Source organism: Zea mays, chromosome 4, assembly GCF_902167145.1.
Source record: "Zea mays cultivar B73 chromosome 4, Zm-B73-REFERENCE-NAM-5.0, whole genome shotgun sequence".
In the NCBI taxonomy this organism is placed as follows: domain Eukaryota; kingdom Viridiplantae; phylum Streptophyta; class Magnoliopsida; order Poales; family Poaceae; genus Zea; species Zea mays.
In genome coordinates, this window is record NC_050099.1 from 29,305,954 (window position 1) to 29,450,132 (window position 144,179).

The 144,179-nt window shown below is 44.3% G+C and overlaps 2 protein-coding genes, 1 non-coding gene and 1 pseudogene across 10 annotated transcripts; all 4 read left to right on the forward strand.

The window, feature by feature from the left end:
• The first annotated feature begins 29,053 nt into the window (after positions 1-29,053).
• LOC109945694 (uncharacterized) lies at positions 29,054-31,387 on the forward strand (annotated as a pseudogene).
• Positions 31,388-42,408: 11,021 nt separating this feature from the next.
• LOC100304281 (putative protein kinase superfamily protein) lies at positions 42,409-46,003 on the forward strand. 8 transcript variants are annotated; one of them, XM_008679235.4, is made up of 8 exons: positions 42,409-42,510; positions 42,636-42,852; positions 44,046-44,154; positions 44,261-44,367; positions 44,448-44,658; positions 44,744-44,981; positions 45,097-45,247; positions 45,417-46,003. In XM_008679235.4, exons 3-8 carry the CDS (start codon positions 44,082-44,084, stop codon positions 45,744-45,746), a joined length of 1,110 nt encoding a protein of 369 aa, XP_008677457.1. In that variant the 5' UTR covers positions 42,409-42,510; positions 42,636-42,852; positions 44,046-44,081; the 3' UTR covers positions 45,747-46,003. The 8 variants fall into 8 exon arrangements, with proteins under 8 accessions (XP_008677457.1, XP_035822890.1, XP_035822892.1 ...); XM_035966997.1 differs by having other exon boundaries at positions 42,410-42,510; positions 44,046-44,166; XM_035966999.1 differs by having other exon boundaries at positions 42,411-43,967; positions 44,046-44,166.
• A 1,125-nt stretch (positions 46,004-47,128) lies between these two features.
• TRNAV-AAC (transfer RNA valine (anticodon AAC)) lies at positions 47,129-47,202 on the forward strand. Its single transcript has one exon. It is a non-coding gene; the product is annotated as a tRNA-Val (tRNA).
• A 32,344-nt stretch (positions 47,203-79,546) lies between these two features.
• Positions 79,547-81,124, forward strand: LOC100276092 (uncharacterized). The gene has a single exon (NM_001149967.2). It carries the CDS (start codon positions 79,677-79,679, stop codon positions 80,937-80,939), a length of 1,263 nt encoding a protein of 420 aa, NP_001143439.2. The 5' UTR covers positions 79,547-79,676; the 3' UTR covers positions 80,940-81,124.
• The last annotated feature ends 63,055 nt before the right edge of the window (positions 81,125-144,179 follow it).

Consider the following 144,179-nt stretch of genomic DNA (forward strand, 5'->3'; position numbering starts at 1 on the left):
ATGTGAAGAATGATTTAAAAGCAAGGGAAGATATTAAAGAAGTCATTATGCGCCCTATCTGGTCCCGCTTCGGCCTCCGAAGGTAGAAATTGATGATTCTATCGAAGCATGCCAGAGAGCCTTCAGCACTGTTTGCTCCTTTATTGGCACAATGGATTTAATTCAGGAGCACATAGTCTTCAGGGTATGGCCGCTTGTAGAAAGTTGGGAAATGCCGAAGGAGACCACCATCGATTCTAGCAAAGATGGTCTGATTCGACTGAAGTATACCTTCAGATTCAGGGAGAAGTTTGATGAACCCAACGATGATTGGCTGAAGTGTATCGAAGCTACAAGTGATGAATTGCTTGGAGCTTATTCCAAGGCCGAAGATAATGCTCTATCCACAGCCTTCGGAAGACGGGGGAAGAAAAGACTAAACAGGGTTTTTGATGCCATTGGCTTCATATACCCCGACTATCGCTATCTGCTGCGGGGACAGGGGAAAAAGAGGAAAGCTGCTACTTCGGCTGCCCTAGTTGAGCCTGTGACGAAGAGCAAAAAGGTGAAGATTCTTACCCACCGGCCGCGTTACATTGAACAGGCCATGGTGCCTGAGTTTGGCGCAGGGTCCTCTTCAGTGGCCAAAACAATACAAATTGCTTCGACTGCACATGGCGCTGAAGAACCGGCTGTAAAGCCGAAGGTGCTTACAGTCAAGCTAGTTGAAACGAAGGTTGATAAGGCTGAAGAGCCAAAAATTGAAGAAATAACGAAGATGCAAGAGATTTTGAGCCCTCCAACAGAGGCAACAGTACCGAAGGTACAAATGGGTTCTGCCGTAACTCCAAAGAGGAGAAGGATGGAAAATGTGCTGGATGTTGTGTTAGAAACAACAAAAACCTTGAGTCCTACTCCTACAAGGAAAGTTGTCGAAGCTTCCAAGGCGCAACCCGAAGCTGATTCTAAGCAAACAGAAATCAAAGCTGCAACAATTCAGGCTGAAACCGAAGCTGGTCCTTCAGTGCCCACCGAGATGGAGCATGTTGACCCTAAGGAAAAATCAACAGAGCGGATTGCAACTGAAAAAATCGCAGCTCCTGGTCCCGAAGCATCGAACAAAAGTATTGACTACATTATTCGTCATGCTTCGGGAAAGGTACTATCCCAAGAAGAGATGTTAGAAGCGCAACACTATGCCCAAAAATTGAAATATCCGAAGGGGGCGTTAGTGTTCAATGGCAGTGGCGAAGAAGGTTTTTTGTACTGTCTCCCGGATAATAAAGAAATATCCGTTTGCCGGGAGATAGGTAGAAGCATCGGATTCCCGAAGCTGGAAGACGGTCTTTCGATTTCATCGAAGGACGAACTTGCTGATAGCCTAGCACACAATAGCATAAAGGTATAAAAGCTAATTTTGTATTTGAAAATGAAATATTTTATTTGCTATACTCAATTCTGTCCTCCTCTTGTAGGGCTTAATTCTTAGCAATGCGCTTAGGGCTCATAAAAATATTGAAGATGAAGGCTATATGATGGCTCTGAACAACCTTCGTTCAGAGGTAATCGAATTAAGAAACGAAGGACTTGAAAAAGACAAAATCTTGATTTCATTGGTAAACAAAGTGAAAGAAGATGAAGCTAGTTTCAAGGCTCATGCTGAAATCTAGAAGAATGAAATTGAAGACCTTCGGAAACAGTTGGCAGAAGACATAGAAAAATGTGCACTCGCAGAAGCTAACCGAGAGATCAGCGAATATTGAAAAAATCATTTAGAGAAAAATGTTGAAGAACTTCGCGCATCCAAGGAAAGATGCTTTGAAAAATCCTTGGGCTGCATGAAGAAAATAAAAGCTAGTTTCGCCAACGTGGGCGCTTATTCTACCGAAGAAAACATCATACGAGGCGACCTTGAAGATGTCATCGAATGGATAAGTGGAGAGGCCGAGAGCTTCGAAGAAATCTTAAGTGATTGTGGGGATGTCTGTGCATTTTCCGGTGCGCGGGGTATTTTAGCTATCTTGGAGAAGGCAGGATGTGATCACATCAAGACCATGGCCCAAGCCGAAGCTGCCTTCTCCGCAGACGACACGAAGGATCCTTCAGCTGAAGCAACCTTGATGGGCAGAAAATTCTATAATGATATCTGGGTGAATGGTGGTCGAGAGATGGCTCATGAAATTATAAAGAACAGTGAAAAAGACACCCATGACGCCCAGATAGAAGCGAGACAAGCTGAAGAAGTCGTAGAGCGCGAAAAACGTATAGGTAACATCTTTTGATATTCAGCTTCGGCATTTTGTTTTTGTGGCTTCAGACTAATTAATTTTTCCCACTTCAGCTGAACTATCCCCTCCACCGGAACCGTTCGATCCCCTGGCCGATCCAGAGACGAAGGAAGCACTAGAGATCATTAATATGGCTGAATCTATTGTTGACGAAGTCATCAATAAACTACTAAATGAAGTTGCGGAGAAAATCCTGAAAGAAGACTAGGACTTATTGTAAAAACATTTTTAAATAGTCAATGTAAGGGACACTAGAATGGACATTGTGCTTTTATTGTAACGAAGCTGTAATATTTGATGTGTGTGTGTAACTTTGGATCGAATATGTAAATTATTGTAATTTATTCCTTTACGTTGCATGAAACTTACATACATACCGTTTTTGAGCCTTCGGCGAAAAAACACCTTCCCTTCTTTTCATGCTTCGTAAAGAAAGAAGATCCGTGGTTCGTAAAAATAACGATATCCGTGCTTCGCAAAGAGAGATCCCTCTTTTGTGTGCAGGCTGACGAAGCTGTAATTCGAAGTTTACTTCGTGTAACTTTGACAGTATTTTCCAAAAATCGGCTCTGTATTCCATTCTTGTGTCATTGATGCAATATGATGTATGATGTGATGCTATGCGAAATGATGTGATGATATGATGCAAAATGATAATGATTCCGAAGACTCATACTCACACTCCCACACTGGAACACACAATCTCTTCATTCCCTTAGGAACGACTGGAATCTCTTTGCCGTTTATTTTTCGGCTTCACCGTTTATTTTTCGGTGTAAGTTCTGCATCCCCTTAGGAACGTCTTTTGAACTTGTTTGCCTTCTATTTTGGCGGTATAAGTTCTACATCCCCTTAGGAACGTCTTTTGAACTTCTTCGCCTTATATTTCGGCGGTATTTGGCTCTACATTCCCTTTGAAACGACTTTTGAGCAGAAAACTTACTCTGTGCTCCCTTAGGAGTGACTTTTTTGTAGCTTCGGCAAAACTTACATTGCGCTCCCTTAGGAACGACTTTTTGGTAGCTGCAGCAATTTTTAGCTCTGCATTCCCTTAGGAACGACTTTTGAGCTTCGGCGATTTTTGAGCTTCGTAAGTCTATGAAGAAGATACATTCCATCTCTATAGAAACAAAATCATTACAAGAATTTAAAACTAGGTTTACATTGCTTGTTCCTTATTAAAAAACAAAATGACGTAGAACATAAAAGTATTTCAGAGGCAGGATATCGCTCAATAAATGTGCTTTGATTCTAGCACAGTACTGTTGACTGTACGAGCTTCGGATTCCTCCCTGAATTCACGTTGTTGTTGAGAGTTCTGGCGCCCTTCTGGCTGCTGGCTTTGGGGATATGTAGGTTGCAGTGGTGGTGGCGATGGAAGCTGAGGCCAAGAAGCCTGTGAATGGCTAGCCGAAGCAACAGAGGCTGCAGGGTGATTGCCCACATATTCTGGTATGTAGGGAGAGTGGCACGAAGCAGTGTGCAAGACCTGCTTCGACTGATTCTTCTGAGCTTCGGCTTCTGCGATCTCCTTTTGCTTCAGAATGGTGATTTGGCACATTCACTACCGGAATCTGCGTCTTTGCCGAGTGCCGCCGGCTTTGCCGAGTGCTTTTTATCGGGCACTCGGCAAAGCAGACTTTGCCGAGTGCCGCACTCGGCAAAGTCCTGCGCTCGGTAAAGAGCTCATTTACCGAGTGTAGGACACTCGGCACAGCCAAGCACTCGGCAAAGACTGCTTTGCCGAGCGTCAAGCACTCGGCAAACATGGCTCTCGGCAAAGGGCCGTTAGCGGCCGTCTACAACTGACGGCCGTCAGTCTTTGCCGAGTGTCAAATATCTGGCACTCGGCAAACGTAGTCTTTGCCGAGTGTCCTATGTAGACACTCGGCAAAGCATATTTTTATTTTTTTTATTTTGGTCACCAAACTTTTTGTGGTATGTTCCTACACTATGTAGACCTACATGTACCATTTTGGGACAATTATAACAGTGTTTTCTATAGCTAGTACATTTAGTTTGTTTATTTGAATTTCTTCGGAAAATTCAGATTTGAACTGCAGGTCACTCGAAACTTGGAAAACCGTGCATGAAAAAATGATATCCATGCTACTTAGCACAAGTTACGACCGATTTCAGGAGCGGACCGGAAACTTCGAGCACCATGCTCACTCAACATGACCGTAAACTTGCCATCCAAGTGTTTAAAAATTGTATAAAACACAAACAAAGTCAGAAAATCATGAAACATGTCTACGTGTCATGATATCATATGTAGAGGCTGTGATAAAAATTTGTAAAAGTTTCGAGAAAGCTGTAACGCACTATGTGTACAAACCTAAGAGATCCACATTGAAACTCTATGATTTCATGTGTAGTTCTCTTAGGTTTCTACACATTGTGTCTCACAACTTTCTCCAAACATTCTAAAATTTTTATCACAGCCTGTACATATGATATCATAACACGTGGACAAGTTTCATGATTTTCTGACTTTGTTTGTGTTTTATAAAAATTTTAAACAGCTGGATGACAAGTTCACGGCCATGTTGAGTGAGCATGGTGTTCGAAGTTTCCGGTCCGCTCCTGAAATCGGTCGTAACTTGTGCTAAGTAGCATGGATATCATTTTTTCATGCACGGTTTTCCAAGTTTCGAGTGATCTGCAGTTCAAATCTGAATTTTCCGAAGAAATTCAAATAAACAAACTAAATGTACTAGCTATAGAAAACACTGTTATAATTGTACCAAAATGGTACATGTAGGTCTACATAGTGTAGGAACATACCACAAAAAGTTTCGTAAACAAAATAAAAAAAATTAAAATACATTTTGCCGAGTGTCCCATGTTGGACACTCGGCAAAGAAAGCTTTGCCGAGTGCTTGTCGGGCGGCACTCGGCAAAGTTGTTAAAAACCCTAAGTCTAGTCTTTGCCGAGTGCCAGATCAAAGGCACTCGCCAAGCCCGGACGCCTCCTCGCCGCGCGCGCCACCCGGACGCCGCCTCGCCGCGCGCGCCACCCGCCTCGCCGCACCCCGCCCCTCCCCGTCGTCCTCACGCCGCCACGGTCGTCGTCCATCCCCGCTGTCCGGACGCCCCCACGGTCGCCGCCTTCCCCGCGCGCCATCCTCTGGTAAGAGCTGTATAATGTGATATGGCGATTAGATTGTGTATATGGCGATTAGATATGATTGTGTATATGGCGATTAGATATGATTGTGTGGCGATTAGATTGTGATATGGCGATTAGATTGTGTATATGGCGATTGATATGGCGCCATCCTCCCCGTCGTCCTCACGCCGCCTTCCTACGATATGATTGTGTATATGGCGATTAGATATGATTGTGTGGCGATAGTAAAATAGTTTCTATATAATGTGATAATGGATATGGATGTCGATTAAATGTGATTGTCGGCCATCGTGCCGTTGATATATGTGTGGATATCAGCCATTGTGTTGTCAGTTTTATTTGCAGGTTTTGGAAACCTCCCCGTGCAGGGGAGGTGCTGCCGAAATTTTTTATTGACAGGCTTGTTTATTTTTTTACAGAGGTCTTCCTAGCTGCTGCGGGTCTGCCTGCACCGCGTCGAGTCGCCACTGCACCAACCCGCCACAGCCCCGCTAGCCTGACTCCACCGTCACCCTAGGTATAACCTCTACATCCGCATCATGGTCGTAGATCACGTAACCCAGTTAGGCGTCTCCCGTTCGAAAGAGATACGATGTAGATATGCAGATCTTTGCATATCTACAAATGTATCAGTTTCGAATTGTCCACGTTTTTTGGACAGCCCGCGGTTGCGTAGATGGTGTTAGTTTCCATGCTCTACTCCGGTCCGAGAAAGAGTTTTGGCGTCACCTCCCTGTTGTTCTCCGGACAGTACACTCTCCCTGCCAGGACGTGTATCCGGAGAACAGCGGGGAGGTGCTGCCGAAATTCTATCTCGGATCGGAGTAGAGCATGGAAACTAACTCCATCTATGCAACCGCGGGTGGGATTAGGACCTATCCTCACCTATTAGAAGGTACGAACGTAGTGTACATGCATTACATGTCTATATTAAACTATACTCGGTTATATATGTTAGAGGATGGAGGACCGTGAGTGGATGTACACGGGCCGCGTTCGACGTAATGATGTCACCCCAGAATGGATTAGGAAGACCGATGCTTTCGTGGAACGGGCATATGGCGAAGCTGCTAAAGGAGCTAGCCTAGTCCCTTGTCCGTGCAGCAAATGTGACAACCGGAAAAGAAAACCAAAGAAGGCCATGGTAGAACATATTTGGAAGAATGGATTTACGCCGGACTATACTCGGTGGATCTTCCATGGTGAAGCGCATCGCACGAGAGAGGAGGTGGTGAGACAACGCGTCGAGGATTACGATGCTGATGCCGGGGTAGGAGACATGTTGAACGACTATCACGAGGCACAGTTCGCCGAAGGACGTACGGAGGACGAGCCAGAGGCGACCGCAAAGACATTCTGAGACAAGCGCATATATTTTTTTAGATGATTCCTCATTGGTGCGCCGCGCATCCTGAGTGCTGGGAGAAGATGGTGCAGAGGTGGTGCTCGGCTGAGTGGGACGAGGCGCACAACGCTAGCCGGGAACGGCGTTTGCTGATGCAAGGTCCCTCCCACCATCAAGGCAGCCGCAGCCTGGGCAAATACGCGGAAGCATGGGTACGCGCTCTTTTTTATTTAGGTATATAACTTTCGATTAGACATGATTTCTAACCATATCGTTGGTTTTCTCGCAGTCGGCGGCACATGGTGGCGCGCCTTGCTCCACGTTCTCGGCATATGCCATGGCCCACAAGGGGAAGGCGACGTCCGACGTCACCTACAACCCGGATGACGGGCCCGAGGCGTACACCAACCCCGCCATCCACAGCCGACTCAGTGAGTACACCGCCATGGCCAAGGAGGTCCATGGGCCAGATTACGATCCGAGGACCGAGGACATCGACGGAGATGTCCTCATGAGGGTCGGAGGAGGCAAGAGGCATGGGCGGTACTGGATTGCCGACGGGGCAATCGACTCGTCCTCCACTCCCACTCTCTCTCAGGTGCGAGCAAGGAGCACGAGCGCGAGCCCAGCCATACGACCTCGGCAGGACACCTCACAGCATCGTATCCAGCAACTCCAGGTTATTCCTTATCTATTCATCGTTCATTGATTTTTATATATCTTCTCTTTGCATTATCGTAACATTAGGGCGAAATATTACAGACTCAGCTAGATGATGAGAGGAGGCAACGTGAGGAGCCGGAGAAGAGGATGGCGGAGATGTTCGCGTACATGCAGAGCCTTGGCGCCGCACAGGGTCATGCTCCACCACCTCCGTTGTTCCCTGCAGCTGACCCTACAGAGTTCACTACTCCTGTGAGTATCAAAATTTTAGTACTGCATGATATATATTCATATGTTCTCACACATACAATCTGTTCTCTGTGCAGGGTCAATCGGCGGCGTCGAACAACCCTCATGCTTCGTCCAGCCCTTCGCCGAACCAGTCCAGATGCCCACCGCGTTGATGATTTGTTTTGTGATGATCCAGACTTACCTTTATGAGTGTTGGTGATGTTTGTTACACTTTATCTTGTGAGATACTTGGTGATGTTAGTGATGATGCAGACTTGTATCTGTTTTGTGATGATCCTGACTTTAGTGAGACTTGTGATCTGTTTTGTGAGACTTTGTGATATATATGGTGTTGATGATAAATGTGTTCATTCTGTGATGTGCTTGATATATAATGTGATGTGAATGATATATATCTTTTGTTTGTTTGGATGGAACAACAAAAGCAAATAAAAAAGGGACATTCTGGTCACTTTGCCGAGTGTAACACTCGGCAAAGGGTTGCTTTGCCGAGTGCTATGACCATGGCACTCGGCAAAGAAAGAAACCTGGGAACCGGTAAAGACATCTTTGCCGAGTGCTAACAGTGGCACTCGGCAAAGAAGGAAACCTGGGAACCGGCAAAGATGTCTTTGCCGAGTGCTTTTGCCAAGGCACTCGGCAAAGATACTGGCAAAGGGGCCCACTGGAGGGTTCTTTGCCGAGTGCCAGTCCACCAGACACTCGGCAAAGAAACCTCCTTTGCCGAGTGCCTACTAGGGCTCTCGGCACAGGGACTGGCTGTGGGGTCCACTGGACCAGTCTTTGCCGAGTGTCGACGTAGGCACTCGGCAAAGGATCCGTCACCGTCACTTGGCGCCGTGACGGTGACTTTTCTTTGCCGAGTGCCAAATGGCACTCGGCAAAGTCTTTGCCGAGTGCCCGACAAAAAGTACTCGGCAAAGAGGCTGTTGCCGATGTACAGTTCGCCGAGCGTTCTTTGCCGAGTGTTACACTCGGCAAAGCTTTTGCCGAGTGCAAAATAGCCTTTGCCGTGTGTTTAGAACACACGGCAAAGAAGCTGATTCCGGTAGTGATTCTTGTAGTATGGCCCTTGTCCTCACCACAGAATAGGCAATAAATTTTCTTGGGCTGGTCCCCATATCTTCCACCGAAGCCCCTGGCGCCTCTGCCCCTTAGAGCTGGCGGCCTAAAGGAGCTTTGCTGCTGCCCCGAAGACTATGAGGTGTATTGTGGCCTCTGAAGCTGGCTTCCTTTGTCGTCGTTCTGACTGGAGCTGTGGATTGATCTGACATGCCTAGGGTGGATTCTTCCTTCGAAGCCCCTGGTCATCTCAGAGAATCTGTAAGCTTCCTCCCTTCTTTGGCGGAAGTCATTGTCAGCCCGGATGTACTCATCCATCTTCTGAAGTAGCTTCTCCAGAGTTTGTGGGGGCTTGCTGGCGAAGTATTGAGCCGTAGGTCCTGGTCGAAGACCCTTGATCATGGCCTCAATGACATGTTCATTGGGCACTGTGGGCGCTTGTGCCCTCAATCGCAAGAACCTTCGGACATACGCCTGAAGGTATTCCTCATGGTCTTGCGTGCACTGGAACAAGGCCTGAGCAGTGACTGGATTCGTTTGAAAGCCTTGGAAACTGGTAACCAGCATGTCCTTGAGCTTCTGCCATGACGTGATTGACCCTGGCCGAAGAAAAGAATACCATGTGTGGGCTACGTTTCGGACTGCCATGACGAAGGACTTTGCCATGACAGCTGCATTGGCTCCGTATGAGGATATTGTTGCCACATAGCTCATCAAAAATTGCTTTGGGTCCGAGTGCCCATCATACATGGGTAGCTGGGGTGGCTTGTAGGATTGTTGCCATGGGATAGCCTGCAATTCTGCTGCCACGGGAGAAGCATCATCAAAAGTAAAGTTATTATGATTAAAATCATCATACCATCCATCTTCGTTGAATAAGCCCTCTTGATGAAGCTCCCTGTGTTGGGGCCTTCGGTCTTGGTCATCTTGAGCAAGCTGATGCACTTCCTCAGTAGCTTCATCGATCTTCCTTTGTAGATCGGCTAGCCGAGCCATCTTCTCCTTTTTCCTTTGCACTTGTTGATGGATGATTTCCATGTCCCTGATCTCTTGGTCCAACTGCTCCTCCTGGAGTGTTGGACTAGTGGTCTTTCTCTTCTAGCTTTGAGCCTCTCGGAGAGAGAGATTCTCCTGGTTTGTGTCCAGTGGCTGCAGTGCAGCAGCCCCTAGCACTGTTATCTTCTTCGGCGGCATGACGAAGGTTAGTGCTTTGCCGAAGGTTGTAGAAGTGAGTACACCGGAGGTGGGCGCCAATGTTGGGGACTTGTTCTCAAATGCTATGAGTTAAGAACAAGGCAACACAAATGTTAATGGTTAAAAATCCTTCGTCCTCCGAAACATTATTCCCTTTAGGATATAATGATCTTCAGACGAAGGTCATGAAGGGCATACCTTCATCATCACAACACATGTTAATGAAAGAAGAAGCATATGAAATATAAGAGGCAACATGAATAATCATATGACATTATTAATATATCTTCTTTATATCAACATGAATAAACAGAAACAATATTGAATTACATTGGTACCTTTGGCTTGACAGAAGGTAAAAGTCCAAGCGTGATGCACAAATGAATACAAGTCAGCGTGAATAGTACGGGGGTACTGTTCATCTATTTATAAGCACAGGGCACAACCTGTGTAAATTTACATTCATGCCCTTCATAATTACTATTGACTTATGGACAACCCAATGGGGACTAGATAGCCTTTTCCTCTTTAAGTCGGTTCCTTTTTTCGCCATTGCACCGAAGCTCCCTTGCGTGTAGCTTCGGAGCAACATCAGTCTTCGTCTCGACCATGCTTTTCACATCGTATATGGTTTTAACCCGAGTCCGAAGGTACCTGCTCACATGTTACACTTGGAAAACATTATTAAATCATGTTTTTGAGGGCCTTCGATTTTGAGGACCTTCGAAAGACGAAGGCCCCCAACAGCAGCCGGTGAATTTCACCCTTTATTCGTGGGAGTAGATCTGGACGAAATGTTCTAGCTTTCTACTTGAAGGGTCTGAAACCGGACTTAATGGTCAGGTAGTCAGCCGATGTTCTACTATCTCTCGGCTTAATCCTGACATCTCAGTGTAGTTCCAAGCAAAACAATCAGAATATTCTTTCAATAGACCGATCATTTCATCTCTAGGATCAGTCTCCAGGGTCTTGTTCACAAAAGTTGGCCTTGGAGTTTTACCATCCCCTATATCGATCTCCTCCAAAGGATCGGGCGATGTAAACCCCTATCCTAATTTGTCGAGATCTATGAATTCCTATATTATGTCTCCCACAGAAGAATTAGATGATCTTTGTGTGACGGCGGACTATCCGATCTCGAGGGCCAGACCGCCCGCGACACTAGTTTTATGCCGCGGTGGTTGTTCGGCCTAAAAAGCCGAACTGTTCTGCAAAAGACCGGACCGTCCGGTCTCAGAGGTCGGACCGTCCGCGACCAGGGACATGTTCACTATGTGTGTACTCGTCATTTAAACTTTATTTAGGATTTAGCCGATTCTCCATTGGCTCTAGCATTACAGGAATGAAACCCTTTTTATCTATACTTATAAATTGATAATCAGAAAAGTCTACTCATGTGAGACACGTAGCAGTCTCATAGGTCCAAAGTAAAGGGGCATCGACCACAGCGATACAGACCGATGCATCAGCATGTACTTGTTCTACATCGTCGCTGACCCACTGTAGTAACATTTGATGTAACATAGAAGGTAGACATTGATTAGCATGAATCCAATCTCTGCCTAGGATTAGACTGTAATTTCCTTCTGCATCAGCAACGAAGAATGCAACAACAAGGGTCTTAGTCCCGATGGTTAATTCAACGGATGTGACTCCCTTGGCTTTGATCGAACTATCAGTTCCAACGCCGCTGAGGGTCATGTTGGTCTTAACAAGTTCGTCATCTTGTTTACCTAATTTTCTGTACAATGAATAAGGCATTAGATTTAAGCCCCCCGTCTACCAACATTTTAGCAATCGACATCCCATCAATGTGACCGCGCACGAAGAGTGACTTTAAATGATTTACCGATTCCTTTGGTTTGGTGAAGGCGGCCTCTTTAGGAACAAAGTCGAACTGAGCAATGAGAGCTTGATCGTCGCCGACAATAGTACAATCGACGCAGAATGTAATAACATTTACGTCCATACCTGGGTGCTCTGGAGAAGGTTCGTAATCGACTAGGTCTTCTCCCAGTAGGTCGTTCTCCTCCATGGGCGTAGACACGTCGTTGGAGGAATCCTAGTGTAGTGCGGACGGTCCGGACTCGAGAGTCAGACGGTCTGTATGATCTGCAGACGGTCCGGCCTTTATAGTCGGACTGTCTGTCGTACCTGCAGAGAGTTGTGAAGTTGCAATCTCATTTTCTGTCTTTGCAGCCGTTTGATTTATTTCAATGACCTTTGGCCTCAACCTCTTTTGCGGTGGTGAAAACTGTGCATGTGTGTCATTAAATATTTTTTCTACTTCCTTTTCCTTGCTTTCCTTTGCTGTCAAGCGTTACATTTTTCGCTTTTGAGACCGTGTTAGTCCCGATGGGCACCATCAGGGCATGGGGTATTTTGGATCAACTGTTTTGTTGACATCTGTATCCTCTTTTTTGCTTGTGTTGTCCAAATCACCAAAAATCATCGGCCCTTCGTTATTTTCTTGTACGACGACATCTGATGTTCCTATTTCGATGACGTCTCCTTTTGTCGTTCTCTTGGCAGCTGTAGGTATATGCCCCTTGCCGAATTGGTCGGCCTTTGCGGCCGATTGGTCCGGTAATCTTGCTGGGCCTGTGCTTGGTGACCGGATTGAGTGGCGCTCAATCAATCTTGTAATGGTGGTGCCAACCTATTGAATACATATGTTTGAGGTGCCCCCCAAGCGGGGTGTTGTGGCATCCCAAACTGATATGGTGGCACGCTCCACATTTGATTCAGGGCATATGATGGTGATATGTATGCATATTGATATGGCATAGGTAGATATGGGGTGGAGGTGTCCATGCAGGTACGTTAGGCCTTAACTGTACACTATGACCTTTCGTCTTTTCCGATTGGTGAGGTGGTCCAATTGGTCTTACCTGTTGTCGCTCCTAAGTGGGTGAGCGAGGTCGCTTTGGTGGCCGGTTACTTGGGCCAGCCTTCTTTTTTACATAATTAGACAATAATTGATCGAAGGTTGGGCCAGATCTGACCAGTCGACCAGCTGCATTAAACGTGTTAGTTTTTCACATACCTATTTTCGGTCGTTGTGGTTTGAAGGTACATGGTCTTCGTGGTTCATGGGCGTTGCCGGACCGTCCGCTGGAATGATCCGGACTATTTGGCGGTGTCCTAGACCGTCTGCGTTTGTGTGTCGAACCATCCGCGATGCACAGAACAGGTGTTAGCGCCTGGTTTCTTGCCTACGCCTGCCCTCCAGTGTTGGAGGTAGTTATGGTAATTTTTAGAGTCTCCCCCCATCAGGAGTCTTCTCGGCCACTATTTTTCTGCAAGAAGTTTTATTATTTTCATCGGCCTTCCGTGCATCGCCGATGATGACTTCGTTGCCTTTGCCCTTATCGGCTATGTTGGGCCGAATTAGGACCTTTTTCCCTCGAAGTTGATCACATTCATTGGGAAGGGCTATGTGTCTACCTACATTTCCTGAAATTTCAATCGTCTCTCGTTAATGGCCAATTGGATCTATCGACGAAACACATTACAATCATTAGTAGCGTGAGAAAAAGAGCTGCGCCACTTGCAATACGCGCGACACTTTAGTCCGTCGGCGGATGGAACGATATGGTTTATTTTAATGTTGCCATTTTGAGTAATTCGTCAAATATTTTGTCACACTTACCAACATTAAATGTAAATCTAACCTCCTCTTGCCGTTTCTTTTGAACCGGCTGTAAGGAAGAACAAGCCAAAGATTTGGCATGTTTTGGCCAAACCATTTCAGCCGCATATACTTCTTTTGATTCATTGTCCGAGCTACTTTGGTCACACTCTACTATATGGATGTTGTAACGAATTCTTTTAGCAGTTTCTTTGTTTCGGCTTTCACAAGCTAAAGCTCTCTAATGTAATTGTGCTAGCATGAAAAACTTGATGCCTTCTAATCTTTCCTTTAAATAATATCGTAATCCATTAAAGGCTAATCCCGCTAGCTGTTTTTCTACTAAATGAATTTGAAAGCATCAATTTCTTGTATCCCGGAACCTCCAGATGTACTCATTAACTGATTCGCCTTTTCCTTGTCGCAGGGCCACTAGGTCTACCAAATCTAACTGATAGTCACCAGAAAAGAAGTGATCATGGAATTTTTGTTCTAAATCCCCCATGACAAAATAGAATTAGGAGGTAATGTGGCATACCATGCGAATGTGGTTCTTGTTAAAGATAATGAAAATAAACGCACGCAGAACGCCTCTGTGTCGGCCAATTCTCCTAATTGCGCTAAGAACTGGCCTATGTGTTCACACGTACTCTTACCTTGGTCACCCGAAAACTTTGCAAATTCGGGTATCCTAGTTCCCTGTGGGTATGGGTGATGGCCAAATCGGCTGTCATAAGGTCTCCGATATGACTTCCCCCCAGGGACCATGCTTACTCCTAGCTTATCTTGGAACGCCCTGGCTATTTCTTCCCTTAATATATCAATAGCAGCCGGTGGGAGACCATCGGCTCTTTGTTCTACCATGGGTGAGGTTGTTTGGATATTAGTTTGTTGTCTCCCCTCATTGGTTTGGGTTCTGCAGTGCATTACTATTTGCCCTATATGGTTCATAGGACTGACCATTTCTTTCCGGCCTTCTAGGCGGAGCCGGAAAGTACTCACCCCCATGGGCTTGGGATGATGTATTAATGGGCTGGTGCATTGTATAGTGCGACGGGAAGTGTTGCTGGGACGGATTAGGATTCAGGTAACAATCCTCCTCAAACAGCCCTATGTCGGACCATCCGGTCGGATACACGAACCGTCCGACTGCGTGCGCGGACTGTCCGACCGTAGATCTGGACCGTCCGTGATCGTACGCAGACCGTTCGTCGCTGTATGCGAACGGTCCGACTGGGTAGTTTAGGATTTGCGCAGTACGTGGTGGCTCGGGCGCATGTCTCGGTAATTCATTAAAAATAGGACCGACCGCCGCTGGCCCGGGCGGTCCGCGCTCACGTGCGGACGGTCCAAACATGTGCAGATCAGCAAATTTATCGCCGATGTGCATGGGAGGCTGTGGTTGCCCAGGGTATGTGTCTATCGGCATCCCACAAAGGGGTTGTGACTAGTCATGACAACCTGTGGCCGATAAATCACGTGTGTTTTCCCCCAATTCAATCTCGTGCGAAGGAAAATTTGCAATGGTAGATTTATCAACGCACGCACTAGCCTTTTATAATCCTTTTGTATACCCCCTACGATATGTTGCATTTGCTCTCGCTGTTCATCTATGTAAGCTATAAGAGATTGGAGCTCGTTGGTGTTACTTACATTGGGGGTATCCGTTGTGGGTTGGAGTGAAGCCAGATCAATCGCTCGTTGTCGAATGAACTTGTTGTTCCTGTCCACCATGAAGTTGGCCAGGAACTTCACCTTTGCTTCTTGGATCAGCTGCTACTTGTGCTCCTCGAACTGGAGCTGTTCATCAGCCAACAAGGTTTCCCAAGTCGGCTCTATGATATTGCTGGGGGAGACGTCAGAGTTATCCCTTGAACCGGCCATTGAGGGCCGATTTGATAGGTCTATATGTATTGTCCCCAGCGGAGTCGCCAAAAAGTGTGTTGACGCCGATCTTGGGGCCAATCACTGCGTTGAGAACCGGCGGTAGTGCTCTCTACACAGGCGCGGACGGTAAGCGGTCAGGGGTCGGACGGTCCGTGACCTGTTGTAGGGCTTGGGTTCCTGCCTGACGGGCCGGACGGTCCGTGCTTGATGGCCGGATGGTCCGCGCGTGCGCAGGGGGCGGCGAAGGTCGCCGGCGGCGCCTGGATCTCACTCTCGGGAGGGACCCCGTCGGGGAGGAGGGATCCTAGGTGTTGTCTAGACTCGACAGGCCGACCTAGACACCTCTAATCGACATAGAGTCGAAGAGAAGCGGAGAATTTGGGGATTAAGATGCTAAACTAGAACTAAACTAGAGCTACTCCTAAATGTACAAGATAAAATGTGAATTGTATTGATTCTAGGTTCGGTTGATTTTTTCTTAATCGGCCGTATTCCTCTATATTTATAGAGGTGGGGGGCTGAACCCGTTACAAACCAATCTTCCGGCCTAATCCCGCGAATTTAGCTAACAACCGTAGCAAGAAACTCAGAACCCTAATTGACTCTGCGCGCGCGGACCATCCGCACCACCAGTGCGGACTATCCGGACTGCGGACCGTCGGGTCGCCTATTTGGTGCCCAACAACTTCAACATCTTATACATCTTAAAAATATAGTGAACAATTAGATAATTATCCTAATATTGTATGCTATCATTGAGAACTCTCTTTTGGGCTATGAGTGCTATATTATGTGTGGTCTGATGGCATGTTGCTGCCATTTAATGTTGAACTTGTGATATAAATATGTTGGGTTCAATGGATTTGTCATGCTGGACACAAAAATAATATGCTATTTTAGTATCTTTTTCGTTATTATTGAGATTTGGGGCTTCAATATTTTGTATTTGGTACCTACTTTGGTGATTAAAATGTCCATGACTATTAGAACGTTGGTGGATATGATATATGGTAATTTTGTACCCATGATAGGTCGTGAGTACAAGTAGTGAGGTATTTTTTATCTGGTTGGTATGAGTATGGCCTTATGTGTCCACTGGATATCTTACCCGCTGCCATCCCTACATATGATCCCACATGTGAGCACAACAATGAACCAACAAAAACCTATACATTAAGAGGGCAATTGGTTGCTTGTATGGTTGAGCCTGACATGTATCTAACGAGTCTGACTCTGACTGAGAACAAGCAACATCTAATATTTGATTAACTACATGTGTCCAGCCTTGTCTATTAGAGGTGTTGTTTAATTGCTTGTATAAATACTTGCAGCATGAGGTCAAAAGCTATTAAAGTTTATTATATTTTCATGTGGTCTGACAATCCATACTTCTATAATTTACCATATCATGACTCAAGCCTTAATCCACTTTTAAATAAAGTAAAAGGATTCAATAAACACTAGTTACATGTTGATAGAAAAAGATTAATGGTTGCATCAACAAAGTATGGCTCTGGAGAAATGTCCATTTTATTCGCATCTTCAGAGCTTGGCTCGAAGCCACCTTGTGCTAGACCTGATCATGGGTCGTCCAACCCAACCAATCTGACCCAAACCCACTTGAAAAAAACTCGACCCAACAAATGCAACGGGCGGGTATGAGCCATAGTGTCGGTGTTTTGAACCAGCTTCGACAGAAGCCCTCACCAACAGCCATATTGGTGGTTGGGGCTATAAATACCCCCCAACCACCACACTTCATTGCATCCAAGTTTTCAGCCATCAAACCTCATACAAGAGATCTAGACTTCATTCCAAGACACAAACAAAGAGATCAAATCCTCTCCCAAGTCCAGAATCACTCCAAACAAACTAGTGACTAGAGAGAGAGACTTTTGTGTTCTTTTGAGCTCTTGCGCTTGGATTGCTTTTCTTCTTCCTCTATTCTTGTTTCCAATTCACTTGTAATCAAAACAAGAGACACCAAGTTGTGGTGGTCCTTGTAGTGGACTAAGTGTCCCATTTGATTGAAGAGAAAGGCTCACTCGGTCTAAGTGACCGTTTGAGAGAGGGAAAGGGTTGAAAGAGACCTAGTTTTTGTGACCACCTCAACGGGGAGTAGGTTTGCAAGAACCGAACCTCGGTAAAACAAATCACCGTGTCATCCACTCTTATTTGCTTGTGATTTGTTTTTGCCCTCTCTTTCGGACTCGTTTCTATTTCTAACGCTAACCCCAGCTTGTAGTTGTGCTTAAACTTTATAAATTTTAGATTTGCCTATTCACCCCCCTCTAGGTGACTTTCAATTGGTATCAGAGCCGGTTACTTCATTAGAGCCTAACCGCTCGAAGTAATGTCGGGAGATCACGCCAAGAAGGAGATGGTGACCGGCGAGAAGAAAAAGAAAATGAAGAAGGTGGTCTACTACGAGACCGATTCTTCATCACCTTCTACATCCGGCTCCAACGCGCCATCCGTCACTTCTAAGCGCCATGAGCGCAAGAAGTTTAGTAAGATTCCCCTACGCTATCCTTGCATTCCTAAACATACTCCATTACTCTCCGTTCCATTAGGCAAACCACCCGTCTTTGAGGGTGAAGATTATTCTATGTGGAGTGCTAGAATGAAAGGTCATCTAACCTCACTCCACAAAAGCATATGGGAAGTTGTTGAGTATGGAGCGCAGGTACCACAGGTGGGGATAAAGACTATGACTCGGATGAGGCCGACCAAATACGACACTTTAACTCCCAAGCAACAACTATACTCCTCGCCTCTTTAAGTCGAGAGGAGTATTACAAAGTGCATGGGTTAGAGTCCGCCAAAGATATTTGGGACGTGCTCAAGACCGCGCACGAAGGAGATGAGGTGACAAGGATCACCAAGAGAGAGATGATCGAGGGGGAGCTCGGTCGATTCATGCTTCACCAAGGGGAGGAGCCACAAGCAATGTACAACCGGCTCAAGACCTTAGTGAACCAAGTGCGCAACCTCGGGAGCACCAAATGGGATGACCATGAAATGGTCAAGGTTATTCTAAGATCACTTGTATTTCTTAATCCTACTCAAGTTCAATTAATTCATGGTGATCCTAGATATAAACTAATGTCTCCCGAGGAAGTGATAGGAAAATTTGTGAGCTTTGAATTGATGATCAAAGGCTCCAAGAAAATCATCGAGCAAGGCGTCTCCTCCACACCCGAGATGCAACCCGTCGCATTCAAAGCGACAGAGGAGAAGAAAGAAGAATCTACATCAAGTAGACTCCCCATCGACACCTCCAAGCTCGACAACGAGGAGATGGCGCTCATCATCAAGAGCTTCCGCCAAATCCTCAAGCAAAGGAAGGGGAAAGACTACAAATCCCATTCCAAGAAGGTTTGCTACAAGTGTGGTAAGCCCGGTCACTTTATAGCAAAATGTCCTATCTCTAGTGACAGTGACAAGGGCCACGACAAGAGGGGGAAGAAGAAGGAGAAGAAGAGGTACTACAAGAAGAAGGGCGGCGATGCCCATGTTTGCCGGGAGTGGGACTCCGATGAGAGCTCCACCGACTCCTCCTCCGACGAGGACGCCGCAAACATCACCGTCAACAAGGGTCTCCTCTTCCCCAACGTCGGCCACAAGTGCCTCATGGCAAGGGACGGCAAAAAGAAGGTAAAATCTAGAGCCTCCACTAAATATGCGTCATCTAGTGATGAGGATAACTCTAGTGATGATGAGGATGATTTGCTAGCTCTTTTTGCCAACCTCAACATGCAACAAAAGAAGAAATTAAATGAATTAATTGGAGCCATTCATGAAAAAGATGAACTCTTGGATAGCCAAGAGGACTTCCTAATTAAAGAAAAATAAAAAACATGTTAAGGTTAAAAATGCTTATGCTCAGGAAGTAGAAAAGTGTGAAAAATTAACTAGTGAGCTAAGCACTTGCCATGATATCATTTCCAACCTTAGAAATGAGAACGCTAAATTTATTGCCAAGGTTGAGAAGTTAGATAGTTGTGATGATTCAGTTGTTAGTCTTAGAAATGATAATGCTAATTTGTTTGCTAAGATTGACAAGTTGAATGCATCACTCTCTAGCCTTAAAATTGAAAATGAAAAATTAATTGCTAAGGCTAAAGATCTAAATGTTTGCAATGTTTCTATTTCCAATCTTAAAAATGAAAATGCTATTTTACATGCTAATATTGATGAATTAACTGCATGCAAACCCTCTACATCTACCGTTGAGCATGTTACTATTTGTACTAGATGTAGAGATATTAATGTTGATGCTATTCATGATCACCTAGCTTTAATTAAACAACAAAATGATCACATAGCTCAACTTAGTGCCAAAATTAGTGAGCATGACTTAGAAAATGAAAATTTTAAATTTGCTAGAAGCATGCTCTATAGTGGGAGACGCCCAGGCATTAAGGATGACATTGGCTTCCAACAGGGAGACAATGTCAAGCTTAATGCCCCTAAAAGATTGTCTAACTTTGTTAAGGGCAAGGCTCCCATGGCTCAGGATAACGAGGGTTACATTTTATACCCTGCCGGTTATCCCGAGCACAAAATTAGGAGAATTCATTCTAGGAAGTCTCACTCTGGCTCTCATCATGCTTTTGTGTATAAGAGTGAGGCATCTAGTTCTAGGCAATCCACTCATGTTAAATTGCCTAAAAAGAAATCTCCTATTCCATCAAATGATCATAACATTTCATTTAAAACTTTTGATGCTTCATATGTTTTAACTAACAAATCAGGCAAAGTAGTTGCCAAATATGTTGGGGGCAAACACAAGGGGTCAAAGACTTGTGTTTGGGTACCCAAGGTGCTTGTTTCTAATGTGAAAGGACCCAAGACCGTTTGGGTACCTAAGAACGAGGCCTAAATTTGTTTTGTAAGTTTATGTATCCGGAGGTTCAAGTTGGATCATTGATAGCGGGTGCACAAACCACATGACTGGGGAGAAAAGGATGTTCTCCTCCTACGAGAAAAACCATGATCCCCAAAGAGCTATCACATTCGGGGATGGAAATCAAGGTTTGGTCAAAGGACTTGGTAAAATTGCAATATCACCTGACCATTCTATTTCCAATATTTTCTTGTAGATTCTTTAGATTACAACTTGCTTTCAGTTTCTCAATTATGCAAAATGGGCTACAATTGTCTTTTTACGGATATAGGTGTTACTGTCTTTAGAAGAAGTGATGATTCAGTAGCATTTAAGGGAGTGTTAGAGGGTCAGCTATACTTAGTTGATTTTAATAGAGCTGAACTCGACACTTGCTTAATTGCTAAGACTAACATGGGTTGGCTCTGGCATCGCCGACTAGCCCACGTTGGGATGAAGAATCTTCATAAGCTTCTAAAGGGAGAGCACATTTTGGGACTAACAAATGTTCATTTTGAGAAAGACAGGGTTTGTAGCGCATGTCAAGCGGGGAAGCAAGTTGGTGCTCATCATCCACACAAGAACATCATGACGACCGACATGCCGCTTGACCTACTCCACCTGGATCTATTCGGCCCGATTGCTTACATAAGCATCGGCGAAAGTAAGTATTGTCTTGTAATTATGGATGATTATTCTTGCTTCACTTGGGTGTTCTTTTTGTAGGATAAATCTCAAATCCAAGAGACTTTAAAGGGATTCTTGAGACGGGCTCAAAATGAGTTTGGATTGAGAATAAAAAAGATTAGAAGCGACAACGGGACGGAGTTCAAGAACTCACAAATAAAAGGCTTTCTTGAGGAGGAGGGCATCAAGCATGAGTTCTCCTCTCCTTACACCTCTCAACAAAATGGTGTAGTGGAGAGGAAGAATAGAACTCTACTTGACATGGCGAGGACCATGCTTGATGAATACAAGACTTCGGATCGGTTTTGGGCGGAAGCAATCAACACCGCTTGCTACGCCATCAACTGTCTCTACCTTCACCGAATCCTCAAGAAGACATCGTATGCGGTAAAAAGCCCAATGTTTCATATTTTAGAGTCTTTGGTAGCAAATGATTTATTCTTGTTAAAAGAGGTAGAAAATCTAAATTTGCTCCTAAGGCTGTAGAAGGCTTTTTACTTGGTTATGACTCAAACACAAGGGCATATAGAGTCTTTAACAAGTCCACTGGACTAGTTGAAGTTTCTTGTGACATTGTGTTTGATGAGACTAACGACTCTCAAGTAGAGCAAGTTGATCTTGATGAGCTAGATGATGAAGAAGCTCCGTGCGTCGCGCTAAGGAACATGTCCATTGGGGATGTGTGTACTAAGGAATCCGAAGAGCTTCCACAAGCACAAGATCAACCATCTTCCTCCATGCAAGCATCTCCACCAACTCAAGATGAGGATCAAGCTCAAGAGGATGAAAATGAAGATCAAGAAGATGAGCCACCTCAAGAAGGGGACAATGATCAAGGGGGAGATGCTAATGATCAAGACAAGGAAGATGATGAGGGTCCAAGACCGCCACACCCAAGAGTCCACCAAGCAATACAACGAGATCACCCCGTGAACACCATCCTCGGTGATATTCAAAAGGGGGTAACCACTCGATCTCATGTTGCTCATTTTTGTGAACATTACTCCTCTGTGTCTTCTATTGAGACATACAGGGTAGAAGATGCATTTAGGGATTCGGATTGGGTGTTGGCAATGCAAGAGGAACTCAACAACTTCACAAGGAATGATGTATGGCGTTTAGTTCCATGTCCTAACCAAAATGTTGTAGGAACCAAGTGGGTATTCCGCAACAAACAAGATGAGCATGGTGTGGTGACAAGGAACAAAGCCCGACTTGTGGCCAAGGGATATTCACAAGTCGAAGGTTTGGATTTCGGTGAAACATATTCACCCGTAGCTAGGCTTGAGTCAATTCATATATTACTTGCCTATGCTACTTACCATGGTTTTAAGCTTTACCAAATGGATGTGAAAAGTGCCTTCCTCAATGGACCAATCAAGGAAGAGGTCTATGTTGAGCAACCTCCCGGCTTTGAAGATAGTGAGTACCCTAACCATGTCTATAAACTCTCTAAGGCGCTTTATGGGCTCAAGCAAGCCCCAAGAGCATGGTATGAAAAGCCGATCCTACTCTCTTTACTAAAACAATTGCAAATGATTTGTTTGTATGCCAAATTTATGTTGATGATATCATATTTGGGTCTACTAACAAATCTACTTGTGAAGAGTTTAGTAGGATCATGATTCAAAAATTCGAGATGTCAATGATGGGGGAGTTGAAGTATTTCTTAGGATTTCAAGTCAAGCAACTCCAAGAGGCACCTTCATCAGCCAAACGAAGTACATTCAAGACATACTCACCAAGTTTGGGATGAAGGATGCCAAGCCCATCAAAACACCCATGGGAACCAATGGGCATCTCGACCTCGACACGGGAGGTAAATCCGTAGATCAAAAGGTATACCGGTCGATGATAAGATCTTTACTCTATTTATGTGCATCTCGACTGGATATTATGCTTTCCGTATGCATGTGTGCAAGATTCCAAGCCGATCCTAAGGAAGTTCACCTTAGGGTCGTAAAACGAATCTTGAGATATTTAGTTTATACTCCTAAGTTTGGTCTTTGGTACCCCAGGGGATCCACTTTTGATTTAATTAGCTATTCAGATGTTGATTGGGCAGGGTGTAAAATTGATAGAAAGAGCACATCAGGGACTTGCCAGTTCTTGGGAAGATCTCTGGTGTCTTGGGCTTCTAAGAAACAAAATTCTGTAGCTCTTTCTACCGTCGAAGCCGAGTATATTGACGCAGGTCATTGTTGCGCGCAATTGCTTTAGATGAGGCAAACCCTTAGGGACTATTGTTACAAATTAACCAAAGTTCCTCTCCTATGTGATAATGAGAGTGCAATCCGCATGACGGATAATCCCGTTGAGCACAACCGCACTAAACACATAGCCATTCAGTATCACTTTTTATGGGATCACCAACAACGGGGAGATATCGTGCTTGCATATGTTAGCACCAAAGAACAATTAGCCGATATCTTTACCAAACCACTAGATGAGAAAACTTTTACCAAACTTAGGCATGAGCTAAATATTCTTGATTCTAGGAACTTTGATTGATTCCTTGCATACATAGCTCATTTATACCTTTGATCATCTCTCTTTCTTTGCTATGACTAATGTGGTTTTCAAGTGTATTTCATGCTAAGTCATAGATTGAAAGGGAAATGGAGTCTTCGGCGAAGACAAGGCTTCCACTACACTCCATCGAATTATTCATCCTTCGCTGTCACTCCGCACCGCTCTCCAATTTGGTATAATCTTCACTCATATATTGTTTACCAAAGAGGGAGAGAAAGTAAAAGGGCTTATATTTCACTCACAAGTATCCGTTTTTGGCGATTCATGCCAAAGGGGGAGAAAGTATTAGCCCAAAGCAAAAGGACCACACCACCACCAATTTCAAAAATGTAGTCTTTCAATCTGATTTTAAAGAAGTTTTGCAATTGGTATCTTATTTTTTATATAATTTCAAATTGGTATGACCCCTTTCAAAATTAATATCTAAAACCCTTTTGAACACTAAGAGGAGAATTTCATTGAGGGGGAGTTTTGTTTAGTCAAAGGAAAAAGCATTTGAAACAGGGGGAGAAAATTTCAAATCTTGAAAATGCTTCTCAAAATCTTATTCATTTACCTTTGACTATTTGCAAAAAGACTTTGAAAAGAATTTCTAAAAGAATTTTCAAAAACAAAACAAGTGGTGCAAGCGTGGTCCAAAATGTTAAATTAGAAGAAACCATCCATGCATATCTTATGAAATGAATATTGGTTTAATTCCAAGTAACCTTTGCACTTACATTATGCAAACTAGTTCAATTCTACACTTATATATTTGCTTTGGTTTGTGTTGGCATCAATCACCAAAAAGGGGGAGATTGAAAGGGAAATAGGCTGACACCTTTTCCTAAATGATTTTGGTGGTTGAAATGCCCAACACAAATTATTGAACTAACTAGTTTGCTCTAGATTATAAGTTTTATAGGTGCCAAAGGTTCAACACAAACTAATAAAAGGTCCAAGAAAGGGTTAAAATAAAAAGAACAAAAGACAACCCAAAGGCAGCCCTGGTCTGGCGCACCGGACTGTCCGGCGCACCAGGGAGTTCCACTCCGAACTTGCCACCTTCGGGAATTTGGGGAGGCCACTCCGCTATAATTCACCGGACTGTCCAGTGTAGCACCGGACTGTCCGGTGTGCCAGCGGAGCAACGGCTATCTGCGCCAACGGTCGTCTGCAAAAGCTATAGGAACAGTGAACAGTGCGCGACTGCGCGCGCAGAGTCAGAGCAGGCGCCAGAAGGCGCACCGGACAGTGAACAGTGACTGTCCGGTGCACCACCAGACTGTCCGGTGGCCCACCTGTCAGAAGCTCCAACGGTCGGAACCCAACGACCTGGTGACGTGGCTGGTGCACCGGACAGTGTCCGGTGGCGCACCAGACTGTTCGGTGCGCCATACGACAGAAGCCCTCACCAACGGCCATATTGGTGGTTGGGGCTATAAATACCCCCCAACCACCACACTTTATTGCATCCAAGTTTTCAGCCATCAAACCTCATACAAGAGCTCTAGACTTCATTCCAAGACACAAACAAAGAAATCAAATCCTCTCCCAAGTCCGGAATCACTCCAAACAAATTAGTGACTAGAGAGAGAGACTTTTATGTTCTTTTGAGCTCTTGCGCTTGGATTGCTTTTCTTCTTGCTCTATTCTTGTTTCCAATTCACTTGTAATCAAAACAAGAGACACCAAGTTGTGGTGGTCCTTGTAGTGGACTAAGTGTCCCATTTGATTGAAGAGAAAGGCTCACTCGGTCTAAGTGACCGTTTGAGAGAGGGAAAGGGTTGAAAGAGACCCGGTCTTTGTGACCACCTCAACGGGGAGTAGGTTTGCAAGAACCGAACCTCGGTAAAACAAATCACTGTGTCATCCGCTCTTATTCGCTTGTGATTTGTTTTCGCCCTCTCTTTCGGACTCGTTTCTATTTCTAACGCTAACCCTGGCTTGTAGTTGTGCTTAAACTTTATAAATTTCAGATTTGCCTATTCACCCCCCCTCTAGGCGACTTTCAATAGACCTAAGGACTACGAATCTGGTGTTATGTACTAAGCCTTGGGGGGTCACTGTCAGTGTTTAGAGTCCAACCGCACACCCAGGGTTACCCCTCGCGGTGCTTTTGGGTAGGACGGTGCTGTCGACTGTAACTCAATGGTTCGTGCGGGACACACGAGAGATGACATACAATTTTCTGCAGGTTCGGGCCGCTTAGAGAAGCTTAATACCCTACTTCCTGGTGTGGATCTTTATGTGGTAGGTTACAAGAGAAATCTCTGGTATCAAGAAAAGCTAATGAGATAGGTAGATGGTCGATGGAAATGATGGGGTACCCCCTAGGCCTTATATACTTGATCGTGGGGCACTACATGCGTGCGTGAGGATTATGTATATCCTAAATAATAGTGAACCGACTAAACTGATCTTCCTACAATCTTGCGATTTATCCCTAATCCGCCCCGATATTCAAGGGCGTCGCACACGGGAAAGTCGGGTGGATGCTACGAATAGCGCACGAGTCTAACGGGTTGCCTGGGCCTGGGTCTACTTCTTTCTTGTGTCGGCCCACTCCGCCAGTAGTTCTGTCCCGACCCACGAAGGGATGGCCTTGCGAGGTAACTGACCCAAAGCCTCTCGCGAGGCCTTCTTTGCCTTCTAGTGAACCCGGGGATATCTGTCCCCCACAGTCACGGTGGTGCACTCCTCGGCTTTGGTCTTCGTGGTCCTCCATGTCTTCTCTTCCATGTGAGTCTCTTTGTGTGTGGCCCTTCCAATCACCGTCCTCTTCCAATCACGGCGGTGCAGTGCCAACCACCATCCTCTTCCAATCACCACCAGCAAATATGAACATAGGAATGCCAGGGATCGAACGAATCGATCGAGTTTTGACGGAGCAGCCTTGGGTAGTGCTGGTCGAGCGCCTTATCAGTTGATTTGAGCGTTCCCTTCTAGGCCCTTATCAGTTGGAATCACGACATCACATCCGACGAGAAGGCTTAGATCCATAGTCACTTGGCAGATTTGCTTATCCTCTGGGAGAAAGGAGTGTCGGGTGCTGGCATCATTGGTGCCTACCTCTGGTATGGGGTTGCTCCTCTTAGGGCACGAGCCACACCCCTGAGTCGGATGGGGACCAGCCCTTTGCCCATAGACTTCAGGGGCCTCCCAAGTGATGTTGATGTTGCCCGGTGGCTTTGAGCAGGCTTTAGAGGTTCAGAGGGACGCAAATGGGATGGAACAGTCGTCCATATTCCCCGTCCCTAGGTGCCCTCCTAGCGCCCTGAGCCAGGCTTCGTCGATTTTGTAAGCATTCTGCTCCGACATTCCGGTTAGGGATGGCAACGGGGATTTCCCTGTCGGGGAATGGCTCCCCATCCCCGTCCCCATGGGGAGGAAAATTCCCTGTCCCCGTCCCCGCGAACGCTCACGGGGGAGTTTTTTCTCCCATCCCTGTCCCCGTCGGGGAATTTATCCCAGTGGGGAACCCCGCGGGGAATCTGTCCCCACTAGAAGCACAATATTTAAAGATAAATTTAAATTAATTATATGAAATTAATACAAATTTAACAAACAAGATTGAAAATTACAACAGACATCTACTTTAGAGTTTAGTTTGCTATTTTATAACATGTCATACATTGAGTTTTTACTATAATTCTAACAAATAAATTGACTAACTTGAATAAAAAAGTTTCATGGGGCGGGTACACGGGGGACAGGGACGGGGGATGGTTCCCCGTCCCCGCGAACTCGATGGGGATTAAATGTCCCCCATTTAGATCCCCGCGGGGACTAAATTAGTCCCATACCTGTCCCCTAATAGGGGAATTCCCCGCGGGGAATCGGGGATCGGGTCCCCATTGCCATCTCTAATTCTGGTCCTTATCACTGCTTCTGATTTTATTATCCTAAAGAGCTTCTATAGATGCCCCCGTAGCCTTTTTCGTTCGAGGGGCTTCCATCCAGGCTACATGTGGGGTCATCCAGACCGACGACGCATAGTTTCGACGCCGACTACCGATCTGAGCCGGCCGCTCGAGATGGAAATGGCGTCGTTGGGGCGATCCTAGGCTCGACGTCGACCTATGAAAGGGCTTGTCCATCTCCTTCAGCTGCTAACTTGCCCATGCTTCCTTCAAGGGTAGGAGGAGAATTCCTTACGACGGCGCGGTGAGCGAGGTGCTACCATGATCAGTGTTCCCTCAGTGCGGGGCCCCTTCTTCGGCGAATCCTCCCTCGTGAAGCAGCGAAACTGCTCCCTTCCCCTTTCGCTTAGCTCAAGAGTGGGGAACACCTCATCAGGGAGACACGACGTTTTTCCTGCCCGCAGCGGCGACTCCAGCCTATGGCCGTCGCTGTTCGATCTCGGCCTACGCAGTGAGGTGTCCCTCCCTCCTCAACATAGGGTCCATAATGAAAAGTTTTAGTTTGCCTGTCCCTTTGGTGTCAAAGGATTCTTCCGACCGTTCGCTCGGGGCTGTCTTCCAGGGCCAGGACCCAGAGCGTCGTTGGGAGGAGGCGAAGAAGGTATGGTATGACACATTCTTTCTCCCTCACCCCTCTTTTTTGGGTTTTTTACATGGGTGACCTTAGTTGTGACCAGGTGCTCAGTGCTACCCTTAGTTTTATGGGTTGCTCAGTTTTATCCACGCGTACGTTTCTTTCCTCAGTGAGACGCCCTCACGCCGTCTCCGTTAGAGTCGCCGTGGCTGACAGCTCTGGCCCACTCCGCCCGCCCGCCCGAAGCCGTCGTGGCTGACAGCCAAGATCGTCAATCCCCCACCCGCCCGAAGCCGCCGCAACAGGCGCCGCTGCCAGCCGCCCATGCTTCGGGGCCGCCCGCCCGTGCAAGCAGGGAGCAAGCCACGCGCCTCGATGGGTGGGAGCAAGCAGCCACACCGCGCCCGCTGGGAGGGAGCAAGCCCCAGGCTGCTTCGTGGCCGGCGTCCCGCCGAAGCCTCTGTCTGAGCGCCCCGCCGGGAGAGAGGAAGCCGCCACCGGGAGGGAGGAAAGCGCCGCTAGGAGGGAGCAAGCCATCGTCGGTCCTTACCCCGCTCTCCGGCCGCCTCCGCTGCTCCGTGCCCTGCGCCTCCCGTGGGTCCACGCAATCATGTCCCGCGCTGTCGTTGCCTCCAGCGACTGCGCGACCCGAGCTTCGGCTGCCTCCCGCTGCTCCGTGCTCCACGCTCCGGCCGCCTCTAGTTGATCTGCGCCCCACGCTCTCGTTGCCTCCCGCGGGTCCGTGCCCCTGCTCGCACTCCAGAAGCCCTGCCAACGTCCGTCCTGCTGCTCGTGTGTGAGATCTAGTCGTCGGCGCGATCTTCTCGACATTTGCCTGCTGCACAATCTCGGCTCTTGACAGCAACAACACCGCATCACGTGCTCCGAGCAACTCTCCATGCCCGGCGGCCAGGCACCAGTACCTGCTCCTCTCCTCCAGGTTAGGAGCAGAACCCTCTACTCTCTATAAATGTTGGCTACTAAAATAGGTGTTGTATATATGGGTTCTTAACGTTGTCATTTCCTATGAAATAGGATGAATCATATTATTCTGAATGATGAGGTTGAACCAATAGAAGTAGTTGCTGCACCTGATGATGATGAGAGACAGTATCCTGAGTTTGTTGACAAGTGGAATATGCTAGAATTTGAGGACTATGATGGAGACATTTTCACAGGGGCACAATTTGAAGAGACTGATGAAGAGGAGGAGGAGGAAAACATAGCTATGGGGGTTGATGAGCAAGGGGAGGGTGATGATGTACCAAGAAATGGTTATGACAGAGATAATCCATCCTTAAAAGAAGGCAGCACATTTGCATCGATGATCAAATTTAGGAATGCACTTGCTACCTATTGCATCAAAGGTGAGTATGATTATGTAATTTAAAAGAGTGAGCCAACAAGAATGACTGTTCATTGCACATTTGAGAGGTGTCAGTGGAGGATACATGCTTCCTGTATGCGGAATAGTACAATTATTCAGGTCAAAGTGAATCCATCTCCTCACACTTGTCCAAGTGAAAGAAAAGGGTCACATAAGGTAGCTAAAAGTAGATGGTGTGCAGATGCAGTATTAGAATGGGTGACAGATAACCCATGCATTGGTACAACTGAACTGGTAAAGAAGATTAAAGAGAAGTACAACATTTTGGTGCCTTACATGAGAGTGTATTATGGCAAGGAAATGGCTCTTGAAAAGATTTATGGCCCATGGAAGGAAAGCTTTAACATATTATTCACTTTGAAAGCTGAAGTGGAGAAGGCGTGCCCAGGTAGTGTTGTTGAGATTGACCATCATACGGTGGATTATAAAGTGAATGGCAAGATTTTGAACAAAGAATGTTTTAGAAGGGTGTTCGTTTCATTCAAAGCATGTTGGAGTGGGTTCTTAGCTGGTTGCAGGCCTTATTTGGAAGTGGATGCAACAGCTCTTTATGGGAGGTTTAGAGGTCAGTTAGTAGCTGCTTGTGCCATTGATGCACATAATTGGCTCTTTCCAGTGGCTTATGGTGTCCTCGAGGCAGAGTCAACAGAAAGTTGGACATGGTTCCTACAAAATTTGCGTCAGGTTATAGGGTTTCCACATGGATTGACTATACACATAGACGCTTGCAAGGGTATAGAAACTGCAGTGGATTATGTGTTCCCTGGAGTAGAGCATAGGGAATGCATGAGACATTTTGCTTCAAACTTGGGCAAATCATTCAAGGGAAAGTTGATTGATGACAACTTATGGCCAGCATCATTGACATATAGCCTTAGAAAGCATAACTATCATGTGAATCAACTGTACACAAACTCTAGGTTAAAAATATACATTGAAAGTCATCACAAATATCTATGGGCTAGAAGCAAATTTGGTGAAGGGTGCAAGGTGGACTATGTGAACAATAACTTGGCGGAGTCATTCAATGCATGGATCAGAAAAACAAAGGGGCTTCATTTGGTGGAGTTGCTAGATAAGATTTGACAAATGCTTATGGTAAAGTTTGAGTTGCGTCAAAGAATTGCACTTGAGAGGTTTCATGGCCACATGATAATCCCAGTTGTGATGAAGACATTGCATGAAAAGACTAGAGGTTTGAAAATGTCTTTCATCAAGCGCAGACCGCTTGAGGCAGAGGTGACAGTGTTGGACAAAGAAACGAGGGAATGGAGATATCCAGTGGACTTATCGAACAGGACATGCACTTGTATGCAGTGGCAGATTACCGGGCTGCCATGCACCCATGCCCTATTTTTCATTACTTCTCTTCGTGGTGTAGCCAGCGAAATTGATCAATATGTGCATAGGTACTACTCTATTGCCAAGTTCAAACCAACATATGCTGAGAATGTGCCTTCCATAGAGGCAAAGCATCAGTGGGAGGTCGTGAATCCGGGTTTCGTTCTCAACCCTCCAGTCCAGACTAGAGCACCAGGAAGACCAAGAAAAACTAGAATAAGGTCAAGTGCCGAGGGTAGTGGACTTGGACCAAGGAAGAGAAAATGCAAAAGGTGTGGAGGATTAGGACATATTGCTAGAATTGCAAGAATGCGGTAGATCCAGCTTTTGGAGAGGATCAGCCACTAGAGCCACAATTGGCACTAGATACAACTTTTGGAGATGATCAGACACTAGACCCACAAGTGCCACTAGAGCCACAAGTGCTTGGTACTTGTTCAAATAACTGAATGTTTAAACTTGGTACTTGTTCACCTATCTGCAGACTTGTGCACCTATCTGCAGACTGAATGTTTGAAAAATGTGCACCTATCTGCAGACTGAATGTTTGAAAATGTGCACCTACCTGTCATTAAACTGAGTGTTCATGTGCAGATACATTTCTCTCATTTTTACGGTGAACAGTTCATGTGCAAAGACTGAATGTTTCATCTGCAAAGGCTCTCATTTTTTGGTCCTGAACTGAACTGAATGTGCATCTTGAACTGAACAGTGAATGTGCATAGGTGTCCATCTTGAACTGAATGTGCTCGGTGCCTTGTGGTCAGTCACAGGCAATCAGACTTGTTCAGGTTTGCTTGAATCTGCAGACTTGTGGTCAGTCAGGTTTGCTTGAATCTGCAGAACTCTGATCGGTTAAATAAATTTCCTTTGTCAAATTGCCTGTGACATACACATGGCACAGTGGTTTATGTTAGTTGGATGGTGTACAAGGTGCTTGGTTTGACCCTTCTTGGGCACCTTTTTTTTGCATTTTTCCATATTTACTATTTATTTATTTTTTTCTGGCTAGGGAAGGCAATTAAACCACAAAAATTAGTAAATAATCCTAAAAATGGACACCTATGCATGAAGTAAGTTTGTAAAGGTTAGATGAACAAAAGGTATACTTTTCAAGGTAAAAAACAAAAAAAGTAAGAAATGTAGCTCAAACTTTGGAGTTGTAGTTCAATGTCACGAAACTTAGTGAGAGATGTGTCCGTTTGTTAAGGACCTACATTCACACTTTTGCATAATCCTCTGAATTTTTTACCTTAAGCAACTAAGACCAAAACATGACTCCATGCCAAGTTTCACTATTTTTTGACCATGTTTACTATTTATTTATTTTTTCTGGCTAGGGAAGGCAATTAAACAACAGAAATTAGTAAATAATCCTAAAAATGGACACCTATGCATGAAGTAAGATGAACAAAAGGTACAAATTTGAGATTATAATTTCATTTTAACTTGTTTTTGAACCTTGTTTTACATACTTATAGGCCAAACTGGGAACATACAAATAGTTTAGTTTCCTCTGACTTCAAATGAGATATGGCATAGTGTAATGGTAGTTTGGTTCTCACACTACAGGAGGTCCTAGGTAGGTTCGATTTGTGCCTGCAGCACAGTAAGGAACCTGTTTTTTTGGATTTTTAGATAGAATCATGTAACATCCATTTTTTGGATTTTTAGACAGAATCATGTAACGTCCATTTTTTTGCGGTATGTCTCCTGAATCAAATCTCATGACACCAGAATTCAAATAAATTTGTCTCCCACTTGATTTAACACTAAAAGATCATGGCACACAAATTCCACACTAGAATGCCATCACATACTCATCACAACAAGACCCTGACTGAATCGACACATTTACCACCACAAATGTCCATCACAAATTCAACATCACAAATATTCAGCACAGGTTCACCATGAATCCCATATTTAGCGCTTACAATTATAGTTCATCACAAAGAAAAGGAATACAATAAAAATCATAGAAGCATAAAATGCTCCAAACATCTTCTTCAACTCAACCATGTTGTCCTTTATCTTCTTCAACTCGACCATGTTGTCATTCATCTTCTTCAGTTCGACAACAAATTTGTCCCAGTTCGTAGTCACATCTGCTCTATTTGCTACTGCTCGTTCATCCCACATATTAGACGCCATCATCTCCCTAGAGCCACACACCACCCCTGCCCCTTCAAACATCTTGACATAATCGTCCATCCACATGAAAAAAATGCATATTTTAAGAACCTAAACAATCCAAATAGGGGTTCACAATTCAGCAGTAAGCACAAAAATTAAATCAACCGTAATGGATAAAACAAGGATGGACCTTATTATTTCGATATGGCTTGCTTTCACACTTCACGAACTCTCGACCAAAGTTGTCGTTCTCCCACCTTTTCGATCTTAGTCTCACGAGCGACTATGACCTTTCGCATTTGGGGTAGCGGATCAGCGACACGTGACCATAACTGGGCCATCCTTGTCCTCCATTGGAGGAGTCGCTTGCCCGCGACATGCGTGAATCCATGCTAGTAAACACAAACAGTTTATCATTTGAGTTAGCAACAACTGTTATATCGCAACAATGAAAACAAGAAATCTTTGCGCAAACAAAGTGATTAGATTACAATTACACATCCTCTCTTTTCTATTTGCTTATCACTGTCTTTTAGTTTTATATACAATATGAGAATTGTGGTGCAGCTCAGCCCCCCTCACCTAGTGGAATGAGTACCACACATCCTGAAGCAAGAATGCAACAATCTTGCACCCTATGATATCTGTATAATTAATCTAAGTACAGGTGATTAAAGATGCAAAGTATTGAGCAAGAGGCAAGTTGACGTAGAAAACAACAGGAATATGATGAGCTCTGAAGGTGGAATGAGTACCACACTTCATATTCACAATACAAACAGCAAGCAAGCTACCTTCCAATACTGAAATGAACCACACACACTGTCCAATTTTTCATAGTGTTGTCTGCAAGCTCAGAAACAGCAAGCTTGAGGAGGAGAAAGTGACTTACGTCGCGGGTGGAGTTGGTGCTCGTGCTCCCCAAATCTCGTTCGTCTCTGAAGGGGCGAGTAGCGTGTCGCGGCTTGACTACTCGTCAAGACCTTCACACTGCCGAAAATAAGTTCGACGAAAACAGGCAACTATTTTCGTCGGTACCGACGAAAACGACCTATTTTCGTCGGCTTCCCCAAGGCCGACGAAAATAGGTGGTCGGCTGACTATTTACGTCGGCCTTGGTGGCCGACGAAAATAAGAACTTGATTTTCGTCGGCCCCGGTGGCCCACAAAAATAGCTGCGTTTATTTTCGTCGGTCTCGGTGGCCCACGAAAATAGCTGCGTTTATTTTCGTCGGCCTCGTTGGCCGACGAAAATAGCTAACCCTGCATGTATTTTCGTCGGCCTCCAACCAGGCCGACGAAAATTCATGATACCCCCCAAAACAGATTTTTCTGCACCTTTTAATTGACAGCAAAATACACAATTCACAATATCACATATACAGATTCACAAGCAAAATACACAATTCACAAAACACATTCACATACACATAAATAGTCCATAGTCCATAAGTCCATAGTCCATACATAGTTTCAATACCATAATCACATCCATAGTTTCAAACAAACTCACTACTCACTACTCACTCCTGCGGGCTGTGGGAGTTTTGACCACTCCCTCCTCCGCCACCAGGAAGGTGGCCACTCCCTCCAGAACCATGGACGAGGAAGTCGTGGACGTTGACATCACCCTCCGATCCCTGAGCATGTGATGTTGAACCCTGCAATTCATCAATCATTCAAATAAGACTGTGTTTTGCTATCCCTATACCTATACATTGCTATGTTTGGTCACTATTTGCATAAAACTAAACATGGAACATCAGCTGTGATCCATGGTGATGAGGAGGTTGTGCATGCATCCACGGGTACTGTTGTGCTGGCCACCCCTAAGGTGGTGGCACCCACCCCGTCGGTGGCAGTGCCATCCACGCTTGAAATGGCTGTGATCCTTGGGGTGGTGGAGGCGTCCAAGTGCCTGGAGGTGCCTGCGTCCACCCAACACTGGTCCACTGTGGCTGCGACGCTGGAGCTTGTCCTGGCCACTGTCCCCATCCTTGTGCCTACGAGCCATTTTTGATAATAAAAAAATAGTTGCTATGAAATTGAAGTGTTCAGATAGTGTTACCTAGGGAGGGCGAAAAGCGGGCAAGTTCATATCAGGGCCGAGTCGAGTAGTCATTTCCTACAAATGGATGAAACGTTAGAATCACAACATTATACTTTGAATTCACTGACACGTGATGAGATAGACGAATTACCTGAAAATAAGAAGCCATATACTGCGTCAGTTGTCCGACCTGCTCCTGCGCTGCTCGAGCCTGCTCCTGTGCTGCCCGAGCCTGCTCCTGTGCTGCCCGAGTCTCCTCCTCCAGCTGAGCCTCTCGAGCAGACTTGGAGGAGCGAGAACTCCCTGCCGAAGACGATGCCTTCCCTTGACCTATTGTCCTGTTATACTCCACAACGCCGGTGCCAAAGGCAAACCTGCATGATACACATAGTTGAGCCATTGAGTGGACACATTCTTGTTAATGAAATTGTCGAATCAAACACAAACACCTCACCTGCCATGCTTTCTACCCCCACTACTGTGGTACAACGCTGAGGCATCTAAGTTTGAATGCATCCAGTCGAAATCAGGCCCATGGCGTTGAGTCATTTCCTCCCCATATGCATTCTGCAAAGAAAGTTAGAGTTGGAGTTAGACACAAAACATGCAATTTAATTCGTAAATACAAACTTGTTTACCATTTTCTCCCTTGCCGCCTCGCTGCATAGCTCATCAGGGTTCGCTGGATCAGGGCCACGATGACCACGGACGTAAACCTCCATAAAACTTGGAGCAACTCCACTTCCAGCTTCCTGCATGAAAAAGAAGAGTTAAACCATAGAATTTTCATAGATGTAACATACAAGTTTGATTTATATACTTACCATGCGGCGTGCGGTACCAAGGTGTCCATCGGCGCCGTACCTGTGCCTCGGTCCTTCAGTGCCACGGTTGGCACGGTGCTTCTGGGACTCTGCAATCCACTCAGGCGACGCCCATCTCTTAGCCAACCACCTCCAGGCTTCCATGTCCTTCGCCAGCCAATCCACAACGCTCTCCAGGTACTGCTCCTCTGTGAGGTAGATCTCATTGGCCCCTAATGATTTACTCATTTTCTGCCCCTTTATCTTCTTGTAGTAGTAGTTGACGGCCGCGATGCGAGCATTGTACATGGCATCCTTGATGACCTTATCAGCGCACTTCCGAAAGTGCCTCTTCACACGTGCCCACTGAGCCTGATCCTCCTCGATCTCATTCGGCAATTGGAACCTCCCCTACATATCAACGGAGAAGTTAAGTTAAAGTAAGATTAGGAGAAGCAATAATTCAGTGAATTGCGTATATACGAAAGTAAACTCACCCAGAACTCGTCCCACACAGCCACCTGACAAGTCCTTCGTTTTTGTTCCGAACTTCCCCCTCCGCTACTGCTATCCCCTGGCTCCCCTGGCTGGACATAGTCCTTTAGACCCCAGTCGGCCCACTGCATAGCCGCGAACCTCTCGCCATTGAGCTCCACCATGCCATGGTAGTAGAAGCGACAGAGGCTACCCAACACCGCGTTCACCTTGGGACGTCTGCGTGTACCGTCCCAAGTCAAGTCTTCCCATGACCTAAAAACATTAATAAAACAAGTAAACCAGTGCAATCACGTTCATATTAAAAATTAACACAACAAAAATAAGCCCCACCATTCTCCATGCGACCGGATGAGCCTCCTCTCGGCAGGTCTCAGACCAAGCGCATTGCTCTTCTTATACCTAAGTATACAAGTAAATTCAATATGATAAAATAATTAAAAACTAATATGATTAAAAACTAATATCAATTAAACTAATATGCATAATAATACCTGAAGGACGTAGAACCATCTGACGCGTCGCCCGCGCTGCCTGCCCCCATAGGGTCAACCTCCTCATCCTGCTCACCCTCCTCACCCTGCACATGAGCATCCTGCTGAGGAGCCTCCTGCTCACCCTCCTCACCTGCACTTCGTCTAGACAGTCGAGAAGTTGCTGCTGCCTCTGTCGGCTCTGTGAGGTGCCCTGAAAAAGCCCACTGCCCGAGCTGTCCTCGCTGGCCGTGCTGCCCCACTCCTCCTCGATCTCCTATGCTTGAACATGTTCAACTGTAGATAAATTAATGTCAAACCACAGTATATGAAACAAATAATATTAAAATTAATAATGTGAAAATTGGAATACATAGCTTAATTGATTAACTAAAAGAAACATACTAATCAAAAGTCATCCGCATCCGATGATGCTTCTTCGGCTCGTTGTTTATTCATACGCTCTTGATTTCGTTGGATCCTTACTGATCTTCTAACGACGACAAGTCGTTTGCGCTTTGACCTAGGTTCTTCAATTAAGTCGCTTGAATTGCTACAGAGATTTTCAAGGCCTTCTCCATTGGTCACATGGAATCGGTGAGCTATGTCTTGATTCGACGCCGCTTCTGGTTGAAAAACAGCATCATCGTTGTCCCTGTTCGTACTCACGTAGTCAGCACTCTCTGGAGCGACGACTTGTGGGTTGACTTTGATTGCAACCCACCAAGCCCTAAGGCTTGGGTGAGGATATGGCAGGTAGTACACCTGTTTTGCCTGATTTGCAAGGACAACATCGCTCATACTGCTCGGAATCCTAGAGCTATGCTTCACCTCGACATTACCATACTTGTCGACACGAGTCCCACTATGAGCATCAAACCAGTCGCACTCGAAAAACACGACTTTAAGTTCCTTGGGGCCATCGAAAATCAACTCTACAATGTTTTGAAGAACACCGTAATAGTCCACTACTTTGTCATCGTCAACATATGAACTTGCCAACACACCACTATTGGTGGTGGCTGCCAATGGTTGACTCTTCTCCAATTTCGTGGTTCGGAAGCGATATCCATTTACATCATAGCGAGTATAGTTCCGAATGGACACAGAGTTTTTGGAACCTATACAAGGAATTAGTATATGCATTATATCTTCCAAGTCCAAAATTCAAAGATTAAGTATGGACAATGAGAGAACGACAATTACTAACATAAATACGAAACCACTGCACGAAGTTTGGGCCACCTTTCAACCCATCACATCGAAGATTTTCTATTTGGATGGTCGTAGGTTTACTAGTAGATTTCCAACATTCTTCATCAAACATGCTGGATATATTAGAAACATGGAGATTACACACTATAGAAATTATGAGATGAGAAAATGGACGTAACTATGAGGAAAACTTACTCGAACGCCTCCTGTGTGTTGTCAATATTGCTATACATATATAGCATTAGCGTGTTCAAATCTGATGCTTCAATGTGACGTACACTCCCTTTTCCAACTGCTTTACCTGGATTCGCAAAAATTTGAAGGGTGCTTTGGGGTGATTCATTTTCGACATGAAGTCGCATTGAAGGCGCAAACACATTGTTGGCTCAAGCGAAATACCTGGTTGAGAATTGAGATATCTCCTTAAGGGCAAAATCCTCCGCAATACACCCTTCGACTCTAGCCTTGTTGCGAACAGACGCCCTGAGCTTTTTCAACGCCCTTTCTATAGGATACATCCACCTGAATTGCACTGGTCCGCCTACCAAAGCTTCCCAAGGCAAATGCACAATTAGATGTTGCATCACATTGAAGAATCCTGGCGGGAAAACCTTTTCAAATTTACAAATAAGAATTGGATTTTCTTTCTCAAATTTCTGCATCAACCTCTTCGATACCGTCTTTGCGCATACTTCCCTATAGAAGTAACTCAGCTCTACAAATATGCTCCAAAGCTCATCCTTAAAATAGCCTCGAAACATCACGGGCATCAGCCTCTCCATAATAATATGGTAGTCATGGCTTTTCAAACCGATCAATTTACCGGTCTTCAGATTGACTGCCTGTTTCAGATTTGCCGCATATCGATCTGGAAATTTCAGATTCTTCATCCACTTAAATATTTCTTTCCTTTCATCCGGCTTGAGGCAGTAATTAGCTCGCGGCCTACTCTCATGCCCTTTATCGCTTACTTTCAACTCGAGCATCGGCCTCTTACAAATTTCAGCCATGTCTTTTCTTGCCTTCGTATTATCTTTCGTTTTATCAGTCACATCGAAACATGTGCTTATGATGCTTTCAGCAACGTTACGCTCTTGGTGCATCAAGTCTATGTTGTGCGGCATGATCAAGGCTTTTGCATACGGAAGCTCCCATATTGATGAAATATGGGTCCAGTTGTGATCCTCCCCGTAGCCTTGGAACCTATCATTTTCTCCTTGCTTCAGACAAGCATGCCATGCCATTATCTGCGGTGCAGTTTGCCTCTTTGGTGGCCTATTTCTGATTTTGGCTCCACTTCTGAATGCAGTAAGCGAACTCCTGAAATCATGCTTGAATGGAGTCCAACGTCGATGAGCATCAAAGAATGACACTTTCCCACCATGCTTCAATCTGAATGCATCCGTATCATTCATACATATGGGATAGCACAACCGACCATGAACACACCATCCAGACCAATCTCCATACGCCAGCAGATCATGCACTAACCACAAATAAGCAGCGCGCATGGTAAACTCCTTTTCAGTATGGCTGTCATAAGCCTTCACACCTCTCCACAATTGTTTCAACTCTTCAATTAAAGGGCGAACAAACATATTCAGCTTTGGCCCTGGATGCTTGAGGCCTAGGATGACTAGTGCAAGGAACATGAACTCTTCTTTATTGACCAACTCAGGAGGAAGATTATATGGCACAATGAAGACATGCCAACACGAGTAAGGGCTTGCACTGCTATTGAAAGGTGTGAATCCGTCCGTCGATAGACCAAGCCGTACACTCCTAGGGTCGTTTGCAAATTCGGGATCAAACTCGTCAAATGCATTCCACGCATCACCGTCCGACGGATGGACCATTATGTCTGGATCAGTGACGAGACGTACACCATTCTTTGGCCACGTCATATGCAGAGCTATTTCCTTGTTGAGGAACAACCTTGAAAGCCGAGGAATGATGGGCAACCGACGAAGTTGCGTAGCTGCGACCTTCGTAACTACCAATTCACCCTCATCATTTGTCACCTCGACATATCTAGAAGCTTCGCAATGCTTACAACGGTCCAGCTTGTCATCCTCCTCAAAGAATAGCATGCAACTGTTGGGACACACGTCGATCTTCTCATATGTCATCCCAAGACCAACCAACATCTTTGCGAAGTACATATTCTTTGGCAACTTATGATTCTCCGGGAGAACCTCACCCATTAGTTGGACGATGTCATTGTAAGCACTGTTTGAAATGTTGTGCTTCGACTTTATTGCCATTAGTCTTGTGAGAGTCCCAAGAACTGACATTTGAGTGTGCTCGTGCAGTCTCTCTTTCCCGCGGCGAGTAGCCGGAAGAATTCCTGAGCATCGCGTGGAAGCTGCCCCGACTCCTCAGCGTTCATTTCAACATCCCTACCAAGATCATGCAACATGTCATCCATCCTATCATGATCGTCATCAAGTTCCACCTCCGCGTCAACGTGTCTAATAGACTCTCCATGCCGGTACCATACAAGGTAGTTCGGCATAAACCCACTTTTGCAAAGGTGTTTCTCCATTTCTTTCTTCTTCTGAGGCCACTTGTTCTCGCAGCGATTGCAAGAACACTTCACTAGACGACCAGTTGCATCTTTGAAAGCGTGCTCAAGAAAAGCCTTTGTTACACCCATCCATTCATTCGAATGTGCCCCATCCTTTCTCCACCAGTCATACATCACCCTCCGATCACCGTCCATTTCAAAGGCTAAACAAAAGACAAAGAACATTAACGATCGTCCGTGGCTTAGGTGAACTCCCTATTAGGTAAAGGCCCTAAACCCACCCAAGAGTGTAGGCCGATGCTTGTGATTTGTGACGTGTAGCCTACGATTACCGTGAAATTTCGGCAGCATAACCCCGCTGCTCTCCAAGCACACGCCTGAACATGGTGTGTTGGAGAATAACTGGGTTACACAACCGAAATTCTGCGTCAATCGTAAGGCACATGTCACAAATCACAAGCATCGGCCTACACTCTCAGGCTGTCCAAAATACGTGGACAATTCCGGAACGGCGAACCTCACAAGCCAATGTGACGTTCGCCGTTCCCGAACGGGTGATGCATACGGTTCGCTACGGTTAACGATTAAAACTAAACTCTAAACATTAAAAAATAACTCGGAGACAAATATGAATTTGAATTAAAGCAATCAACAGTTAAACTAATCACAACACGACAAGATGACTAATATAAATTAATGACCTCGGGGCCTCGCGACGGAGCGGGCGGGCGGGGCGACCGGCGACTGGGCGGCACGCCTCGGCGGCGGGCGTGTGGGCGGCGGCATGGCGCAGGGAGGCCGTCGCGATGCAGTGCAGCGCGCCTCGGGCGGGGTGACGGCGCGGCGAGGGGGGGCGGGGTGCCTCGGACGGCGGGCGTGCGGGCGGCGGCGTGGGGCTCGGCGGGGGCGGGCGTGGGGCTCGGCAGGCGTGCAGGGGCGAGGGGCGCAGCGTGCAGGGGCGGGCGGCGAGGGGCGGGCGGTGGGCGTGGGGCTCGGCGGGTAGCGGCGTGGGGCTCGGTGGCGGCGTGCAGGGGCGGGGGCGGGGGCGGGGGCGCGGGCGCTGCTGTGCGGCGTGGGGCTCGGCGGCAGCGCGGGCGTGCGGCGGCGCGGGCGCTGCTGTGGGGCGGCGCTACTATGCGGGCGGCGGCGTGGGCGTTAGGCGGCGTGCGGCGGCACGGCGAGGTCGGGCGGGCGACGATGGCGGCTCGATTGAAACAGTTTGAAACGAGCGAGAGAAGGCCGAGGCCGACGATGTAGGGCCACTATTTTCGTCGGCCTCACTGAGGCCGACGAAAATAGTGGTCGGTCAATGAAGTATTTTTGTCGGTGTGGCCTCGGCCTACGAAAATAACCCTTATTTTCATCGACCTAGTGACCGACAAAAATAACTTTCGTATTTTCGTGGGTCTGCCGACGAAAATAATGGTCGGCCCACGAAAATACGCCCTATTTTCGTCGGTCACGAGGCCGACGAAAATAACTTCCGTATTTTCGTGGGCTGGCCGACGAAAATACTCCGGTCCACAAAAATTTAGGCGTTTTCTATAGTGTAAGGCGACCATGGCGGTTTGAAGAGACGATGGATGAGATATTGAGAACGTTACTTGAAATAAGATATGAAAGAAAATATTTTAGAGAAAAATACATAGGAATACCGGATACAGTGCTCACTGTCGTACCGTGCGTGACAGTATTTTTGAGAACGTTTGTTGTTTGGTTACCGAGGGGGCGCGCGAGCTGCTGCACACGGATGAGAGGGTGAACTGTGGAGCGGGTGGAAACGAAGCGGCTTCGTCCCATTGATTTTTTGGAGTGGGAGAAGAATATTCTCTAATTGAAGTCACTTCGTTTTAGTTATTTTATAACTAAACAACAATAAAATTAGGATACAACGACTCCGTTTTACTTGTCTTTTCGACCAAACACAATCTAATAGAAAACATTTCGCGCACCACAGAAGCAGGCTGGACGGTATTTGCATCGCGCATTCGCGCCGGTCTGGCCAATCTCTAGTTCTCTACTGCACGGTGACCGATCAACGACAGTCGACAGTTGCAGTGCAGCCGGTGAGCTTAGATGACGCGCGTCCCCTAAAAGCAGGATCTGGCATAAGGCTACGTGCTGGTTTACAGTTACAGCTCAGGCTTACCATTTCTTTAACCAATTCGCTTCTTGTTCTTTAAAAGTTCAGAGTTCAAGAGTTCAGTTTAGAGAGAGAGAGGGGGAGAGTGATTTGCCGACTTGCCAGTTGCCGCACAAAGCTCCTCTAGCACCTCTGTGTGGCCGACTTGTCCCCGGTATCACCAAGTCTGCAGGCCTCCCCAGTCGTCGCCGGCGAGGGAACGCGCCGCCCGTGACGCCGCGGGTTGTTGGCGCCGGCGTTGAGGCCACAAGCGCGCCAGCATCAGGTGATTTATCAGTTTTTGGTTCTCTTCTTCGGTTTTGCTGGTTCTTGGGCTTCTAGGCCCCAAAGATCACCTCCGCCCCCCTCCTCCTCCTCCTCCTCCTCTCTCTCTCTCCTGGGTTAGAAGACGCTCTTTTCTTACGGCGGCGCCAAAGTGGTGTTCGACCAGATGGGAGCGATGTGCGTCGGCTATTCGCCCCTTTCTGGTGCGGTCAGGTTTGCCGTATGTTTCATGTGATCTATTGAACTGGATTTTCGAGCGTCGTGCTGGTTGATCTTGTTATTGTAAGTTCTTATGAATGTTTGAGGCATGAGGATATGTAATTAGTGGAGTCCGTACGGTGAGTTGCCTCTGCAAAAAAAAAAGGTTAGGTGCCAACTTTCTGCAATTTCTTCACTATCTTTGATTTCATCACCCTTTTGTGTGCAGCTCTGTTGCATTGATTAGCTAAATTCTTGTTCATTGGCACCTCGTGCAAATCTAGTTTAGGTGGGCTGGATAGAGGGGATGCATTTTGATACGGTAGATTGATTACCCATTCCACTTTCTTGTTTGCTGGAGCTGGTGTACTTCTTTCATTTTGCATCTCAAAGGAAAGAAGGAAAGTACCGTGCTTGTGCATGGCTGGTATACGATAGGTGGATACTGGATAATAATGTTGTTAGTTCACTGTTTTCATTAGGAATTGTTAAAACTTAAAATGGACTATCTAGTTTAGTTTTATTCCACAATCAAGCACTATCATGAAGTGGAAAATTTTCTTAATTTGATGATAAAAACACAGAAATTTAACGAAAACAACAATTTGCCTGGTGAAGATAAGACTATAAGAGTGCACTATTCCTTTTTTTTGTAAAATCAAGTAGACTTTAAGCAAAGGTTGTTCTTTGTTTTATGCTCAAGTACTATATATTCCCTTACCCCACTAGACATGTTTTATAATAGCTTGGCAAGTTGACCGTTTAACTCCGGAATAAACACTATGTTATTTAAACAGTGCTAATAATGTGAGAGGTAGAGGCAAACCTGTACCTAATGAAGTGTTTTTTTACAGCCAATGTGTACCAGTAAGTGGGCCTATCTATGATTACACAATAATGACCACGAGGGGCCATGGGGTTGTTACATCTAGACTGATTAGTTGTATGCTACCATCTCTGTTCTTGTCTTATGCGGCCCCTCTATCTATTTCTCAGGACCTCACAGGTGATTCAATCCTGAAGGCATCAACTATGTTCAATTTTCAAGAAATGTCTTGCTGTTTTACGTGTGCGACGGGCATGGAACGAAATAATGAAAACGAAGGTGACCAGTTTTGTACGTATCATAGTACATCTGAATTATAAACTTTTCTGTGTAGAAAAGAAAAAAAACTCCTGATACATTTACACTTTTGTTCTGGCTCTGCCAGGAGGAAGCAAGGTGAGGATTTTTTCCTACAGTGAGATGAGGAAAGCTACGCATGATTTTAGTGGAGCAAACAAGATTGGCGAGGGCGGTTTCGGCTCCGTTTTCAGGGTAATTTCCATAGCCTGGCCACTTCAATAAGGTTTGCATCGAATTGGCTTGCTTGAACTTTGCTCTATTGGATCATGCAGGGGAAGCTTAAAGATGGAACGATCGTCGCGGTGAAAGTCCTTTCTGCTAATTCAAGGCAGGGTGTTCGAGAGTTCGTAACCGAACTTACAGCAATTTCAGATATCGTGCATGAAAACCTAATTACATTGGTTGGTTGCTGTGCCGAAGGGTCCCAGAGGATTCTTGTGTACAATTATCTCGAGAACAATAGTCTTTCATATACACTTCTAGGTGACATTGTTACCAAGCCAACACTTTAACAATCCAATTTTCTAGTAGCTATGTGTCATGTGTGTACCCTCATATGGTATTGCAGGTTCGGGCCGGAGCAACATTCGGTTCAACTGGAGAGCCCGTGTCAAGATTGCTGTAGGCGTTGCTCGTGGGCTTGCTTATCTTCACGATGGAATTCGGCCCCCTATAATTCATCGAGATATAAAGGCGAGCAACATTCTCCTTGACAAGGACCTCACCCCAAAGATCTCTGATTTCGGGCTGGCAAGGCTCCTCCCCCCAAACGCAACTCATGTGAGCACTAGGGTTGCAGGAACAATGTAAGCACTGCATAACCTTTGCCTGGGATTGTTTGAAGGAATCATCATGTACAGTAAGTATATTTGATTCTTATCTGTATTGCTTTTTTCTTTTTTCTTTTGGGTTCCTTTTCAGAGGATACCTGGCTCCTGAATACGCTGTGAGGGGGCAAGTGACGAAGAAATCGGATATCTATAGTTTCGGCGTTTTGCTACTGGAAATTGTTGCTGGTAGATGTAACTACAACAGTAGATTGCCTCAGGGAGACCAGTTTCTGCTTGAGAAGGTGAGTGTTGTCAGCTACCAAACATCTTTTGTAGCTAAACCCTAATAAAGTAAAATGCGCCTTCAAAATGAATGACGTTCCAAGTGCAAACACTCAAGATATATATATTTTGCTCATTTGGCACTGGGTGTTCCTGAATCTGAAAGGTTTGTGGGGGGTGCTCTTGCAGACATGGGCATACTACGTGCAGGGAAAGCTAGAGAAGGTCATAGACGCCGAAGCAGGGGAGGACCTGAACGTCGAGGAGGCATGCCGTTTCTTGAAGGTTGGCCTACTATGCGCCCAAGACGCGATGAAGCTGCGTCCGAACATGGCCAGCGTCGTCCTGATGCTGATAGGAGAGAAGGGAATCTCCGTGGACAGGATCACCAAGCCAGCCGTGATCGGTGACCCGTACCTCGACCGGAGGCCAAGCAACGCAGACTCTACCACGATGAAGTCCTTCGCCACGACCGAAGCTTTAACGTCATCAGAGGCAAACACGGAGTGGTCTCTGTGATGGGGGGAAAAAACGTCATCATCGATGGAGATTTGTTTTTGTGGATGCTGCAGTTGCCAAACAAATACCGCATCGCTTCTGTTGATTATGTTTGTTTGTTATTTTTGTGTGTGTGTATATATACTTGAAATGGAACCACGGGAGTGAAACGAGGATTGAATATGCTTTACCCATCTTTGGTACAAGTAGAATCGTTTGTGTTTCTATCATATTCACTCTCTTTTTTTTTCTTCTGGAACATGTATGTTATCTTTTCAGTCTGATCACCTTTGTAGGTCAGTTCCAGCAGACTGATGATGTGATGCGTAGCGTTGATGCAACGGACATACACCACCACCCTTTGTAGCAAGTTGCATCGAACAGTTTCGTTTTCCGGAGGAATACGATGCAAACGACTGGCGATTCGAAATAAACAGCTAGCCAACTGGAGAGTCGCGTCCTTTTCAGTGCATTGATTTTCTTGACCATACTATGTGATGATGTTGACAGAGCTGACGACCTCAATCACTTGGAGAGCTTTGTTTTGGAGGTTTGTTAAGGCTGTCTCCAGCAACGTTCTCTATATTTATTCTCTATATATGTCATTTACGGTCTCCTCTAAAAGATTTCATCCTCTATATCTTCTTCCTCTCCAACAACATCCTCTAAATCACGTCCTCTATACTCAAATATCTATATTAGAGATGTTTTTTATTTTTATTTTTTTATACATACGTATTTGTCATACTCTCAAATGTATTGTTCATATTTTAGTTTTGCTAAACCGGTTATTTAAAATATTTAAATGGATAGAGAACCGTTTGGAGAAACTCTATATATAGAGAATCTAGCAGCGTCCTCTAAATTTAAAGGACCGTTTAGAGGACGCTGCTAGAGACCGTAGAGGAACATTTGATCCTGTATATTTAGGGTACAGAACCCTTTAGGGTCCCTTGCTCGAGCTAGCCTATTAAGAAAATTAGCGATCCTACAAACAAGATTGCTACACGGGTAAGGACTAATTTGAAAGCAAGGGGGTCTAAATCTAGTGAGGGAATACCCTCATAAAGAAACTCTATTTTTTCTAAGAAAAATGAACTAATTTCACTTGACAAATGAGATCCCAAACTAGCCCTTATTTAAATGCATTTCCATGGGAGTCAAACAAATCATTGTCGGGGGAACGTTCAGTGCATTAATTCACTGTAGCTTGTGGGATACAATCAGTCGAACAACTTCGGTTTGGATGACTGTAGCTGTAGGTAGTGACATGGGCATGAATAATGGCAGTGGCACCTTGCATATATACAACAATCGGGGTGGGCAACTTGCAGGTGCGAGAACTCTGAGCCGTTTTATTTGGATTTGTACTAAACCACTGATACTGAAACGTCGTACAAAAAGGTTTCGTGGTGTAGTTGGTTATCACGTCAGTCTAACACACTGAAGGTCTCCGGTTCGAACCCGGGCGAAGCCATTCTTTTGTTTTCTTTTTTGCCCATTTCTTCTTCTTACTACTACGATACTATCCCAGTTTCAAAACTACCCCTGGCTCGCACTTGCTTGTGGTCTTGTGGAGGAGAGGTGCTCGGTGCTCCAGCATGAGCTCGTCGTGTCCCTGGAGGCATTCTCACTTCCATGCATCTTCTTTTCTTCTACATACCTGGTGCAGTTCCAGTCTTTCAGAGAGGCAGATCGACGTTAGCAAATAAAAGCCACGTTCGTATATTTGAAGTGTTTGGGCCGTTTCAACAGATCACTTGTTTTTTCCACATATGACGCTGTTACGTTCTTCAAAGGAGCCTAACTATATATAACAAGAGACAAAGGAGCCTAACTATAACTTGGAGATGTATTCTAGATATGATGATAGAAATAAAATATCACAGAACACCATTTCCGGTGTATCCTATGTTTCCTCTACTTTTACAGCTCAAGAGGAACGAACGGACATTTTAGAGTTGGCAAACATTCCAACTTCAATGGCTTCTTAGTCTGTGGATGTTAATAATATCCTCTCGTCAAGAGCCACGATACAATATGTGTTAGAAAATTAGATATTATCAGTTTTAATTTAACCCAAAAGAACAGTGTGATATATGTGATAACATGTATGTGCATGTGTTTATCATTACTCGCATAAGCAGTAAATAGAAATGAAACATGTACAAGTACGAAAAACTGAAAGTACCATGCAGAGGGACCGATGCTCAAGGCATCAGTGGTTCCATTTACACGAGACACCTCGCATGTATGTTCGATATAGTCGTACAAATTCGATGCGGAAAGGTGTACGCAGTGTAGTCCCTCGAACGACGCCGACGACGAAGAACCTAATGTAGACAAAGCAACGCTGGTCGAGCGGATGAAGCGAGCAGTCGCGAGTACGCTCCCCAAAAACCTGATCTCGGAGGCCTGCTCTCCCACTCTCTCTGTGCTCGCAAAAGGTGGAACGGAGATGTGTTGTTTGCAATGCGTTTGAGAGATTGTGCGTACAACCGGAAGAGCGTCCTCCTCCTCCATTCTTATACACAGCCAGAAGGAGGGGAGAAGGACAACAGACAGTAACGGTCGCGCCATTAGAACTAGAAACCGACGAGTAACCGACGTACGTTACTAGCCATAAGACAGGAAACAAATTGTTATCACTCTAAGCAAAATGCGCAACTGTTTGAAAGGAATATTCGGACCAAGGTCCGATCTACCACGGCCATGGCTCAGCCGGTGGCGGCGCAGCGCGCGCGTGTGTGGCAGTCCTTCATCTTTTTCTCAAATTCTCAATAGATGCGTCAATGATCCACCTATTTAAGTTGATTGATTTATCACTTGAACTTCCAATATGGTGCTAAATTATTAGTACACCATAGCACTAAAGTGGGTCATTAGTATTGACTATTATTGAATATTAATTGGGCCAAGCCCACATTAATCCAACAATCCTCACCAAATGCTAAGTCAGACAAAAATGCTCTCGTCGTCTCAAATGTTTGATATACCGGTGTTTCGATGGAGACTGTTAAGTTGAACATTCACCTATAACCTAGACTACACTTAACCACAACTGCACAATGGACTAGACCTTGAATTGACATTTTTGCGTGGAATGAGTTTCATCTAAACTCTTTACCAGTAATAGATTGCCGAACGCATCCCCTCTGGTTGGAGCATATAAGTCAAACTCCATAGCCTTTCATGGGTATCTAGAGACTACATAGATCTCATAAACTGTGACTAGCAGCTAAACCAAATAAGTATGTTCCTCTAAAGATGTTCTGTACGACAACATCTTTGCTTCACAAAGCCACTTGAAACATATTAAGGTGTAAACACCAACCTACCTTATAGTAAGGAAAGCTATGTGAAAGTTGCCTAGAGGGGGGTGAATAGGCGGAATTTGAAAATTACAACTTAAAACACAATCTACAAACCGGGGTTAGCGTTAGAATAAAATCCGAGTCCGGGAGAGAGGGGAAAAACAAATCAAGAGCAAATCAAGCGGATGACACGGTGATTTGTTTTACCGAGGTTCGGTTCTAAAGAACCTAGTCCCCGTTGAGGTGGTCACAAAGACTGGGTCTCAACCCTTCCCTCTCTCAAACGGTCACTTAGACCGAGTGAGCTTTCTCCTTAATTCTCACGGGTCACTTAGACCTCGCAAGGACCACCACACAATTGGTGTCTCTTGCCTTGCTTACAAAACATTTTGGAACAAGAATGAGGAAGGAAGAAAGCGATCCAAGCAACAAGAGCGCAAGGAGACGAACAAACTCTCTCTCAAGTCACTAGATGATTGGAATGGATTTGGGACTTGGAGTCAGCAGCTTTTGCAGTCGACCATTGCACCGAGTAGCCGTTGCTCCGCTGTCACACCAGACAGTCCGGTGGCACACCAGACAGTCCGGTGGCACACCAGACAGTCCGGTGAATTATAGCGGAGCAGCGCTGGAGAAACCCGAGAGTGGCCAGTTCATTTTTGTACAGCCCTGGTGCACCGGACAGTCCGGTGCGCTAGACCAGGGCACACTCAAGTTTCTTGCTCCATTGAATTTGAACCCTTTCTTCAATCTTTTTATTGGTTTGTGTTGAACCTTTATGCACATGTAGAACATGTATTCTAGAGCAAACTATTTGGCAAACACAAGTCTTTGAGCCCTTGTGTTTGCCCCCAACATATTTGGCAACTACTTTGCCTGATTTGTTAGTAAGCACATATGATGTATCAAAAGTCTTAAATGAAATGTTAGGTTCATTTGATGCAGCAGGAGTTTTCCTTTTTGGCATTTTAACATGAGTAGAATGCCTAGAACTAGAAGCCTCATTTTTATACATGAATGCATGGTGAGAAACATTATGAGGTTTTCTAGTATGAATCCTCCTAATTTTGTGTTCGGGATAATTTTCAGGATATAAAATATAGCCCTCATTATTCTGAACCATGGGAGCCTTACCCTTAACAAAATTAGACAATCTTTTAGGGGCATTAATTTTGATATTGCTTCCCTGTTGGAAACCAATGCCTGGACGTCTCCCATTATAAAGCATGCTACGAGCAAATTTAAATTTTTCATTTTCTAGTTCATGCTCGGCAATTTTAGCATCTAGTTTAGCTATATGATCATTTTGTTGTTTAACCATGGCAATGTGATCATTAATAGCTTCAACATTAACATCTCTACATCTAGTGCAAATGGAAACATAATCAATAGTAGATGTAGAGGGTTTGCAAACATTTAATTCTTCTATCTTAGCATGTAATATGGCGTTCTCATTTCTAAGACAGGAAATGGAATCATTGCAAACATTCAAATCTTTAACCTTAAAAATTAAACTAGCATTTTCAGTTCTAAGGCTAGAAATTGACTCATTCAATTTATCAATCTTAGCATTTAAACTAGCATTATCATTCATAAGACTGGTAATTGAATCATGGCAAATGCTAAGCTCCTTAGCCAAATTTTCACATTTTCCTATCTCCTGAGCATAAGCATTTTTTACTTTAACATGCTTTTTGTTTTCTTTAATAAGGAATTCCTCTTGGCTATCCAAAAGTTCATCCTTCTCATGAATAGCTCCTATCAATTCATTTAATTTTTCTTTTTGTTGCATGTTAAGGTTGGCAAAAAGAGTAAGCAGATCATCTTCACTAGAACTACCCTCATCACTGGATGTAGTATACTTGGAGGTGGTTCTATATCTTACCTTCTTTTTGTCATCCTTTGCCATGAAGCATTTGTGGCCGACGTTGGGGAAGAGGAGGCCCTTGTTGACGGCGATGTTGACGGCATCCTCGTCAGAGGAGGAGTCGGTGGAGCTCTCATCGGAGTCCCATTCCCGACAAACATGGGCATCGCCGCCCTTCTTCTTGTAGTATCTTTTCTTCTACTTCTTCTTCCCCTTCTTGTCCTCGCCTCTATCACTATCACTAGACATAAGACATTTTGCAATAAAATGACTGGGCTTACCACACTTGTAGCACACCCTCTTGGAGCGAGGTTTGTAGTCCTTCCCCCTCCTTTGCTTGAGGATTTAGCGGAAGCTCTTGATGATTAGCACCATTTCCTCATTGTCAAGCTTGGAGGCGTCGATGGGAAGCCTACTCGATGTAGACTCCTCTTTCTTCTCTTCCGTCGCTTTGAATGCGACGGGTTGCACCTCGGGTGTGGAGGTGGCGCCTTGCTCCAAGTTGACAATGTGTTTGGAGCCTTTGACCATTAGTTCAAAGCTCACAAACTTCCCAATTACCTCCTTGGGAGACATTAGCTTATATCTAGGATCACCACGTATTAATTGAACTTGAGTAGGATTACGAAATGTAACACCCCTGGTGTTACTGTCATTAAAACTTGAGCATAACATCATAAGTATTGGCATATCATGTGTTTGTCACACCTAGAATGCATTCACTAGGCAAAAATTTCAAATAAGTTGTCTTGATGTGACATTTCATGGGTGAAACCCTAGGGTACAGTACCTAACCCTAAATGGGCCTAGAAGAGTAAACAAAGCCTAAACAAAAGAAAACTTCAAAACTTATTAGTAATGATCATAAAATGTCACCATTAATGAACATAAGTGATATCCAAACCCTAGAAGTACCAAAAACCCTAAATAGACCCCTAGAAAACCCTAGACTGAAACCCTAGGGGGTTATCTGCAAAATGTGCACACTTTTGGACCTAAGTGCAAAAATCATGGAAATAGGGTATCTTAAGTCATATGGTTCACATATTTTGAGATTTGCAAATGAAACCATAAGTTTTGGGCTTATTTGCAAAAAGGCCACATTTGTGCTCTAATAGCTAAGTCTGAAAATCAGTGCATTAAGACCAACTTTAGAACCCTGTATCTTCCAAATTATGAGGAATTTGCCTAGGGTCAACACATCAAGTTTGTAGAGCTATCATAGGAGAACAAGTTTGATTAAGTGACTGATCACTGGTGCTAAATAGAAATTGGAGATAAATAAGTGTGAAGTTGTGCTATCAGAAGTAAGTTGGGCAAATCTGAAAATTGGATTCAAAAAAGTATGGCCCCAAGGAAATGCAGTCGATTTGAGAGCACCAAATCTGAGAATCTATACATAATTGATCCATGAACCCTATAACAAACTTGAAGACTGTTGTTTGGGGAACAAATTTTATTAAGGGAGGCTACCCTGTTCTTAACAAGAAACATGAGAAAGTGGGGATGATAGGTGGTCGGTTCAGTAAAACGCTGAACATCAAAACATTGTAAATATCTGAAGAACGCGGATAAAGATCTGAGGCACTGTTGAACTGGATGTGCTTGAGTGATCTGGTGAAGGGAGTCGATCACGGAGAGATAACTTCGGACGTGGCACCATCCCGCGAACCCAGCCGTGCGTGGCCGGAGATATCCCACCGGCGGTCGCCGTGGCTCGGTCACTTCCGCTGCGGTGTCACCCATGCCTCATTTTCCCCTTCTGTGCCTCTTCTCTACGTGGTAACCATGCGTGAACAATGCAATCTGCGGCCGCTGATCGTTAGCCGGACCGTCGTGCCTATAAATAGGCCATGGACCACGGCGAGGCACTCACAATTTCACCAGTGAACTTGGTAGAAGCCAAATTCTCACTGCCTTCTCCACCTTTCCCCAAATTGAGTGTGCACGGTGAATCGGTAGCCCTTTGTGACCGTATAGCCCCAACAAGACCTCCTAATTCCACCCGAGCTCGTCGCAACGACGTTTTTCCCGTTCTCAGTCACCGGCGAGCATAAATTCTCCACGCTCCGTGGCCGGACAATTCTGTTATGATTCTGCGCTCCTCACGTATTGTTCTAGTAGCCCTGCGTGCCCATGAAGCTCATCGTGGCAACTATTTGACCAATTCGGGTGTAATCTTGTGGGAACGCGGGCTCGACGTCGTGGTTTCCGCCGTGCGCGTGGGTAGAGCATTCTCAGAGTGTGCCAGCCAAATTGATGCCCATAACAGTTTAAGATAGGGTAGAATTTGGTGGGGCAGGGAGCAACGGGTGCTCGGGTATCCCATGGCCGTGGCGCGACGAAGGGGTGTTTGTGCTCGCCGCCGTCCAGGGTCAAGGATCTAGTTTTAAAAGACAAAGAACTTGGAAGGGGCAGGGTGTAATGTGTCAGTGACACGTTAAAGTCAGATGAGGACTTCATTTCAGATTTTCAAACTAGCCAGGGTCTTTGCGCAAATACAACGGCGCGGGCGCGGGCGCGCCTGTATTCTGTATAGGTCTCGGCCGAATGGGCTGATGGCGGCCCAATACTATTGAAAGCTTTTCCTTTTTCTTTTTCTAAGAAAGTTTAGAAATCCATAAAAAATTCGAGAAAAATAATAAAAATATGGGACCAATTTTGCTAAATTACTAATTTTCCATAGTATTTAGTAAAAATAGTTTCAGGATTTTTATTCCAAATAAGGAATTTTGGGATATTTAAAATAGCCAAAACCCATACTTCTGGAATTTTAGAAAGTAATTAATAATCCCAAAATTCATTAAACTTTTTAGATAAGCTTTAAATATTATTTAGAAGACTTGGATAAAATTTGGTATGATTTGAACCATGTTTGGTACTTAGAACCCAAAACCCTAACCCCTGCCCTATGAACTTCACTATAGACTCCAAAAACCCTAGTTTCCCGGAGATCCGTGAAGGAAAGTTATATTCAAGACATTAGATAATAAACTTTTATTATCTTTGCATTTTCATGAGCATTACATGAGCATTCATGATTATATATGGCTATATCTAGAAAAAGAGGAGGAAATAGAAGTTGAAGAAGCGAGGACTACACCACCACCACCTAAACAACCTTAGGCAGGAAACTGCTTTTACTTTGATATCTGTGGAGCAGAGCCTGGCTCACCTATCACTCAAGGCAAGCCCCGGTGCATTTGCCACCCCCTTGTTATTTTTAAATCTTCCTCACTTACTTGATGCATTAGGTGACAGGAGTTGTGTGCTAAACCAGTTGCTGCATTTCCTCCCTTGGATTTGATTACTTCTCCTTAATCCCTGATTTACAAAAAGGTTTTTCTCATGCTTAGCTTTGCTCTAGAAAAAAACAAAATGTTTTGTTTTGACAAAAGATGATGCTTCAAAGTGGGCGGGATGTTTTCAAAATAAAACTTGATGGTGGATCCATCATGGCCATGATGGGTTCAACATCAGAAAAGATGTACCTCTGCCAGGTACCAAACTTTGGGTTTGAAATAATAAAGCTGAGACTGGGCGGGTGACTTGCACGAGAAGAGAGTCTCAGTGTATTGTCTCCGTCTGAGTCGATTAAGGACCTTGTCGATGTAGGCTTGCTGATCGAGGACCCTTTAACTGGTCACATGCCTCATCATGGGTAAGCTTTGCCTCGAGCAGGCTAATACCAGAATAAGATAACACGCAATGGGAGTGGAGAGATGGCGAGAGTAGCGTGTACCCTCCGTGGCAAGAGGCTGGACGGTGGTGTATCTGTGCTCTCGGTTGGCGTGAACCTGATCTGGTCTTAAGAACCTCGGTGGCGAGTTGAAATATGCAAGGGTTAAGTGCTACATATCTCGTGTGATTGGAGATCCTCAGCTGAGTATAATCGATTCGGATCACCGTAACTTCGTAGACATGAAGACTTGGTCATTGCCCTACACGTAGCATTCCAGTGAATAAGAAGGGTTATTAATAAATTGGCTAGTATAGGTCCAGTGATTGAACTAGGGTAGAAAGAACTCTAGATGCAGGTAACTTTACTTAACCTGACAAGTAAAACTAGATTTTTAAGGATCCAATATTAGTAAGCATTTATGCAAATAGAGTCTTTGGTTATTGATAAGTTATACCTTGATCCCCAAAGGCCAGCATATCCTTGAGAGTCTTTTATTTTGACGGGTAAGACTTGTCAAAGTACATTTCGTACCCAGGGCTTTGTCCCATGTTGTTTTAGGTGAAGAAGCAGCAAACTTTTGTTGCTTCTGTTCCAAGGTGGTGCCCAAAGAAGAAAATCAAGACTGAAGCCGCAGGAGGAAGTGTCCTCCTTTAAGAAAAACTTTTTACTGTTTATCGGGAGGGGTTTTTACCTCCCAGGTTATGTAATAATATTACTTAGCACTCTTATATTTTGCTCTGGTCTGTAATAAAACTACTCTTTCTTATCTTAATATAAGGTAAGTTATTGTAATTGCTTCCGCATTTTCATACCTCCGATGTATTGTAATGTCTGCGTGACGGGTGAAACGCTCTTGGGCAAGATAAGAAATTTAGATACCGAACTTGTCAAGTGATCAGGTGCACCTGCAGGGTTGTCTGAGGTCCGTTGTATAAGGACAACTGTAGGTGGGCCTAATGACTTGGGAGGTTCTGTCACACGAAATACGAGGGATCTAAGAATAACCTTGACCATTTCATGGTCATCCCATTTTGTGCTCTCGAGGTTGCGCACTTGGTTCACCAAGGTCTTGAGCCGGTTGTACATTGCTTGTGGCTCCTCTCCTTGGTTAAGGACGAACCGACCGAGCTCCCCCTCGATCGTCTCCCGCTTGGTGATCTTGGTCACCTCATCTCCTTTGTGCGTGGTCTTGAGTACGTCCCAAATCTCCTTATCACTCTTCAACCCTTGCACCTTATTATACTCCTCTCGACACAAGGAGGCGAGAAGTATAGTAGTTGCTTGGGAGTTGAAGTGCCGGATTTGGGCGACCTTGTCCGAGTCGAGCCGTCGTCCCCCACCATAGGTACCTGCGCTCCAAACTCAACAATATCCCAAATGCTTGTGTGGAGTGAGGTTAGGTGATGCCTCATTTTATCACTCCACATACAATAATCCTCACAATAAAAAACTGATGGTTTGCCTAAGGGAACGGAAAGTAGAGGAGCGCACTTAGAGATATGGGGATAACGAAGTGGCATCTTACTATACTTCTTGCGCTCATGGCGCTTAGAAGTGACGGACGTCGTGTCGGAGCCGGATGTGGAGGGCGACGAAGAGTCGGTCTCGTAGTAGACCACTTTCTTCATCTTTTTCTTCTTGTCGCCACTCTGGTGCAACTTGATGTGTGAAGGGGATCCCTCCTTCACTTTGTTGCCGGACTCCCTAGATGGAGCCTTCCCAAGGCTTGTGGGTTTGTCGCCGCCGGTCACGATCTCCCTATTGGCGTGATCTCCCGACATCACTTCGAGTTGTTAAACTCTAATGAAGTACCGGGCTCTGATACCAATTGAAAGTCGCCTAGAGGGGGAGTGAATAGGCGGAATCTAAAAATTGCAACTTAAAACACAATCTACAAGCCGAGGTTAGCGTTAGAATAAAATCCGAGTCTGGGAGAGAGGGGAAAAACAAATCAAGAGCAAATCAAGCGGATGACACGGTGATTTGTTTTACCGAGGTTCGGTTCTAAAGAACCTAGTCCCCGTTGAGGTGGTCACAAAGACCGGGTCTCTTTCAACCCTTTCCCTCTCTCAAACGGTCACTTAGACCGAGTGAGCTTTCTCCTTAATTCTCACGGGTCACATAGACCACACAAGGACCACCACACAATTGGTGTATCTTGCCTTGCTTACAAAACACTTTGGAACAAGAATGAGGAAGGAAGAAAGCGATCCAAGCAACAAGAGTGCAAAGGACACGAACAAACTCTCTCTCAAGTCACTAGGTGATTGGAATGGATTTGGGACTTGGAGAGGCTTTGATTCTATGAATTGTGTCTAGGAATGAATGCACTAGCTCTTGTATTGAATGTGAAGTGCTGGAAACTTGGATGCTTGGAGTGGTGGTGGTTGGGGGGTATTTATAGCCCTCAACCACCACATAGCCGTTGGGTCAGATGCTGTCGATGGGCGCACCGGACAGTCCGGTGCGCCAGCCATGTCACCCAACCGTTAGGGTTCTGGAGCAGTTGACCGTTGGAGCTTTGTCTTCTTGCAACACCGGACAGTCTGGTGCCACACCGGACAGGCACTGTTCACACGTCCGGTGCCCCTCTGACTTCTGTGCTCTAACTCTGCGCACATTGTTCACCACTGTTCACGGAGTCAGTGGCTTTTGCAGTCGACCGTTGCGCCGAGTAGCCGTTGCTCCGCTGTCACACCGGACAGTCCGGTGGCACACCGGACAGTCCGGTGAATTATAGCGGAGCGGCGCTGGAGAAACCTGAGAGTGGCCAGTTGATTTTTGTACGGCCCTGGTGCACTGGACACTGTCCGGTGCGCCAGACCAGGGCACACTCAAGTTTCTTGCTCCATTGAATTTGAACCCTTTCTTCAATCTTTTTATTGGTTTGTGTTGAACCTTTATGCACCTGTAGAACATGTATTCTAGAGCAAACTAGTTAGTCCAATATTTGTGTTGGGCATCAACCACCAAAATTAATTATGGAAAAGGTTTGACCCTATTTCCCTTTCAATATGCATCTGAAATGAGCCTTATGAAGGGTCTTTCCTCTCAATCCACCACTAGCTTGTTTCACCATTCTAATTCACGAGATCTCCGATCACATAGAACATGTTACCACTATGATAAACTTTAGGTGGGTCTTAGGTCCATCTTACTTGATGCACTATCTATCACACTATGTGATAGCCCCTTAGTAAATTGATGTGCTAGATTTTTAGACGTATGGACATAATCCAACACTTTTACTCCGGAGTTTCTCAATTTCCTAACAGATTTCGAATGCCTCTTTATGTGCCTTGTCGACTTCATATTTGAAAGTCGCCTAGAGGGGGGGTGAATAGGGCGAATCTGAAATTTACAAACTTAATCACAACTACAAGCCGGGTTAGCGTTAGAAATATAAACGAGTCCGAGAGAGAGGGCGCAAAACAAATCGTGGGCGAATAAAGAGCGAGACACGATGATTTGTTTTACCGAGGTTCGGTTCTTGCAAACCTACTCCCCGTTGAGGTGGTCACAAAGACCGGGTCTCTTTCAACCCTTTCCCTCTCTCAAACGGTCACTTAGACCGAGTGAGCTTCTCCTTCTCAATCAAACGGGACACAAAGTCCCCGCAAGAACCACCACACAATTGGTGTCTCTTGCCTTGGTTACAATTGAGTGAATCACAAGAATGAAGGAAGAAAAGAAGCAATCCAAGCACAAGAGCTCAAATGAACACAACAAATCTCTGTCTCTAATCACTAAAGCTTTGTGTGGAGTTGGGAGAGGATTTGATCTCTTTGGTGTGTCTTGTATTGAATGCTATAGCTCTTGTAAGGTGTAGAAGTGTAGAAACTTGGATGCCATTGAATGTGGGGTGGTTGGGGTATTTATAGCCCCAACCACCAAAAATGGCCGTTGGAAGTGTTCTGTCGCATGGCGCACCGGACAGTCAGGTGCGCCACCGGACACTGTTCGGTGCGCCAGCCACGTCAGCAGACCATTGGAGCTCTGACTTGTGGGGCCTCTGGCCGTTGGAAGTTTCCCGTAAATTTTTCATATTTTTCTATTTTCTAAAATTCAAAATCTATTTATTTCAGGTACTTAAAAACCTTTTCAAAAGTTTTAAATTTATTTTTTTGAGTTCATTGGGTGCCAAATCATGACTAGTAATTTTCCTAGAGTTTTTGGAGCCTTCGAGACATTTTTCGGGTATTAAAAATGATTTAAGCCTTTTTCTGGAATTATCTTTAATTTTAAAAATGGGATAATTACGAAAAATAAAATATCTTTGAAACCTAGCAATATATATATGGCTGGAATCCTCTCATCGAGCCCTTACCGAATTTTGAAACCCCTTTCTCAGTTTAGATCCGAAATTTCCGGAATTGCTTGCCGAAGTTCGGGACGGTTCCAACTCCGGCAAGCAATTACTTTCTATCCGAGCATCGTCAGCAGAATCCGAGGGCATCGCTGCGTTCGTCTCGTCAAGAGCTTAGTCCCAGTGCCTTCGATTCGTCGATCTGACCGACGGTTCATCCCAATCAACGTTTTTCTACTCGGCTCCGGCGAGGGTTTCTTCTCCAGTGAGCCCTCCACCATTGTTGTACATAGAGGTCTTCGTTTTCTCTCTTCCCCATGTGCAGCTAGGGATGGATTCGAATGCTTATTCGGATGTTAATTTTTTTGTCTTCTTTCTTTAATTGTGATCAAATAACATATATAATTTGCTATGTAAATTTATATTCTTGTTTTTAGCATTGAGGCTATTAATCAGATGTTATTCGGATGTTTTCACCTTTTTTGTGTTAGTGAGAAAATAATGGTGGCGCATATGAATAGAATAATCCAAGCCCTGCTTTTTTCTCTTTTTAGCCTTATCCGCTCTTATCTCGCATGTAGAAAACAACGCTCATTGTGTATAGCTATCATTGAAAGACCCTCTCAATAATAACTTAAACAAAGAAAATACGTAATGGCCTCAGGCCTGCTCTATTACATCGAGCACATAAAAAATTATACAAAATTTTATTTAAATACTTCATAATATTTTTAATAACATTGCTAAAAAATAGCTTTAAATTCCATGTATATCTTTGTTAAAATATTAGATTTGTCGTATAAGTCGGATGTTTTAGAAACATCCCTAACGCGCAGCCCCTCTCCCCCTTCCCCGACGGTGGTGCACCTTCCCCCGTGTCCCTCCCACCTCCTCTCCCCTACCCGTGACGCTGGTGGTTGGCCCGACACACCTCCTCCCCCCATCACACTCCCCGCTGCCCCCCACCCCGTGGCGGTGGCGGCCCTCGCGCCCCCGGCGATGGCGGTCCTGCCCCCCTCGGTCGAGCCCCCCTCGTAGCCTCTCCCTCTCCTCGCCTTGCCATGGTGAGAGTAAGGAGGAGGGAGGAAGAAGATGGATTTTTTGCAAAAATCCCCTAGGAAATTTTAAAATTGCGAGCAGAGAGGTGTTTCAATTTAAAATCGTGATAACTTTTACGTTTTAAATCCGATTCACTCCGTTCAAGTTGCGTTAGATTCGTATTAAATTTTTCTACATGTTAGAAGTATTGTTGTCTATTGTTACACATTTTATTTAATTTATTTAAACGTTTGTTTGACCAATGTTTATTAGAATAACGTTTCAATTTAAATCTAATTTAGGGTTTCAATTTGCGCATTTATAAATAATCACCAAAATGGTTAAGCTTAACTGAAATTTTCTTTATTAATAATTGTTTAGTTTAAATATGCTATCTATTTATTAGTCCTCGCATGTTGTGTTGGCCCGTGTGCTGTGCGTGTACCGACATACTATTTCGCGCGTTGCGTATTTTGTCTCGCGCCGTTAAGTCGACTCGCTTAGAGTCGCTAATGTTATTTAAATTATTTATCTAACTGAAAGATGTTAGTGTAGTAAATTAATTAAAACTAGGTGATAGTTCTAGTTGCATTTAATAAATGTCGAATAACATGAGTATGTCGAATTATATGTTCTATTTCATATTTGTATAACGTAAACGCAATAACTTCTCAATCGTAGCTTCGATCTCGACGTTTCTTTTTTTTCTCATGTGACCGTAGAAGCGAGCGCTAGTTTATATTGCACGTGATTATAATGTTTTCCCTTGTACAGTGTACTGTTTCTTTTTGTTTCAAGAATGTTGAATGTGTGTTCGCACTCACTTAGATAATGTTCTGTCTGCGGAGTCCAAGAAAGTTGCAGGAGAAGCCCCTGAGCAGCAACAGTTTGGTGAAGGCAAGTGTTATCTGACATATCATGTGACAGAACCTCCCAAGTCATTAGGCCCACCTACAGTTGTCCTTGTCCATCAGACCTCAGATAACCCTGCAGGTGCACCTGATCACTTGACAAGTTCGGTATCTGTGTTCTTTACCTTGCCCAAGAGCGTTTCACCCGTCACGCAGATATTACAACACATCGAAGGTACGAGTATGCGGAAGTAGTTACAACAACTTATTTTATATTAAAGTATAGAAAGAGTGGTATTATTACAGAGCAGTAAAATATAAGAGTGTTGGAGTAATATTATTACAACCCTGGGAGGCAAAACCCCTCTCGATTAATAGTAAAAAGTTTTTAAAGGAGGACACTTCCTCCCGAGGCTTCAATCCTGGTTTTCTTCCTTAGGCACCACCTTGAAACAAAAGCAACAAAAATTTGTTGCTTCCTCACCTACAACAACATGGGTTCGAAAACCTTGAGTACGGAGTGTACTTTCGCAAGTCTTACCCGTCAAAATAAAAGACTCTCAAGGATATGCTGGCTTTTGGGAATCAAGGTATGGCTTATCAAGAATCAAAGACTCTGTTTGCAGAAATGCTTACTAATAGTGGATCCTTAAAAATCCAGTTTTACTTGTCAGGTTAAGTAAAGTTACCTGCATCTAGAGTTCTTTCTACCCTAGTTCAAGCACTTGTCCTATACTAGCCAATTTTTTATCAACCCTTCTTGTTCACTGGATTGCTACGTGTAGGGCAGTGACCAAGTCTTCATGTCCGAGAAGTAGCGGCGATCCGAATTGATTAATACTCAGCTGAAGATCTCCAATCACACGACATATGTAGCACTTAACCCTTGCATATGGCAACTCGCCACCGGGGTTCTTAAGACCAGATCAGGTTCACGCCAACCGAGAGCACAGATACACCACCATCCAGCCTCTTACCACGGAGGGTACACACTACTCTCGCCATCTCTCCACTCCCATTGCGTGTTATCTTATTCTGGTATTAGTCTGCCCGAGGCAAAGCTTACCCATGATGAGGCATGTGACCAGTTAAAAGGTCCTCGATCAGCAAGCCTACATCGAGACGGTCCTTAATCGACTCAGACGGAGACACTACACCGAGACTCCCTTCTCGTGCAAGTCAACCGCCCGGTCTCAACTTTATTATTTTCAACCCAAAGTTTGGTACCTGGCAGAGGTACATCTTTTCCGATGTTGAACCCATCACGACCATGATGGATCCACCATCAAGTTTTATTTTGAAAACATCCCACCCACTTGAAGCATCATCTTTTCTCAAAACAAAACATTTTGTTTTTCTAGAGCAAGGCTAAGCATAAGAAAAACCTTTTTTTATAAAACAGGGGATCAAGGTAAGGTAATCAAATTCTCAAGGAAGGAAATGCAGCAATTTGTTTAGCACACAACTCCTATCACCTAATGCATCAAGCAAGTGAGAAAGATTTTAAAATAGCAAGGAGGTGTCAAATGCACCGGGGCTTGCCTTGTGTTATAGGTGAGTCGGGCTCTGCTCCACAAATGTCAAAATAAAAGCAGTTCTCGGCCGGAGGTTCTTCAGATGGTGGTGTAGCTCTTGCTTCTTCAACTTCTACTTCCTCTTCGTTTTCTATATATATATATATATATCACATATATAACCATGAATGCTCATGTAATGCTTATGAAAATGCAAAGATAATAAAAATATATTATCTTAGGGGGGCCTTTTCACGGTGGCGGAAACCCGATTTGGGGGAGATGAGCAATTTGTGGTCTCTGGTGAACAATTGGAGGCAAGTGCTGGTGCTTTGGATGGGTAATTACCCTACAGAGCTCATGGAGTGCTCAATTTATAGATCCTCTGAGCGGTGGCCAGTGAATTTGAAGGAGACACGCGGCGACCGGAGAGAAGGAGGGACACTGGTGCAGTGATTCGTGGCAATTGCGGGACAAGAAGCCACGACGATCACTGGGTAACGATCACAAATCACGGTGACGTAGTTAATGGCCTAAGGCATGGCACAATCGTGGTGAAGGGCGCAAACTCCGGTGACGGCCACAAGGCCACGTCGCCGGTGCAAGTGGTCGAGGAACAGCGAGTCCACAGTAGCCCGAACTCATCCGCGACGTGATCTTTTTACGTCCGAGCGCAATCTACTTCCCTGCGGCACGAATCACGGCGACCGGCGTGAATCCGAGCGCACGGTTCACCGGCGGCGAAGTTATCTGATCCTGGGATATTTTCAGTACTGTACCATCAGGAATCCTATTTAGAGCTTCTGTCTGATTAATTTGCATGACTCATATCTCGGATTTTTGCGTGAGAATGTGTTAATCTTTCTATAACAAGTTTGTAGCTCAACAATCAATCTTCAATTCAACTATAGCAACTATCCTTAATCGAGTACTAGATACTACTCAAACTTGATCCCAAAGTTCGGCCAGTGGCACTGGTGGCCATGTTTCAGTTTTAAAAATTGACTGACAGCCCAACCTTGCACTTATTTTACTCCAATTCCATTAAGCACCAGTGCTTAGTCACTTAATCAAACTTATTCTTCTATGATAGCTCTACAACTTTGCTATATTGACTTTGAGCAAAAATTTCAAGAATCCTGAGATGTAAGGCCCCAAAGTCAGCCTCAATCAACTGGTTTTGGACTTAGACACATGAGATACATAGACTGGCTTTTTGCAAATAAGCCCAAATTTCATGGTTTGACTTGTAAACCCTCAAATAGGTAAAGCATATGATTAGAGGTGCCCTAATACCCTGGGTTTTTGCACTTGGGTCCAAAAGTGTGCAACATTTACATATAACCCCCTAGGGTTTCAACTTAGGGTTTTTAGTGGTCCTTTTTAGGGTTCTGGCACTTCTAGGGTTTGAGTGTCACTTAAATCCATTAATGGTGATATCTTATGAGTATTCCTCATGAGTTTTGAAGTTTTCTCAAGCTTGGGCTTTATTATCCCTCCTAAGCCTGGTTTAGGGTTAGGTACCCTACCCTAGGGTTTTACCCATAACAAGTCACATCAATACAACTTGTTTGAAATCTTTGCCTAGTGAATGCACTCTAAGTGTAACAATCACATGATATGCTAATGCTCACGATGTTATGCTGAAATGTTAGTAACAGTAACACCAGGGGTGTTACATATTATGTCATATTTACTTTATAGTTTACTATCCCGCATACTATGATTAACCTAAGGATTGACTAGTTTTCTATTTATCCCGTCCTTGATTACCTTTTTGGGTTGAGTTATTATAATCAGCTACATGCTAGTGCTTTACCTAATCAACGAACATAAAGTGAATTATTTTATGATACAAAGATTATGATTATGAACTTGTGGCATTTTAGGGGGCTCGGGCTATTTTCCGAGTACCTCTTCGTAAGGATTAGTTCGTTGAGAGACCACCCGGGACAACAGTACAACCATGAGTGTGGAATGAGACACACTTAGCTGATTAATTGGAGGAACCTGGGGGTGTAGTTTGCTTCATCGTTGTGTCGTCAATGGGGGTTGGGGCATAGTGCTTGCTCTGCTAAGGGTGGGTGCCGAGATTCATTCGATTTGGTTTTGTTAGTCACCAACCTTAGGGAGGAGTATTGTATTTGTACGATTGGCGAAACCTAACGGATGACTGCACACCAGGAGAATCTTTGTAAAGGCTACATGGTGAAGCCCTAGCCATTCACCTCGGTAGTGAAGATCGGGTCTTGCAAACCAAGGCTGGAAGGAATCATGACTCGTGGGTAAAGTGTGTGATCTCTGCAGAGGGTTAAAACTGGTATATCAGTCGTGCTCACGGTTAAGAGCAGCCATGGGATCCTCTTTGATTAGAGATACTCTGGATTCATTTATGTTGATGGTTTAATGATGATGGTTATACTTATGATATTTGATACTTTTATCTTGGAGGAAGTGCTTTCTTTTAGGAATATCAAATTGGGTTTTATGATAAAACTTAGCTTCTATTAATGATAAATACCTGACCAACTAAAAACAACTGCTTTGAGCTTAACCCCACATACAACTAGTCCACTTCAGCCAAATGGGACATTTGCTGAGTACGTTGATGTGTACTCACCCTTGCTTAAACACCAAACACCAGGTTGTCCCTATTGCAACTATTGCTCAGGAGAAGATGAAGGAAATGTGGAGGATTTTCAGGAGTTTTAAGACTGAAGAATTCTAAACTAGACTAGCAACAAACCCCCGGTCGGCTACCTATGAAGGCCTTATCTTACTACATTCCGTTCATCACTTCGATTTATGTTTAAGTTAATTACTATGTGGATGCTTTGGACATCATTATGTAATAAAGCAATACTTATTTCCGCTATTATTTGAGCATTATATGATGATGTCCAATTATGTAATCGTTGTGTACGTGAATTCATGATCCTAGCATATACATGGTTCACATTTGGTTTACCTTCCAAAACCGGGTGTGAAAGTATCATTGGTTTATTAATAGACGCATGATGTGTAATTTTCATAGGAAATTTGTCCTAAAAACGTAGCTTCTTTGGACTCCATAATTGTACCAACCAACATGTTTGGTACTCCAGAGTTTATAATTAAAAACCTATATCCAATGTTGTGGAAAGCATACCCAAGGAAAACACAATCAACAGTTTTCAGTCCTAATTTGCGCTTCTTGTTAATTGGCACATTCACTTTAGTCGAACAACCCTAGGTGCGCAAATAGGAGACATTTAATTTCTTCTTTTCCCATTCCTCGAATGGAGTGATTTCTTTGTTCCTTGTGGGAACTTTATTCAGGACATGACATGCAATCAAGATTGCCTCACCCCACCATTCCTTAGATAGTCTCGAAGTCTCTAACATGGTGTTAACCAAATCAGTTAGAGTACGGTTCTTTCTTTCAGCAACCCCATTGGATTGTGGTGAGTATGGCGGTGTCCTCTCATGAATAATACCATGTTCCACACAAAAAATCATAAAAATCACTCGGAAAATATTCTCCACTACGATCAGACCTTAACCGTTTAATTTTCCTCTCGAGTTGATTTTCAGCTTCAACTTTGTAGATTTTAAAATAATGCAAAACTTCATCTTTTGATTTTAACGTAAATACAGATAACATAATCTAGTAGAATCATCATAAAAGTAATAAAATATCGCTTGCCTCCTTTAGTTAATATTTCATTCATCTCACATAAATCGGAATGTATTAAGTCTAATGGTGCCAAATTCCTCACCTCCGCAGCATTACGAGGCTTGCGAGGTTTCATAGATTGCACGCACACCTAGTACTTAGAACTTTTGACTAAATCAAATTTCAGAATTAAATTTGAATTTGCTAACTGCGAGACACAAAAAATTGATAATACAAAGTCGCGAATGCCAAATTCAACTTATTTGAAAAAACATTGTCCCCAGACTTATTACATGTATCATGCAAAGATAAGCGGGACAAGCCTCCACTGTCATAACATTTTCCAACAAATGTTCCATACTTTGACAATATACATTTATTAGACTCAAAACAAGTTTATAGCCATCTCGACATAATTGTGAGCCACTAACAAGATTCTTTTTTATAGAGGGGACATGTTGCACATTTTTCAATAGCACCTTCTTTCCTGAAGTAAACTTCAGAATGACTGTACCAACACCATGACCACGCGCATGTGATCTGTTCCCATCAGCAAGGCTCCAGACCCTTTGCACTAATAAGAAGAAAACAAAGGAATATCAACACACACATGAATATTAGCACCAGTATCAGCCCACCACTCAGGGGATTGGCACACTGAAAGAACAGTAGATAAAATATTAGTATCAACTCACCACTCAGGGGCTTGCCCAATGATCAGTACTCTCGCAAACAAAGCAATCAACTCCTTTATTCTTCTTTTTGAACGTGGTTGCCTGCTTGAGCTTCGTGGCATTCTGTTGCTTGTTCTTTTTTTAATATTATGTGATGCATTGGAATTCTTCTTTTATACCATATTGGCACTAGAAGTCTCAATTCCTTTTCCCCGATTGTCTTTTGCCCTCACCCTCTCCTCAACATCAAGAGAACCAATAAGCTCAGCCACGCAAAACTCTTGTCTTTTATGTTTTAGAGTGGTAGCAAAGTCCGTCCAAGAAGATGGCAACTTAGCGATAATACCGCCGCCACGAACTTGTCACGGCGCCTCGAAACAGGTTATCGGCAACGTCGAACATTCTCTCCTCTTCAGGAGTGAACTGTTTGGGTTTCCCCTATGCGGTGTGATAGCAGTTCATTGCTATCAACCATAGTGTCATCTTACTACACCATCTCTTTTAAAACATCCCATCAAATGGTTCACTTGGTTTTAACGCAGCAACAAAACCACTAACAGAAAATGCATAATATCAAGTTTTTGGATTGTTAGAAAATTAGACATTATCAGTTTTAATTTAATCGAGAAGAACTGTGTGATATATGTGATGACATGTATGTGCATATGTGTATCACTACTCGCATAAGCAGTAAACAGAAATGAAACATGCACAAGTATGGAAAACAGAAAGTACCCTGTGAAGGGATCGATGCTCAAGGCATCAGTGGCTCCATTTACACGAGACATCTCGTGTGTTTGTTCGATGTAGCCGTACAAATTCGATGTAGGAATGTGTACACAGTGCAGTCTCTAGAACGTCACCGACGATGAATAGCCGGATATAGACGAAGCAGCATTGATCGAGTGGATGAAGCGAGCAGTCACGAGTACGCTCTCCAAAAACCTGATCACCCACACACCCGTGCAAGTGTAATTCTACGGACGACGATTTCGGAGGCCTACTCTCCCACTCTCTCCGTGCTCGCAGAAGGTGGGACGGGATGTTTGTTTGCAACGTGTGTAACCGGAAGAGCGTCCTTCTCCTCCATTCTTATACGCAGTTAGAAGTAGGCAAGATACACAACCGTTTGAAAGGAATATTCTGACCAAGGTTGTCACACCCGGATTTAAAGAACAAAGTCGGGTGCATCTCATACATGCGCCAAAGAAGACAACATATATAATAACAGAGTGTATAGAGATAAATTTCACAATAACATCATAGTACTTATTACATTGCGGAAGTCTTACAAAATAAAAGATAAATATAAAACGAACTAAGGATCATCCTTGGCGCCATAAAGTCAACTGGGAGACGCCACCTAGATCAGATCGAACTCCTCGCTGTGTGGCTCCTCTTGAACCACATGTTTTCTCCTGTGCAGGGTGTGAGACAACAAGGGTGAGCTCACACATGATCATAGCTCAACAAGTTGTGGGGAAACCAGTGAGCATGAACTCACCAAAGGTGGGAGTTCATGTGATGTGTAAGGTTGATCAACAATAGGGGTTAAAGCTGAGCATTGCTTTTAATAAGTTGGTCAAATTTTATTAGTAGTTACTAAGTGTAAGTAAATGCCAAACCATAATAAATAATAGAACAAAATTAATAAATAATCCCATGCAATGCGAATGACAAATTGAATTTAAGTTACAAAAATTAATCATGTGAGTACGGCTAGTATACCAGTTTTACACTCTACAGAGGTTGTACCATGTACCCATAAGTCATGTTACCCATCTGCCAAGAGATGGCCAATCCCATACACCTCTAGCGAGGAGGCGAGGCAGGGTAACACTACGAGGCCTTTACAAAGTTCCACTAGCTTCAGAAAACCCGCTACAGTTTATGGGAAGAGCACTTGCAAGAATCCCCCGTCTGACTGCCATCGCAGCAAAATCAACCCGAGAACCTCCCTGCATGCAACTCCCCTACTGCCCTTGCCCCTTTCGGGTAAGGTAGTCTTCCACTAGCTTTCCTAATTAGTTAGCCAAGGGGTCCCATTCCTCCCTTGTGGTGGCACGTTTTCCCGGGTGGTTCTCCATGTTCCCATTAACATAATGATCTTACCATGAACATAAATAACATAACAGGATAATTGGAACATGGATGTAATGAAATATTAACCCAAAACCGCAAACTACCCAAGTGATTCAGGGGTAAACAAGGTAAAAAGGATAAACAGACTAGGGTGACCTATTGGGTCCCATCAAAATTAACATATGCAGATCATTATGATTAATAAGAACATGACTGGATAAAATAAGTGATCAAGGGCACAACTTGCCTTCAATGAGCTCCTGCTTAGCAACTTCTATCTGCTGGGCACCAGGATCCTCAGTCACAGGCTCTTATACTCGCCACAATACAAACATACATAGTATATAGAGAAAATTAACATCACACCAAACATGTAAACAAAATACATAATAATAATCTACACATTAAAATAAGATCCTAGGAACATGAACCATTAATTTTGGAGTTATGGATCTTAAATTATGAATTTCCAAAGGTTTTATGTATTTAATACAAGATTAAGTAAAAGATAAATTTTAATGTGTCTTTCATGTCAAAACAGTGGCACTAATGGATAAACAATAATATTATAAAATTATAGAAATTGGAATGGGTCAATTTGGAGTTCATATGAATTTTCTATGATTCATACAAGTTCTAGCGATTTTTTTGTATTAAAAACCAATTCTATATTTATTTCTCTATTTTTATTCTTCTCTAGATTGGGCGTCAAATTTCAAAAAGTGCAGGGGGATCAGCGCAAGTAAACCCTAGACACATACTGCATCGCGGTTGGACTGCGGGTTTATTCATGTAAACTGCGGGGTCTCTTTAGCAAAATGTACTCGCGAAGTGGTACGCGCCGATCTCGGCCGCACGATTAAGGTTCTGTTTCCCAGATTAGATCCGAGCCCCGGTAGGCACACGAGCCACAGGATCTATGATCTATGGCTCAAAATCGATCATCGAACCGGTATGCATCTCCGACCACACGATCTCCATCCAACCGCCTAGGTTACATCTCGCCCGATTAGTACACACATCCAATCCTAGCCTCTGGTTTCTAAATCGATGGCTCACTAGTCATCTTCCCCATCTCGACACCAGGGCATGCCCGACAGTGCTCCTAGCGGCGGACACGCCATGCCGTGCCACTGCTCCCCGCGAAACTAATTGGTGGCACCCAGGTCCCGAGTCCGCGCCCAACCTTGCCTCAATGGATTGCCCACAACGTCTCAGCAGTTACTAGAATACCATGGAGGAGAAAGTAGGGCTCACCAGAGACCAGCGCCGAGACGGGTTGCCCGCCACCGAGGTTGATGCCGACCTGGCTTGACCTGCTTCGTGCCGCCGCGGAAAACCACCGAAGATCACCCAGCCCTGCGCCCGAGCCCCAGATTACACCCAGTACGCCGACCGGCCGTAGTGCACACTTCTTCCCCCCACTTCTCTCTCTCGACCTGTGGCGGCACTAGGTTTTTAGGGACGAGATTGGGCACACGAGCATCCGCGCCGATTATATACGAGCTCCCCATGGCGGCCGCATCGCGGGGAGGTTGTTAAGCAGTCCGCCGACGTCCGGATTACGCGTTGCGATTAGTTAGTCGTGGAGGATGAAATATGGTGGCCGCGCTAGTCCCTGACGGGTGGCCCCCAAACATCAGTGCCTTCACCAGTCGGGCCATGGTGCGCGACCCAGTAAGCGCCAGCTGCAGTCTACCCCCACTTGGTGGTGGCTCAGCGTGGAGTGAGGCTGGCACGGCGGCCCACATGTCGGTCCCTTGCGGAGGGCACGCAGCCGAAATGGACAGTTGGGCCAAATCAGAGATGGTCGGCCCAGTTTGCACAGTTTCATTTCCTATTTTTATTCTATTTCAAATTCCCTTCCTTTTTATTCAAATTCCAATATTTGGACTTCAATTTTGAGTTGTGGCTTCATCAGAAAAATTAAGTGCATAAATTATACACTTCATCGGTATGAATCAGTATTTTTAATTTATGTAAATATATATATTCTATTTATTTTTTCTTAGCACTTCCTTATTCATTTTCCTTGCTTTCCTCTCCTAATTCCATTTTCAAATTCTTATTTTAAAATTTAACTTGTCTCATAATTTACAGTACAAATGCAAGATTACAAGAACTTCGGCATGATGCACATTTTATTTTAAACATATCTCCTAATAATTCTTATAAAGGAGGAGGTAGTACAAGTGAATTTTATTTCTCTTTCTTATATTCCAAATTTGGGTATTACAAATCCTACCCCCCTTAAAAAGAATCTCATCCTCGAGATTTAGGAAGGACTAGAGAAAAGATGGGGAAAATCTATACGAAGCTCTTCTTCTCTTTTCCAAGTAGCTTCATCTTCTCCATGGTAACTCCATTGTACTTTGCACATTTTAATAACTTTATTTCTTGTAATTCGAGTCAAAGTGTCAAGAATCTTGATAGGATATTCCGTATACGTTAGATCATCTTGAACACTAAGATCCTCCAGCACTTGGTTAGCCCTCTCGGTCTGCCCATCAGTTTGAGGATGGTAGGCTGAACTGAAATTCAACTGTGTGTCCAAGCACTCGTGCAACTTCTTCCAAAACCGAGAAGTAAACTGTGATCCTCGGTCAGACACGATGTTTTTAGGCACCCCATGTAGACAAACTATCCGAGTCATATACAATTCTTCTAGCTTGGCTCCCGTGTAATTAGTCCTTACAATATGAAATGAGCCACTTTCGTCAATCTGTCCACAATCACCCAAATAGAGTCATATCCTGCAGGAGTGCAAGGCAATCCAGTAATGAAATCCATGCCAATTTCTTCCCACTTCCATTCGGGTATCTTTAGTGGATGCAGTAGTCCAGCTGGTCTTTGATGTTCGGCCTTGACTCTTTGACACACATCACACTTAGCCACATGTGCAGCCACATCTCTCTTCAATCCATACCACCAATACTTCTGCTTCAAATCCTGATACATCTTAGTGCTACCAGGGTGAATAGAGTAATCAGAATCATGGCCTTCCTTCAGTATAGTCTCACGAAGGCTATCAATATCTAGAACACATATCCGGTCCTTAAACCATACTGTGCCTTGCTCATCCTCCGTGAATTCTTGACCTCTACCTTTAGTAATAAGATCCTTGATCTCTTGTATCTTAGCATCACCAACCTGACCTTTACGGATTTCTTGCTCCAAGGTAGGTTCCACATCAATAGTGACTCCTTCAATGTGTGCAACTATTCCCAGGTTAATTCTCCTAAAATCCTCAACAATCTCATCAGGTAGTTGGACAACAATAGCTGAATGAACATGTTCCTTTCGACTCAAGGCATCTGCAACCAGATTCGCCTTGCCCGGGTTATAATGAATATCCAAATCATAGTCCTTAATGAGCTCCAACCAATAGCGTTGCCTAAGGTTGAGATCCTTCTGAGTGAATATATACTTCAAACTCTTATGATCCGTGTACACTTGGCACTTAGTTCCCATAATGTAATGTCTCCATATCTTAAGTGCGTGCATTACGGCTGCCAGTTCTAAGTCATGAGTAGGATAGTTCAACTCATGTTCTCGCAACTGATGAGACGCGTAGGCAATTACATGTCCTTCTTGCATAAGCACACATCCCAAGCTTTGGCCACATGCATCCAAATAAATGTCAAATCCCTTCTGTAGATCTGGCATAACCAACATTGGGGGCGACATCAACCTCATCTTTAATTGATCAAAGCTATCGTGGCACTTCTCGTCCCACTTAAACTCTCCTCCCTTCTCCAGAAGTGAGGTCATAGGCTTAGCAATCTTAGAAAATCCTTCAATAAATCTCCGATAGTATCCTGCAAGTCCCAAGAAACTCTGAATCTCAGTAACTGTAGTGGGTACGCTCCATGCCATTATCTCCTTGACTTTAGCAGGATCCACTGATATCCCTCCATTAGAAATAATATGTCCAAGAAATGGCACCTCGTCAATCCAGAACTCGCATTTGCTATACTTGGCATAGATTTGATTATCTCGTAGCTTCTGTAGCACCAATCTCAGATGTTTCTCAAGATCAGTATCACTCTTGGAATAAATAAGAATATCGTCGATGAATACTACGACGAATCTGTCCAGATACTCCATGAACACCTTATTCATCATATTCATAAAATAAGCTGGTGCATTAGTTAGTCCAAATGACATAACCGTGAACTCATATAAACCATATCGGGTTGAGAAAGCCGTCTTAGGAATGTTAGAAGGCCTAATCTTCATTTGATGGTAACCCGATCGGAGATCAATCTTCGAGAATACCCTAGCACCTCTCATCTGATCAAATAAATCCTCAATGCGGGGTAATGGATACTTGTTCTTCACAGTAACATCATTAAGGGATCTATAGTCCACACACATCCTTTGTGATCCATCCTTCTTTTGTACAAACAGAACTGGCGCTCCCCAAGGTGAGGAACTCGAATGAATGTACCCATCCTCTTGTAACTCCGTTAACTGCTTCTTAAGTTCTTTTAACTCTTCTACAGACATCCTGTATGGCCATTTAGAAGTAGGAGCAGTCCCAGGTAAGAGATCAATGACAAACTCAACTTCCCTATCTGGTGGCATCCCTGGTAACTCCTCTCGAAAGACATCCAGAAAATCCCTAACCACACGAATGTAGTTTCCAACAAACTCCACATCTATGAAGAATGCCACACGTCTGGTAGAGGTAGTTACTGTAATTTCAACGTTAAATCTTTCTCCTTTAGGGCTGGTGAGTTCTACTGTACCCCTACCACAGTGTATGATGGCCTTTGCTTTTCTTAACCATGACATACCAAGGATTAGATCTATGCTGCTTGCCTCTAATATTATAGCGGTAGCTCCGAATTATCTTCCCATAATTGTCAATGTCAATTTATGTGTCATATGATTTGCCTCAACAGGCCCTTTGGGTGTAATTACTATCATTGGTGTTTTCATAATTTTCAGTGGTAACTCATTTGTGTTGGCATATCGAGCAGACATAAATGAATGTGTAGCACCAGAATCAAATAGTATTGTTGCAGGAATTGCATTAATGTAAAACATACCAAGTGCGATGTCATCCCCATCAGGAGTAGCATCAGCGCTGACTTGATTAACCCTAGCAATAGAGAATCCCTTGCCAGATCCCGGAGTCTGTTGCTTGTTCTGAATCAGGGTAGTAGCAATCCTCTGTGGGCAAACATTTGCATAATGCCCAGTCTTCCCACACTTGTAGCAAGTAGTGCCTGCACTCTGTCCTGAAAATTTCGTCGGGGTGCAAGTGGGGGTAGCCGACGAGTCGGTGGATTCCCCTGAGGTGAGTGCTGGGCTGGGCGCTGGCCTCCTCCAGTGCGAACTGGTGTACCCTGGGGTAAACTGTAGCGAGGACGAACGCTGCTGCTTCCCTGTCCCTGGGATATCGCCTTCCTCTTCAAATCTCCCAGCTGAACACACTTGTGTTCAATAGCTAGGGCTTTATCGAGCAGCCTCTGGAATGATGGAAATGTATGTGCCACTAAAGTATACTGTAGAGGTCCATTAAGTCCTTCAATAAAGTGCTCTTGCTTCCTCTCATCTTCAGCAACTTCATCCGGTGCATATCTGGAGAGCTGAATGAACTTATCGCGGTACTCGCTTACTGACATGCTTCCCTGCTTCAGCGACAGAAATTCCTTCTTCTTAATCTTCATCAGTCCAGCGGGAATATGGTAGTTTCTGAACTGAGTAGAAAATTCTGCCCATGTGATAGTATCAGCAGCATCGTGGGCAGCAGTGTATGAATCCCACCAATCACCAACAGGACCTGTCAGACGACCAGAAGCATATAGAACCTTCTCCCGGTCAGAGCACTGAGCAATATTCAGCATCTTCTCTATGGACTTCAGCCAATCATCCGCGTCCAGTGGATCAGGAGAGTTAGCAAATGTCGATGGCTCATGGCTCATGAACTCTCGGTGCTTGTCCCGGGGTGGAACTGGTGGTGGTGGAGGCAGTGGTGCTTGTTGCTGTTGCTGTTGCTGTTGCGCCCTTATCTCCTGGCGTATCTCCTCTCGCTCTTGGCGCTTCTCCTAGCGTATATCATCTCACACTTGGCGCATCTCCTGGCGTTCCTGCCGCATCTACGCGTGCATATCCGCCATGGTGTCTGCCATCTGTTGCATTATCCTCATTTGAGCTACAACTGCTGGGTCAACTCCGGCTGGTGGAGGATTCAGATGATTCATCTCGGCTTGCTGCTGTTGTTGTCTAAATACCCTCCGGTTGAATGGGTTGGCAGGTAAATCAATTCCTCCTCCCTTCATAGTATTGACCATCTGAGTTAGAAACATATGGTAAGAGAGAAAGGATTGTAGACAAGGCAGGTAATTACGAGGCATGTTACTTTGGGGGATTTATTAGCTAAGCAGATTAATGTTTTACCTACTAAAACTAATTCATTATCTTATGGTGGTACATGCTAAGATGTCCATTTATAATATCTCAATCAATCAAAGAAGCAAATCAGGCATTTATCATCAGAACAATCAACCAACATTTTTAAATAGAGAAAATAGTTTTAATTTTGTCTTAGGTCTCCTATCTCTTAAGAAGGTCATAAATGTAGGATTCCAAAGTGTGAAACCCATCTTGTCTTAGAGTAGAAAAGGTAAGAACAATCAGAGTAGAACAGTAGAAGGTGAGACAGGATCAAGATAAGTTTAGGAAGAATCAGAGTAAGGTAAGTAGGTAAGGGTTTTGTCTATTTCTATCTAGGTTTCGTCCTACAGTCAACATTTCCTATGATACCACTTCTGTCACACCCGGATTTAAAGAACAAAGCCAGATGCATCTCATACATGCGCCAAAGAAGACAACATATATAATAACAGAGTGTATAGAGATAAATGTCACAATAACGTCAGAGTACTTATTACATTGTGGAAGTCTTATAAAATAAAAGATAAATATAAAACGAACTAAGGATCATCCTTGGTGCTATAAAGTCAATTGGGAGACGCCACCTAGATCAGATCGAACTCCTCACTGTGTGGCTCCTCTTGAACCACCTGTCCTTCTCCTGTGGGGGGGTGTGAGACAGCAAGGGTGACCCACACATGATCATAGCTCAAAAAGTTGTGTGGAAACCCGTGGGCATGAACTCACCAAAGGTGGGAGTTCATGTGATGTGTAAGGTTGATCAACAATAGGGGTTAAAGCTGAGCATTGCTTTTAATAAGTTGGTCAAATTTTATTAGCAGTTACTAAGTGTAAGTAAATACCAAACCATAATAAATAATAGAACAAAATTAATAAATAATCCCATGCAATGCGAATGACAAATTGAATTTAAGTTACATAAATTAATCATGTGAGTGTCCGAGTCGCTCATGACTGTGAGCATGGCTAGTATACCAGTTTTACACTCTGCAGAGGTTGTACCTTGTACCCACAAGTCATGTTACCCATCTGCCAAGAGATGGCCACCCATACACTTCTACCGAGGAGGCGAGGCAGGGTAACACTACGAGGCCTTTACAAAGTTCCACTAGCTTCAGAAAACCCGCTACAGTTTATGGGAAGAGCACTTGCAAGAATCCCCTGTCTGACCGCTGTCGCAGCAAAATCAACCCGAGAACCTCCTGCATGCAACTCCCCTACTGCCCTTGGCCCTTTCGGGTAAGGTAGTCTTCCACTAGCATTCCTAATTAGTTAGCCAAGGGGTCCCATTCCTCCCTTGTGGTGACACGTTTTCCTGGGTGGTTCTCTATGTTCCCATTAACATAATGATCTTATCATGAACATAAATAACATAACAGAATAACTGGAACATGGATGTAATGAAATATTAACCCAAAACCGCAAACTACCCAAGTGATTCAGGGGTAAACAAGGTAAAAAGGATAAACAGACTAGGGTGACCTATTGGGTCTCATCAAAATTAACCTATGCAAATTATTATGATTAATAAGAACATGACTGGATAAAAAGAAGTGATCAAGGGCACAACTTGCCTTCAATGAGCTCCTGCTCAGCAACTTCTATCTGTTGGGCACCAGGATCCTCAGTCACAGGCTCTTCTACTCACCATAATACAAACATACATAGTATATAGAGAAAATTAACATCACACCAAACATGTAAACAAAATACATAATAATAATCTACACATTAAAATAAGATCCTAGGAACATGAACCATTAATTTTGGAGTTATGGATCTTAAATTATGAATTTCCAAAGGTTTTATGTATTTAATACAAGATTAAGTAAAAGATAAATTTTAATGTGTATTTCATGTCAAAACAGTGACACTAATGGATAAACAATAATATTATAAAATTATAGAAATTGGAATGGGTCAATTTGGAGTTCATATGAATTTTCTATGATTCATACAAGTTCTAGCAATTATTTTTTTTATTAAAAACCAATTCTATATTTATTTCTCTATTTTTATTCTTCTCTGGATTGGGCATCAAATTTCAAAAAGTGCAGGGGGCTCGGCGCAAGTAAACCCTAGACTCATACTGCACCGTGGTTGGACTGCGGGTTTATTCATGTAAACTGCAGGGTCTCTTTAGCAAAATGTACCTACAAAGCGGTACACGACGATCTCGGCCGCACGATTAAGGTTCTGTGGCCCAGATTAGATCTGAGCCCCGGTAGGCACACGAGCCACAGGATCTACGATCTACGGCTCAAAATCAATCACTGAACCGGTATGCAGCTTCGACCACACGATCTCCATCCAACCGCCCAAGTTACATCTCGCCCGAATAGTACACACATCCAAACCTGGCCTCTGGCTTCTAAATCGATGGCTCACTAGTCATCTTCCCCAGCTCGACACTAGGGCACGCCCGACAGCGCTCCTAGCGGCGGACACGCCATGCCGTGCCACTGCTCCCTACGAAACTAACTGGTTGCACCCAGGTCCCGAGTCCGCGCCCAACCTTGCCTCCATGGATTGCCCACAACGTCCCGTCAGTGACTAGAATACCATGGAGGAGAAAGTAGGGCTCACTAGAGACCAACGCCGAGACGGGTTGTCCGCCACCGAGGTTGATGCCGACCCGGCTTGACCCGCTTCGTGGCGCCGCGACAAACCACCGGAGATCACCCGGCACTGCGCCTGAGCCCCATATTACGCCCAGTACGCTGACCGGCCGTAGTGCACACTTCTTCCCCCCACTTCTCTCTCTCGACCTGTGGCGGCACTAGGTTTTTAGGGACGGGATTGGGCACACGAGCATCCGCGCCGATTATATACGAGCTCCCCATGGCGGCCGCATCGCGGGGAGGTTGTTAAGCAGTCCGCCAACGTCCGAATTGCGCGCTACGATTAGTAAGTTGTTTAGGATGAAATATGGTGGCCACGCTTGTCCCCGACGGGTGGGCCCCAAACATCAGCGCCTTCACCAGCCGGCCCATGGTGGGCGACCTGGTAAGCGCCAGCTGCAGTCCACCCCACATGGTGGTGGCTCAGCGTGGAGTGAGGCTGGCACGGCGGCCCACATGTCGGTCCCTTACGGACGGCACACAGCCGAAATGGACAGCTGGACAAAATCGGTGATGGTCGGCCCAGTTTGCACAGTTTCCTTTCCTATTTTTATTCTATTTCAAATTCCCTTCCTTTTTATTCAAATTCCAATATTTGGACTTCAATTTTGAGTTGTGGCTTCATCACAAAAATTAAGTGCACAAATTTTACACTTTATCAGTATGAATCAGTATTTTTAATTTAAGTAAATATATATATATATATTCTATTTATTTTTGCTTAGCACTTCCTTATTCCTTTTTCCTTTCTTTCCTCTCCTAATTCCATTTTCAAATTCTTAGTTTTAAATTTAACTTGTCTCATAATTTACAGTACAAATGCAACGTTACAAGAACTTCGGCAAGATGCACATTTTATTTTAAACATATCTCCTAATAATTCTTATAAAGGAGGAGGTAGTACAAGTGAATTTTATTTCTCTTTCTTATATTCCAAAGTTGGGTATTACAAAGGTCCCACGAGCCACAACCTGGCCGGCGACGACGATGCACGCGCGTGGTAGTTCTTTATCATTTTCTCAACTTCTCAATAGATGCACCAATGACTAACATATTTAAGTTGATCGATTTGTCACTTGAACTTCTAATATGGTGCTAAATTATTATTATACCATAACATTAAATGAACTATGAACATTGGCTATTATTAAATATTAATTAGGCCAAGCCCACATTCATCCAACTATAGATGGCCAAATGAGACGTGTTTGACGGGCCGGCCCAAAGCACGACCCATTTAATAGTGCCGGGCCGGGCCCGACACGACAGCCGTGCCGTGCTTAGGCCGCAGCCTCGGCCCGCAGTGCCGGTCCGGCACGATTATATATTTTTTATTTTATAAAACATAGTATATATACATTAAGATTTTATATTTGCTATTTATAACAAATTTACTAGAGTTCTACTAGTTAGTCTTTTACATATAGCGCTTTCAGCCTTGTAGATGGAGGTTGTGGGTTCAAAACCTCATTTTGCACAGTTTTTTTGCTAGTTTTTCTGATTTAATGGAACAACATGGACAAATTAAACGGGCCGACCCAGCACGGCTACCAAGCCGGCGTGCCGTGCCTGGGCCGCGTCTGCGGCACACGGGCCGACCGGGCACAGCCCATTTATCTGTCGGGCCTAACGGGGCCGTGTCGGGCCGCCCGTTTGGGTACCTATACATCCAACAACAAGTACACAGGCTTTTTCACGTTAAGTTGGGTCTTATCAAACCCTATATGGGAAGTGCGACGTATTTGTTAAGTATATATATCCCCATGTCTTTGGTCAGATCTTTATTACACAAATGTGCGCCGCCATGTTCTCCAATCTCTTCGCCAAGTTTGACTACGGACGATCGTCTCCACCGAAGACGCCACACGATGACGGCCGCCGTAGCCACATGTCTGATCTTTCCCTAGAAAGACAGCCTCGACGGTCGTCCGTCTCCGTCCGCATGGAGGCGCCCGTGGATGATGACGACGTCACTGCGGCGCCCGTAGCCGAGGTGATGAGCACGGACCATGGCGGCCACGAGGAGTCGTCTCCACCGAAGACGCCACACGATGACGGCTGCCGTAGCCACATGTCTGATCTTTCCCTAGAAAGACAGCCTCGACAGTCGTCCGTCTCGGTCCGCATGGAGGCGCCCGTGGATGACGACGACGTCACTGCGGCGCCCGTAGCCGAGGTGATGAGCATGGACCATGGCGGCCACGAGGAGTCGCCGACGGTCCCGTGCCTCGCGTTCGCGTCCGAGCACGGGTACAGCATCTTCTCCCTAGCCTACATGCGCATGCTCGACGGCGCCGATGTGCGGCCAATGCCTCCGGTGCCCGGCCGCCGTCTCATGACATCTCCGTACGGCGGGACGGTGCTGGCCACGGACGTGTGCTACAGGCACCCGTGCTACCTCGTCAACCCCTTCACCGGCTCGCGCGCGTCGCTGCCGGACCTGCCCATCCCCTTCTCGGAGAAGGAGCCGATCGAGTGCCGCAGCGACGAGCCACGCCCGCGCTGCGCGCGCGTCACTGACGATGGGCTCGCGTGGGACTGGTCCCCGCGCGGCATCTTGGTGGCCCGTGGCGACACGGCCTTCTTCTGTGAGCACGGCGGCGAGCGGTGGACGCCGGTGCACCAGTCGCAGCTCGGCTCGCCCATGACCATCAACTACCGCGGCGGGCTCTTCTTCGTCCTCGAGCTGCACACGCTGAAAACAACGGTCATCGACGCAGGCACGCTGCAAGCCCGCGCGAAGATCCCGGCGCCGCCGGTCTTGGGCGACGTCGACGACGCCTACCTAGCGCCATCGCAAGACGACGCGATCCTCCTGGTGCACCACGCTGGAGACAGCAATGGCGTGATCTTTACCAATGCGTACCGCGCGCGGCTCAGGGGCAACCGGAGGACACCGAGGTGGAAGCCAGTGCTCGACATCGGCGACCGCGCGGTGTTCATCGACGGCGCGCACGGGTTCACAGTCACCGCCGACCCAGAGGGAGCGAAAGCGAACCGCGTGTACGTGATTCTTGCCAATCGGCTAACACACCCATGTGGACGTCTGGCCGTCGTGTTTGACGTCGGCTTCTCCGACCTTAGGAGGCCAGAGCGCATGGGGCGGCTAAAGCTAAACACCGGCGAGGTTGAGCCAATGTGGGGCCAGCCGCACTGGATCATGCCTAGGGATAGATCGGATCGTCGTCAAGGATATATCAACTAGTACAGTTTATTGTAGGTAGTTACATTAGTTTACATACTCTGGCTGTCAGGCACTATTTCTACGTAAAGTTTTTTTTGGCATTAGGGAAATATATTACGGATCTATAAGATATTTTGAGTTTTAAAAGCTACTGATAAATCTACATGTACGTTGCAATGCGAAATAAACTGTGTCTATGTTTAAATATTTTAATGTTATAAACCTACTTAAATGACAAGAGGAAATATGGAGTAGGCAGTGAGACATGGACCATCCTTTGAGGCGGTAAACGATGAATATACTTGCTACGTTTTCTATAGCGAGGCTCGAGTATAGAATATAGAGACATATACATCTTGTTGCTAAAGTGGGATGTTAATGTGGATTTTGAAAGCAACAACCATGATTCGAATCCACATATATGCATAATTTTAGTTTTTTTACCATTTAAATATAGCGGAGCAGTTAAAGATGAACATAAATAGAGTGGAGCAGGTAGAGGTGAATAGAAGTAGAGGCTACAATGACTGTGTGTTACGATGATGCACAAATCATTCGATAAAATGTTAATGCACAACTGTTCCATGAAAACGGATAAATATCGCAAGATTTCTTTGTCAACAATCAATACATTGTCTAATTTTGCCTCAGCTATTCAAACTCTATCTCACTATTTAATCTAATATGATTTCTTTAGATCAAATAAGGTAGCGAGGAGGGGAGGACCACGACTGTGTGGCCCGGGAGGGAGGAGGGAGGTGCGGCGCGTGGGATGCTCGGGACGATGTGCCAGCCCATTACATGGGGGAGGTGTGAGGAAGTAGACGTACGACCTACGCGATATTACAACATCTTGATAGAAGATCTAAACCTAGGAATGTAACATCACAATAACCAAAGTGGCTTTATCATTTTCTAGTAACATCTTAGTAAACTTCGTCAATGGCATTACCCCTATTCAAGGCTTTCAAACTCCAGAGTGGCTTTATCATTTTCTATTTCGCATATCACATCACCAATCAATATATGAAATAACATAAAGTTTAATGATACCGTTCTCCGAACTAAAACACATTAAATGTATTAAAACAGTATTCGTTTTAAGGTGTCAATGGATTAGTACAATATTTGATATATGCGTTTTATATGTGTCTAGATTTATTGTCATCCATTTGAATATGGATACAAAAGTAAGTAGCCAAAACGAACACTATTGTGGAACAGAGAGAGTAACTAAGACAAAAGTTTAAAGACTTTACCATAGTAGGGGATAGTGCTGGCATTCCAACCACCGGAGATGTGGAGGAAGCCCTGCCAAAAAAAAAAGACAAGAACGAATTAGCGGATGTGATAATTTAGTTGTGACGAATATGAAAACTACAAGTAATGAGGTACAGATGGATTTTATTGGTCAGCACAATATATATGTTCAAAGAACAGGACCTTGCTTAGGACAGTTCTCTCGAATGGGTAAATTTTGTAGGAATCAACTGTCACTGCAGACCAGGATATATAGGTACCACATACTGATGGAAATCATGCACCATGTGTGTGTGTGTGTATTTCGTAGGAATCCAAGATGGGATGTCTTAAGTGCTCTCGGTCTCGGGTAAGGAGAGTCATTTGTGTTTTGTTGCCCCTTACATACAGATACAGGCTAGCTGTTTGCCTAGCCTAGCAGCTCTGGAGCCGCCTTGTAGCTGAATCGCGTTTCCACTATCTGCAGCAATATGCAGTGGGGTTACTCTAGCAGCCTTGACATTTGGGTTTGCAACAGCCTACATTGCATATTATTTGGTTTGTTTCTAAGGTTAAGTCGTAGCTGATACAAGGGTATTAGTAGCAGCGCTTCTCCTCCGCTCCTCACGAGAATTCAGAGCACGCTCCTCCTCCTTTGTCCGGGAGCGAGGCCGATCCTGACATTTTCGGGACCCTTACGGATCGGAGGCCCTCTTTCTATCTATAATATATATAATATATGTGTATATATGTCTATATATAATATATATAAATATACTGATATATGGAAACTTAATCACTAATTTTAGTTTTTAAAAAGATTTTTTTGGCGGATGCAACAATCATGGACAAAATAAATAATACTTGATATGCAATATAGACATTAGGATAACAATCTACCTCTTTGGTATGCTCGAAAATTCCTATAGCACATAATACTTTAAAAAAAATCTTTTATATTGTCTTTTAATCACTTGGTGACAAGGTAAGGTAAGAGTTTGGGACAATTTTTTGACTTTTGAACCCTATATAGAATAATCAACGATCAATCAAGAATCCGTTAGATTGAAAAAATACACACATATATAATACAAGGACTAGTACACCGTACACTATGCCTACATGCATCTAACGAACACGCACTCAGTATGTGTCGTCGCGTCGCACTAGCAGTTTGCGATGATTTATTTCCAATAAGACAACGACAAACTCATTGATCCGTTTCTTAGATTTCCAACAAACTACAGTTAACGAATAGCTAACGAATAGACTATCGAATGTTGACTAAACTAAAACCAATTATTAAAAACACATAGCATACATTATATAGACGATATATATTTAGGGGCCCCATAGTTTCGAGGGCCCAGGGTGGCCGCCCACCCTGCCGTGACCCCTCCCCCTCCTCAGCTCTGTGCGCACCTCGTTTGTGCCATTCTCGGCCCTCTCTGTTGTGCCGCCCTTATCGGCCTGCACCCTCTCTGCCATTGGTGAAGGAGGCAAGGTCGTCATAGGACCCGTTGCGTCCCTTTATGCCTGCCTACCGTGTGCGACCCTCTTTGTAAACCCTAAAATCTAGCCTCTAAAACTCTAAGCACTTGAGAAATAATAAGTGAGTCATTTTAATTATGTGTCCTATTAAAGAGGCATATTTCTTTTAAATAAATACCAAATAAACACATGGAATTATGCATCATGCTAGAACTCCTTTGTTTGTGCACCAAACTCAAACTTAGGTTTAAAACAAATTTAGCTTCAAATTCAAATCCAAGCTCTGAAAAATATAGGGGCAAAAGAGTTAGAAGAATGGAAAAGTAATAATAATAATTGAATAAATAATATTATTTCAAACAATGGGAGTATTATTCATATTAGAATTTTATGGTATATTTGCAAAACTGAAATTCAAAACTAGAATTTGAATTTAGTTTGGAACATGAAAGGAATGGAAATAAGGAAAGAAGAGAAATATAAATAATAAAAGGAAAATGAGACCTCAGAACTTGTCCTGGGCCCAAAGTGGATCTTTTGGCCCAGTTAGCCTTTGAGTCCGGTGGCCCAACCAACCAAAAGCACGCTGACATGCGGGCCCCAGTTGTTAGCTAGACTCGGTTGGATGCGCTCACACGCGCGAGCTCTGCTCTCTCTCGCTGCAGGGGAACGCTGACACCGGGCCCCGCTAGTCAGGCTCCTTTGTCGGGCTGCCGCTGACTCATGGGCCCATGGGGACCCTGTAGATATTCCCCCCTGGCGGGCGCAACTACCTAACCGAGCATGGTGCGGCCGAGCGACCCAGCTGGCATAACAGCCTCCGCACTAGCGGGATCAGTTGCGCGGTGGATATAATCCCCCCTTGGGTCTTGCCGCATCGTCGTGCCCTAATCATCACCTGCCACCGTAGTCAGTCGTTTTGCCGTGAACGAGAGTGAGAGGAGCCGTCGTCACGTTGCGGGCCACCATAGCGTCATCCAGGGCTTGCAGATTGTTCGTGGAGGTTTTGGCGCCACCCTGTGAGAACTCCGACTGGGGGGAGCCGAGGAATTGCTCACTGGCGTGTCCTCTCCGCCATGGAACTGTGCATCGCCGTCGCCTAGGACCTCTGCGCCATAATCAATGGTGAGATATTCTTCATGTTGTTCGCATTTCCCCCACCTACGTATAACACCACTCCCTGATGTATTTAGCGCATTAGGGTGAAATGGGGACCCTACTCCGGCGATGGTCCACCGTATGCGGTGGGCGGCACCGCCGGGTTCCGCTGTGAGAAGCAGGGTTGAGCGTGGCCGTATATTCGAGCGCAGGCGATCGAGATTAGGTCAGTGTGTACCTCTTCGCGAGAGTTGCTCTAGGTCGTCGATTCGGTGATGGACAATTTAGGTCAGGTTAGGGTGTGGCTGTCCCTCATCCGTCGATATCAGATCTGACGATCAGAGCGAATTACAGGTTTACATATCATCTGGGTTCTAATATGGGCGATCATTGGTGATCGGATGGCTCAGATGGGCAGATACCCCCTTTAGCCGAAGCTTTTACACAAGAGACCCTGGTGTTATTAAGAATAAACCCGTTGTCCCCTGGCAGTGGAAAATAAACACAAACAGGTCCCTGTAATTTATGGTTTAGACCCCGAGTTCTTCTATATTCATGGCTCCAGTCCAGATAGCTGAGAAATTGATTAAAATAAATACAAAAATCATTTTTAGTTCAAAAATAAAGCCCCAATCTTGGGAAATTCATAACTCTATGAATTCAACTCCTTTTTAATCCATTCCAGTTGCAATAAATTCATGTTAATATTGTTTATCATCTAGTAACCTTATTTTAGTATGAAACACATGGCTAAAATTATGCACACAAATTGTTTTATATCTGACCCTTATATCTTTAGAAAATCATAACTCTTTAACCGTAACTCCGAATTTAGTGGTTCTCGAACCTACGATCTCATTACAACGCGTAGAACATTATTATGCAGTATGTTTTTATATTTGGTGTGATGTTAATTTCTTATATACCATGTTTGTGTGTATTGCTACGAGTAGCAGTGACGTTACGAGTCGCTTGAAGACCAAGTTGGTAAAGTACTTGGGAATCTCGAGTCTAAGGCAAGTTGTGCCATTGATCACGTTTCTCTACCAAATAATGTTCCTATCCATCACTGTGACATGCTCAGGTTAATTTGATGGGACCTAATAGGTTTCCCTAGCATTGTTTATCCCCCACCTTGCAAACAGATGAACTATTGGGTAGATTTGCTATTGCTCTACCTGGTTTTGGGAAATTAATGTTATATTATGATCATGTTCTAATTACATTGTTGTTTTAATTATTGTCATGATAAGATCATCATGTTAATTGGAACATAGAGAACCACCCGGGAAAACGGTGCTACCACAAGGGTGGAATGGGATGCCCTTGACCAAGTAATTAGAAAAGCTAGTGAGAGATTACCTTACTTGAAAGGGGCAAGCGGGGAGGCGTCGCTGTAGAGTATAGGGAGGTTCTCGAGTTGAACTGCTGCGATGGCAGTTGGACGAGGGATTCCTATGCTTCCTTCTTCCTGAAACCGTAGTGGGTATTCTTGAACTAGTGGAACTTTGGAAGCCTCATAGTGCTACCCTGCTTCGCTTCCTTGGTATAGGTGTATGGGGTCCGTACAACCCCGTGGCAAATGGGTAACATGACTTGTGGGTAGAGATACCCAACCTCTCCAGAGTGTAAAACTGGTATATCAGCCGTGCTCACGGTCATGAGCGGATCAGACACTCACATGATTAATCTATGGAATTAAACTTAATTTTCCATTTGAATTGCATTGTGGGTGTTGTTATTAATTTTGATATCTTATTTAATTGGGTTGGTATCTACTTATACTTAATAACTGCTAATAAAATTTTGACTAACTTTAAAAGCAATGCTCAACTTTAACCATCCTCTTTGGTAAGCCTTACACTTCACATGAGCCCCACTGTAAGTGACTCATGCACATTATTCCCCACAAATTGTTGAGCGATGAACGTATGTGAGCTCACCCGTGTTGTACTCACATCCCCCAGGTCAAGAATAGGTACCACAATATGAGGCACATGAAGGATGTTGTGATGAGTTCATGAGTGGTTTAGGCCGTCGTCTCCCAGTCAACTTTGGTTGCTGGATCATTGTCTTCGTATGATGTAATTATTTATCTATTTTGTACAGAACTCTATTATATATTAATGATGTGACATTTGTTTATGTACCATGAGTCATTACATGTGTAAGACTTGATCCTAGCACACATGTGAGTCGCGCCCGGGTTTGGCCCCCTAAATCCGGGTGTGACAGAAGTGGTATTAGAGGAATGTTGACTGTAGGACGAAACCTAGATAGAACTGGATAACCCTTACCTACTTACCCTTGTTACTATGATTCTTTCTAAACTTACCTTAATCTTTTCTCATCTTTTGCTGCTTTACTCTGATTATTCTTACCTTTTCACTCCTGGAGACAAAAGTGGATTTCACACTTTGAAATCTAGCACCTAAAGTGACCTTTAGGAATAGGAGACCTAATCTTAGAAACAAAAACAAAACTATTTTTGTAAGTATCTATACGCTTGAATGTTTGTTCTTATGATAACTGCTTGATTTGGTTCTTTTATTGAGTGAGATGAGTTGTGGAGTAATGCCCACAATTGCATCTGCATATACATATAGGCATAAAAAGGGTGTTTATAAGATAACTAGCCAAACCAGGTTATTCCCCATTAAAATATAGCTAGTATCACATATCTATCTTATCTTAGCAGATTCTATCTTATCCTTGGAGATTCATCTTATAAGCATAGTTATCCCAACACAGACACAAAACAACAGATCAAAGCTCTGCCTAAGATCCTTCAGTTTATGACCAGCTACTAGGCTATCTATTCTGCCTACTAAATTATTCCCCTTGCAAAACTATCTTACCATGTGTCTCTAACCCAGATGGTTAATACTAGGAGGGGAGGAGGTGTTGATCTACCCACACGAATTCGTCGAAGAAGGGCTATTGAAAGGGAATTAGGCTTACACCTAGTTCCTAAATAGTTTTGGTGGTTGAATTGCCCAACACAAATTGTTGGACTAACTAGTTTGCTCTAGATTATATGTTCTACAGGTGCCAAAGGTTCATCTACAACTATACGAAATCGACTGTCCGGAATACCGTAGATTATTCCGGACAGGAGAAGCTTTTTGGAAAAACAGGCCAAGCGCGGACCGTCCGGCCCCTTGCGGCGGACCGTCCGCGACACAGGAATGACCCTCGGACAGAACCAATGCAAGAACACAAGTTTCCACTACGGACTGTCCGAAGGAAAAGCAAAGACCGTCCGAGCCCTCGCGCGGACCGTCCGGCCTCAGGCGCGGACCGTCCGGTCGGTAAGAAACCGAAAAACCCGAAGGTAACGGGTTCGGAGAAATGAATTATAGGGGGCCTCGCGGACCGTCCGGGGTGCACGACCGGACCGTCCGCGACTGGCTCTGTCTGACATCTGACGACGCATTAAATGCAATATAGCCGTTGATATAACCGTTACTGCTGACCGTTGCATTTTCAGCCGTTGATCTACAGGGGCGGACCGTCCGCACCAGGCCGGCGGACCGTCCGCGCTCAGCAGAATGGCCCAACGGCTAGGAAGTGGTTGGTGGCTATAAATACAACCCCAACCACCTCCATTCAACACATCCAAGCATTCCAACCTTCAACATTCAATACAAGAGCTAGCAATCCATTCCAAGACACATTCAAAGCCTCCATCTCTCCAAGTTTCACAATTGAGAAAAGAGATCATTAGTGATTAGTGGCTTGAGAGAGAAAGTGATCCGTGTGTTATTTGTCGCTCTTGTTGCTTGGCTTTTTAATCGTGCTTTCTTGATTCTTTCATTGCGATCAAACTCACTTGTAATTGAGGCAAGAGACACCAATCTTGTGGTGATCCTTGTAGGAACTTTGTGTTCCAAGTGATTGAGAAAAGAAAGCTCACTCGGTCCGAGGGACCATTTGAGAGAGGGAAGGGTTGAAAGAGACCCGGCCTTTGTGGCCTCCTCAACGGGGAGTAGGTTTGCAAAAACCGAACCTCGGTAAAACAAATCCGCGTGTCACACTCCTTATTTGATTACGATTTGTTTTGCACCCTCTTTCTCGGACTCGTTTATATTTCTAACGCTAACCCGGCTTGTAGTTGTGTTTATATTTATAAATTTCAGTTTCGCCCTATTCACCCCCCCTCTAGGCGACTTTCAATTGGTATCAAAGCCCGGTGCTTCATTAGAGCCTAACCGCTCGAAGTGATGTCGGGAGATCACGCCAAGAAGGAGATGGAGACCGGCGAAAAGCCCACTACAAGCCAAGGGAGCACTTCATCGGAAGAGTCCCGCACCAAGAGGAAGGAGAAGAAGAAGATCTCCTCCAACAAAGGGAAGGAGAAGAAATCTTCTTCTCACCACAAAGAGAAGAAAGAAAAATCTTCTTCCCACAAGCCGCATCGGAGTAAGGACAAGCAAAAGAGGATGAGGAAAGTGGTCTACTACGAGACCGACACTTCATCAACATCAACCTCCGGCTCCGACGCTCCCTCCGTAACTTCTAAACGCCAAGAGCGTAAGAAGTTTAGTAAGATTCCCCTACACTACCCTCGCATTTCTAAACATACACCTTTACTTTCCGTCCCATTAGGCAAACCACCAACTTTTGATGGTGAAGATTATGCTAGGTGGAGTGATTTAATGCGATTTCATCTAACCTCACTCCACAAAAGTGTATGGGATGTTGTTGAGTTTGGTGCACAGGTACCTGCCGTAGGGGACAGAGATTATGATGAGGATGAAGTGGCCCAAATCGAGCACTTCAACTCTCAAGCGACAACAATACTCCTCGCCTCTTTAAGTAGAGAGGAGTATAACAAAGTTCAAGGGTTGAAGAGCGCCAAAGAAGTTTGGGATGTGCTCAAAACCGCGCACGAGGGAGACGAACTCACAAAGATCACCAAGCGGGAAACGATCGAGGGGGAGCTCGGTCGGTTCCGGCTTCGCAAAGGGGAGGAGCCACAACACATGTACAACCGGCTCAAGACCTTGGTGAACCAAGTGCGCAACCTCGGGAGCGTAAAGTGGGACGACCACGAAATGGTTAAGGTTATTCTAAGATCTCTTATTTTCCTTAACCCTACTCAAGTTCAATTAATTCGTGGTAATCCTAGATATACTAAAATGACCCCCGAGGAAGTAATCGGGCATTTTGTAAGTTTTGAGTGCATGATCGAAGGCTCGAGGAAAATCAACGAGCTTGACGAACCCACCACATCCGAAGCTCAACCCGTCGCATTCAAGACGATGGAAGAAAAGAAGGAGGAGTCTACACCAAGTAGACAACCAATCGACGCCTCCAAGCTTGACAATGAGGAGATGGCGCTCGTCATCAAGAGCTTCCGCCAAATCCTCAAACAAAGGAGGGGGAAAGATTACAAGTCCCGCTCCAAGAAGGTTTGCTACAAATGTGGTAAGCCCGGTCATTTTATTGCTAAATGTCCTATATCAAGTGACAGTGACCGAGGCGACGACAAGAAGGGAAGAAGAAAGGAGAAGAAGAGATACTACAAGAAGAAGGGCGGCGATGCCCATGTTTGTCGGGAGTGGGACTCCGACGAAAGCTCAAGCGACTCCTCCGACGACGAGGACGCCGCCAACATCGCCGTCACCAAAGGGCTTCTCTTCCCCAACGTCGGTCACAAGTGCCTCATGGCAAAGGACGGCAAAAAGAAGGTAAAATCAAGATCCTCCACTAAGTATGAAAGCTCTAGTGATGATAATGCTAGTGATGAGGAAGATAACTTGCGTACTCTTTTTGCCAATCTTAACATGGAACAAAAAGAAAAATTAAATGAATTAATTAGTGCTATTCATGAAAAGGATGACCTTTTGGATTCCCAAGAGGATTGTCTAATTAAAGAAAACAAGAAACATGTTAAGGTTAAAAAGGCTTATGCTCTAGAAGTAGAAAAATGTGAAAAATTATCTAGTGAGCTAAGCACTTGCCGAGAGACAATAGACAACCTTAGAAATGAAAATGCTAATTTATTAGCTAAGGTTGATTCTCATGTTTGTATTGTTTCAACTTCCAATCCTAGAGATGATAATGTTGATTTGCTTGCTAGGATTGATGAGTTGAATGCTTTCATTGCTAGCCTTAGAATTGAAAATGAAAAATTGCTTGCTAAGGCTAAAGATTTTGATGTTTGCAATACTACTATCTCTGACCTTAGAACTAAGAATGACATGTTACATGTAGAATTAAAATCTTGCAAACCCTCTACATCTACCGTTGAGCACACTTCTATTTGCACTAGATGTAGAGATATTAACATTGATGCTATACATGATCACATGACTTTAATTAAACAACAAAATGATCATATAGCTAAATTAGATGCTAAAATTGCCGAGCATAACTTAGAGAATGAAAAATTCAAATTTGCTAGAAGTATGCTCTATAATGGGAGACGCCCGGGCATTAAGGATGGTATTGGCTACCAAAGGGGAGACAATGTCAAACTTAGTACCCCTCCTAAAAGATTGTCCAATTTTGTTAAGGGCAAGGCTCCCATGCCTCAGGATAACGAGGGTTACATTTTATACCCTGCCGGTTATCCCGAGAGCAAAATTAGGAGAATTCACTCTAGGAAGTCTCACTCTGGCCCTAATCATGCTTTCATGTATAAGGGTGAGACATCTAGCTCTAGGCAACCAACCCATGCTAAGTTGCCTAGAAAGAAAACCCCTATTGCATCAAATGAACATAGCATTTCATTTAAGACTTTTGATGCATCTTATGTGTTGACTAACAAATCCGGCAAGGTAGTTGCCAAATATGTTGGGGGCAAGCACAAGGGCTCCAAGACTTGTGTTTGGGTACCCAAAGTTCTTGTGTCTAATGCCAAAGGACCCAAAACCATTTGGGTACCTAAAGTCAAGAACTAAACTTGTTTTGTAGGTTTATGCATCCGGGGGCTCAAGTTGGATACTCGACAGCGGGTGCACAAACCACATGACTGGGGAGAAAAAGATGTTCTCCTCATATGAGAAAAACCAAGATCCCCAAAGAGCGATCACATTCGGGGATGGAAATCAAGGTTTGGTCAAAGGTTTGGGTAAAATTGCTATATCTCCTGACCATTCCATTTCCAATGTTTTTCTTGTTGATTCTTTAGATTACAACTTGCTTTCTGTTTCCCAATTATGTCAAATGGGCTACAACTGTCTATTTACTGATGTAGGTGTCACTGTCTTTAGAAGAAGTGATGATTCAATAGCATTTAAGGGTGTGTTAGAGGGTCAGCTATACTTAGTAGACTTTGAAAGAGCTGAACTCGACACATGCTTAATTGCTAAGACTAACATGGGTTGGCTCTGGCATCGCCGACTAGCCCATGTTGGGATGAAGAATCTTCATAAGCTTCTAAAGGGAGAACACATTTTAGGACTAACCAATGTTCATTTTGAGAAAGACAGGATCTGTAGTGCATGCCAAGCAGGGAAGCAAGTTGGCACTCATCATCCGCATAAGAACATAATGACGACCGACAGGCCACTGGAGCTCCTACACATGGATCTATTCGGCCCGATCGCTTACATAAGCATCGGCGGGAGTAAGTACTGTCTAGTTATTGTGGATGATTATTCTCGCTTCACTTGGGTATTCTTTTTACAGGAAAAATCTCAAACCCAAGAGACCTTAAAGGGATTCTTGAGACGGGCTCAAAATGAGTTCACCTTAAGGATCAAGAAAATAAGAAGCGACAATGGAACGGAGTTCAAGAACTCTCAAATTGAAGGCTTCCTTGAGGAGGAGGGCATCAAGCATGAGTTCTCTTCTCCCTACACGCCACAACAAAATGGTGTAGTGGAGAGGAAGAATAGGACTCTATTGGACATGGCAAGAACCATGCTTGATGAGTACAAGACTTCGGATCGGTTTTGGGCCGAGGCGGTCAACACCGCTTGCTACTCCATCAACCGGTTATATCTTCACCGAATCCTCAAGAAAACATCGTATGAACTCCTGACCGGTAAAAAGCCCAACATTTCATATTTTAGAGTCTTTGGTAGCAAATGCTTTATACTTGTTAAAAGAGGTAGAAAATCTAAATTTGCTCCTAAGACTGTAGAAGGCTTTTTACTAGGATATGATTCAAACACAAGGGCATATAGAGTCTTTAACAAGTCCTCGGGACTAGTTGAAGTTTCTTGTGACGTTGTGTTTGATGAGACTAACGGCTCTCAAGTAGAGCAAGTTGATCTTGATGAGATAGGTGAAGAAGAGGCTCCATGCATCGCACTAAGGAACATGTCCATTGGGGATGTGTGTCCTAAGGAATCCGAAGAGCCTCCAAATGCACAAGATCAACCTTCCTCCTCCACGCAAGCATCTCCACCAACTCAAAATGAGGATGAAGCTCAAGTTGATGAAGAAGAAGATCAATCAAATGAGCCACCTCAAGATGACGGCATAGATCAAGGGGGAGATGCAAATGATCAAGAAAAGGAGGATGAGCAAGAACCAAGGCCGCCACACCCAAGAGTCCACCAAGCAATTCAACGAGATCACCCCGTCGACACCATCCTCGGCGATATTCATAAGGGGGTAACTACTCGATCTCGTGTTGCACATTTTTGTGAACATTACTCGTTTGTTTCCTCTATTGAGCCACACAGGGTAGAGGAAGCACTCCAAGATTCGGATTGGGTGGTGGCGATGCAAGAGGAGCTCAACAACTTCACAAGGAATGAGTGCCTTCCTCAATGGACCAATCAAGGAAGAGGTCTATGTTGAGCAACCTCCCGGCTTTGAAGACAGTGAGTATCCTAACCATGTCTATAAGCTCTCTAAGGCGCTTTATGGGCTCAAACAAGCCCCAAGAGCATGGTATGAATGCCTTAGAGATTTTCTTATTGCAAATGGATTCAAAGTCGGAAAGGCCGATCCTACACTCTTTACTAAAACTCTTGAAAATGACTTGTTTGTATGCCAAATTTATGTTGATGATATTATATTTGGGTCTACTAACGAGTCTACATGTGAAGAGTTTAGTAGGATCATGACACAGAAATTCGAGATGTCGATGATGGGGGAGTTGAAGTATTTTCTAGGATTCCAAGTCAAACAACTCCAAGAGGGCACCTTCATCAGCCAAACAAAGTACACTCAAGACATTCTAACCAAGTTTGGAATGAAGGATGCCAAGCCCATCAAGACACCCATGGGAACTAATGGGCATCTCGACCTCGACACGGGAGGTAAGTCCGTGGATCAAAAGGTATACCGGTCGATGATAGGTTCTTTACTCTATTTATGTGCATCTGGACCGGACATTATGCTTTCCGTATGCATGTGTGCAAGATTCCAAGCCGACCCTAAGGAAGCTCACCTTACGGCCGTAAAACGAATCTTGAGATATTTGGCTTATACTCCTAAGTTTGGGCTTTGGTATCCTAGGGGATCCACCTTTGATTTGATTGGGTATTCGGATGCCGATTGGGCGGGGTGTAAAATCAATAGGAAGAGCACATCGGGGACTTGCCAGTTCTTGGGAAGATCCTTGGTGTCTTGGGCTTCAAAGAAGCAAAATTCGGTCGCTCTTTCCACCGCCGAAGCCGAGTACATTGTCGCAGGCCATTGTTGCGCGCAATTGCTTTGGATGAGGCAAACCCTGCGGGACTACGGTTACAAATTAACCAAAGTCCCTTTGCTATGTGATAATGAGTGTGCAATCAAAATGGCCGACAATCCCGTCGAGCATAGCCGCACTAAGCACATAGCCATTCGGTATCATTTTCTTAGGGATCACCAACAAAAGGGAGATATCGAGATTTCATACATTAATACTAAAGATCAATTAGCCGATATCTTTACCAAGCCGCTTGATGAACAATCTTTTACCAAACTTAGGCATGAGCTCAATATTCTTGATTCCCGCAATTTCTTTTGCTAGATTGCACACATAGCACATTTATATACCTTTGATCATATCTCTTTATATGCTATGACTAATGTGTTTTCAAGTCTATCTCAAACCAAGTCATATGTATATTGAAAGGGAATTGGAGTCTTCGGCAAAGACAAAGGCTTCCACTCCGTAACTTAACCTTCGCCGTCGCTCCAAGCCACTCTCCATCCTTGGGGGAGAGAGCAAAAGGACTTCGTCTTTGGTATAATCCTAACTCACTTATTTATGACCAAAGGGGAAGAAAGTACTTCGAGGGCTCTAATAATTCCGTTTTTGGCGATTCATGCCAAAGGGGGAGAAAGTATGAGCCCAAAGAAAAAGGACTGCACCACCACCAATTTCAAAAACTTCATGTTTTCAAGTTTTCAAAAGAATTTTATCAATTGGTGTCTTATTGTGTTCAAAAGGGGGAGAAAGTAGTATTTCAAAAATGTTATATCAAAACCCTCTTGAACACTAAGAGGAGGATCTCATTTAGGGGGAGTTTTGTTTAATCAAAGGAGAAGCATTTGAAACAGGGGGAGAAAATTTCAAATCTTGAAAATGCTTTGCAAAATCCTATTCATTTACCTTTGACTATTTGCAAAAAGAACTTTAAAAAGGATTTACAAAATTGTTTGCAAAAACAAAACTTATGGTGCAAGCGTAGTCCAAAATGTTATATAAGAAAGAAACAATTCATGCATATTTTGCAAGTATTTATATTGGCTCAATTCCAAGCAACCTTTGCACTTACATTATGCAAACTAGTTCAATTATGCACTTCTATATTTGCTTTGGTTTGTGTTGGCATCAATCACCAAAAAGGGGGAGATTGAAAGGGAATTAGGCTTACACCTAGTTCCTAAATAGTTTTGGTGGTTGAATTGCCCAACTCAAATTGTTGGACTAACTAGTTTGCTCTAGATTATATGTTCTACAGGTGCCAAAGGTTCATCTACAACTATACGAAATCGACTGTCCGGAATACCGTAGATTATTCCGGACAGGAGAAGCTTTTTGGAAAAACAGGCCAAGCGCGGACCGTCCGGCCCCTTGCGGCGGACCGTCCGCGACACAGGAATGACCCTCGGACAGAACCAATGCAAGAACACAAGTTTCCACTACGGACTGTCCGAAGGAAAAGCAAAGACCGTCCGAGCCCTCGCGCGGACCGTCCGGCCTCAGGCGCGGACCGTCCGGTCGGTAAGAAACCGAAAAACCCGAAGGTAACGGGTTCAGAGAAATGAATTATAGGGGGCCTCGCGGACCGTCCGGGGTGCACGACCGGACCGTCCGCGACTGGCTCTGTCTGACATCTGACGACGCATTAAATGCAATATAGCCGTTGATATAGCCGTTACTGCTGACCGTTGCATTTTCAGCCGTTGATCTACAGGGGCGGACCGTCCGCACCAGGCCGGCGGACCGTCCGCGCTCAGCAGAATGGCCCAACGGCTAGGAAGTGGTTGGTGGCTATAAATACAACCCCAACCACCTCCATTCAACACATCCAAGCATTCCAACCTTCAACATTCAATACAAGAGCTAACAATCCATTCCAAGACACATTCAAAGCCTCCATCTCTCCAAGTTTCACAATTGAGAAAAGAGATCATTAGTGATTAGTGGCTTGAGAGAGAAAGTGATCCGTGTGTTATTTGTCGCTCTTGTTGCTTGGCTTTTTAATCGTGCTTTCTTGATTCTTTCATTGCGATCAAACTCACTTGTAATTGAGGCAAGAGACACCAATCTTGTGGTGATCCTTGTAGGAACTTTGTGTTCCAAGTGATTGAGAAAAGAAAGCTCACTCGGTCCGAGGGACCGTTTGAGAGAGGGAAGGGTTGAAAGAGACCCGACCTTTGTGGCCTCCTCAACGGGGAGTAGGTTTGCAAAAACCGAACCTCGGTAAAACAAATCCGCGTGTCACACTCCTTATTTGATTACGATTTGTTTTGCACCCTCTTTCTCGGACTCGTTTATATTTCTAACGCTAACCCGGCTTGTAGTTGTGTTTATATTTATAAATTTCAGTTTCGCCCTATTCACCCCCCCTCTAGGCGACTTTCAGCTATGACTGTCGCTCAAATGAATCATCCTCCGAATCCCCGCTTGTTGATGACATGACTGTCGCTCAAATGCGACTACTACAACAAATGGACAACATGATGACAAAAATGCAAGCACAGATCCATTAAGAATGACAAGAAATGCGACAAGAATGTCAAGAAATGTGTCAAGAACGGCAGGAACGACAGCAACTACCACCACTAGCTCCGCCTAGAGATAAGCACCGGGAGTTTATGAGTCACAAGCCACCTACATTCTCTAACTCCTGGGACCCACTACAAGATGACGACTGGCTGAAAATCATGGAAAAGATGCTCAATATAGCTCAGTGCACTGACAGGGAGAAAGTACTCTATGCATCGGGTCGCCTTACTGGCCCCGCTGCGGATTGGTGGGATGCATATTGCGCTGCTCATGCCGCCGCTAACACCATTGCATGGGCAGAATTCTCCACTCACTTCAGGAATTACCATATTCCTGTTGTTCTCATGAAGATCAAGAAAAAGGAGTTCCTATCTCTCAAACAGGGTGGCATGTCAGTAAGTGAATACAGAGACAAAATCATCCAGCTATCCCGATAAGCTCCTGAGGAAGTGGATGATGATGAGAAAAAGCAGGAACTATTTCTGGAGGGTTTAATCGGGCCACTCCAATACCAATTGATGTCGCACACATTCCTGTCCTTCTAGAGACTACTAGACAAGGCTATAGCTTTGGAGCACAAACGAGTTGAGCTAGGAGAGAAGAGAAGGGCTACTAACCAGCGACAGGCTGGAAGTAGTTCCCGTCCCCGTTATGCTACACCTCAAAGTACACCAACTCGTGCTAGTTCCGGACATCAGACTAAACAAACCCAATCTGCTCCTCTTCAAGCAAACACCCTGGCAGGACCTGTTGCTCCTAATACATCCACAAACAGGTCATGCTTCAAATGTGGACAGGCCAGTCATTATGCCAACTACTGTCCCAACAGGGCTGCTTATATCACTCCAGCTTCGATGAAGCAAGGTCAGGCCTCCGGAGTAAGAGTCGGACCTTATCCGTCAATAGGGGTCAGGTCAACCATGTGGAAGCAGAAACTGAACCTAAAGGACCCAAAAACCCAGAAGAGGTGTCGGTTGAAGGCGAAGAAGCCAGTGAAGAAGGGAATGAGCAACAAGATTAGAGTATATATATATAAGTAGTATTTGTAAGACCTAAATAATACCTTAGGTAGTAGCTAGTTCTTTATTAGTTTAGGAATAATAATAAAGTTTATTTGAACCTATGTTTTAATAACAAGTTATGCATCATGCTGAAATTTTTGGTTGTGCATATGTTTTGAGACAAAAATACATCTTTTTTCTTGCTAATCTCGAAGACGAGATTCTTTTAAGGGGGGTAGGATTTGTAAACCCTAGAATCTAGCCTCTAAAACTCTAGTCACTTGAGAAATAATAAAGTAGTCATTTTAATTATGTATCTTATTAAAGAGGCATATTTCTTTTAAATAAATATTAAATAAACATATGGAATTATGCATCATGCTAGAACTCCTTTGTTTGTGCACCAAACTCAAACTTAGGTTTAAAACAAATTTAGCTTCAAATTCAAATCCGAGCTCTGAAAAATATAGGGGCAAAATAGTTAGAAGAATGGAAAAGTAGTAATAATAATAATTAAATAAATAATATTATTTCAAATAGTGGGAGTGTTATTCATATTAGAATTTTATGATATATTTGCAAAGCTGAAATTCAAAACCAAAATTTGAATTTAGTTTGAAACATGAAAGGAATGGAAATAAGGAAAGAAGAGAAATAGAAATAATAAAAGGAAAAGGAGACCTCAGAACTCCTCCTAGGCCCAAAGCGAATCTTTCGGCCCAGTTAGCCTTTGAGTCCGGTGGCCCAACCAACCAAAAGCACGCTAACATGCGGGCCCCAGTTGTCAGCCGGACTCGGTTGGATGCGCTCACACGCGCGAGCTTTAACCATCCTCTTTTGTAAGCCTTACACTTCACATGAGCCCCACTGTAAGTGAGCTCATGCACATTATTCCCCACAACTTGTTGAGCGATGAACGTATGTGAGCTCACCCATGTTGTACTCATATCCCCCAGGTCAAGAACAGGTACCATAGGATGAGACGCATGAAGGATGTTGTGATAAGTTCGTGAGTGGTCTAGGTCGTCGTCTCCTAGTCAGCTTTGGTTGCTAGATCGTTATCTTCGTATGATATAATTATTTATCTATTTTGTACAGAACTCTGTTATATATTAATGATGTGACATTTGTTTCTATACCATGAGTCATCAAATGTGAGACTTGATCCTAGCACACATGTGAGTCACGCCCGGGTTTGGCCCCCTAAATTCGGCTGTGACACTCTTTCACACTGCACTCTTCGCCTATGCATGCAGTTCTGTTGAGCTAGGGCCAGAGCAGGCGAAGAAGCATGGCCAGACAGTGTTTTTCTGGATGGGGAGGGAGTAGAGAAAGAGCACGCCTAGGTATGCAAAACCGATCGAGAATCACACCCCCTAGGTTCCTCGTTTTCGAACCGGACCAGGGTCAAGTCTTTCAAAATTCAAAAACAAACATGAGAAAAAATACATGTTTTGCTGAGCAATTTGATATCGCTCATATTTAAATTTAGCCTTGTTTAGATCGTTACAAAAAATAAAACAGATGTAATGCTTACAATTCTGTTAACATGTTAGCCCTTTTCTATAAAACTGAAACAATATCCACTCATCCAATCCCCCCTCCCCTCTGTCTTCCCTAGTTGTGCCGCATAGCCCGTATCTCATAATCCACCATTGACTCCATTCCTAGTGATATTCAAAAGGGGGTAACCACTCGCTCTCGAATTGCTCATTTCTACAAACATTACTCCTTTGTGTCTTCCATTGAGACTTGTAGGATTGAAGACGCACTTAGAGATATGGACTGAGTAATGGCAATGCAAGAGAAGCTCAACAACTTCAATAGGAATAAGCTTTAGCGTTTAGTTCCACTTCCTAACCAAAATGTTGTAGGTACCAAGTGGGTATTCCGCAACAAATAGGATGAGCATGGTGTGGTGGCTAGGAACAAAGCTCGACTCATCGCCAAGGGGTATTCAAAAGTCGAATGTTTCGATTTCAATGAAAATATGCACCCGTAGCTAGGCTTGAGTCAATTCGTATATTACTTGCCTATGCAACTCACCATGTTTTTAAGTTATATTAAATGGATGTAAAAAGTGCCTTCCTCAATGGCCCTATCGAAGAAGAGGTGTATGTTGAGCAACCTCCCGGCTTTAAAAATTGAGTGTCCTTCACATGTTTGTAAGCTCTCAAATGCGCTTTATGGGCTCAAGCAAGCCCAAGAGCATGATATGAATGCATGAGAGACTTTCTTATTGCAACTGGTTTCAGAGTCGAAAAAGCTGATCCTACACTCTTTACTAAAATAATTGGCAAAGACTTGTTCATATGCCAAATCTATGTTGATGATATTATCATTGGGTCTACTAACAAGTCATCTTGTGAAGAGTTTAGTAGGATCATGATACATAATTTGAGATGTTCATGATGAGGGAGATAAAGTATTTCTTAGGGTTTCAAATCAAGCAACTCCAAGAAGGCACATTCAACAGCCAATCAAAGTACACTCAAGACATACTCAAGAAGTTTGGGATGAAGAATACCAAGCCCATCAAGACTCCTATGGAGACAAATGTGCATCTTGACCTCTACACGGGTGGTAATTTAGTAGATCAAAAGGTAAAGCAGTCTAAAATAGGTTCATTACTTTACTTATGTGCTTCTAGACTAGACATTATGCTTTTCTGTATGCATGTGTGCAATATTCCAAGCTGACCCCAAGGAATGCCACCTAAGGGTTGTGAAAAGGATTTTAAGATACTTAGTTCATACTCCTAACTTTGGGCTATGGTACCCTAAGGAATCTACCTTTGATCTGATCAGGTATTCAGATGTTGATTATGCTGGATGTAAGATTGACAGGAAGAGTACTTCAGGGACTTGTCAGTTTCTAGGAAGATCTGTGGTATCTTGGCCTTCCAAGAAGCGAAAATCAGTAGCTCTATCTATAAGTGCAATCAAGCCCTAATTGTGGGTTTTGGTCATACAATTAGAGGACTAATATGTTTACTAAGCAATGTGACAAGAAAAGCACCAAAAAGGGAGAAAGCTTATGACAAAAGAAGGGCATCAAATAGTTATAAAATTTGTTATGCATTTTATTCATTTCAATAGTGTAGATTTGTTGTACTATTAAGTTTATGTGAGTCTATCTGTGTCTTTGGTTCTGCAATGCTCAAACTCCAAAAAACATCTCTACCTAAACCCAGTTAGCCAATGCCAAAATTTCAGATCATTCTGTTCAGTTTGGGTTGCGCAACCCTATCAAACAATTATTGACCCTTGGAATCTAAATTTCCTTGATTTGATTTATTCTCTGGTCTCCAACAATTACCTATTGCATATTCTAACATAGGAATACTGAAAGTTGCCTAGAGGGGGGTGAATAGGCGAAACCTAAAATTATAAACTTTGAACAAGAACTTTACCCGAGGTTAGGATTAGAAATAAGTAATAACGAATTCAGAGTGCAGAAGAGAGTTTTTCTTGCTATGAGTTGCTCAATCGATGCAGATGACTTTGGGAGCTAACTCGAAAAGATTGTAAGCAAGAGAACTTAGAGAGAGGGGAGAGGAAGAATCAAATCATAAGGTAATGATCAACACAAATGAACACAACGATTTGTTTCCTGAGGTTCGGTTCCAATGAACCTACTCCCCATCGAGGAGGCCACTAAGGCTGGGTCTTTTTCAACCCTTTCCCTCTCTCAATAGATCACTTAGACCGGTTGAGTGTTTCTTCTCAATCTCAAGGATCACATAGACCTCGCAAGAACCACCACACACTTAGGTGTCTCTTGCTAGCTTTACAAGTCACTAGAGAGTTTAGAAGGAGATGAAGAAAGAACGATTAAGAAAACCAAGAAACAAGAGCAAAAAATGGAACACAGGATCACTCTCTCAAGTCACTAATCACTAATGATCACTAGTCGCACTTATGGCACTTGGAGAGGTTTGGAAGCTTTGAATGTGTCTTGAAATGAATTGCTTGCTCTTGTATTGAATGTGAATGAGTAGAATGCTTGGATGGATTGAATGGAGGTGGTTGGGGTTGTATTTATAGCCACCAACCACTTCCTAGCTGTTGCCTCCTTTCTAGCAACCGTGGACGGTTCGCGCCCCTAGTCCGGACAGTCCGCCCCTGCACATCAACGGCTGAAATCGCAACGGTCAGCAGTAACAGCTATATCAACGGCTAGAAGTGCATTAAATGCATGGTCAGATGTCACATAAAGCAGTTGCGGATGGTCCGACCGTGCACCCCGGACCCGTGCAAGGATCACCACACAATTAGGTGTCTCTTGCTAGCTTTACAAATCACTTGGAAATATTAGAGAGAGAGATGAAGAAAGCAACCAAGCAACAAGAGCAACAAAAGAAACACAAATCACCCTCACTCAAGTCACTAAACACTTTAGATCGCTTGAGTTGATTTTGGCACTTGGAGAGAATTTGAGGCTTTAAATGTGTCTTTGGAGTGTATTCTTTGCTCTTGTATTGAATGAGGAGAGTGGGATGCTTGGATGGCCTGAATGGTGGTGATTGGGGGTATTTATAACCCCAACCACTATTCTAGCCAGTGGCTGATTGCTCTATCGATGGCCACACCGGACAGTCCAGTGGTGCACCGGACACTCCACTGTTTACTGTCCGGTGAGTGCCACGTCAGCCGACCATTAGATTTTGGAGCTGTTGACCGTTGAAGTCTTCAGTCCTTTTGATGCACCGGACAGTCCTCTGACTTCTGGCGCTGTAGACTGTCCTCTGACTTCTAGCGCTGCAGAATGCGAGCGCGGACTCACAGTCGACCGTTGGTGGAGTGGACCGTTGCTTTGAGGGCTTCACCGGGTAGTCCGATGATTTTTAGTGGACGAGCGCCGAGAAAACCCGATAGCGGCTAGTTCGCGGAGTGCTCCAGCCAGGGCACCGGACACTGTCCGGTGCGCCACTGGCTGCAGCAAGTCGGTTTGCTCCAAACTTGTAGAATTGTCCCACGGTCATTTTCTTTGTATGTGTATATGAACTTTATGCACCTGAGAAAATAACAAGTAGGCAAACTAGTTAGTCCATAAGGTTTGTGATGGACGTCAAACACCAAAATCGATTATAGGAAATGTTTAGGCCATTTCCCTTTCAATCTCCCCCTTTTTGGCGATTGATGCCAACACAAACCAAAGCAAATACAAAGTGTAGAAATGTAACTAGTTTGCATTTTGTCTGATGTGCATAAGTTACTTTGACATGAAAGCAGTTCTAAGCATATATGGTTATTTTGAAATATTTAGCATTTCGGACCACATTTGCACCACTTAGCTTGTTCTTGCAAATATTTTTGTAAAAAATCTTTTCAAATTATTTTGCAATTAGCCAATGGTATAATAATATGATTTCGAAATCATTTTTAAAGTTTTGAAAGATTCTCCCCCTTTCTCAAATGCTTTTCCTTTGACTAAATTAAAGCTCCCCCTGAAAAGGTTCTCCCCTTAGCTGTCAAGAGGTTTTTTACTTTTGCTTTTAATTTCTCCCCCTTTTTGAATTTTTTTAGAAAAACAGGGTGGTGCGGTCCTTTTGCTTTGGCCTATTAATTTCTCCCCCTTTGGCATTAAGCGCCAAAAACGAAGAAACCTTAGAGGCCTTGTACAAGAAAGATATGAAAGTAAATATATGAGTAGGGCAAAGGATATATGATATTGACAGAGTCATAGTGGAATCCGTGCCTTTGCCAATTACTCCATTTTCCTTTCAATCTAAGACTAAGCATAGAAATACTCTTGGAAACACATTAGTCTTAGATTTGACACAAGAAGAATAAGAAATATGCAGTTGTACCAAATGAAAGAGACATGACATGATCAAAGGTATAACATGAGCAATGTGTGCAAGATTTCAATTGAAGTTCAGAGAATCTAAGATGTTTAGTTCATTCCTAAGCTTGCTAAAAGTCTTTTCGTTCAGGGGCTTGGTGAAGATATCGGCTAATTGGTTGTAGGTGCTAACATATGCAATTTCAATATCCTCTTTTGCTGGTGATCTCTCAGAAAGTGATACCAGATGTCTATGTGCTTAGTGCGGCTGTGTTCAACGGGATTATCCGCTATGCGGATTGCGCTCTCATTATCACATAGGAGAGGGACTTTGCTCAATTTGTAGCCATAGTCCCTAAGGGTTTGCCTCATCCAGAGTAATTGTGCACAACAATGTCCTACAACAATATACTCGGCTTCGACGATGGATAGAGCTACTGGATTTTGTTTCTTTGAAGCCCAAGACACCGAGATCTCCCCAAAAACTGACAAGTCCCTGATGTGCTCTTCCTATCAATTTTACATCCGACATAATCGACATCAGAATACTAGATTAGATCAAAGGTAGATCCTTTGGGGTACCATAGCCCAAACTTAGGAGTTGTTGGGCCTATGCTTCGTCGCCGAAGGTCTTACAGGAAGAAGCGGTCTTCGGCGGAAGCTGTTTGTATAAAATGGCCGAAGGATCCTCTTCGTGAAGCTTCGGTATTGCAAACCGACTTAAAGATAGAATGACCTTTTAGTCCATAAAGGTCTAAGTCAATGTTGTAAGCTTTTATAAGGGGCATACTTGTAATTCCTCACAGGCTGCGTCCTGTGCCTATAAATAGTGAACAGTATTCCGTTACTGTTCACGCATTCGAGTTATTGCAATCGCATCTTCTGGAATTCAACCCTTTGCCAAGGCAAAGGTATTATTGTATTCAATGACTCAATATACTAAGTAGATACAATGTAATTCGTCTATGATGTATTTATCCCTTTCATACCTCTTGTTTTATGTTATCTTATAATTTTTACTGAAATTTTATTACGAAGACTTAAGCTTCGTAATTATGCTCTTATCAGCCTTCGTCCAAGGCCCATTATCCTCAAGGGAATAATGTTTCATGGACGAAGGACATTGACATTTAACACTTTATGTTGCCTTGTTCTTAATTCATAGTATTTGAGAACAAGTCCCCAACATTGGCGCCCACCTCCGGTGAACTCACTTCCACTTTTTGAGCTGATGGCTTCGTTCAACGACCAAGCTGGAGCTGCTTCGGACCCGAAGCTGGTGCTCCCGATCACAGGTGGCTCGTCCTCAGAGCCAGCTAACAAGAAACAAAAGAAGGAAGCACAGAGAAGGGTACAACATGTTGGGGTGCAAGGACCCTTCATCAAGTCAAGATGGTCTCACATTCCTATTACCTTCTCCCAAGAGGACCTTCAGCTCAAAGATTACCCACACAACGATGCCATGGTTATCTCTTGTGTTATCAAAGGATTTCTGGTCCACAATGTCTTGGTTGACACAGGCAGTGCAGCTGACATCATATTTGCTAAGGCCTTCAGACAAATGCAAGAGCCAGAAGATAAGATTCATGATGCTACACATCCTCTCTGTGGCTTCGGAGGAAGACAGATTGTAGCACTGGGCAAGATCACCATGTCAGTGACCTTCGGGTTCATCAACAACACCAGAACTGAGCAAGTTGTGTTTGACATTGTTGACATGGAATACCCTTACAATGCAATTATTGGTCGTGGTACCCTCAATGCCTTCGAAGCAATCCTTCATCCTGCCTATCTTTGCATGAAGATACCTTCGGATCAGGGACCCATTGCTATCCATGGAAGTCAGGAAGCTGCAAGAAGGGCCGAAGGCAATTGGACTGACTCAAAAGCAATCCATAACATAGATGGAGCTGAAGCTTGTGAACAGTACAAATTCAGAAGGGAGAAAGCAGCTTCAGCAGATCAGCCGAAGCCTATGCTCTTATGTGAGGACATAGCAGAGCAGAAGGTGCTGTTAGGCTCTCAATTATCCGAAGAGCAGGAGAAAACCTTGATAAGGTTTTTGTTCAATAACAAAGATGTTTTTGCATGGTTAGCCAATGATCTCTGCGGAGTTAATAGAGATGTTATTGAGCACTCGCTCAATGTCGATCCATCCTTCAGACCCAGAAAGCAAAGGCTTCGGAAAATGTCAGATGATAAGACCGAAGGTGCTCGCAACGAAGTCAAAAGACTCCTCAGTGCAGGAGTTATCAGAGAAGTGAAGTACCCAGAATGGCTAGCTAACACTGTTATGGTAAAAAAGGCCAATGGCAAGTGGCGAATGTGCATCGATTTTACAGATCTTAACAAGGCTTGTCCGAAGGATGAATTCCCACTGCCAAGGATAGACTCTTTAGTTGATGCAGCAGCTTCTTCAGGGCTTATGAGTCTGTTAGACTGTTATTCAGGCTATCATCAAATCTGGATGAAGAAGGAAGATGAGCCGAAGACTAGCTTCATAACTCCAAGTGGCACATACTGTTATCTTCGGATGCCTGAGGGGCTCAAAAACGCTGGCGGAAGTTTCAGCAGAATGACTGCGAAGGTTCTCCAGTCTCAGATAGGCAGAAATGTGCTAACTTATGTTGATGACATCATTGTAAAAAGCACGAAGCAGGAGAATCATATTGCTGACCTGCAGGAGACCTTCGCCAGTTTCAGACAAGCTGGCTTAAAGTTGAATCCAGAAAAATGCGTCTTCGGAGTAAAGAAGGGAAAATTTCTAGGATGTTTGGTTTCAACAAAGGGAATTGAAGCTAATCCAAGTAAGATTGAAGCTATACTTCAGATGGAGCCACCAACTACAAAAAAGGGGGCTCAAAGATTGACAGGAAGGTTGGCATCTCTCAATAGATTCATATCCAGATCAGCAGAGAGAAACTTACCATTCTTCGAAGTGCTGAAGTCAGCCGAAGTCTTTCAATGGGGACCAATCCAGCAGAAGGCTTTTGAAGAGCTGAAACAGTATTTGATAGATCTAACAACATTGATTCCACCAATGCCAGGGGCTCCTTTGTTATTATATGTGGCAGCTTCGCACTCAGCGGTAAGTGCAGCGCTCGTCCAGGAGAAGCTTGATGGTCAAGTCAAGAGGCAGGCCCCAATATATTTTGTATCCGAGGTTCTTAGTTTATCAAAGAAAAATTAAACAGAGTTGGAGAAGGTACTGTATGCTGTCTTGATGGCCTCCAGGAAGCTTCGGCACTATTTTCAAGCTTACAACATAATTGTTCCTTCTTCACAACCTCTGAAGGATATTATGAGGAACCGAGAAGCTACTGGAAGGATTGGAAAATGGGCTGCAGAGCTCAATGAATTTTGTATTGAATATGTTCATAGATCTTCGATTCAGTCCCAGGCGTTGGCAGACTTCATTGCTGACTGGACGCCAGGGGCTCAGGAGGAAGAAACGAATAAAGACAACGAAGCATGGACAATGTTTTGTGATGGATCTCGGGGAACCTTCGGAGCGGGGGCGGCTGCTGTGTTGGTTTCACCTTCCAAAGTCAAAACTTGTTATGCGGCAAAACTTGATTTTAGTTGCACAAATAACATTGCCGAGTACGAAGCATTGCTTCTAGGTCTTCGGAAGTTAAAAGCAATGGGAATCAGAAGGGCCATACTTAAAACTGATTCCCAGGTTGTTTCGGGTCATATTGACAAGAGTTGCAAGGCTAAGGATTCGAAGCTTGAAAAATATCTGGATATGGTTCGAAGAGTTGAAGCTTCCTTCGAAGGGTTTTCTGTCAAAAATATCCCTCGAGGACAAAATGAGCATGCTGATTTGCTAGCTAAGTCAGCAGCACAGGGGCTGCCTTTACCTTCGGATGTGTTCTTCGAAACAATAAAAGCACCTTCAGTGGAACTTCTTGAAAGAGCAGTTCTCAACATATCTCCTGTTTATAGCGAGGATTGGAGAACTGAGATCATCTCTTACCTTCAGGGGAAATTCCTTTCAGATGACGAAGCTTATAACAGGAGGATAGAGGCAAGAGCTCGTCCATATGTCATGATAGAAGGAGAGTTGTACAAGCATGGAGTTTGTGCTCCACTACTCAAGTGTTTATCCAGAACCGAAGGTATAGAGTTGATGAAAGAAATACATGCAGGCCTCTGTGGATCTCACATTGGATCCAGGCCGTTACTCGGAAAAATTTTCCGCCAAGGATTTTATTGGCCGAAGGCAGCTTCGGATGCAGCGGAATTAGTCCAAAAGTGCGAAGGTTGTCAGAAATGTGCACGAGATCAAAAACAACCTTCGTCCTTAACACAGCTCATACAACCTATTTGGCCATTGCAAAGGTGGGGGCCTTGACTTGTTAGGTCCGTTACCACCGGCCCAAGGGAACCTAAGATATGTTGTAGTGGCGGTGGAATATTTTTCTAAATGGATTGAGGCAAAGCCTTTAGCTACAATAACTTCGGCCACCGTCCAAAAGTTTTTCTGGCAGAATATTGTTTGTCGTTTCGGGGTACCAAAGGCTATCACTGTGGATAATGGAACACAGTTTGACTCCGAAGTTTTTAGGGATTTCTGTGATCAAATTGGTACGGAGATCCATTTTGCATCAGTCAGACATCCGGAGTCAAATGGACTCGTTGAAAGAGCCAATGGCATTATAATGACAGGAATAATGAAGTCAATCTTCAATCAACCAAGGGGAAAGTGGCCAGATCAGTTAACCAAAGTGGTGTGGAGCCATAATACAACAACGTCAAGGTCTACAGGCTTTACCCCATTCAAGTTATTATTCGGTGATGAAGCAATAACTCCAGAAGAAGCTAAAACCGGATCAATAAGGGTAGTAGCTTCGGCAGCATCAGGCTCCGAAGCTGATTATTCTGTGGAAAAAGATGCTTTAGAAGGGATCAGGTTGCAAGCCGTGGAAAACATCAACAAATATCAAGCCGAAACAATTAAATGGCGAGATAGAAAGGTTCGGCTAAAGAATATTGAGCCAGGACACTTGGTGCTTCGGAGAGTGGCCAACCCAGAAACAGTGGGCAAGTTACAGTTGAAATGGGATGGACCTTTCTTAGTAGCATCTTCGTCAAGACCCGGTTCATACAGATTGAAGGATATGGACGGCAACGACATTCCTAGATCTTGGAATGCGGATGAGCTTCGGCGATATTATGTATAATTCGATGTAATTTTTCATATTTTTTATTTTTCTTTCATGGCACCCTTTTCCTTTCCGAAGGGGGAGAAAGGTTTTTAACGGGGCCATCACGTGTAATTTCCTTTTTTAGTTCTATAAGAGCAAAATCCCCCAAGGAATGTAAATGTAAAAGCTGAGAACGCACCATCGAGTGCCAAAAAGTAAAGGCGAAGAAGCTCCAAAGTCGTTCCTAAGGGAATGCAGAGCTTACAGCGAAAAGTCAACGCTGATTCCGCCAAAAGTAAAGGCGAAGAAGCTCCAAAGTCGTTCCTAAGGGAATGCAGAGCTTACAGCGAAAAGTCAACGCTGATTCCGCCAAAAGTAAAGGCGAAGAAGCTCCAAAGTCGTTCCTAAGGGAATGCAGAGCTTACAGCGAAAAGTCAACGCTGATTCCGCCAAAAGTAAAGGCGAAGAAGCTCCAAAGTCGTTCCTAAGGGAATGCAGAGCTGAGGTGTGATTGTTTTTAAGAAAATAATGGCTATGAATATGGCTTCGGATACGTGTTTGGCCATTCATTTGCACATCACATTACATCATAGCATTTGCATTCATAAACATTCATCTAGGCATATGTACGATAATCATCTTCATGGCATAAATGGTTGCTTCGGCAAAAAGAGGAAAAAGAAGGGGAAGAAAGAGCTTCGTGTACAAAAAAGAGAGCTTCGGAAAAAAGGAAAAATGTTGTTTTCTATGCTTCGCTGCGTACGAAAAGAAGGGAAGGTGTTTTTTCGCCTTCGGCTCAAAAGAAAATTTCGTCCACATCAAAGCATTTCTCATACATCAATGGAAGGATAAGGATATATAGCAAGGTATGAACAGAATTCATTAAAGATAAGTTGTAGTTACATTTACAAAAGTTATCTCAAAAGTTTCTCAAGTACTGTCTACAGTCTACTATCTAATCTCCAAGGAGCTTCGGCTTCGGCGTCATTTTTGATCATCGACTTCGGCTTCGTCATCCTACATGAATAAGGTCGTTGTAAGTCAAAATCAAGCTTACAGGAAAAGGTAAGCACAAGGTATGGTTTCTTACTGGCTCAAGGTGGCTACGAGCTTCGTCTCCAGCCTTTTCTCGCCCACCTTTTGTCCATATCATTTTTACAAATCTATTCGAGATACTTCGGGCGAGATCAGGAATATCATCCAGGATTGATGGTGATAAAGTGAAATTTGGCCTATTGACAATCTTTCCATGATCGCAGCCAGCCTTCAGGAAAGCTGCAGCAGTGCCTCGAGAAGCCACCCAGGCACAGAAGTCACCATGCCCAGCTATGACTTCGTCGAGCTCGTCAATCTCCCCCTCAATATGTTCGAAGGTTTTCGGTAGATCTTCAGCTGAGGGGGTGAATTTTTCACTGCTGGCTCCAACTGAGTAAAAAATCTTTCTTAATCGTTGAATGCATTTGTTGCTAAATTCCAAGCATTTTTCTTGAAGACTTGTCAGTAGTTTTCTCAAATCTGAATTTTGTTGAGCTTCGGCTTCAAGTTTTGCATTAAGATCTTGTTTTTCTCGTTCGAACTGCTCAGACTGGCGGAGAAGCTTCGTGTTCAGTTCTGATATTTTTGCTTCAGCTTCCGCCAATAAACCTTCGGTTGCATGGAGCTCAAAGTTCTTTTTCTCGAAAGCATCTGATTGCTCCTTTATTCTGCTTTCCAAGTTTTCAATTATAACTTCGTGCTTCTTATCTTCAAAATCTTGCTGCATTTGCAAGGCTTTGCTCAACAGCATGCTCTGCACGAAAACAACCTTCGTCAGACATGTTTTTATTATTCGAAACAATAAAAGTTAAGGGACAAGTAGTTCACCTTGAAGTTGGAATAAAATAAACTACCAACGACATGTTGTCGTCGGTAGCGGCTGATGTCTGTTTCTAGCTTCGGGAAGCCGATACTCTTGGACAGAGTACTGATAACTTTGGCTCCTGATTGATCTCGAATACAATTTAATCTTTCATCATCAACGCCTCCGAAGAGGAGTGCCCCAGGTTTGTATCCACAGGATTTGGCATACTCTCTAAGCTCTTCTATTTCAGCTTTTGATAGTTGTTCTCCAACTAAACTCTGGAACATGAAAGTTTCGTTCTCCGAAGCTTCTTCAGCAATTTCTTTCCCTTTCTCCGACGCTGCGGTCACGGCCTCTTCGGCGGCGGTGGTAGCTTCTTCTGCAGCCAGGTCTAGCAGTATTTGATCAATGTGTTCAATTGTGCTCTCCAGGTTCAAATCTTCAGCTGAGGCAGCTTCGGCAGCTGCGGTCTCCGAAGGTGCAATTTCAATATCTGTCCCCTCTGCAGCCGCTGGTGTTTTCTGGGCTGAAGCTCTTGGCGGCGTCTTGTCAATTACCTCTGTCACAGTGATAATTCTTTGTCTCTTTGCTTTGATTATTTTCTTCAGATTTTCGGGCTCCTTGTCCTTCTGAAAAAACTTTGTCAGTTGGGGCCCCAGTGGACTTAGCTTCGCAGGTAAGGATTCAGTCATTACCTTCAGAATTTCCTCAACGACAGCAGCAGAAGGTGATGCGGGGGTTTCTTCTGCTTCGGATATTTGTTGCTTCGGAGAAGAAGCTTTCCTCTTCTTCGGAATTTTCTTCTTTAATGGTTCTTTTTCACCTTCATTTAAGGCTTCAGTTATCCTTTTCCTTTTTTGGCCTCCGGCACCTTTGTTCAGATTTTCGTAATCAGGGTATTCGAAACCTAGGGCGTCCAGCACTCGGTTTAGTCTTCGCTTCGGACGGGTGCCGAAGGCCGCGGTCATCAATTGATCTTCTTTTTTGGAATAGTTCCCAAGTATTTCGTTGCACATTGCTTCAATTGTTTCCAGCCACTCTTGGCAAGGTGTTTTAAAGTATTTCTTAAATTTGTAATAGTAAGGCAAACGCACAAGTTCACCTTCTTTCTTTTTCCCCTTCAGCTTCGGCATTTCCCATTCTTTTAAACTAGGAAAAACTTGGAAAGCCAAGAACTCCTGAACCAGGTCTCTTGTACTAATATGATCTGCAACAATTCTGAATTCATTCATTGCTTGTTGTGTGGGACCGTCTACTGACATGTTGCAGAGAGGTCGGGTTTCTCCGAAGATTAGTTCGAGTGGACTTTGCACGAGCTTTTCCTTGTCATCATTAACCTTGACATAGAACCACTCACACTTCCACCCTGCTGCCCATTTACTCCGATAGCTGATTACAGGAAACTTCGTAGTTTTCCGATAAGCAAAATTGTAGCAACCAAAATTGTCATGCAATCCATCCTTTCTAGCCTTCGTCTGATAATGCAGTTCGTGAACCCGGCAAAAGCTGTCCGCAAATGGCTCCACTGCTTGGCTTCGGAGTGCCCAGATATAAACACTGAGCCTAACGATAGCGTTAGGGGTCAGCTGGTGAAAATAGATACCGAACCTCTTCAGTACCTCTGCAATAATCCCATGAAGGGGGAATCTTAATCCAGCCTTTAAAAAGCTCTTAAAAATGACAATTTCATCCTTCTCCGGCTTCGGGGTAGTCTCTTCTCCCCCGAAGCGTAATAGCTTCTTCTGATCCTCATTGAAAAAGCCTGACTTTACCATCTTAGAGAGATCAGCCTTCGAAACGGTAGACTTTCCAAAGTCCAAGTGGCTAGGCTTGCTTGGCATAGCAATACGATAATCGTCTTCAGGATCAGTTTCCTCAATAACTTCTTCTTCTGCTCCGGCAATTGCTTGTTTTGCTTGTTCTGCATCTTCACTAGGGATCTCTTCAGAAATCACCAGCCCGGATCGTTGCATGGCTTCGGAGATGGGAACAGTCTCCGAAGCTTCAGTTTCGCCTCCCTCACGCTCAACCCTGGCGGTAGAACACACTCTGGCCATTTAATTATGAATATGTGGAAATTTAACACTTTCTTCTTCCGAGGTTTTTTCTGACGAAGCAGGCTTCAAACTGGAGCTTCGTCTGATTCCGACAGACAAGCTTCGGCGGTGGTTAAAAATTTTGGCAGCAAAACAGTGCAAATAGCAATGAATGCTGTGGTAACTTCACACCTACTCGTCTGTTTATATAGTGTTGCAGGTAAGAAGGCGAAGCGCCAGGATTTTTACACCAGGCGGTCACCCGCTTGTACTCACTGTGCGGTGGGCCGCAGAGACCAAACAATAACTCTGCAAGGTGGGACCGCTACGCGCTGGGAAATTGAATCGTTTCTCGGCAACGAGCTCAGGGAAGGTGTTTTTTGGACCTTCGGCTCCCTGAAGCCTAAGAGACTTTTTTCACGGACCAAGCTCGTTACGAAAAACGATCTAGCACCGCGAAAGGGGCTACTGTTGGGCCTATGCTTCATCGCCGAAGGTCTTACAGGAAGAAGCGGTCTTCAGCGGAAGCTGTTTGTATAAAATGGCCGAAGGATCCTCTTCGTGAAGCTTCGGTATTGCAAACCGACTTAAAGATAGAATGACCTTTTAGTCCATAAAGGTCTGAGTCAATGTTGTAAGCTTTTATAAGGGGCATACTTGTAATTCCTCACAGGCTGCGTCCTGTGCCTATAAATAGTGAACAGTATTCCGTTACTGTTCACGCATTCGAGTTATTGCAATCGCATCTTCTGGAATTCAACCCTTTGCCAAGGCAAAGGTATTATTGTATTCAATGACTCAATATACTAAGTAGATACAATGTAATTCGTCTATGATGTATTTATCCCTTTCATACCTCTTGTTTTATGTTATCTTATAATTTTTACTGAAATTTTATTACGAAGACTTAAGCTTCGTAATTATGCTCTTATCAGCCTTCGTCCAAGGCCCATTATCCTCAAGGGAATAATGTTTCATGGACGAAGGACATTGACATTTAACACTTTATGTTGCCTTGTTCTTAATTCATAGTATTTGAGAACAAGTCCCCAACAGGAGTATAAACTAAATATATCATGATTCTTTTCACGGCCCTAAGGTGAACTTCCTTAGGATTTGCCTAGAACCTTGCACACATGCATACGAAAAGCATAATATCCAATCGTGCAGCACATAAATAGAGTAAAGAGCCTATCATCAACCAGTATACATTTTGATCTACAAATTTACCTCCTGTGTCGAGGTCGAGATGCCCATTTGTTCCCATGGGTGTCTTGATGGGTTTGGCATTCTTCATTCCAAACTTCTTGAGTATATCTTGAATGTACTTAGTTTGACATATGAAGGTGCCCTCATGGAGTTGCTTGATTTGGAATCCAAGGAAATACTTCAAATCCCCTATCATAGACATCTCGAATTTCTATATCATAATCCTACTAAACTCTTCACAAGATGATTTGTTAGTAGACCCAAAGATAATATCATCAACATAAATTTGGCATATAAACAAGTCTTTATCAATTGTTTTAGTGCAAAGAGTAGGGTCAGCTTTTTCAACTTGGAAACCATTAGTGAGAAGAAAGTCTCTTAGACATTCGCACCATGCTCTTGGGGCTTGTTTGAACCCATAAAGCGCCTTTGAGAGCTTATAAACATGTCAAGGGTACTCATTATCTTCAAAGCCGGGAGGTTGCTCAACATATACCTCTTCCTTGATAGGTTCATTGAGGAAGGCTCTTTTCACGTCCATTTGATACAACTTAAAGCCATGGTAAGTAGCATAGGCTAGTAATATACGAATTGACTAAAGCCTAGCTACAGGTGCATAGGTTTCGTCAAAATCCAAACCTTTGACTTGTGAATATCCTTTGGCAACAAGTCGGCCTTTGTTCCTAGTCACCACACCATGATCATCTTGTTTGTTGCAGAATACCCACTTGGTACCTACAACATTTTGGTTAGGACGTAGAACTAAATGCCATACCTCATTCCTCATGAAGTTGTTGAGCTCCTCTTGTGTTGCCACCACCTAGTCCGGATCTCTTAGTACATCCTCTATCCTGTATGGCTCAATAGAAGACACACAAAGAGTAATGTTCACATAAATGAGCAACTCGAGATTGAGTGGTTACCCCCTTGTGGATGTCACCAAGAATGGAGTTGACGGGATGATCTCATTGAATTGCTTGGTGGACTCTTGAGTGCGGTTGTATTTGATCTTGAACTTCTTGTTCATCTTCCTTTTCATGATCATCTTCATCTCCCCTTGATCAATGTCCTCCTCTTGAGGTGGCTCATCGTCTTGATCTTCATCCTCTTCCTCTTGAGCCATTTCCTCATCTTGAGCTCGTGGAGATGCTTGTATGGAAGATGACGGTTGATCTTGCGCTTGTGAAGACTCTTTGGGTTCTTTTGGACACACATCTCCAATGGACATGTTCCTTAGTGCGACGCATGGAGCCTCTTCATCATCTAATTAATCAAGATCAACTTGCTCCACTTGGGAGCCATTAGTCTCATCAAACACAATGTCACAAGAAACTTCAACTAATACAGTGGACTTGTTCAAGACTCTATATGCCCTTGTGTTTGAGTCATAACCAAGTAAAAAGCCTTCTATTGCTTTAGGAGCAAATTTAGAATTTCTACCTCTTTTAATAAGAATAAAGCATTTGCTCCCTAAAACTCTAAAATAAGAAACATTGGGCTTTTTACTGGTGAGGAGTTCATATGATGTTTTTTAGGACTCAGTGAAGGTAGAGTCGGTTGATGGAGTAGCAAGCAGTGTTAATCGCCTCCACCCAAATCCGATCTAGTGTCTTGTACTCATTAAGCATGGTCCTTGCCATATCCAGGAGAGCTCTATTCTTTCTCTCCACCACACCATTTTGTTGAGGTGTGTAGGGAGAAGAGAACTCATGCTTGATGCCCTCCTCCTCAAGAAAGCCTTCAATTTGAGAGTTCTTGAACTCTGTTCCATTGTCGCTTCTAATCTTCTTGATTCTCAATCTGAACTTATTTTGAGCCCTGTTGGGGGCCTTCGTCTTCCGAAGGTCCTCAAAAACATGACTAATAATGTTTCCCGAATATAATATATGTACAGGAACCTTCAGACTCAGAATGAAGTTGTGTACGATATGAAAAGCATGGTCGGGACGAAGGTTGAATCAGTCCCGAAGCTATGCACAGGGAAGTTTTGGCTCAGCAGTAGAAAACGGAACTGACTTAAAGAGGAAAAGCCTATCTAGTCCTCAATAGATTGTCCTTAAGTCCATAGTAAACATAAAGGGCATGAATGTAATTTTATATAGGCTGCGCCCTATGCCTATAAGTAGATGAACAATACCCTCGTATTGTTCACGCTAACTTGTATTCACTCGTGTGTCACGCTTGGACTTTTGCCTTCTGTCAAGCCGAAGGTACAAATGTAATTCAATATTGTTCATGTTCATTCATGATGATATAAAAAAGATATATTAATGATGTCGTATGATTATTCATGTCATTTCTCATGTTTCATATGCTTCTTCTTTCATTAATATATACTGCGATGATGAAGGTACATCCTTCATGACCTTCGTCTGAAGATCATTATATCCTAAGGGAGATAATGCTTCGAAGGACAAAGGACTTTAACCATTAACATTCTGTGTTGCCTTGTTCTTGACTCATAGCATTTGAGAACAAGTCCCCAACATTGGCGCCCACCTCCGGTGAACTCAATCGACCACCTTCGGCAAGCCGTGACCTTCGTCATGCCGCCGACGAAAACTTCTTCAGGGCTAGGGGCTGCACTGCAGCCACTGGACATCAACCAGGGCACGCTGCACGAAGCTCGAACTCAAAAGAGGAAGGCTACAAGTCTAGCACCCCAGGAGGAGGAGCTGGACCAGGAGATAAGGGATCTCAAAGCTATCCATCAGTAGGTCGAAAGGAAGAGAGAGAAAATGCTTCGTCTTTCCGATCTACAGAAGAAAATCGATGAAGCTGCTAAAGAAATACGTCATCTTACTCAAGATGACCAGGACCGAAGACCTCCACAAAGAGAGCTTCGTCCGGACAATTCTTACAATGATGATGATTGGTATGACGATTTCCATCATGGAAATTTTGATTTTGATGATGCTTCTCCTCTATCAGCAGAACTGCAGGCTACCCCATGGCCCCCATCATACAAGCCACCTCAGCTCCCCATGTATGATGGGAACTCAGATCCGAAGCAGTTTCTAATGAGCTACGAAGCAACTATACCTTCATATGGGGGCAATACCGTAGTCATGGTGAAGTCCTTCATCATGGCAGTCCGAAGTGTGGCCCAGATATGGTACTCTTCTCTCTGGTCAGGGACAATCACGTCATGGCAGAAGCTTAAGGACATGCTGGTCACCAGTTTTCAAGGGTTTCAGACGAAGCCAGTCACTGCTCAGGCCTTGTTCCAGTGCACTCAAGACCATGAGGAGTACCTTCAGGCATATGTCTGAAGGTTCTTGCGCCTGAGAGCACAAGTGCCTACGGTGCCCAATGAAATCGTCATTGAGGCCATGATCAAAGGTCTTCGGCTAGGGCCTACGGCCCAATACTTCGCCAGGAAACCCCCCAGACTCTGGAGAAGCTTCTTTAGAAAATGGATGAGTACATCCGGGCTGACAATGACTTCCGCCAAAGAAGGGAGGAAGCTTACAGATTTTCTGAGATGACTAGGGGCTTCGGAGGAAGAATCCACCCTAGGCATGTCAGATCAATCCATAGCTCTAGTCAGAACGATGACAAAGGAGGCCAATTTCAGAGGCCACAGCACAGCTCACGATCTTTAGGACAGCAGCAAAGCTCCTTCAGGCCACCAGCTTCAAGGGGCCGAGGCGGTAGGGGCTTCGGAGGAAGATATGGGGATCATCCCAGGAAAATATATTGCTTATTCTGTGGTGAAGACAAGGGCCACACTACAAGAACGTGTCAAATCACCATTCAGAAGCAAAAAGAGATTGCCGAAGCAGAAGCCCGGCAGAACCAGCCGAAGCAGGTCTTACATACTGCTTCGTGCCACTCTCCCTACATACCAGAATATGTGGGCAATCAACCTACAGCCTCTGTTGCTTCAGCAAGCCAGTCACAAGCTTTTTGGCATCAGCTCCCACCGCCACCTCCATTGCAGCCTACTTATACCCGAAGCCAGCAGCCAGAAGGGCGCCAACACCCACAACAGCAACGTGACTTCAGGGAGGAGTCTGAAGCTCGTACGGTCAACGACACCGTACCAGAATCAAAGCACATTTACTGAGCAATATCCTACTTCTGAAATACTTTTACTTTTTATGTCATTTTCCTTTCTGTATGAGGAACAAGCAATGAAAACTTAGTTTTAATTTCTCGTAATGGTTCTGCCTGTACCAAAATGAAATATATCTTCTTCACAGATTTACGAAGCTCAAAAGTCATTCCTAAGGGAATGCAGAGCCAACATAAACGAAGCTACAAAAGTCGTTCCTAAGGGAGCGCAGCGTAAGTCTTTTGCTCAAAAGTCGTTCCTAAGGGAATGCAGAGCCAAAATTGACGAAGCTACAAAAAGTCGTTCCTAAGGGAGCATAGTGTAAGTTTTCTGCTCAAAAGTCGTTCCAAAGGGAATGCAGAGCCAAATACCGCTGAAATATAAGGCGAAGAAGTTCAAAAGTCGTTCCTAAGGGCATGCAGAACTTATACTACCGAAATAGAAGGCAAAGAAGTTCAAAAGATGTTCCTAAGGAGATGCAGAACTTATATAACCGAAATAGAAGGTGAAGAAGCTCAAAAGTCGTTCCTAAGGGGATGCAGAGCTTGTGTATTCCAGTGTGGGCGTGTGGGTGTGTGTCTTCGGCATCCTCATCATTTTGCATCATATCATCACATCATTTCGCATAACATTACATCATACATCATATTGCATTACCGGCACAAGAATCGAATACGAAGCCAATCTTCGGCAAATGCTTCATCAAATAAAAAATGTGCTAAGGCACGAATTAAGCTTCGGGAAATAGAGTTTTATCAGCCTTGTCATAAGAAGGGATCTCTTTCTTTACGAAGCATGAAAAGTAGGGAAGGTGTTTTTTCACCGAAGGCTCAAAAACGGTATGTGTGTAAATTTCATGCATCACAAAGAAATAAATTAACATAATTTACATATTCGATTCAATGTTACATACATCAAATGTCACATAGTTTTGTTACAATACAAGCCTAATCTTCCTTCAATTGTTCCATACATTCCAGCATTTCAAAATATTATTACAATAAAATCTATTCCTCTCTAAGGACTTTTTCTGCAACTTCGTTCAAGAGTTTGTGATGACTTCGTCGAGAATGGAGTCTGCCATGCTTATAATTTCCAACGCTTCCTTCATTTCTGGATCAGCAAGGGGGTCGTATGGCTCCGGAGGCGGGGATAGTTCAGCTGAAGTAGGTAAACAGATTAGTTCAAAGCCACAAAGCAAGTACCGAAGATAAAATAATCAAGAAATAATACCTATACACCTTTCGCATTCTGCAGCTTCTTCAGCTCGCTTTGCTTCAGCCCGGGCGTCGTGGGTGTCTTTTTCACTCTTTTTTATAATCTCGTGGCCCAGCTCTCGGCCACTGTTCACCTAGACATCGTTATAAAATTTCCCGCTCATTAAAGTTGCTTCGGCTGAAGGATCCTTTGTATCATCTATGGAGAAGGCAGCTTCGGCCTAGGCTATGGCCTTAACGTGATCACATCCAGCCTTCTCCAGAATAGTTGAGATTCCCCGCGCACCGGAAAATGCCCAAATATCCCCGCGATCACTCAAAATTTCTTCGAAGGCTTCGGCTTCTCTACTTATCCATTCAACGACGCCCTTGGGGTCGCCTCGTATGTGTAACACCCCTGGTGTTACTGTTACTAAAACTTGAGCATAACATCATAAGCATAGCATATCATGTGTTTTTCACACCTAGAATGCATTCACTAGGCAAAAAGTTCAAACAAGTTGTGTTGATATGACATTTTGTGAATAAAACCCTAGTGTAGGGTACTCAACCCTGGATTGGGTTTAATAGAGCGAACAAGGCCTAAACAAGAGAAACCTTCAAAATTCAATTGAAAAAATCATAAAGTGTCACCATAGATGAACTTAAGTGGGATCCAAATCCTAAGAGTGCAAGAAACCCTAAATAAGACCCTAGAAAGCCTAAACTTAAACCCTAGGGGGGGTTAAGTGTAAAATTAGTGCACTTTTGGACTAAAGTGCAAAAACTATGAAGTTAAGGTGTCTTAAGTAGTATGGTTCACAAATATGTGAATTTGCAAGTAAAACCTTGAGGTTTGGACTTATTTGCAAAAGAGCCACACTTGTGCTCTTTTGACTAAGTCTGAATTTCAGTATAGTGGGTTCAACTTTGGGGCCTTGTAACTTTCAAATTATGAAGTTTTTTCACTAGGTCACCACATCAATTTTGTAGAGCCATTATAGGAGAATAACTTTGATGCAGACAGTCTCTTTAGTTGTTATACAAAAATTAAAGAAAATGCTGCCCAAAATTGCTCTGTCAGACTGGTATTGAACAACTGAATCTGAATCTGATAGCAGAAGTGGTCGTCAGTGTTGTTGGCCGAACTTGGGGCTCGAATTTAAGCATGATCTAGTGAGAATTCGACTAGGACGGCTATAACAAAGATGAAGATGATCTAGAGGTCTACAACTTTGGTGCAGAAGGATGATGATGTTGCCATGGAAAATTTGGAGAAAACCTGCCCTAAACCTTGGCTGTCAGGCGCACTAAAGATGAATTCCATGGTACAGTGCATGGATCAGACTACCAGCTCGGTCAGCTCGCCGCCGATGATCCGTGCATAGATTCATGCCCTCACCGTCGTGATTCCCGATCGGACCGACTGGATAACGCTCGGGTTGAGTAAATATTGTCGACGTGGATATATTCCAACCAATAGTTTACTCCGGCCACCGTACCGAGTTGCCACGGTCGTTTCGGATGAGCTCGCCGGTGATAGCCGATTCACGGCCTTGCGCCACGTACCTAGGCACATTCACCACATCGCCGTGACTCACTTTGGCCGTCTGATCATCGCCGGTGAGAGCTGCCACGGTAGATGCCACAAATCCCTTGCGCCAGTGACCTCCCACTCCTCCGACCGCCGCGCGTCGTCGTCCGATTCAATGGCCACCGCTCTTGCCTTCTATAAATTAATCACATCGTCTGGTCCGTAGGATAATCACGCACCAAGCCACCAAGTATTGCCTCCAATCGTATACCCAAGAGCTCTAATTTTGGATTTCCCCCAAACTGAGTTTCCGCCACCGTAGAGACACCTTCACCGTGGCCAGCTTATTCCAGGTTCGTTCAAGCGCTCTAGTCGATTGTTCTAGCGTCCTTAGGTCCTCCTCAAGCTCCTCGACCCCTCTGATTGAACTAGACCGCCATGGATCAACGGGAACACATTGTTCCTTTGATTATCCGCACTGTCACCGTGGCCAGAGCAAACCGGGTAGCCATTCTTGGAATTAGGTGAGGGGAAACGCTCACTAGATCTTGAATTTGGCTTCGGCCAAAGTAGGACGCCAGTCATTGAGCGAATTGGCCGGCACGCGAGCTCGTTGGAGCTCTGCACGTCGCCGTCCACCGTCGAGGGCTTCGGAGTGTAAAGGAATAGAAACGTAGGGGCTTTTCTACAAATGTCAGCGACTCAGTCAAATAGTGTCGCGACCCCGCTTCAGGTTATCCCATAAGACAAGCCCCTTTCTGCAAAATCAACACACGCGGGCGCGCGCGGGCATAGTTTCACCAGTTGTTGGGCCACCTGGTCTAGATTCGGTCCAACACTATTCATGACTTTTTTCCTTTTCTTTTTCTTCCAGAGTTAAAACAATTCTAGAAAATGGTAGAAAAATCCTAAAAATATAGGACCAATTTTGCTAAATTCCTAATTTTCCATAGAATTTAATAAAAATAGTTTTAGGATTTTTAATCCAAACAGAAAATTATAGAGTAATTAAAACAGCTCAAGACCTTGCTTCTGGATTTTTAGAAAATAAATAATAAACCCAAAATTCACTAAATTTTTGGGATAATCGCTAAATAATATTTAGAAGCCCTGGGTAGAGTTTGGTATGATTTGGACCTTGTTTGATACTTAGAACCCAAAACCCTACCCCCTGCCCTTTGAACTTCACTATTAACTCCGGAAACCCTAGGTTCTCGGAGAACCGTGAAGGAAAATTGTACTCAAGACTTTAGGTAACCAATTTCTATTGTTTTTGCATCTTCATGAGAACTACATGAGCATTCATTACTATACTTGGCTAAATTAGCAAACGAAGAAGTTGAAGTTGAAGAAGAAAGGACTTCATCACCGCCACCACCTGAGGAACATCAGGCAGACAGCTGTTTCTATTTTGATATCTGCGGGTTCGAGCCTGATTCACCAGTAAAACAAGGCAAGCCCCGGTGCATTTGCCACCTCCTTGATTCTTTTAAAATCTTTCTCACTTGCTTGATGCATTAGGTGATAGGAGTTGTGTGCTAAAACAATTCATGCATTTCCTTCCTTGAATTTGATTACCTTCCTTTGAATTCCTGTTTTACAAAAGGTTTTTCCTATGCTTAGTCTTGCTCTAGCAAAACAAAATGTTTGTTTTTACAAAATATGATGTTGCAAATTTGGAGGGATGTTTTCAAAATAAAACTTGATGCTGGATCCATCATGGCCATGATGGGTTCAACATCAGAAAATATGTACCTCTGTCAGGTACCAAACTTTGGGTTTGAAATGATTAAGCTGAGACCGGGCGGGTGACTTGCACGAGAAGAGAGTCTCGGTGTAGTGTCTCCGTCTGAGTCGATTAAGGACCGTCTCGATGTAGGCCTGCTGACCGAGGACCCTTTAACTGGTCACATGCCTCGTCATGGGTAAGCTTTGCCTCGGGCAGACTAATACCAGAATAAGATAACACGCAATGGGCGTGGAGAGATGGCGAGAGTAGCGTGTACCCTCCGTGGCAAGAGGCTGGACAGTGGTGTATCTGTGCTCTCGGTTGGCGTGAACCTGATCTGGTCTTAAGAACCCCGGTGGCGAGTTGACATATGCAAGGGTTAAGTGCTACATATGTCGTGTGATTGGAGATCCTCAGCTGAGTATAATCGATTCGGATCGCCGTAACTTCGCGGACATGAAGACTTGGTCACTGACCTATATGTAGAAATCCAGTAAAGATGAAGGGTTGTTAAGAAATTGGCTAGTGCAGGTCAAGTGATTGAACTAGGGTAGAAAGAACTCTAGATACGGGTAATCTTACTTAACCTGACAATTAAAATTGGATTTTTAAGGATCCACTTTAGTAAGGATTTCTACAAACGGAGTCATTGATTATTGATGAGCCTTACCTTGACTCCCTTAAAGCCAGGATATCCTTGAGAGTCTTTTACTTTGTCGGGTAAGTCTTGTGAAAGTACACTTCGTAGTCAGGGCTTTGTCCCATGTTGTTTTAGGTGAGGAAGCGACAAATTTTAGTTGCTTCTGTTCAAAGGTGGTACCCAAAGACGAGCACCAAGACTAGAGCTGCGGGAGGTAAGGCCCTCCGTTAAAAACTTTTTACTATCTACTTGGGGAGTAGTTTTTGCCTCCCATGGTTTGTAATAATAATACTCTGCACTCGTATATTATGTTCTGGTCTGTAAATATTTAACTTTGTCTTACTTTTCAAATAAAAGTAAGTTATTGTAACTGCTTCCGCACTTCCGCATCTCCGATGAATTGTAATGTCTGCGTGACGGGTAAAATGCTATTGGGAAGTAAGGAACTCAGATACCGAGCTTGTCAAGTGATCAGGTGCACCTACAGGGTTGTCTGAGGTCCGTTGGACAAGGACAACTGCAGGTGGGCCTAATGACTTGGGAGGTTCTGTCACAGCTGGTATCGGAGCGAAGCCCATCTCTGCAGATATTATGAGACATCTTCAAAAAGAATTTTCCAAAACTTATCTAGAAAATTTCTTCCCTTCTTACCTAAGTATTTCTGAAGAGTTTATTTTAAAGACCAGATAGTAAGAGTGCAATGTATAGAAGGTGTGAATCAACTAAGGTTGATTCTGTAATTATACATGCATCATGCTAAAAACTATGCTAATAAGATTTTCCCCTCATGGAGATATGCCGCCGCGCACGAGAAAGACCGCGCGCAAGTCAACCGGGCCATTTGGCATGCCCCGTCATCAACTTGCCCCACAACATGAAGATAGCAGCAGTGGTAGTAACGATCCAATCGGGGATCTAGAAGCACAAGTTGATCAGCTTCGATCAGAACTCCGACATAGGAACGATCTATGGGTTGCGGATGGCTAAAGAATCAATGAATTAAGGACAGAAATCCGCCACCTGCAAGACCAGCTAGCGGATCGGGATCTAGCGCTCGATTGGGCTGTGAACTCTCGTTCACTAGCTTGGGCAAAGGAAGCTAGAGCTCGAGCCTGCGTGGAAGAGATTAGCTCAGCTGTTGATAACTTGCAGGTATATTGTAATACATTACATGAAGAAGTTCATGTGTTGTATTCACAATTGCACCCGAACGTCCCTGCAGATCCTGTCGGGATGGGAGCCGGACCATCTGGAGCAGCAGGAGAAGCCTTTGGAGGAGAACTGGACCTTTTCAGGCCCCCTCCTTCAATGAATTTGGTCGACTAGTGGTCTCCTACGCCTGACAGCGAGGCTACCAAAAGCGACAAGAAGCAGGAGTAGTATAGTATAGAAGTAGTAGTAGTGTGTAATAGGTAATGTAATCCTATTGTATATACGAGTCTGTAACATTACCTTTTTCAGTAATGTGAAATGGATGGTTTGTTCTGGCATATCATATTTTCAAATGTTCTTTGCCTCAGATGTCGTCTAAGACTCGCGCACAGGATGGGGCGGGCACCTCTCATGGGAGGGAACCAACTCCGAATCCACCCCCAGTACCTTCGACGCTAGCCGAGGCCATCGCTGCCTTGGTTAATGCTACAGCTGACAATACCCGTTTCCTGCGGGAAATGGCAGGGCAACAGATGCAGCAACAAGGTGGGCGGGCATATCCGCAAGGCCCCCGTGAAATATCATATATGGATTTCTCCGAGACACGCCCTCCATTGTTTGTCAAAGCCGAAGATCCTTTGGAAGCGGATGAATGGATCCGCGTTATTGAACATAAGTTCGGGCTTCTCCGGTGCATGGAGATTCAAAAGCCCCTATTCGCAGCACAATAATTGTGTGGCCCTGCCAGTACGTGGTGGGGAAATTTTGTTGCCGTTCAGCCGGCTGGTCGTCAAATCACGTGGGATGAGTTCAAGTTGGCCTTCAGAGAGCATTATATACCTGAAGGAGTCCTCCATATGAAGCAGGAGGAGTTTATGAAGTTGAAGCAAGGCGGGGATACTGTCACCCAGTATCTCAATAAATTCAACCACTTATCCCAATACGCAATCGATCAAGTCAACACAGATATAAAGAAGAGGAATTGCTTCATGAGAGGCTTGAATGATCGAATGCAAAGAAAGATGGCCACCTGCATCGATCTTTCCTATGGAAGGGCTGTCAGCACGGCGTTGGTAGTAGAAGCTAAATATGCAGGGTCCGGCAAATCAAAGGGAAATGGAGGTGACAGGCCCAACCAGGGACCTGAAAGAAGACAAAGGTTGGTCATCCGACCTTTCAATCAGAATCGTTCTTCATCACGCCCACCCTCCTTCCCTTTCAAGCAACCAGTTTTCGTCCTACCGCTGCCTCCACCGCTACAAATCAGCCGGGTGCCCCTGGCACTCGTTTCCCTGCTCTTCCCAGCTCATCAATAGGCTGCTTCAACTATGGAAAGTCCGGGCATTTTATTAAGGATTGTCCATACCCGAGGAAGAATCAATCAAATAATCAACAGAGTTCTAGGAGTTCCAAGGGAAATGCGGGAAACAGTACTGCGGGCAAAAATACAAGGAAAACAGGACGGATCAATTATACTCAAGTGGCCACAACACCGGAAGGCGAACCGGTGATGATGGGTACGTTCCTCGTGGCCAATCACCCTGCACTTATTCTCTTTGATTCTGGTGCTTCGCATACTTTCATGAGCAAGAAATTTGTGGAAAAACATTGCATTCCATATACTGAATCAAGGGAAGGGTTTACTATTCATTCGCCTGGGGGACAAATATTTACTAAAGAAGTGGCTTACCAAGTGCCCGTAACATTGGCTGAACGGGACTTTCCAACAAACATGATTGTTCTAAAAGGCCAAGACATAGATGTAATTTTGGGCATGAATTGGTTAGCCCAGCATAAAGCAATCCTCAACACTGATCTGAGAACAATCAGGTTGAGTTATGGCCAAGAAGAGATTCTTTTGTCTATCCCCGTAGCCATTCCAGCTAGACCAACTGGCAGAGTGTATGAAGCTATCATACCGGAGATCCAAGATATTCCGGTAGTATGTGAGTTCCCAGATGTCTTCCCGGAAGATCTGCCGGGATTGCCTCCAGAAAGAGATGTAGAATTTGTGATTGAGTTGAAGCCCGGTACGGCTCCTATTTCTAGAAGGTCGTACCGAATGCCTCCAAATGAACTGGCAGAAATCAAGACCCAATTGCAAGATCTACTTGAAAAAGGATTTATCCGACCAAGTTCTTCGCCTTGGGGTTGTCCAGCCATCTTCGTCAAGAAGAAGGATCAAACACTGCGGATGTGCGTGGATTATAGACCCCTTAATGAGGTCACTATCAAGAATAAGTACCCTCTTCCCCGGATTGACATTCTATTTGATCAACTTACCGGAGCTCGGGTATTCTCCAAGATTGACCTCAGGTCGGGTTATCATCAGATCCGTATCCGACCCGAAGATATACCAAAGACCGCATTCACCACGCGGTATGGATTATTTGAATATTTGGTTGTCTTTCGGACTAACGAATGCTCCTGCCCACTTCACATATCTAATGAACTCTTTATTTATGCCTGAGTTGGACAAATTTGTGGTGGTATTCATTGACGATATCTTAATATACTCCAAGAATGAAGAGGAGCATGCTCAGCACTTGCGGATCGTATTGACGCGCTTAAGGGAACACCAATTGTATGCTAAGTTCAGTAAGTGCACATTCTGGTTGGAGGAGATTCAATTTCTAGGACATGTATTATCTGCTAAGGGGATTGCGGTTGATCCTAGCAAAGTCAAGGATATTTTGGAGTGGAAACCCCCAACCACTGTACATCAAGTCCGAAGTTTCCTTGGGCTGCCTGGTTATTACCGCCGATTCATTCTGGATTTTTCTAAGCTTGTGAAACCAATCACAAGTTTATTGAAGAGTGATATTAAATTCAATTGGTCTTCGAAATGTAATGAAGCTTTTGAGCAGCTAAAAGTATTATTAACCACTGCTCCGGTATTGGCTCAACCGGATATTGAAAAACCCTTTGATGTGTATTGTGACGCATCAGGCAGTGGTCTCGGCTGTGTTTTAATGCAAGAAGGCCGAGTAATAGCTTATGCTTCAAGGCAGTTGCGCCGGCATGAGGAACATTATCCAACTCATGACCTGGAGTTAGCTGCGGTGGTTCATGCCCTCAAAATATGGCGTCACTATCTGCTGGGGAATGTCTGTCACATTTATACAGACCACAAAAGTTTGAAGTACATCTTTACCCAGTTAGAGCTGAATATGAGACAAAGGAGATGGCTCGAGCTGATAAAGGATTATGAATTAGAGATTCACTATCACCCAGGCAAAGCTAATGTTGTGGCAGATGCATTAAGTCGTAAGGCTTTCTGCCATTGCCTTACCATGAAGACTTCTGACAATACGTTATGTCAAGAAATGGAGAAGTTGAACCTGGGAATGATTCAGCATGGAACTTCAAATCATTTGAAGCTTGAGTCAGTCATCCTGCAACAAATAATTGACGCACAAAGAAATGATGAGGGAATGAAGCACATTCATGAGAAGATAGAAGCTGGAAAAGCCGACTGCTTCCGAAGAGATGATCAAGGTGTTGTATGGTTCAACAACCGCATAGTTGTGCCTAAAAATGATGAGATCCGCCAGCAAATTTTGGATGAAGCACATCTTAGTCGCTATTCTATTCATCCCGGAAGCACTAAGATGTATCATGATCTGAAACAACATTATTGGTGGACAAAGATGAAAATTGAAATCGCACGCTATGTGGCAAGATGTGACACTTGTAGATGTGTCAAGGCCATACACATGAAGACTGTTGGTCCATTACTATAGGTGTGCATTCGGGCCGCCCGGCCCGGCCCGACCCAAGCCCGAAAAGGCCCGTATTGTTTGAATTTCGGGCCGGCCCGACCTGTTTGAATTTCGGGCTGTGCCGGGCCGGCCCATGGGCCTAGCCCTCGGCCCACGGCCTGACCTGTAATTGCTTAAATGTGCCGGGCTCATTTCGGGCGGCCCGAAATTATAAAAGCCCGAAATTCAATTTTTGGCCCGAAATTCCCATTAGGGCCCGAAATCCAATTTTTGGCCCGAAATTCAGTTTTTGGCCCAAAATTCACATCAGAGCACTAAATTCAAAAAATAATAAAACAAATAAAAGATAAGACAAATAAATTTGAACAAAAGCAAACATAATATTTGTATTAAAGTTACCACAACTATGCAATGACTTCCTCGTTTACAAATCATTTTCTTAGAAGGAAAAAGAGTATAATCTGCTCTATACAAAGTTCGTAAGTTTAGTTTATTGTCTAATGTTCATGACAAAATTAAAATTACATCACATACTATAATTCAAAGCTACAAAAAACATCTAACTAGTATTATCTCTAGCTTTGTGTTCTTTATCAAGTATATGAAAGTGTGGAATGAAGTGTGATTTTAATAAATATATGGGCCTTTTCGTGCCTCTATATGGGCCATTTTGTGCCTGCCTTAAACGGGCCGTGCTCGTGCCCGCCCATGGGCCGTGACCTCGGCCCAAACCTGGCCCGAAATAACGGGCCGTGCCGGCCCGACACTAAAATATTTTGGGTCGTGCCGTGCCTGGGCCGTGCTTGTTTTTCCGTGCTTCGGGCCGGCCCATCAGGCCTGGCCCAAATGTACACCTATATCCATTACAATCTCTACCTATCCCTACATGGAAATGGGAAGATATAAGCATGGACTTTATTGTGGGATTGCCCAGGACAGCAAAAGGGTTCGATTCAATTTGGGTTATAGTTGATCGACTTACCAAGATAGCCCATTTTCTGCCAGTCAAAACAGATCACCCGGTTACTATATAAGCCCAATTATACATTGCTCATATTCTTAGTCTGCATGGGGTTCCCAAGACTATAGTGTCGAATCGTGGACTGCAATTTGTAGCCAAGTTTTGGGAAGCACTTCATAAATCCCTGGGTACCAAATTGCTCCATAGTTCGACCTATCATCCTCAAACCAGTGGGCAGACTGAGAGGGTAAATCAAATACTTGAAGATATGTTGCGAGCATGTGTTCTGGAGTTCCCACAGAAATGGGATGATTGTTTACCATTAGCGGAGTTCTCATATAATAATAGCTATCAAGAAAGTATTAAGATGGCACCCTTCGAAGCTTTATATGGACGACGATGTCGTACTCCGTTAAACTGGTCTGAACCTGGTGAAAGAAATTTCTTCAGGCCTGATATGGTAAAGGAGACAGAAGAGAAGTGTCGGCGTTTCGACCCCGGGGGGTCCCTGGACCGACGAGTAAATTGTCGCTGCATGTCCCAGCCCAGATGGGTCGACGCGAGACGGGACACAAAGGGGGAGAACAGTAAGGGGAAACCACGGCCTTCGTGTTGTCCTGCGCCCAGGGCGGATGGATGCGCTTGCAGTAGGGGGTTACAAGCGTTCGCTTGGGAGAGAGAGAGAGAGCGAGAGCCTTATGCGTCGGCCCGTTCTCCCGCGTGGCCCACCTTCTCGTACGAGAGCCCTGGACCTTCCTTTTATAGGCGTAAGGAGAGGGTCCAGGTGTACAATGGGGCGTGTAGCAGTGTGCTAACGTGTCTAGCAGAGAGGAGCTAGAGCTAGGGGTGAAAACGGGTAGGGTACCCGAAACGGGTACCGGATACGGATACTAATTTGGGACCATTTTTCGGATACGGATACGGGTATTTTTATATTCGGGACGGATACGGGTAATACCCGAATAGTACAGCTTCGGATTCGGGTCGGATACGGAACGAGTACTACCCGGTAAATACCCGGATATTCGGGTCGGATACGGGTACCCGGAATTCGGGTACCCGTTTTTTCTTTTTCTGCATAATAATATAGTTATAAAATCATAACTTTTACATATGAAATCGGATGAAGATAAAGTTTATATGAAAATTGTAGAGCTCGAAGAGATCTATAACTTTGTAGTACAACACATTTTTGTTTAAACATATCTTTAGGCCAAAATCATTGAAATAATATCTAAATTTTTATCAAAATAATAGACTTTAACATTTTCATGTGGGGACTTAAGATTATCTCCATGTGGGAACTTAGAATTATCTTTTTATAAACTATTTATTAATATTGGTAACTTATTCGCAATTTCCGGTCGACACTACAATATTTTTATGAATTTAATTGTATTTTAATGATTTTCTACAACAAGAAATTAATAATACACCAAATAGCCTAAAAAATCATGAATTTTTACGGGGACACAACATATATCCACATATAGTTCTCAAAAAACATTTGGATTATAAAATCCACAAGATGTTGGTGTTTCTTCCATTCCACTCCCACTTATTGCGTGAGTTACACGTGAAATCATTTTATGTATCGACGTTTCAACATAATTAATATTTCATTTATCATTTTCATGTGGCGACTTGAGGTTTTATTTGAATAGAATGTTTATTTGTTTTGGTAAGTTTTTTGCAATTTTAGGTCAAAACTAGTGTATTTATGAATTTTAATTATATTTGATGATTTTATGTAGAAAGAAATTAATAATGTACAAATAGCCTCAGAAATCTATGAAATTATACGAAGGTACAACATATGGCCACATATAGTCATAAAAGATAATGGGACCATAAAATCCATAGGATGTCAACGTTTTTTCTATTTTATTTCCACTTATTGCGTGAGTTACACGTGAAATCACTCTAAGTATCCAAGTTTCAACATAATCAATACTTCACTTTACCATTTTTATGTGGGAACTTGAGATTATCTTTTATTAAATGTTTATTAGTATTAATTTACTTGCAATTTCGTGGTCGAACAAGAATATTTTATGATAACCAATTAATGCATTATCCGACAAGTATCCGATATCCGATCAAATAATATCCGTATCCGTCACTTATCCGCCCGGATAAATATCCGGTCCCTGTATCCGTATCCGTCCCGTTTCTAACTATCCGTATCCGATCCCGAATCCGTTTTAAATACATTAGGGTAGGATACAGGATGAGCTACTATCCTTCTGTATCCGCCCGTTTTCACCCCTAGCTAGAGCCCTAAGTACATGCCGTCGTGGCAGTCAGAGAGGTTTTGGCACCCTGTTCATGTGATGTCGTGGCCGTCGGAGGAGCGCTTGGGCCCTATGGAAGGACAGCTGTCGGGGATGTCGAATCCTTGCTGACGTCTCCTTGCTTCCATAAGGGGCTGAGAGCCGCCGTCGTCATAGAGCACGCGGTGCGCCATCATTATTTGTTTACCGGGGCGAGCCAGATGGGACGCTGGTCTTGTTCCCCGTAGCCTGAGCTAGCTAGGGGTAGGGTAATGATGGCGCCCCCTGTGACGTGGTCGGTCCGAGCCCTAGGTCGGGCGAGGCGGAGGCTCCTCCGAGGTCGAGGTCGAGTCCGTCTTCCGAGGTCGAGGCTGAGTCCGAGCCCTGGGGTCGGGCGAGGCGGAGTCCGTCTTCCGAGGTCGAGGTTGAGTCCGAGCCCTGGGTCGGGCGAGGCAGAGACCGTCTTCCAAGGCCAAGGCTGTGTCCGAGCCCTGGGGTCGGGCAAGGCGGAGTCCGTCGTCCAGTGTCGAGGTTGAGCCCGAGCCCTGGGGTCGGGCGAGGCGGAGCTTCCTATGGCGCCCGAGGCTGGACTTAGCTGCTGTCAGCCTCACTCTGTCGAGTAGCACAACAGTCGAAGCGACACAGGCGGCGCTGTTTTCTTGTCAGGTCGGTTAGTGGAGCGGCAAAGTGACTGCGGTCACTTCGACTCTGTCGACTGAAGGGTGCGCGTCAGGATAAGGTGTCAGGCGATCCTTGCATTAAATGCTCCTGCGATACGGTCGGTTGGCGTGGCGATCTGGCCAAGGTTGCTTCTCTGCAAAGACTGGGCCTCGGGCGAGCCGAAGGTGTGTCCGTCGCTTGAGGGGGCCCTCGGGCGAGACGTGAATCCTCCGGGGTCGGCTGCCTTTGCCTGAGGCTGGGCTCGGGCGAGGCTAGATCGTTTCCCTTGAGTGTACTGAGCCTTGACCTTAATCGCGCCCATCAGGCCTTTGCAGCTTTGTGTTGATGGGGGTTACCAGCTGAGATTAGGAGTCTTGGGGGTACCCCTAATTATGGTCCCCGACAAGAAGGTTCAACGAATAATTCATAATTTGAAGAAAGCTCAAGCTCGTCAGAAGAGTTACGCAGACACACACCGGATACCCTTGTACTTTCTAGTTGGAGATTATGTCTACCTGAAAGTTTCTCCGATGAAGGGTGTATCACGTTTCGGGGTTAAACGGAAGCTTGCACCCTGGTATATTGGTCCTTTTCCTATCCTTGAAAGATATGGACCAGTGGCATACCAACTTCAGTTACCTGAAACCTTGTCTGCAGTACATAATGTGTTCCACGTGTCTCAATTGAAGAAGTGTCTTCGGGTTCCCGATCGAACCGTTGACATAACGGATGTTGCCCTAGAACCAGACTTGACATATTCCGAGCATCCTGTTCGAGTCTTGGATCAAAAGGACCAAATTACCTGAAGAAAAACTCTCAAGTTTTACAAGATACAGTGGAACCAGCATTCAGAAGATGAGGCTACATGGGAAACTCAGGACTTTTTAGAAAGGAATTTCCCAGGCTTTTTAGCCTCATGTAATTTGTAAAGTGTATACAATTGTTGTAATAAAGGAGTGAGCCCCAAACCACCCCTGCCTTGTACCAAGAATAGGGAAATAAAGACATGTCGTGTTTCCTTTTTCCATTACTTGCCCTAGGACTTTTAATCTCGGGACGAGATTCTTTTATGGGGGGAAGGATCTAACACCCCTGGTGTTACTGTTACTAAAACTTGAGCATAACATCATAGGCATAGCATATCATGTGTTTGTCACACCTAGAATGCATTCACTAGGCAAAAAGTTCAAACAAGTTGTGTTGATATGACATTTTGTGAATAAAACCCTAGTGTAGGGTACTCAACCTTGGATTGGGTTTAATAGAGCGAACAAGGCCTAAACAAGAGAAACCTTCAAAATTCAATTGAAAAAGTCATAAGGTGTCACCATGGATGAACTTAAGTGGGATCCAAATCCTAAGAGTGCAAGAAACCCTAAATAAGACCCTAGAAAGCCTAAACTAAAACCCTAGGGGGGTTAAGTGTAAAATTAGTGCACTTTTGGACTAAAGTGCAAAAACTATGAAGTTAAGGTGTCTTAAGTAGTATGGTTCACAAATATGTGAATTTTCAAGTAAAACCTTGAGGTTTGGACTTATTTGCAAAAGAGCCACACTTGTGCTCTTTTGACAAGTCTGAATTTCAGTATAGTGGGTTCAACTTTGGGGCCTTGTAACTTTCAAATTATGAAGTTTTTGCCCTAGGTCACCACATCAATTTTGTAGAGCCATTATAGGAGAATAACTTTGATGCAGACAGTCTCTTTAGTTGTTATACAAAAATTAAAGAAAATGCTGCCCAAAATTGCTTTGTCAGACTGGTATTGAACAACTGAATCTGAATCTGATAGCAGAAGTGGTCGTCGGTGTTGTGGGCCGAACTTGGGGCTCGAATTTAAGCATGATCCAGTGAGAATTCGACTAGGACTGCTATAACAAAGATGAAGATGATCTAGAGGTCTACAACTTTGGTGCAAAAGGATGATGATGTTGCCATGGAAAATTTGGAGAAAACCTGCCCTAAACCTTGGCTGTCAAGCGCACTGAAGATGAATTCCATGGTATAGTGCCTGGATCAGACTGCCAGCTCGGTCAGCTCACCGTTGACGAGCCGCGCGTAGATTCGTGCCCTCGCCGCCGTGATTCGCGATCGGACCGACTGGATAACGCTCGGGATTGAGTAAATATCGTCGCCGTGGATATATTCCGACCAATAGTTTACTCCGGCCACCGTACCGAATTGCCACGGTCGTTTCGGATGAGCTCGCCGGTGACAGCCGATTCACGGCCTTGCGCCACGTACCTAGGCACATTCACCGCATCGCCGTGACTCACTTTGTCTGTCTGATCATCACCGGTGAGGGTTGCCACAGTAGATGCCACGAATCCCTTGCGCCAGTGACCTCCCACTCCTCCGACCGCCGCGCGTCGTCGTTTGATTCAATGGCCACCGCTCTTGCCTTCTATAAATTGAGCACATCGTCTGGTCCGTAGGATAATCACGCACTAAGCCACCAAGTATTGCCTCCAATCGTATACCCAAGAGCTCTAATTTTGGATTTCCCCCAAACTGAGTTTCCGCCACCGTAGAGACACCTTCACCGCGACCAACTTATTCCAGGTTCGTTCAAGCGCTCTAGTCGACTGTTCTAGCGTCCTTAGGTCCTCCTCAAGCTCCTCGACCCCTCTGATTGAACTAGACCGCCATGGATCACCGGGAACACATTGTTCCTTTGATTATTCGCACTGTCACCGTGGCCAGAGCAAACCGGGTAGCCATTCTTGGAATTAGGTGAGGGGAAACGCTCACTAGATCTTGAATTTGGCTTCGGCCAAAGTAGGACGCCAGTCGTTGAGCGAATTGGCCGGCACGCGAGCTCGTCGGAGCTCTGCACGTCGCAGTCCACCGTCGAGGGCTTCGAAGTGTAAAGGAATAGAAACGTAGGGGCTTTTCTACAAATGTCAGCGACTCAGTCAAATAGTGCCGCGACCCCGATTTAGGTTATCCCATAAGACAAGCCCATTTCTGCAAAATCAACACACGCGGGCACGCGCGGGCACAGTTTCACCAGTTGTTGGGCCGACCTGAGCTAGATACGGTCCAACACTATTCATGACTTTTTCCTTTTCTTTTTCTGCCAGAGTTAAAACAATTCTAGAAAATGGTAGAAAAATCCTAAAAATGTAGGACTAATTTTGCTAAATTCCTAATTTTCCATAGATTTTAATAAAAATAGTTTTAAGATTTTTAATCCAAACAGGAAATTATAGAGTAATTAAAACAGCTTAAGACCTTGCTTCTAGATTTTTAGAAAATAAATAATAAACCCAAAATTCACTAACTTTTTTGGATAATCTCTAAATAATATTTAGAATCCCTGGGTAGAGTTTGGTATCATTTGGACCTTGTTTGATACTTAGAACCCAAAACCCTACCCGCTGCCCTTTGAACTTCACTATTAACTCTGGAAACCCTAGGTTCTCGGAGAACCGTGAAGGAAAATTGTACTCAAGACTTTAGATAACCAATTTCTATTGTTTTTGCATCTTCATGAGCACTACATGAGCATTCATTACTATACTTGGCTATATTAGCAAACGAAGAAGAAGTTGAAGTTGAAGAAGAAAGGACTTCATCACCACCACCACCTGAGGAACATCAGGCAGGCAGCTGTTTCTATTTTGATATTTGTGGGTCCGAGCCTGATTCACCAGTAAAACAAGGCAAGCCCCGGTGCATTTGCCACCTCCTTGATTCTTTTAAAATCTTTCTCACTTGCTTGATGCATTAGGTGATAGGAGTTGTGTGCTAAAACAATTCCTGCATTTCCTTCCTTGAATTTGATTACCTTCCTTTGAATCCATGTTTTACAAAAGGTTTTTCCTATGCTTAGTCTTGCTCTAGCAAAACAAAATGTTTGTTTTTACAAAATATGATGTTGCAAAGTGGGAGGGATGTTTTCAAAATAAAACTTGATGGTGGATCCATCATGGCCATGATGGGTTCAACATCAGAAAAGATGTACCTCTGTCAGGTACCAAACTTTGGGTTTGAAATGATTAAGCTGAGACCGAGCAGGTGACTTGCACGAGAAGAGAGTCTCGGTGTAGTGTCTCCAACTGAGTCGATTAAGGACCGTCTCGATGTAGGCCTGCTGACTGAGGACCCTTTAACTGGTCACATGCCTCGTCATGGGTAAGCTTTGCCTCGGGCAGACTAATACCAGAATAAGATAACACGCAATGGGCGTGGAGAGATGGCGAGAGTAGCATGTACCCTCCGTGGCAAGAGGCTGGACGGTGGTGTATCTGTGCTCTCGGTTGGCGTGAACCTGATCTGGTCTTAAGAACCCCGGTGGCGAGTTGACATATGCAAGGGTTAAGTGCTACATATGTCGTGTGATTGGAGATCCTCAGCTGAGTATAATCGATTCGGATCGCCGTAACTTCGCGGACATGAAGACTTGGTCACTGACCTATACGTAGAAATCTAGTAAAGATGAAGGGTTGTTAAGAAATTGGCTAGTGCAGGTCAAGTGATTGAACTAGGGTAGAAAGAACTCTAGATACAGGTAATCTTACTTAACCTGACAATTAAAATTGGATTTTTAAGGATCCACTTTAGTAAGGATTTCTGCAAACGGAGTCATTGATTATTGATGAGCCTTACCTTGACTCCCTTAAAGCCAGCATATCCTTGAGAGTCTTTTACTTTGTCTGGTAAGTCTTGCGAAAGTACACTTCGTACTCAGGGCTTTGTCCCATGTTTTTTTAGGTGAGGAAGCGACAAATTTTTGTTGCTTCTGTTCAAAGGTGGTACCCAAAGACGAGCACCAAGACTAGAGTTGCGGGAGGGAAGGCCCTCCGTTAAAAACTTTTTACTATCTACTTGGGGAGGAGTTTTTGCCTCCCATGGTTTGTAATAATAATACTCTGCACTCGTATATTATGTTCTGGTTTGTAAATATTTAACTTTGTCTTACTTTTCAAATAAAAGTAAGTTATTGTAATTGCTCCCACACTTCCGCATCTCCGATGAATTGTAATGTCTGTGTGACGGGTAAAACGCTCTTGGGAAGGTAAGGAACTCAGATACCGAGCTTGTCAAGTGATGAGGTGCACCTGCAGGGTTGTCTGAGGTTCGTTGGACAAGGACAACTGCAGGTGGGCCTAATGACTTGGGAGGTTCCGTCACAGTATGAAGTTATCTTCAGCAGAGTAGGCGCCCACTTTGGCGAAGCTAGTTTTAAATTTCTTCACACAATCCAAGGATTTCTCAAAGCACCTTTCCTTGGATTCGCGAACTTCTTCAACATTTTTCTCTAGCTTATTTTTCCAGTATTCAATCTCTTGATTAGCTTGTGCGAGCGTGCAGTTCTCTTTAGCTTCGGCTAGTTGTCTCCGAAGGTCTTCAATTTCGGTTTTCTGGGCTTCGGCCTGAGCTTTGTAATTAGCTTCGCCTTCCTTTGCTTTGTTCACCAATGAAATCAAAATTTTGTCTTTCTCCAGACCTTCATTTCTCAGTTCAATCACCTCAGAACGAAGGTTGTTAAGAGCCATTGTACAACCTTCGTTTTAGTGCTCTTCTGAGCCCTCAAGGCATTACTAAGAATTAAGCCCTGAAAAAGAAGAAGAAAGAGTTGAGCATGGCAATAAAATACTTCATTTTCTAGCTTCAAAGTTAACCTCTATACCTTTATACTGTTGTACGCGAGGCTGTCAGCAAGATCATCCTTCGATAAGACCGAAAGGCCTTCTTCAAGCTTAGGAAATCCCATACTCTTAGCTATCTCCCGGCAAACGGATATTTCTTTGTTATCCGGGAGACAGTACAGGAAATCATCTTCGTTACTACCATTGAACACTAAGGCCCCCTTCAGATATTTCAGTCTTTGGGCGTAGTGTTTGGCCTCCAAGATTTCTTCTTTAGATAATTTCTTCCCCGAAGCATGTCGAAAAATGTAATCAGTATCTTTAGCTAAGGCTTCGGGGACAGGAGATTTTGCTTTTTCTGTCACGACTTGCTCTGTCATCTTGCCAGTATCTGAACTTTGCTGACCCACCTTATCTTCAGGCACGGCGACCTTCGTCTTAGTAGGCGCTGAAGGCCTAGCTTCGGCTTTGACTTGATTTTTGGCAGCTTCGGCAGTTTTCTTGGTAGAAGAAGTTAAGGCCTTCGTGGTCTCTATGACAGCGTCTAGTACGCTGGCCATCCTCCTCCTTTTGGGAGTTGCGGCAGCAGTTTTTTTGTACCTTTGGCAATTCTACTCCTGCTGATGGGCTCAGAATTTCTGGCATTTTCATTGTTTCCTCCACCTTTGGCTCTTTGGCCTTATCATCCTTAGCTTCGATCGGCCCGACTGTAGGCATCTTCGGCACTACAGTTGGCTCTTCAACGCCATGCACAATCGGACACCTTGTTTTGCTTCGGCAGTTGAAGAGGCTTCTTCGCCAAATTCAGGCACCACGACCGGTTCAATATAACGCGGACGGTGGGTCAGAACCTTCACCTTTTCGCCATTCCGAACAACTGTGGTTGATGAGAACATCACTTCTATACATACAATGAATGGACCGATAACACGATCGCGTACACGACAGCTAAATCTCCAGGTACGTTCTACCCTAGTCAATTGTGTTTCAGAGCTTACGCTTGGGGCCATGGATGTTTTGATGATTAGGAACCTTGGAGAGGACCAGCAAGGACTTGGGAAATGCCTAGGTGTTGAGGAGGAGCAGCAAGGGCGCCACAACAGGAAGGAGATCAAGTCCGACTCGGCTACGACTCCATCTCGGGTTCTAGGACCAGTCTGCACTAAAATGGACGCCCAAGATGCATCCGGACTCCGATTGCGATGGATTTGATATGGTTGGAAAGATAAGGAGATTATCTAACCAACTCAACTGGTTCTACCCTAAAATTCGTTCGGAGTCAACGGGAATCGTTGAAACAAGTCAGCATTCAGATTCTGTTTTGGTGCTGCGACACCGTCTGTTGGGCCGTTGGGCCGTGTATCGCGTCGGAGCCCATTAGGGGCAAGTCCAGGGGTCACGCATGCCCTAATACTCTATTTATTCAGCAGCTGCCGCCACATTAGGGTTGGGTTTTGCTTAAGTTTAGATCTGTCAAGAACAGTCGTCGTAGATCGGTTTGTGAGACCCCAACTTGTGAGCTTAATCATTCATCCTTAATATTCTAGATTGTGTTCTTTCTTGTTCTTGCTTGTGTCTTTGATTCTCAGGCAGGAATTAGCCCTCATGGCGAGGTCAACCGCGCAGTACACGGTTGATAACCAGAGGAGAAGTGGTGCTGCGATTGCGGGGTTCTAGTCGTGTTGATTGGAAGCCGGATCATCTGTGTGACATCTCCACCAAATCGATAGTTATCTTCACCTGACGGAAGATCGGGCACCCCCATTCCTATCAAGTGGTATTCAAAGACTCAGGTATTACCGTCAGGCTTACCCTAGTTTAGTTTAGGTTTTTCATCCTATAACTCCAGATAATTGCCATACAAAAAAATTCTGCTGTCCTAGAATCCTGTTTAGCCTTGCAATTTCATTTCAGATTGCTTTGTTGAGTTTGTGTCTGTGTCGAGTCTTGTTGCTTGTTTAGGTCGTGTCGTCATCGTAGTTCAACCGCTCCGTCGCTGTTATTTATTTCCGCCGCTATCCCATCCACCTTTCCCAGATTACAAGTCGAGACACCACATTACTCGATTTGCCCTCGCTAGCCGCCTAGTGTGAACTCTCGCCACGCTAGCCCTAGATTAGGTTGCAAGCCGCATTGCATTGCAGCCCCTCCTTGTTTCATCATCTCGCGCTTACCTATTGCTTATACCAGGGAGGTTTGTGCCCCTGTGCTCTATAGCTGCCGCTACGGTTCCTACCAATGTGTGCCCTTGAAAACCATAACTTGAGGTATCTTCCATAAAACGGGCATAACTTTTTGCTCGGTGCTCCGTTTGAGCTCAAATATTTACAGAAGATTCCTGACTCCATTCTGGGGTGACCCAAACTGGCCTTTGGCCTGTTTGGTTCGGTAAAAAAATTCAAAAAAAATCGGGAAAATAATTAAAAATTTTGTTTAAGTGTTTTCAAGAATTTCAGAGATCCTTTGTGATTTTCTCTAGGCCACAATACAACTCTGTTTCAAGTGAAATTTTGTGTGCTTCCATCTTTTGTGATTTTGGATCAGTGATAAAAAATTAAGAATATTTCGAGCTCTTTTGCTGGTACTCCTTTAGAAACGCGTCTTTGATTTCTACTAGTGCTAAAAAATTCTTCTCTATTTACAGAACTGCCATTCTGCTAGTTTGTTACTTTTATCTTGTTGTGCTTCGATAGGACACGTCTTAGCCAGCAATTGTGACTTGTGCTTTAGACACTTATTGAACTTCGCTAATCTGCACTCGATTTTTGCTAATCCTTGATATTAGTTTTTGGCCTCCCAAGCTCCAGATACTTTCTTTTGATCAATACAGTTGTGACCTTGCAATCGCGGTTTCACTACCTCTTGGTAAGTATCACGAACCAGCCTCTGATTGTACCATCATTTGCTTGTATTTCGTTAGACACTTGTAAGAGCTTGGTAAGATACATTAGAGCGTGTTCCTGTGTTCCACCTGAGAGGAGCATGTAGTGAAATTATTAGGGATAACCGTCACCGTTTGTTTCCTGTTTTTGTGTTTCGATGGCAGGCGACGACGAAGAAGCAAGGATCCCTACAGACTTCGATGAATGTGTTAGCCGCCAAGATCTTGAGGCAAACAACAAGCTCCTGAAAGAGCAAATGCAGGAGACGGTCCACAAGTCAGTGCATGCTGCCTTCATTGACATGAACATTGGCAAGACTTACGAGAGGCTGGATCGATGATTGTCCCAGATCGTCGACAGACTTACTGTTTTGGAGACGCAACAACAAGCACTGCCACCACCACCTCCTCATCCACGTCTTCCCGATGATGCGGTGTTTGATGAAGAAGGTAATTATGATGAAGCAGCCACCAGAGATTTGCGCCTACGTCACCGTCTTCATCAAAACACAGAAGGTATGCCACACCGCCAACATCGACCTAGGGCTACTTTTGGTGCCTCCTCTGCATCACGGACGCACACACCTGCCTCGAGCCATACTCCCTCGACACCTGCTGCACATGTTGGTAACCTTCCTTTGCAGGTACCCGCCAAGAAACAGAATTCACCAGCACCTGCAGCACCGTCCAGTGGTCGTTCTTCGGGTATTGTTTGCCACAGCTGTAATGGGATAGGTCACGTGAAGAAGGATTGCCCGAGTCAGCGAACATACATTGCTACGGATGATGGCTACATTAGTGCTTCCGACGGTGAGGGTGACGAAGATGACTCCAATGATGTTGCTGCTAATGATGATGCCATACTTGGTGCTGATGCTACGGTGAACCTTCGAAGCATCATGGTGTAGCGTGTTCTTAGTTCTCAGCCTAAACCATCAGAGAAGCAGCAACGCCATAATTTGTTCCAGACTTTCTTCTCCATCGAGAATCGGTGTGCATGTGTTATTATTGATGGTGGAAGCTGCAATAATTTGGTGAGTTCATATTTGGTCAAGAAGCTTGGCCTGACCACACGTCCACGGCCACATCCATACCACATTCAGTGGATCAATGATTCAGGCAAGGTTAAGGTAACACAGATGGTACGAGTGCATTTCTCCATTGGTATGTATTCTGATTATGCGGATTGTGATGTAGTACCTATGGAAGCTTGTTCTCTTTTGTTGGGTAGACCTTGGGAATATGATACTAATGCATGTCACCATGGTAGGAGTAATACATACACTTTTAGGCATAAACATAAAAATATTACTTTGCTACCTTTGACTCTTACTGAAATTGTACAAGCTGATTAAGATAGAGCTGCAAGTACCCATAAGGAACCAACTAATGAGACAGAAATTCAGCAACAAAATAAATTGAAAGCTCCTGTCATGCTTGCTACTAAATCTGATCTTCTTGAAACTCATGCTACTGGTTCTTGTTGCTATGCCTTGGTTTGCAAAGATGCTTTCTTTTCTATTGATGATATTACTAGCACTTTGCCTGCATCTGTGACTAACCTTTTGCAGCAGTTCCGAGATGTTTTTTCCTCTGAGTTACCTCCAGGACTTCCTCCCATTCGTGGGATTGAGCACCAGATTGATTTGATTCCTAGAGCGAGCTTGCCCAACCGTGCTGCTGGACCATTTAAAATTTTGGAGAAGATTAATGACAATGCATATAAACTTGAGTTGCCCCCCGAGTTTGGGATTAGTCCCACCTTTAATATTTCAGATTTAAAGCCATATTTGGGAAAAGAAGATGAGCTTGAGTCGAGGGCGACTCCACTTCAAGAGGGGGGGGATGATGAGGACATGGATATGTTTCCCTCTGAGATACCCCTGGATTACCACCTGAGTTGCCTCCAGATTTTCGGGTTAGTCCCACCTTTAACATTTCAGATTTGAAGCCATATATGGGTGACGAAGATGAGATCGAGTCGAGGACGACTCCAATTCAAGAGGAGGAGGATGATGAGGACATCACTTCTATACATACAATGAATGGACCGATAACACGATCGCGTGCACGACAACTAAATCTCTAGGTACGTTCTACACTAGTCAATTGTGTTTCAGAGCTTACGCTTGGGGCCATGGATGTTTTGATGATTAGGAACCTTGGAGAGGACCAGAAAGGACTTGGGAAAGGCCTAGGTGTTGAGGAGGAGGAGCAAGGGCGCCACAACAGGAAGAAGATCAAGTCCGACTCGGCTGCGACTCCATCTCGGGTTCCAGGACCAGTCTGCACTAAAATGGACGCCCAAGATGCATCCGAACTCCCATTGCAACGGACTTGATATGGTTGGAAAGATAAGGAGATTATCTAACCAACCCAACTGCTTCCACCCTAAAATTCGTCCGGAGTCAACGGTAATCGTCGAAACAAGTCAGCGTTCAGATTCTGTTTTGGTGGTGCGACACCGTCTGTTGGGCCGTTGGGCCGTGTATCGCGTCGGAGCCCATTAGGGGTGAGTCCAGGGGTCACACACACCCTAATACTCTATTTATTCAGCAGCCGCCGCCACATTAGGGTTGGGTTTTGCTTAAGTTTAGATCTGTCAAGAACAGTCGTCGTAGATCGGTTTGTGAAACCCCAACGTGTGAGCTTAATCATTCATCCGCAATATTCTAGATTGTGTTCTTTCTTGTTCTTGTTTGTGTCTTCGATTCTCAGGCAGGAATTAGCCCTCGTGGCGAGGTCAATCGCGCAGTGCATGGTTGATAACCAGAGGAGAAGTGGTGCTGCGATTGCGGGGTTCTAGTCGTGTTGATTGGAAGCCGGATTGTCTGTGACATCACCAAATCGATAGTTATCTTCACCTGACGGAAGATCGGGCACCCCCGTTCCTATCAGTGGTGGCCGAAGTGGTAGTCTTTCTCTTTGTTCCTTGCCCTCGCAGCGGGTAGCGGTAATCAGGGTATACAAAGCCGATGGCATCAAATACTTTTTTTAATCTTTTCTTCCCCCGGCTCCCGAAGGCTACGGACAAGGCATCATCTTCGGCTTTGCTATATGCTCCAAGTAGCTTGTCGCTGATAGCCTCAATACTTTTTAGCCAATCATCATTTGGCTCATCAAGCCGGTCTTTGAATCTGAAGGTATACTTCAATCGGACCAACCCACCTTCAGTTGACTCGGCAATAGTATCCTTCGGCATATCCCAGTTTTCTACAAGTGGCCATATTCTGTATGCTATGTGCTCTTGAACTATATCCCTTGTGCCAATAAAGGCACAGACGTTGCTAAAAGCCTTTTGGCATGCTTCGTCATTCTGATCGATTGTCACCTTCGGCCTTGAAAGGCCGAATCGAGACCAGATTGGGCATTGGATGATTTCCTTAATGTCCTCTCTTTCAATCAGATCATTCTTGACATAAAACCATTCTTCCATCCAGGCCCCAGGCCATCTTTTTCAGAATGTAGGAATTGGATGGCTTGCATTGGATCGAGCAATGAAGCCGTAACAACCGAAGTTTTTGTGGTACTGCTCCTTGCCGGTAGCCTTCGTCTCGTACAAAAGTTCATGCATGCTGCAAAAACATCTTGCGCTTGGTTCCAATCCTTGGCTTCTCACAGCCCAAATAAACAAACCCATCCTGATTATAGCTTCAGGGGTAAGTTGATGAAGAAAGATTTGAAATGTCTTCAGTACTTTAACCAAGAATCTGCTCAATGGGAACCGAAGCCCTGCTTTCAAAAAGCTTCGGTAAATAACCACCTCATTTACTTTAGGAGTAGGAGCAGCGCTGTCTCCTCCAACCCTCACAATAGTCATGTCGCGGAAGTATCTTCCTCTCATAGCATCAACATGACTTTGTTTGATAGTCGATTTTCCGAAGAT

What these genes read in the sequence shown, in the direction of transcription:
- LOC100304281 (XM_035966996.1), top strand. Translation starts at nt 43,947, where the DNA reads ATGACCACGAGGGGCCATGGG. An exon ending in TGACCACGAGGGGCCATGGG is followed by an intron (nt 43,968 to 44,045) that starts GTTGTTACATCT and finishes TCTATTTCTCAG; the next exon opens with GACCTCACAGGTGATTCAAT. An exon ending in ACCAGTTTCTGCTTGAGAAG is followed by an intron (nt 45,248 to 45,416) that starts GTGAGTGTTGTC and finishes GTGCTCTTGCAG; the next exon opens with ACATGGGCATACTACGTGCA.
- LOC100276092 (NM_001149967.2), top strand. Translation starts at nt 79,677, where the DNA reads ATGGAGGCGCCCGTGGATGATGACGACGTCACTGCGGCGCCCGTAGCC.